This window comes from Hemicordylus capensis, chromosome 1 (assembly GCF_027244095.1).
Source record: "Hemicordylus capensis ecotype Gifberg chromosome 1, rHemCap1.1.pri, whole genome shotgun sequence".
NCBI classification, from domain to species: Eukaryota; Metazoa; Chordata; class Lepidosauria; order Squamata; family Cordylidae; genus Hemicordylus; species Hemicordylus capensis.
The window spans coordinates 410,848,180-410,957,491 of record NC_069657.1 but is presented as its reverse complement, the minus strand read 5'-3'; the positions used below and the strand labels follow the sequence as shown (position 1 = coordinate 410,957,491).

The 109,312-nt window shown below is 42.3% G+C and overlaps 1 protein-coding gene and 2 long non-coding RNA genes across 7 annotated transcripts; 1 reads left to right on the top strand and 2 right to left on the bottom strand.

Moving 5' to 3' along the window:
• Window positions 1-2,229: 2,229 nt before the first annotated feature.
• On the bottom strand, window positions 2,230-81,583 carry TP53BP2 (tumor protein p53 binding protein 2). 5 transcript variants are annotated; one of them, XM_053308076.1, is made up of 19 exons: window positions 81,025-81,583; window positions 56,467-56,547; window positions 38,608-38,755; window positions 33,375-33,488; window positions 32,377-32,456; window positions 31,187-31,288; window positions 30,631-30,805; window positions 28,254-28,435; window positions 27,798-27,962; window positions 27,200-27,437; window positions 25,559-25,687; window positions 24,525-24,679; window positions 23,304-23,799; window positions 20,188-20,954; window positions 16,486-16,623; window positions 15,970-16,103; window positions 14,585-14,751; window positions 7,726-7,925; window positions 2,230-2,999 (listed from the first exon to the last, which is right to left on the bottom strand). In XM_053308076.1, the coding sequence occupies exons 3-19, from the start codon at window positions 38,753-38,755 to the stop codon at window positions 2,958-2,960; spliced, it is 3,432 nt and encodes a 1,143-aa protein (XP_053164051.1). In that variant the 5' UTR covers window positions 56,467-56,547; window positions 81,025-81,583; the 3' UTR covers window positions 2,230-2,957. The 5 variants fall into 5 exon arrangements, with proteins under 5 accessions (XP_053164051.1, XP_053164041.1, XP_053164070.1 ...); XM_053308066.1 differs by lacking the exon at window positions 56,467-56,547; XM_053308095.1 differs by lacking the exons at window positions 56,467-56,547; window positions 81,025-81,583 and adding an exon at window positions 80,859-80,969.
• Window positions 80,596-90,071, top strand: LOC128350271 (uncharacterized). Its single transcript, XR_008319225.1, has 3 exons — window positions 80,596-80,905; window positions 81,979-82,038; window positions 82,238-90,071. It is a non-coding gene; the product is annotated as an uncharacterized LOC128350271 (long non-coding RNA).
• A 7,043-nt stretch (window positions 90,072-97,114) lies between these two features.
• On the bottom strand, window positions 97,115-108,388 carry LOC128350269 (uncharacterized). Its single transcript, XR_008319223.1, has 2 exons — window positions 108,261-108,388; window positions 97,115-98,202 (listed from the first exon to the last, which is right to left on the bottom strand). It is a non-coding gene; the product is annotated as an uncharacterized LOC128350269 (long non-coding RNA).
• Between the last annotated feature and the right edge of the window lie 924 nt (window positions 108,389-109,312).

Sequence of the window (109,312 nt, the reverse complement as noted above, 5' to 3'; positions counted from 1 at the left end):
TATTGTAGCTGGAGATGCTGGGAGTTGTTGTTCAGCAACATCTGGAGGAACCCTGGTTGGGAACCACTGCCATAGAGAACTGCATTGCCTTTGTCACTCAAGTAGGTTAACTGCATCACCCACCCACCACACCACCCTTTGTTTTTTATGTCGTAAAGATTAAGGCTTGAACTTCTTGTTCAAGGAGAGGTGAATATCAGTTCTAAAAATAGATGAAGTTGCAGTTTCATTCATTCATTTGGTTTCTATACCGCCCTTCCAAAAATGGCTCAGGGCAGTTTACACAAAGAAATAAACAAATAAGATGGAATCCTGTCCCCAAAGGACAGGACAATCTAAAAAGAACATAAGATAGACACCAGCAACAGTCACTGGAGGTACTGTGCTGAGGGTGGATAGGGCCATTTACTCTCCCCCTGCTAAATAAAGAGAATCGCCACATTAAAAGGTGCCTCTTTGCCAAGTTAGCAGGGGTTGTTTGATCAGCAAGACACCTATATGATTCAAAAAGTAAATCAAGAGATTTGTCATCTTGCCATAAAGAGGCTGCCAAAGAGATCAATCTGAGCAGTAGATCATAATTATAAAAACATATGCGCTATTTTGTAAGGGCGGTCTAAAAATAATTATACACACACACACACACACACACACATATATGTGTGTGTGTATGCTGTGCTTATAGCAAATTATGTAACATGACATTCCCTTGTGACAAGCAGCTTAGACACTTCCATTTCCTAATACAAGAGACTTTTAAAAGCAATTCTAAAGCCAATCTAACTACTAACAACTGGCCAACATGATAAGCAGCCCTCCATTGATAGGAGTGGCCAGGTGGGCTGCTGCTGCACACCTTCAAAGGTAGCATCAAATGATGTAATGATGGGGCTGCTGCAGAATGGCTTTAACACCCTTCCAGGCAGCAGCAAAATGGTCCTTCCATTGTTTCCAGTGGAAGGAAGGCTGCACTGATGCCCAGAAGCAGTTTAAAGTCATTCTGTAGCAGCCTGATGGCTACAACATCATGGCTGCCTTTCAAGTTGCACAGCAGCCTCAGTGAGTCACTACCATCAGTGGAGGATTGCCCTTCATGTCAGCTTCTAACTGCTGAGAATTGAATGAATTCTTTGGAGTTATATTGTCAAGGTGCCTCCTGTTACTTTGGCCCTTCTGCAGATATTGGACTACAACTTCCATCATCCCTATTGGACATTGTGGCTGGGGATGATAGGAGTGAGGAGTTGTAGTCCAAAAACAGCTGGAGGATTAAAGTTCTGCAGCCCTTCTGTAGAACACCACTGGTAGGTCTAACAGTACAGAAAATTATAGCCCATAGTATTTATGGTATTCTTTCCTACAAATGCTGAAGGAGTTCATACATCAGATACTTAAACAAAGCAAAGCCCACTTCAGAAGTCTGCATTTGCAGTGAGCCATTCACAGTTTGCTATTCTTAACATAAATGTTTAAACTATTGTATTAACAAACGTTTATCATCATGTTAAATCAAGAGGGTTTTTAAAAGTGCAACATGATTATTGGTTTTCGGATTCTTTAAAATAACCATTTGATTGATAAAGTAATTTGACATGAGTTCCAGAGAGGAAACTCACTTGCAACTATATGCTGTGCATACACAGAGGGTCTTGTATCAATAGACAAGCATGCTGGGATTTGAACAAAGGAAGCAGGAAGGCCAGTTCCAATAGCTCTGTCCCTCCAATTGGAAGATTTGTTCATTATACAAAGCACTTCAAACACCAAGGAGCAATAAGGGTTTGCTAAATGAGAGAGGAGCCACAGTAATGGGGACTCTCCGCTTCTAACATCCCACTGTGAAAAGCTGAGTTGTTGAGACTCCTGACCCAGATTGCAAGTTTTACAGGACCTTGTTAATTCAAGCAAGCAGGCTGTTGCCCAATAATTAGATGCAACAAGCAATTTGGTACAAGATACTTCCTTTTCAAACATCTCCCTAAAATCCCAAGCCCAGCAATATAAACAAATTGATTTTGGCTAAACTGATCTGGCTCATAATTGGGTGTAATGTAATTTATAGAAGCAAGTAACAGGTCAAAGAGTCCATCTTCCACATCTAATGATCAGAGAATGCTGACAAGATCATTGTAAATCTGAGATGTTGGAGATGCCCACATCAGCACACAAGGACAACTCAATGACAGAAACAATGTGTGGCCGCGTATACATCTGACACCAGACAATTGGTATTTCTCAGCAAAAGTTTAATCACAGTTAAGAATAGTTATAACAAAATTTGAGGTATAGTCTACACAAGATTTCTACATTTAATACTCAAATTACAAAAGACAGTAGACAATTAAAAAAAATTCTAAAAACTACATTACCTGTGATATAGCATATATTTCAAATACTTTGGAATCCTAAAATGCTACTGCACTTTAAAGTTATTGCTCAAAGAACTGGTTTTAAAAGGTTCTTTATTGTAAGATGCATTGTGCCACTTCCATTATGTTAAATGCTGCTACTTAAACATTCTGCTATGGAATGTCTTTTTAGTTTGACTGACTTACATTGGCCCTATTTTCTAGAGGAGGGAACGTAAGAAGCTGGATAACTTGGCTGTCTAGAGCATTGATTCAATTCTCTCTTGCTGGTACATCACAAAGGAAAAGGGGAAAAAGCCATCTACAAAAGCAGAGCAGGCAGTGATTGACCTCAGGCTCAGTTTGCCTAAATGGAGCCAAGTCCATTTGTTTGAAAGAAGCATTCCAGGTTGGGGGACATCTGCCACCATTTGTGAATGCGATCTATCCTTCATCTGTTTTCAAAGCATATTCAGCATTGCTTTTGTATCACATTGCAAATGAAAGAAGTCCCAAGGAATTGGTGCAAACACAAGAATGCATTACTTTCTATAAAAAGGACAAACTCATCCTGCAACCGGTACTTCATAAAATTGCTTGCAACTGTTTTCATGCCAAGCTTCTTTGCCTTGGTTTAATCCGTGGGTACAGCTGAGGGGAGGGAGAGAGAGAAGAGTTTTAAATAAGCAAATGAAAGTATGCAAAATTTGTTTAAGAAATCTGTACAAGTAGAAGTCTAAGTGATGCTAGTGCCTACAGTTTAATAATGTCACTTATCTGTAATAAAGCACGTACACTGTGATTGTAATCCCCGCAGAAGCAACAAAAACTAATTTAGTAAATTAAAAAAATTGTAGCTAGGCTCCAGGCAAACATCACATTTCACAGGGGAGCATCAATTGTGACAACAGTAGATATAAATAGCAGAAGCAATATTTCAGAAGATGCAAAAATTATCAAAGCAGAATTGAGTGTGCAGCTTAATTTAGAGAAGTACAACAGGTCAGCCAGGACAAAGAACAACTGAGTAGGGCTGATCTGATCAATGATCTGAGTAGGGTCTCACACAAGTAGCTACAACAAGTACTATTTGATTCTCAATTACTTTGTCAGGCTGACAATAGCAAACAGCGCTTCCAAACTGTTCTGAACAACTGTGACAATCAAACAAGCAAAGCCATTTTTTATTCCAAAAGGCAAGCACTAGGGACAATCCACCAAATGCAGATACAGCCTGCAGTCCCTGGTAAAGCACATGATTTTTAAAATAGGCAATTCAAACTGACTTGAATCACCAAGTGAAAATTAATCAATCTAAATTTATTATTTAGATATGTACTAAACAAAAATGCATACTGTTTGCTAATATATTGCCATAAAAACATTTTGCTTTAAAAATGAACAGAATACTCCTTTTGGTTTGGGTCTGCTCTCTCCTGCCCAGTTCTGCTGCTGCTCCTCAAAAAAAAAAAAATGAGGTTGATAGTACTTACTGGACAAATTAGAGATTACCTTCCATCATGTTCTCCAATAGGGAAGTAAAGTCATAAATATTTATAATTAGGGTGCTGACCGCAAATCGCAGTGATCGGATAATTATTAGGCATAAGAAAGGAATAAAAAAAAATCACCTAGGTCAGGGCTGCTCAACTTTGGCCCTCCTGCAGATGTTGGCCTACAACTCTCAGAATCCCTGGCTATTGGCCACTGTGGCTGGGGATTATGGGAGCTGTAGCCTAAACGCAGCTGGGGGGCCTAAGCTGAGCAGGCCCGAAGATGGATCAGTTGACCACACCTGTAGTGACTGCCAGTCTCCGGTCCCCAGTATCAAGCCTTAATAAAAACACGTGAACTTTTGTGCTGTTTGGCATGTTCCCACATATTTCTTTACAAAGAAATCCGGACTTTCATAAGTGGCTCATAAATTCAGCATTAAGATATGCTTGCATTAAGTTCAAATTTCATTTAAAACTAAATTATTTGTTAAAAAGGAAAAAGTTACAGCTGGAAGGCTACTTTTCCTCATGCTGGGCTTTTGTAGAAAATGCAGACAGTGCCTTGGCTGCTGCAGCCACCTACTTCTGTAATTGCCCAGAGGGATACAAGAGAAACCACAACTTCCTTCCTTGCCCCAACTTCTCCATGGAGCAAAAGAGGGAAGGTTTCCCCCTCTATAAGCAGGATGCCTGGAGAAAGCTGCAGCAGGCAATAACCATGTAGATGCAATAATAGTTTAATCAATAATTTTGAACACATTTTAATATACATCTGTTAAAAATGTTCAACCGTGAAATCAACACAATACTGCGTCTCCTTCTAGTACACCATTGGTGAAGGAATAGTGTTTCCAAGTTACTGGAAGTGTAAGAGCCCTCTCCAATGGTAAGCAGTTTTACAAAGACCTATTCAGACGGTTCCCTTTTCAGGGGCGGGAGGGTGGGTGGTCTGGTCACTTCTCTAGATCTTTCTTTACACAGCAATGGTTTAAAGATGCATGATAAGCCAATTCAAACATAACACATAGCCAAGTTTAAACCTTGGCTTCATATACCATTTCACAGCCTCAGCAGTGTGCATAAGCCTTAGAAGTATTCTATTTCTGGTTGTAGCTAGAAATAAACCAGGATTTTATGCGACTTCTGAACTGACTGATTCAGAGTTCTTGAAAAAAGACATGATCCAAACTAGACTTTTGAATCAGAGATTTGATCATGATTTCAAGAGCTCTGGTTAGAATACGCCAGAATCAGTCCAGTTGGACAGCACAACCAATCCCGGCTGATTTTTAACCACAATCAGATGTAAAACATTTCTGAGGCCTGCATGCCAAGGGAAGGAGGAAGCATGTACTCCTAAGGCTAAGAGTTTACATGAAAAGCCAAGGTTTAATTCTGGCTCTCCATGATGTCTGAACTAACTCAGTCCTTTTCAGCAGGCTTAACATTTACATTCATCAAATGGCACCCAACATTGACATTTCACACTAGGCTAGTTTAATGCCTTGTGGCTCCCTCACAGGAACCAACATTTCTTAGGGTCAAGGCTGAAAATAGCCAAGGCCACTTGTGATCTCACACCTGGGATCCCCTAGTGACCTATGGGAAGGGAAAATGTAGCATAAAGAGAAACTGCAGGAATATGAAATTGAAGGACAACTGCCATTCTCAAGACACAACTGCATGGAAGCTTCTAAAGATTTTGATGCACTTCTAATCCTGCAGTACATACTTCTAGTACTAGAAGGTTCTAGTACTTTCTGACTTCTGTTCCAGGCAGTTTCTATAAGAGGAAAATAAACTGATAGTGCCTGTGTAGCCTGCACAGCCAGGTGTGTTTGTTTTTAATTTACAGTAGAAGAAAACGTCATGCACAATATACAATACTGCACAAACAGCACCAATATTCTATTTAAAATTATATACCTTAGTGTTAACAACAGTCAACAAAGGCCACCTAAGGCAAGTTTTATGGCTAAAAGCATGTTGCTCCCTCCCCCCCCCACACTTCTGAATGTTAAGACCTGGCACTTTCCTTTCACTGCTGAGAAATCTGTCAATAAGATTCCATTTAGGAGCGGGGTGGGGATGGGTGGGCGAGGAGCAGATAGGAATTGATCTGCACACCAGTTTCAGCCCACACACCACAAAGTTGCCAACCCCTGTCTTAGTGGGTAATATGTTATAAGTCATCACTGCTCATTTTTAAATGTCAAAGCTCCTGCTTTGAACAACTTTCCCTGTGTACTTTACCTGTTCTTAATCCATTCCTACAGTACAACATTCTTGCTATCGCGTGGAAGCTGCTGCCCTTCTATGCCCTCAATAGACCACCTTCTACAGCAGCCACCATTTGTTGGGCTGATTCTTCATCTGCAACACTTGCTTCCCTAACCTTGTATTGTCAGAAGTGGCACACAGGATAACCTACAAACCTCAATACCCCTGTCAGTGTGACAAATCACTACCTACAGTGAAAGACATGGCTGAGCAAGTTAGCCGTGGGTTATAAGGGAAAGGACTGAATTAAGGAGGATGCTGGGTGAGAAAGGTGACAAAATTGTCAGGAAGATCCTACACAAACTGTAACTGTATATTCTCTTTGCACAACTATTGGGAACTACTGCTGAAGCAGGATTCCATTAAACTATTGCAGACAATTTCAATGGTTTAAAGATAGTCTGTTCAATGAAGGAGGCATTTTGAGCACAGACAAGCAGTAGGAAGCAATGTTTCTGTCAAATACCACGGCAAGGAGATGAAATTCCAAATATAAAGCTCATTTTGAAGGACCTAAGATTTCATACTTCAAAGCTTTCTTTTGAAAGTGTTCATGTTTCTGAAAGCATGGATTATCTATTTGAGGATGTGGTGCTGCCAAGCATCAAATCTCAATCAGCTGAAACCAAGACAAGTTAAGACTCTGCCAGCACTGAGGATTAATTCCTCAACCAGAGATACTAGACATGTATAAAAAGATTATTAAAGAGAGGAATTATAAACAAAGTGATGCCAAAGTCCATCTGCTACTGTTTACTGTAGTCGGGGGACCCATAATTACCCAAGTAAAAAAGATGTTTACAAAGATTTGCCCCCATTTGTGCATTAATGTCTTGAAAAAACAGGCAAGAAAAAATAATTCAAAAGCATTACTCCCTACGATAAGACTGGTTCTCTTGTACAACACCAGTTCAGAGCTGCTGGAAGAGGTCACTTCATTTTGTTAACAAAAGTGATTAGCAAACATTTGAAGAGAGAACTGTCACAATTCAGCATAGACATAGCCCATGATTTATGCAAAAAAAAAAAAAAATTTAAAAATGCTGCTCGAATACTGCAAGAATGGCTGAGATATTATCCTCCTTGGATATCTTTTATCCAAGGAGAATAGTATCTTCTATTGTATGTATGTATGTGTTTATTTCAGCCCAAGGCCAGCATAAATACAAAAAGAAAAAGAAACAACAACAGCAGTAAATACATAAAACAATACCTTCAGATACCGTATACATGGCTAATTTCGTTCAAATAAAACCGGTTAATCTGAAGTGCACAACCCAGCATCTCGTGCCTCAATCACTTTAAACCGAATCTTGCTTGCTAAGAAGAGAAATTTTGCTACCCTCCTGTAAGCATACTCTGACTTAGCAGTAAGTATCTTCTATTGGGAAAAGAAGTGGTGCACACGTCAACTGGATAAACTATCTGGACCAATCTATATTCTATGTGTCTAGCCATTTTGTGGTGGTAGAGACAGTCTTGCCTTGGAAAACAAGACAAAAGAAACACTAAATGTGAGTGCACTAAAATCACCTCTGCACATAGCTGTTGCCCAAATGCTTCTCTGCGTGCACAATTCGTTGGCTGCTATTTATACCTACCCCAAGTAAGTTACGAGGCACGTATCCTTCCTTGTCACTTAGCTGTGCCCACCACCACTCAATTTCTTCTTCATCTTCCCGGCGAAGTACTGTCATGCAGTCTCCTCCTTTCATGGACAGTTCATCTTCATTCTGAGCTTCATAATCCCAGAGTGCATAGACCACTCCTTTGTTCATTATTCCCATTTTTTCTTGCACTCCTATAAATGGGAGGAAAATTAAAACTGCACTCTTACACCATTATTTATTTATTATTAAAACTTTAATAATACCATTATCCAGTATGAAAACCAGTTTGTCTCATGTAGACTAGTTTTTTTAAAAAAGTTCATCACCTGTGCATACAGAATTTAAAGTGTTTATACCCCACTCCTCTAGTGCACTACTGCTTAGGGTGGCTCACAAAATTAGAGTGTCACTAGAAAAGTTCCAACGAAGGAGGATTATAAATATTAGAGCTGTCTGAACAGCTGTGGGATCAACATGCTGCAAATAAGCAGGTGTGAAAGTCACTACCACCATCTTAGCATCTGGAAAGCATGTGGAAACACTATCTAAAAACATCAGCATTTAACATACCATCTGTAGCTGCAGTACTATTGTTTCAATCGAGTTTAAAATGTGTCCCAACCACAAAAACAACCTAACTGTAGTGATGGAGACATGCCATTTTTTTTTAGTGTTAATTAACTTCATAGCTACTTAAGTGTAGCACAAGGTTACTCCATTCTCATATCTATATTCTAGTTTTCCCCTCAAAGTTCTCCATATGTCCAGCCTGAAGGTGTTTCCTGTAACATCCACCAGAAATTCCTCTCATTTCAGCCACTAAGGGTGAAGAAATTTTCTGTACAGTATGATCAGTAATCTTTTGAGCCTAATCTTTTGAGCAGGCAACAGACATTCACTTCTGAGCTACCAAGCAGACAGTAGCAATCATAAAATTGAGCTTGCTATTTGTGAAGTAACCCAATAACTAAACACAAGACACCACAGTCTGTGTAGATCACCCCCACTGGAAGACTGGGGTGAGTGGAACTAATCTGCCAAGAATTAAAGAAAAGAAACGGAGCATTGGTTTCACTTCCCGTGAAGGCTTCTTCTGGTTGCTGAAGCCAGGGACATCTCATTGGGTTATCCCTCTCAGGAGCTCCAAGGCAGGACAGAATTTGATTAGATAAGAATTAAGTCACGCCTACTGGAGCCCGAGAGAGATATCTCCTCCTCAGTTCTTTTGGGCCGAGAGGCAAAATAGGCTTGCACCCCATAAGGAAGAATGAGCATGAAAAAGAAGGCAGGAACTAAGACCAGGAAAAAGTCCTGGGCCCTATGAACCCCGGTCCTTGATAGAGAGTAGGTCTGAGCACCGTAGCTGGGTGGGCCAAGATGTCCCTGGCTTCAGCAACCAGAAGAAGCCTTCACGGTAAGTGAAACCAACGCTCGGTTGCTGCAAGCCAGGGACATCTCATTGGGACATACCACAGCTGACCAACACGGGCGGGGGTGGTCTAAACTATTATCGAGAAGGACCTGTTGCAGCACCCGTCTCCCAAAGGATGCTCTGGCGGATGCATATTCGTCGATTTTGTAGTGCTTCATGAACGTCAATGAGGAGGCCCATGTGGCAGCCTTGCAGATTTCATCGACAGAGGCGTTAGTGGAGAAGGCCGCTGAGGTTGCTGCCACCCTTGTGGAGTGGGCGACAATTGAGGCTGGTGGTCTGAGGTGTTGGGTTTCGTATGCCATCGAGATGCAAGCTTTTATCCATCTTGCAATGGCAGAAGCCGACACCGCTGACCCCATGGAGCAAGGATGAAAGGAAACAAACATCAAGTCAGAGATTCGGAATGAAGCAGAGTGCTTGATGTACACCTTGAGACAACGCCGCACATCCAACTTGTGCCACCTCTTTTCGGTAGGGTGGGTGGGCCGAGGACAGAAGGATGGAAGGAACATGTCCTGAGAGAGATGGAATGGGGATGCCACCTTTGGTCGTAGCAAGGGGTCAGGGATCAGGCGCACCGCGGCTTCGAGGAAGATGCAGAACTATTTATTGACAGAAAGGGCCCAAAGCTCAGATACCCTCCTGGCTGAGGTAATGGCTACCAGGAAGACCAACTTAAATACAGTGGTCCCTCGACTTATGAAGTTAATCCATTCCGAATGCACGTTCGTAGGTCGAAAATTTCGTAAGTCGAAAAGCGCACCCACGGAGATCTGAAAAAATTCGTAAGTCGAGTAAGCCGCATCTAAAAATTCATAAGTCGAGGAAACCACATCTAAACCGCCAACGGTTTCCGTTCGTAGCTCGAAAAATTCGTAAGCGTGCGGCCATTTTTGTCGTTCGTAAGTCGAAAACATCGGACGTCGAGTAGTTCGTAAGTCGAGGGTCCACTGTATAAGGATCTGAATAGGAATCGTCCGAATTGGTTTGAAGGGTTGTGATTGGAGAGCATGAAGAACTATGTGTAAGTCCCAGGAGGGGAATCTATGAACTGTTGGTGGAGACAGGAGAGAGGCGCTTCTTAAGAAACGAAGAAGATCAGTGTGGGCTTGAGAAATCTGGGAGTCCGTGCCAGACAGCATTGGAATCAAGGATGCCGCCTGTCATTTTAGGGTGTTAGGCCTTTTCCCAGACCATCTTGAAGGACCTGGAGATGTTGAATGGACGCCGAGCCCAGTGGAATGGAGTGGCGAGACATCCAACGCAGGAACATTCTCCATGTGTATTGGTATACTCTCTCAGTCGAGGCTCAGCGAGATACCAGCATAGTGTTCAAAATTGTACTGGGTGTCTTAAGCATATCCGAGGCTTTCGGCTGGAAAAAGTAAAATTTGTTAGCAATTGCCATGAGTCTACGGTTTGAAGCCGGGCAGAGCCATTCCTCTTTCACCGCATTAGAAAAAAGTTCAGGCATAGGCAATAACATATCTTTTGCTTTTGCTCTAGGAAAGACCAAATCTCCCTTAGATGTCTCTGATTCCTGTATGGCCTTTGTTTGGAGACCAATTGTTTTAATAATCTTGGTCATAAGAGGGAAATAGTCCTCCGCCACAAACAGGTGTTGGGATACTGGTGAGGCTCCTCCCCATCCCCATCTGACCATTCTCCCTCCTTATCTGGGGCAGTGTCCGAGTCAGGGTCAGGGCGCTGAAGATCCAGTGAGGGTCCATGGTCAGAGGCCTCAGATGAGTGGGGATCTGGACCAGCGGGAATTGTGATAACCGGAACCGTATGCTTTTTCTTGGCTTTAGCCTTCTTAGGAGTAGGGCTAACCGATGCACTGGAAGAGGATTCAGGACTGGAAGACCTGTGCCTGAATTTACGTTTTGCCTTTTTTGATTTAGGTTTTTTGGGTGGTCTGACCTGAAGGACAGTATCCACTATGGCATTTTTAAACCAGGCCTGCCATTTGGAAGGAATTACTTTGGGGAGAGAGATGGATGGACTCTGGCTGGCAGCCGCTACTAGTGTAACTGGGCCCAGGGATGTAGCAGCTGATTTTGAGCTCTTTCCCGCCCGTTCCTTAGAGGAAGATGAGGAAGGTTGACTGCCCGCATCCCCCACCACCCCACTTGCATTACTTGCAGTTATGTCCAATTGTTGCACCATTTCCGCCATCCTCAGTTGTGCCCGCAAAGAGATGGCCCGTATCTCCTCAGAGGACGGGGGTGGGTAGGTCACCCGATGCCTTCTGAACCGGACCTACTCAAGTTCTTTGTGGGGCTCAGCCCCGGCTTTTCGGCGGGCCGCTGAGCGCATCTCGTGGCCCGAGGGCGGGAGATGCTCGGCGGGCTCCATGGCATGTGGTGAAGGAGACTGCAAAGCGGCCGACGCCCACACTCCTTCAGTAGGGAGCTCAGGCGGTGGATGAGTGGCTGAGAGCGCTGCCTATGGTGCTGCCATTGGGCTCTCGGGCGGCCTGGGAGTGGCTGAAACGTCTACCGGCAGCGCAGCGATCCAGTGTCTGCCCGGAGATCACAGCTGCCACCGGTGGTGCTTGTGGCTCGAGGGGCAGGCCTTGGAAGGGCCGAGAGCGGCCGGGCCCGAAGTTCTGCTGCGAGGTTCTCCAGGGGAACTACGACTGTCCTTCTGCCCCTAACAGACTGCTCCATAAACAGAGGAACGAAAAGAGAGGGATGAGGGGGGAGAGAACAGAGGACAAGGGAAAGACAGGCGAAAAATTTGTATATTTGTTTGTTTGAGGTGAAGAAGGAAAAGAGAGTTAAGTTTGGAGGGGAAAATGGAGGAAATGAGGCAAACGAGAGGCAAAAAGTGCTCAGGGTGCAGGAGAGAAGAAAAGAACTGCCTGGAGCTGCCGAGGACAGAAAGAACTGGGGAGGAGTTATCCCCCTCGGGCTCGGGTAGGCGTGACTTAATTCTTATCCAATCAAATTCTGTCCTGCCTTGGAGCTCCTGAGAGGGATAACCCAATGGAACCCAATGAGATGTCCCTGGCTTGCAGCAACCGAGAAGCACACAATCTCCATCCTCAACTATATGCACCCATTCACTGTTTATCTGCATACTTCATTGAACACAAGGAAGCTTAAGTTGTGGCTGTTGAAAAATGTTGAAACAAGGGCTCATACAATATTTAAGCAAGCAACATAAATAAAATAAAAATAAGAATTCCTAGATGAGATCCATATTTGAGAGAAGAGACAAGCTAACCAACAAGCTTATGATTTCAAACATTTGCAATTCTCTTTTGAATGACAGTAGACAGGTTGAATTAAGAGGTGCTAGAGCACCACATTTTTCAACAGCCACCAACTTCCTTGTGTTCAATGAAGTGTAAGAGTAGAGTGCCAAAGGCAAGGATTGCATACTGCATGGATACATCCGTATAGTCTGAAGTACATGCATCAACAACAACATAGGTGCCTTAGGGAAGGCACTTTTGCAACAGAGAACACTGAGGGGTAAACCACGCTCAGTGATAGAACGCATGCTCTGCCAGTGTCAAGCTTCGAGGTTTTATACTTGGCCTCTCTATTGGAGAAAGACCAAGGCTTTGGAAAGCTGCTGCCAACCAGAGGATTACTGCTCATAATCTGGTCCAGATAAGACCAATGGTCTGGGGTTTAGTCAGAAGCAGATACTCTTATCCAAGGCTCCTGAACATGTGTTCATCAATGATAGCCTAATTAAGGCTCTCCTCCGCCCCATTACTCTGTTCTTTTATCTACCTACAGTTAAGAAATGTCTGCCTATAGCTAAGAAGTGGTTCTTAGCACCATTCTATCTCAATGTGGATTAGGACATCAAAGACAAATTAGCAGAGATTGGACTGTTTTAGTCAACACAAAGTGGCAGCAGATGCAGCCAATTCACAGAATTCAATTCCCGCCCCCCCAATATATTCAATATTTAGAGATGGAAGAGATCACATACTTAAACTCTCCAAGTTCTTCAGCAAGGATTAATTTAAAACCAGTGAGAATTGCTGAATCAGCTTTTAAGTTAAAAAAAACAAAACCCTGTATGTTCTCTGCAGCTAAAAAGACTGAGAGAAATGTCTATTCACTGCTTTACTACTGTTAAATATATGAAGTCTTTAGTTTATATGCAGCTTCTGTCCTGCTATCAGACTGAAGATCTTTCTGGTAAACAGGAAGGGGCATTCACAGATAAGCAAGCTGGCTATCTTCCCTACTTATCTTCAGAATGCTGGAGCATTCCATAGCAGTGTCCTTTAAGTTCCAGGTAGAAACAAGTTCCTGGGTTTCGAAGGACTGAATTCTACCTTGACGGGTCCTTATGCCACTGATTTTATAATGCTGCATGAAGATATAGATGGTGGACCAGGTCACACAACTCTATACATCTCATCAGTGGCAGTTCTAAAATGAGTAGCCCAGGAGGTAAAACCTCCCCTAGGAGTGGGGAAGAATACCTTCAGGAGACAGGTTAAAGAAGGATCTGTATGATTCCACAACACATACCTTGAGCAAACTGGAAAAAGAACTTAACCTCTATCTTTCTCCCCTTTATGAGCATCCGGAACGGTGGGGGGGGGGGGACAGGGACTGCTGCCCCCCCCTTTCCTGGAGTGAGCCAGTTCCCATTGTGTTTAATGGGGCATACTCCCTAGGAGGGGGCGTATTCGATTGCTGGCTTTGCTTCCCCACCCTGAAAAAGTCCTGTGGACACCCTTGCTCCCCTTAAGTAATAAATAACGATGAAGATTGTCTAAAGGTTTGAGTCCCCTTGAAGTAGATTTTAAGGGCTGGTCTCATTCCCACTCTCTAGGGTGAGTGTGTGTGCCAAGGAAGGAGGAGAATAAGACTAATTCCTGTTTGTGCTACTTGTGCTGGAAGCATGAATTGACCTTAGAGACAAAAGAAGGGTCAGGCCTGAGCACTATCATGTACTTGTGGAAACTGCCTGAGTACTAGGTCAGTTGCCAGGCTGCAAAGCCATGTCCATTCACAGCAGAGGCAGAAAAAAGACTGGTCACAGATAAGAAATGGGAGGTGTCTCTTAGCCCAGCTCCAGCTGCCGATTAGGAGGCACTCTCCTTCAAGGATCAGAGAGCACCACTGGCTACAAGCAGAGAGAAGGACTGATAAACTCTACAGGAAAAAGTGAAAGACAGGGAGGAGCAAAGAATGACTGCCAGTAGTTTTTACCATCAACGAGTATGTATATTTAGAAAACTAATTACCAGAGGTCAGAGATTTGGCATGGTTTATCTAGCAAACACTGCAATCTACTACAGCCTGGAAAGAATGAATCCTTATTCAGTGACTCCTAAACACATAATGAGGAAAACCACATCAAAGTGTCTGCTCTATCAGACACCACATAAAAGTGTAACTGCTATTCTAAAGAACAGAATTTTGGGGTACAAACCATAGAGGAACTGGGAACACTGGGTGTAGCCTTCTTCCATTTCTTCACACTTGTCTGCTGCAGTCTGCATGTCACTGTAGGTCATGGCAAACACAGCAGCACCAGATTCCACTAGAAATTTGCACACTTGGACATTATTGCAAGATGCTGCACAATGCAGTGGTGTCCTGCAAAATGCAAACAACAAAAATGAGATGTTCTAGGTATCAGGCATATCCTGACTTGAGGGAAGGAAACTGCAGATTTGTGCATACTACTGTATTTACCGAAACAGAAAATGACTCTAAATTTAAGTCAACCTCTTTTTAAAAATACAAGTGAAATAAGTTTATACCTGAATTTACTCAAAAGGAAGAGGACTCTGAATTTAAGATAAACACTCATCCAATTTCCAATATCAAAGAACTTGGAAGAAACCTAGTCTTGGATTCAGGTAAATATGTTACTAAAACGTGAGAACAAAAGTTATGCCAATTAAACCTTATAGGGAGGGTTCCCGTCACCTTTTACTGATTACAGTTTTCCACAGCTGTGAATGCCCAACATGGACACCCAATTTCATTCCTGCTATAGTAGCCAATTTCAACAGAAGAGCATACTTCCACTATCTTTAATAGGGATGTGCACAGAACCGGGTGGGGGAAGTTCGAAGACAGGGGGAGGGTTGACTTTAAGGGTGGGGGAGAATGCATTTACCCCTCCCTCCTCTTTCCCCCCGCCAGCGCTCTGTTTGCAAAGGCTCTGTCAGGGCAGCAGTGTACCTTCCTGCCGCCCCGTTAGACCCTATATCAGCGGAAGTACCCAACACGCCTGCGTGCATCTGTGCTTGCGAGCACACACGCAAGCATAATGTGTGCGCGCTGATGTGTGCAGGTGCATTGGGTACTTCTGCTGATGTAGTGTCCGACGAGGCAACAAGGCATCAGGGAGGTATGCTGCCGCTCCGACAGATCCTTTGCAAATGAAGCACGGGGAGGGGGGAGCGGAGGAGAGGGAGGAGTAAGTGCATCCTCCCCTGTCCTTAAAGTCAAACCCGCCCTCTGCCTTTGAACCGGCGGAACAGCCGGTCGTTTAAACCCATAAAGGCCTCCGAACCGGTTCTGTGCACATCCCTAATCTGTAAATCCCAACCCGTTTTCTCACATCAAATTGTGGAAGTGCCTGACAAAACAGAAAGACCATTACTAACATTCCAGAATTCCATTCTGCTGTTCAGGCCAGCTTATCCTTCCAAGAAATGGGAAGTTTATAATTCTTCCGTCATGCAGAGAAGCAGCAATGGAAGTGGGAGAGTCACATCTGGATGCCACATTAGCATAAACACCAAGAGGAGCCAAAGGTTTAACGTACACAAGCATTAATTGGAAAATTAAAACCAGTCTTACCATCCATCACTATCTGCAGCATTTACGTTTACACCAAACTGTACCAAGAATTTCACTATCTCTGTGTGACCGGCACATACAGCATTATGGAGTGCAGTGATACCCTCATCATTGGGCAAACTTGGATCTTCAACCTATGGCGCCAAAAACAACAACAAAATCAAGTAGTCCTAAATAAATGCTACTTCCATTAACCCCAATGCCTTCTTATGTCCCCGCCAGTTAGCTGGTATGAGTGAACCTGTACTGGTTTAAGATTTTAGTTAAATCTTTAACTGTTTTGTTTTTCTCATCTTTTTGCTATATTTTAAATTTTGATGTAAACCACCTGGAAATACATATATTACAAGATATATAAATGCAAGAAACAGAGTATACCATCTGAAAGCATTTGAAAAATTGACATTTTCTATGCCATGTTTGTGTATGACTGCATCCAAGAATTTAGGCAGCTGTAGAAGCAATAGTCCCAATTCAAACTTTTATCCCTCAATATAGGGAACATGAAATTTATACCTCATATATTATTCGCTGTACGAGGTCAAATTCTCCCTCAAGAGAGGAATCTAGAAGCAAAGCAAGGGGATTGAACTTTACTCGCATTCCATGGGCAATTCTGTCTGAGCCAACTTTACGCAAGTTTGTCCTCTTTCCCTGGGAGGAAAAAAATACACAGTAGTTTAGCAAAATTTTGCAATGAGAAATCAAGAATATTAAATGAGAGTCATTAGTGCTATCCCTACTGCAAACTATCAATGCTGAAAATCTCACTGTTTGGTCATTCATAATAATGTAGAAGACCCTGGAAACTACACTATTTATCCTAGGGATTATATTCCAGAAGTAACCACTGATAGAAAACAGCCTCCTAGAAGTATTTGTATAGTTTCAGACATAACCTGTCCCAGTTGAGTAATATGGCCATAAGAAGATGCTGGATGGGATAAGGCAAGTCATAAGTGAAGTAAGAGGCAGCAGGGGCTAGAAAGCACAAAGAAGTTTAAGCAGCCAGGTGGGTGAGTGCTCTCTTCTACTGTAGCTTTTTTTAAAAAGGCCAGGTGAAGTGCACACACATATGTGCATGTACACACACACACCCTGAAGGTACATTCAGAGTAACAGAATAGATGGGTAGTCTTGAGAAATTGCGTGGTGCTATACTAGAGAGAGGGCACACTAGTCAACTAGGTACTTGTAGCAATTACTCGTTATTTTCTGAGTGGCTGCACTGATTTCTGTCTTCTTCCAAAACATCAGATGAAGGAAATGCTAGAGGCTAATACTTGGAAGTCAAGCAAGGTCCATGATTTTAATAGAGAAATAAATAAATTATCTCTCTCTCTCTCTCTCTCTCTCTCTCTCTCTCTATATATATATATATATATATATATATATATACTGGACAAAGTTTAAAGTTGTATAATCAATTTCTATTTCCAATATTTATCTTCATTTTTCAAAAGCATCAATATTAAAAATAATTGCTTTAGAGCAGTGGTTTTTAACGTGGGTCCGCCAAATGTTGAACTACAATTCCCAGCATCCCCAGCCACAATTGTAGCTTAATCTTAAGAACCAGTGCTTTAAAGTAATTATAGTTCTTCTGTATTTGACCACTGAAAATAGGTATTCATAGACGTCATTGATTTAGAGTAATGCGGGGGGTGGGGGTGTCAATGTTAGTTAATTTCAAACATTTTACAGCTGCTAGGAATGTATATTTTTTAGTTTAAAAGATTTATAGCCCTCCTTTCAAGCTAAACGTTTCACGAAGTGATATTTCTAAAAATTACTATACACAAATACAGCTCAGGCTCAGAGACAAGTTACAGTCAACCCAAGATTCCTTTCTTTAGTACTTATTTTAAAACTGTGATATCCGCATTTGACTGCAAAGCCCCAAACACACACTTTTCAGAAGCAAATGTTGACATGTCAGGATGGAAAAAAGTAAACACTGACTTTTACTCAAGTCACACCACAAGAAGAAAATAAAATTTCCTCAATTTTTCACAGAACCTACTTTTCTGTAGTTAGACATGTTTAATATTTAAGTAGTACAAACACTAATGTGTTTTATTGTGCTATTAATAGAGGCCACATCAACACAGCAAGTCTGGACTTAAATAATAACAGATGCCAGCATGGCTCAACTGGTATCTCCATGAGTTATTTATATCTGACCCCAAAAGCTCACAGAAGGTTTAACACAGCATGGTAGAAGTTAGGAGGAGGACTGGCAATGTTGCCTCAAAGTGATGGAGAAGTCGAATAGAGTTAAGAGATGATGCAAAGATTTGAGTGCAAGCATATGAGAGAGATGGTTGAAATATGCAACAAAGACATATTGTGAGAGAGGAGGATGCTTAGAGCGGCAGCTGCCTCTGATTGCCACGTGTGACCCATAAACACATTGCAAAACAGTTAATTGTAAAAAGCCTTGACCCACACTGCTTAGCTTCTTCTCTTCGTGTTACTATAGAATCAACCACCCAGAGACAAAAGTTTGGGGCGGTGTACAACTTTGAATAAACAAACACACACTAGGCTTTGGAATCACTTTAAGTGGCACCATGGGAAAATGCTTGATAAACAAGCAGAAGGTTACCGGTTCAAATCCCTGCCGGTACTATATCAGGCAGTAGCGATATAGGAAGATGCTGAAAGATACAGCGATATAAGAAGATGTTGTCTACTGCATAAATCCCTCCTGTATTCTACCAAAAGGAAACCACAGGGCTCTGTGGGTGCCAGGAGTCGAAATCAACTTGACGGCACACTTTACCTTAGGCTTTGGAATGGTGAGGGTTGCAGTATATATAAAACCTTATATCATTTCATTAAGTGCCAATTACATAGATTATGAAGGCTACAACAATCCAACACTGACTTTGTGGGAATACATGTTTTATGCCATATATCCCGACATGGGTGGCAATTTCAAAACTCACTCCCCTCTTTCATTACTCTATGCAATGCCCCCACTCAAGTCCTTACTCTGGCTTTTTGTCCACTTCCAGGTCCTTCCCATCCTTTCTGTTAAGACCTACCATGGTCCACTTTACCTCTCCACTCTCATATTCCAACACATCACCTGCCCATCACCATTACTCTCAGATATCCTGTTCCTTCAAAACAACTAAATCCATTCTCTCTTGATGTCCTTTATGCCTAAAATGTCTCACAGAACGTCTCCATAAAACTGCCCAACTACTTTCCTTGAAATCCCTTCTCAAAGTCCCTCTTTGCCATGAAGCCTTTGGCCCATCTCTCCAGTCTTCATATCCTTTTGTAACCTAAGTATGTGTAAATGAAGTAATTGCTTATGCCTCCTCAGCTTATTCCAGCCTCCCCTTCTCCCTGCAGATTAGAGATTATGAGCCTACTGGGATGGGGAGCTCTCTTCTTATTCTTTGGAAAGTGCCATGTACACAGACGGTGTAACAGCAACATTAACATTATTCTTTAACCCAGAATATGAAAATGATGCAACAAACTGGAATTTACACATCATTTTCTTTGTCCTAATCCAATTGTTTTGGATGCACTTTGTCATTTTATCTTCCCACTGTTTACAGTAGCATACAAAGGAATACCATTAGCCTGACTAATATACACAGAACCCTAAAAACTGTGGCTTATATGTTGCAAAACTCACTGCAAGTAGTCAATTCAAAACCAAGCGATTGCAACTGCAAAAAAGGGCTTTGAGTGAGGAGAACTTCTGACAGGGCAACTACCTTGCATATACAAGCTATGAAGGGGCAAATGCAGAACTTTGCTCTTCAATAGCTGCAACTGCCTACCTATCAGAAGTTCTTGCCTTTACCATCCTCAAGTAACTCGCACTTTTAATAATATGATCCAAAATGTTATTCAGGTTAACAATACATCTGCTTCAAGAGGAAGATGCTACTGAATTACCTTCTACAAAACCTGTAGACCTCCAACTTACCCTTGATCTACAAAACTACAACCTATTGTGCAACAGACACAACCCACTGAGCATAACTGAAGTGTATCCTCTTGTCATTTCAGTTTGAAAAGGGCTTCTATTATTATGACGAATATTCTGCTAGTTGAAAAATAATGCACAGCTCCAACATGTAGCTTTCAACAGAATACATCACCTTGTCTACAGAGAGCAGCTTCTGAAGCTGAAGGGACACAGTGTGCCATATAATGCAGTGCCTAAAATGATTCCAAGCTGTTACTTACAGGGGGTAAAGAAAACTGCCCAGTGACTTCAGGAGGCTGCATACTGAATGAATCTTCTCCCAAACTCTCCGGTTCTCCTGAAGGATATGGAGGTGGTGGATAGGGAGGGTATTCCTCCATGTACATTTCTATGGGCACGTCTAGGCTTGGTTCTTCCATTTCTGCCTGCAAAAGGGAGGCAGTGTCAGATGTCCCCTCAGGAACACTATCTAGCCCTGATGAAGGCACAGATCCAGTGTTCAGATCAGTACTTGGGCTTTCTACTTCCTCAGCAATAGCTGGCTCAGGTGGAGTCGGAACCACTTCTTTAACCACTTCTGTATTTAGATATGGGTTTGGGATTTCTGTTGAATTTTCAGTGACTGCCACTGAGGTTTGCTTTGATGGGTATAATGGGGCAGAGATAGTCTCCATGGCAGCCAGAGTTGTTCTCTGGTACAAGAGCTTCTGAATATTAGGTCCATTAGGACCCTCCGGCTCAGTAATGGAGCTACGTTTCTTCAGTGGCCTTGGCGCATTGGATAACTTCTTCCGAAGGGCCTCCAGATCTGCATCGCTTTGATTTCTGTAAGGATTTGATAAGAAAGGCAACAGCTTGGTTGGACTGAGCGGGCGAGGGATGCGTTCCGTTTCGTTGTTTTCACTGGCTGAAGCTGTGGTTTCAGGATCTGGACTGGCTGGCTTGCCTTGAGTACTTGAATAAATATTCTCCATCTGTTGCTGCTGATTCAGGGGGCCAGCTCCAGCAATAACTGGCTTCCCGTATACTGAGGAACAATTTAGAAAGAAAACATTTAGTAAAGAAAACAAACAAATATGAAACTTGCTAACATTATAAAAATGGAATGTATCAGAACACACACAATTCTTTTTGTGTTGAAGCAGCTAATGGGTGCCTCTGAGTACCAGTTGCAGGTGAGTAATGGCAGGAGAAGGCACGCCCTCAACTCCTGTCTGTGGCTTCCAGCGGCATCTGGTGGGCCACTGTGCGAAACAGGATGCTGAACTAGATGGGCCTTGGGCCTGATCCAGCAGGGCTGTTCTTATGAGTTGGTTGCCCTCTCTCTCACAACTCCCCACACTCCTCTTTAGCCTTGGGAAATGTAACAAAACCATGAGTTCATCCCACCCAGACTTTTATGTTAAAATTTACACTTTCTCCAAATGGTTTTTGGAATAAACAGTGGTTCCTGATGGGTTGTAGACCATAATGGAAGTAGAGGTAAACGAGGGAGCATCAGTTCCTTCAAAGTTTTAACTACATTTATATTTTAACATTGAAACTGAAAGCCAATTTGCCTGTTCAGCACTGCAGTTCCTACATTGGAAAGGTCAACAACATTCCCAGCTGTGTATGTACCCATGTATGTATACAGCTTTGTTAGATTACTGTCACAAAGGATAAATCGCAGCAGTTGCAATCAAAATTAGTGGTCCTCAATATTTATTTATCATTCCATTTTTATACTGCCTTTCATAGAACATCCCAAGGTGGTTTACAAAAGTTAAAATAAAAACCCATAAAAGTCACATTTAAAACCTTAAAATTAGTTAAGCAGTAAAAACCATAACACACCAAAAACACAACCATAGTAAAGACAAACAGAAGAAAGAAAGCTGAGAGCCCCTGGCAGGCCCTAAGGGGTAAAAGCCTGAACAAATAAAAAGGGTCTTTAGTTTTTTTAAAAGCAGCCACAGAGCGGACATTCACTGGGAGCTGAATACATGGTTTAAGAATTACTGGAGTTAAGGAAATGTATCAATTCCTTCTGAAATAGCAGAAATTGAGATCAATTGCAGTGGTGTGCACGGAACCGGTGCCTGCCGCTTCAAGAGAGAGAGAGTGTGTGTGTGTGTGTGTGTGTGGTGTTGTCTTTAAGGATGGGGGAGGGTGTTCTTACCCCTCCCGCCACCGCCACCGCCACCGCCCCCCCCCCGTCAGCACTGTTTTTTAAAAAACTTTCTGGTGGGGCAGCAGCATACCTACATGCTGCCCCAGTGCCTCCTTGGACCGGAAGTGGCTGAAGTGCCCAGCGCACGTGCGCACGCCACTTCCGGTCCCAGGAGGCATGTTGCTGCCCCACCGGACCATTTTTAAAAACAGCGCCGTCAGGGGAAATGCAACAGGAGTGATAAGAGCTCCCTCCCCTGTCCTTAAAGATACCCCCTCCCCACCTTCAAACCGGCCAAACCGCCAGACATTCAAACCGGTTTGGAGGCCCATAAAATGGCTTCTGAACTGGTTCGTGCACATCCCTAATCAACTGCTGCTCCGTAAGTTTGTATAAAAAGGCATTTTATTAAAGAGCGAGAGTGTGTGGTACATGTATGATACAGATACAGGAGACCCTCAAAAATATGCAGCACGCCAGTCATGAACTGAATGCTGTTCTTGTCTTGGACACCATTTACCAGAACAGGAACAATGTGTAGATGTGAAAAACAAACAGGACAGCACTGGGTCAGGGTGGGAATTACCGAGGGCTTGTGCCTGCACTTATCCAAAATGTTCCAGGGTTCCAGAGTAGCAGTAAGACAGCACACATACATATACAGCCTTTTGTCTTTCAATTCTGAGTCTCCACCCCTTTTAAATTTTTTGCCAGCAATGTTTTTCAGGATACCTAGGGTGTTTCTCCAATATGCAGGCCCTACTTTTTATATGTGGGTGGCCCTCTTTCGCTGCCATGGCATGAGGCCAACTACTTTACTTTTACAGGGGAAAATAAACGAAGTGAAAGCAATGCCACTTTATTACTGAAGGAACTACAACATGAAAGCTCTAAAACTTATTCATAATGTAAACAAACTGCTGTCATTCCCATTTCCCAAGAGAAGTGTCTTATTTTCATAGCTGTTTGGGAAATATCCTCCAGAAGAGAATCCACATATGCTTTCAAGTGCAGAGTATAACCACAGCATGTGGGCAAACAGGTGTGATTACAACCAGGCATGTTAAACACATACCAGTTCCTTGAATTCTCACTATTGCTTCTTATCATGTGGAATGTACCTCCCCAACCTCCTCCACATATTTAGAGAATGCAGTTGCTCCTCTTTGGTGAAGCAACACAAGCACAATCATGGCCATGCTTTGGAAAAAAGTTAAACCTCACCCAAATGCTCACCACTTGAGAAGTGTGGCCCTCTGGTTTGCGCCCTTGTCAATGCAGTCTGCACTGCCTGTTGAAAGTTCTTCCCAGGAGTCTGCTGCTTAGTGTACATGCTGTAGATTGAACTCGCGGCCACAGTCTGTGGCTTTCGAAAAGGTGGTGGAGGGGCCTCTTTGGCTGGCTGAGGGGTGAAAGGTCTCACAGCTGCCGCAGGAGGACTCTCTTGCTTGGGCAGAGTCATATCCAGGTTTGGAGGAGGGCCGCTTGGGGACACAGAGATCCTTTGCTGGAGCTGCTGAGGTAAAGACGGTGTCGGCTGGATTGGTGGTTTCTGCTTATTCCCCATGGCTGCAATTGTCAGTGGCAGCTTCTGAACATTAACATCAGACTTGGTGTCTGGCGAGGGCAGCTGACTGGCTTGACCAAAGTAAGGCAAGTTGATCTGTTTTGGTTTGGTGGGAACAGGAGGTGGTACTTTTGCAACGTTTTTAGCACCGGTCTGTAAAGCAAAAGAGTCAAGACAATGAAAACATCAGTAATATTTCTTACACTTGCATATGACTTGTAAGCTTGATACAGTTCCATCCTATCCAAAGTCTAAATACTCTCAGTTATTTCTCAGTACAAGTTACTACATTTGTGCAAGTTACAAATATGTTCATTTGTCACATGAAGATATGACAGATATAATATAGCAGTCCTGTGTTATGACTAGAATGGAGTATGTCATATTTGCTCAACCTTCTTATAAAGATTTATACTCCCCTCCCATCCTGTATCCCTGAAGGCAGTTGGCAACTTCTCCTTCTTATTCACCATGCTAGACATGTGATTTGCCATCATTCCTAGTTTTACAGATGGGGAACTGAGGAGGAGACAGTCACTTGCCAAAGCCACCCACCAAGTCTTTGGCTCCTAATAAAATTAAGTTCCAGGTCTTACATTATGTCCAATAGCTCACATCAGTGAGAATTAGAGACTTAGCACAAAATTATAATTATGGTGCTCATGGCACTGCATGTCTTGTTTTGGCACTTTCATTGCAATGCATACAAAGCAAGGCCAGATCATAACTCAAAAGGCTTCATAATTCAAGATTGTAACTCAAAAGGATAATATATCAAAATGTGTAATAAATCAAAATGTGCTTTTTAATGTGTACATGGCCTAGAGATGTATATATCAGGCAGGAGAAAGAGATGGCACAGCACATTTTCTAAATACCTGGCTATCACGCAGAAGGTCTTCACTACTTTGGTTTTTTCTCAGTGTACCTGTCGTGGGTACTCCAATACCTCCATTTGATTCAACAGAATCAAACATCGAAAAGGGCCGTACTTTCTTCTCTCTTTCTCTGAAAGGAGTGTCTCCATCAGCAGCTAAAAGCAACAAAAAGCTGGATTTAGAACAGCTATTTGAAATGCTTGTGAAAAGTTTAAAAATAGAAAATTCTCTATTCAAAACCTGAGCTCCTAAACTATGTTTCTGAGACAACCCAACCAGAATGTGCTTATCTGATATAGTGAATAGGTAAAACAAAACAAAAATGCAGTCACAATCAAGGGCTGACAAATAGGAATGGGTTCAAGTTGCTATTTCAAAATTATATTATTGAGCAGAAACCAAATTCAAGGTGCTTATTTACAAAATGCAATGAGAATATTTTTATTTACAAATAATCCTCTGATTTAAAGGATCACTGAGTTTTCTAGCTACATGAATGTCATGCAAGGTAATACAGTCTTCTCATAACAGCTGGACAGATGAGAAGGCCACATATTAAGATTAGTCATGCCCACTACCAGGAATAAAGCAGCCAAGTTGGAGCCAACCCTACGTGTGCAGGCTGCACAGTTACAACTTTATAGAGGTTCAAGAATGCTACCAAGCTAGAAAAGGAAGAACAGTGTGAGCAGTAAACCACCAGCAATTTAGGAAATGATGTTCCAGCATGTGTGTCACTGGACTGAAGGCAAGCATCAAAGCCAACTGAGCACATTAGCAAGATCCCAAGGAAGTGGGGTCCCTCTCACTAACCTGGAAAATTTCTTCACTCTCTGGAGAAGAGAAAACCACACCCAACACACCTGGTTAGACTGCTTTAAGAGGACACATCCCAGAGTATAAGGGTTATGAGTATGTACTTACGCATTCACTTATTGTGAATGGTTAAGTATTTTGGAAAAATACTTAAATGTAAACATACACAATATGGTTTATTTTACCTTAGCAGTGAATGAACCTGTTATGGAGTTTACCTTGTCCTTCATTGTTACAACTGGCTTTTGTCATTGAGGAAGTTAGCCCTTGATTGATCAGGTTGTCAGCACTTGACTTACTCCAATCACTGAAAGCCAATGGAGGTTTTGAACCAGCAAGTGCAGTGCCTCGAATAGAGAAAAAAACAAAACAGAGACACAATGGAATCAAACATTTTTGTATTTGTCCTCTTAACAAGACTTTTTTTGGCTACTTAAACAAAATACATGAATTTTAGACTTAATTCCAGTAGCCAATCAAAACAGAAGAATCCTATTTGATGCATATATAATTAGTAAGTTGGGTTGGTTATTACAAATCAATTGAACAGTATAGCATTCATCAGCTTAATTGTTTTCTAAGACTGAAAGGAATGTGGATCATTGGACTAATTCAGACATCACAGTTTACAATCAGGGAAGAAAGACCACACCTTGATCTTTTGAAATATTCATTTCCAGTGTCTGTGAAAATGCAGAGTGAATCACATGAAGCTTCCTTTCTAATAATGGGTACACTCCTGGTCTGTGGGGTTGTACAATTTCTAGGGAAGCAAAGTTGCAGGTACCCAAATACAAGAGTCACATGCAAGAGACAACAGAAACCTGTTTACAAAATGGTAACCACAAGAGGCAGCTTGTTTCAGGATCTGAATTTTGACTGTACTAAATTTTGTCAGCAGCTAGAGCTCTGCTGATGATTGGCAACCATGGCACACTTGAACAAACTTTACACCTCCAATCCTTTAAGTTTCTGGAGTGGTAGCTATGGCCTTTTTATGAAAGTACATTACATCCTTAGATGTCCAGCGTCCTCTTAACAGGAAGTCATCATTCGTTATTCAGATAAGAGTTATAAGCTGTTGAGTCTCTTAAGGTGACCCATATAAATTAATGAGTGAGCAGGAAAGTAAATCAAATCACCAAGCCCAACATTCACAAATTTCACAGGGTTAATCACAGAGCTTTCAGGAAACACTTTACACTGGTTGAAGGAGACTGGGCTACTGGGCAAGAGGTCAAGAGAGGATGTACAATTTGCATTAATGCATTTCATTTCTATACTACAAATAAACTATTTTAAGAGAAATATAAAGAACTCAACAATACAGTCTGAGAACAAGATTTAACAGACAAGATAAGTCTTAACAGTTTGATGTATTAAGGCACACCTATCATAAGTACTACACACAAAATGGAGGTTTTCACGCTATGTTTCCTACCACTGAAAAACTTCCTTCTATTCAAAATGCTCTTGATAAAACTAAGGCTGAAGTCAGCACACATTCTTGCTCACTGATGACAAATTAGGATTCCCTATACAGCAGAAAGAACTAATACATCAATTTGTTATTTCTGTGCAATGACTTTGGACATACATCTTAGAAAATCAGTATGTTGCATTGACTCTCTTACCTAGCTTACTCTTTAATCTGATATGTAGCCTGAAAAATATTCCATTAAAAGTTAGACAGTGCTTCTAGCCAGTCAAACCAATAACAGGAAGCAGAAAGATACATCACAAACCAATGAAATCTAACAAACTACCTCAGACAAACATCCAATGTATCCAACTGAGGTAAACAAAAATCCAACACATTTTGCAGCAGTAAAACTTGGATGGAAAAATTTAATAGTTACCACCAGCAGCTTTTGTTTGTGAAAGAGCCCCAGCTCTCATGTTTGGTAGAGTCTGAGTTTTCAATGGACCATCAGGAGCTTGTAAGGCTGCAGTTGCATCTGGAAAGGCTGGTTTGACTAAAAGTTCATTCCTTGAAGCAATGCGGGGCATAGTGGATGACTGGATGTACGGACCAACAGCTGCCACTCGACTTGGCGTAGATACCACTGGTTGTGGTTGGTTCCCATCAGAAGACACCTAAACAAGATGCATAAAGGAAGGATTAAGTACTGCAGCACCCATTACCACCACCATTATCCCAGTATTTGGGGAAGACACACAGGCGGCTCCTCCTACAGCAAAGATATATTTACAATCCAACTGCAATTCTCAAACACAAAGAAACACCAAAGGGGAAAAAAGCACTCTCCCCTAAATAAAAGATTAAGTAGGTTAATGCTGATGTATTATTTAAAAGACACTCTCATGCTTCAAGAGAAATACCATCACCTAGGGATATGGCAGGATATGCATAGTGTCTCAGTGATTGACCCCAACAAGTTTGTAAAATATGCTTCAGCAACAGAGAAAGATTTTTTGTTTCCTTTTGGCACTCACCGGTACATTCTCCTTCTGCTGCAGCGCAGCCTTCTTCTTCCACAGCCGTTCTCTCAGCTCATTAACACGCTTATCCATAACTGCCACCTCTGAGTTGCGTTTGTTTAGACAGTCCCTCTGTTGCTGCAGCTTGGCATTCTGCTCCTGGTTCAGTTTGTTCCTTAACTAAATACATTCAGGAGAGGAAAAATCAGGAATGCAAAACAAATCACTTTTAAGTGAGATGGCAGTGATGCACTTGACAATTTTTTTAAAAATTAGAGTGCACACAAATTCTGGTTAGGCTTTGCTTCTTTACATAGCATGCCAGATAGTAAAAATGCAACTATGTTAACCGTTACACATACTGTACAGTTCTCTTGTAGAAAGAGGCTGAAGAAAGTTCCCTGGCAAGCCAGCATATGACCTGTTTCTTTTAGTCATAATTACAGGTTTGCAGAACAGATTTACAGTTACCTGAAGCTCCTTATACAGTCGGTCAAGCTCAGCTACAGCAGACTGGTTGTCATGGTAACCGTCGATCCGGCCATTCTTCAGCATCTCGAGTTGTCTCGTAAGTTCTTCTACCTTTGACACAGCCACTACCAGTTCTCGCTGTTTTTGCTGGAACAAACTGTTCATCTGCTCAATCTCCTCCACTGGAGAGGAAGACAGAATACAATAGCTGTAGCCGAGAAATGACCAAATGTGGGCTGCTTCCAAGGCAGCTGTTAAGGGAACAAACACCCTGCAGTTCTTAGTACAGAGCTGGAAAAAGGTTACATCAGTCTGTAACTAACCATTTGGATGAAAGTGACTATCAAGTTGTCGGTTTCTGATTTTTAAAGGGGCTCTTTTAGAAAAGCTTTTCTAAATACACATACACTGATCTGCCAAAGAAGATATCCAGTTTTGGTGGCTAAAATAAGGAAACAGGAAGGAGAAGACAATCAGATGTGCATTATCTAAGACCTGAACAAATCTGAAAGATGAGATGTAACCATTTTGTCATCCCACAGAGTATGAACTGAAGCAATTCTCTGATTCAAAAAAAGGGAAACAAACTGAATTACATCCACAACTCAATGCATTTCACAGCTATGATTTGTGTTGTGTTTAAAGGGTTTATGGGGAGAATGAAGAATTTAGGTTAGGGAGTTCTTTCTTTCAATACATGTACTGAAAGCACCAAATTATTAAATTCTCTCAGATGGATGCAAATGCTTTTGCAAGTTAAAAATAGAAAACAGGTTACATAAAATCTGAACAGATCAGGAGATAATGAGAACTTTTATTTTTTATTTATGACACTGTTCCTGAAAAGCTAAAATAAACCCAAACTCCCATCTCCCAGGGTGTCAGGCCTACCTGCTCTCGTCTTCTTTATTCTTTATTGTATAGGTTGGACATGTAGCCCATCAACTTGGGCAACAACAAAAATTTACTTTACTTCTAAACTCCTAAGAGCAATGGGAAAGCATCTGTGACTCTGAAACCTTACAACAGTTTTAAATGACTAACTGGTTCAATTAAAAACACACAATATATTTCACCAATACTATCTCTCCTATTTGGCAGCATCAACATGGTCAACAAAACTTAATCCAATAACTCTACATATTTAGTTAACTGAGAAATAGCTAGAAGGAAGTTACTGATTAGCATTAAAGCATAGTGACATCCTGCAACTAAAGCATGAGTAAATGCACTGTAACCTGCAACTTAACTCAGGATTTCTTAACTGGAGGAAGCAAAACCCAATACTCACTTGAGAGCTACACCAGGAAGTTATCTCCTAGCATTCAGTGTACTGCTTATAGTAAATGGTTCAAATGTTTAAACAAATATCATCAAATTGATAAGCAAATCAAGAGGCAAGGTTTATAAATTAAACCAATAGTACTACTAATACTTAACATTAAGAGCTCCAACAGTGTGCTATGTACTTTATATTTGCACTAGTCTAACAGTGCATCTAGAAGATAATAGTATGCTTTTTTCCAGGATTCTTGTTGCTTCCCTTGTGTGGCTAGCAGATAATTCCTATTTCCATTCATGATGTCATTTCAACTCTGACAGAATTTTAAATCCCAGGAACAAGGCCATGTATGTATTTATTTACTTACTTGTTTGTTAGATTTACATAGCACCTTTCATTAAAATAATCTAAAAGGTGATTTGCAATCTTTAAAAAAAATTGAGATATATTTTATGTAAATAGTTCACGAATGAGTGAGAAAGTATATTTAGTTAAGGGGTCACGCAAGGGGTACAGGAAAGTACTACTAAGAGTAGGACAACTCTTGAACTGAATCAGGAAGTTAACCCATCTATTAATATGCGGTGATCAGCAACTCCACCCTCCGCCCGACCACTATACTAAATGCTGAACTCCAGACCCAAAAGACCAATGATCACACTACCAAAAAAGGCTAGTGACTGAAGAAACAGGGTATCATCATAGTATAAAATAAATATTTTTGAAGTGTAAATTAGTTTGTGCTTCATTAGCATGCAAAGGTTAAAAAAAATCAAACAGATACAGAAGAACATAAATTAGTTTCCCAAGAAGTATTGAGGAAAACTGGTTTTAACTAGTTAAGGATATGCTGGACAAAAACTACTCCAGCCCCACCCTATTCATACATACTCCGAAACAACACTACTACCAAAGTATGCACAAAAATGAAGCTTAGAATAAATTTGTACATTTAAAACCTGCAAGAATTTAAATCTGCAGTTTTTCTAGTACACAGTATATATATTTTTAATTATTGTAAATAGGAGCATTTAGTACTAAGTATTTAACCAAAAGATTGCAAGCCAGTCACCCAAACCTTTTTCAGCAACTCACCTAGTTTCCCATTACTGAGCCTTTTCTGCTCCACATGGCCTTTAAGTGCTCTCACTTTCTTCAACTTGGCTTCTTGGTTCTCAGCAATTTCTTTTAATCTTTTTAGTTTTTCCTGTTCTGCAGCTTGCTGTTGCTGCCGTTGATCCTGCTGTTTAAGGAATTTTAACCGCTGTTCCTGCAAGTGAGCATAATAAGCATCTTGCTTATTCCAAAAGTATACTATTAGATAAACTGGTTTCAGGGACAGATAAAACCAGAGTTATTGTTGTGCATTATAGTACTGAGCACTGTAGATGCTTTAATCATGCTCAGAAAGTGACAATAGCTACAAAAGGCACTGCCATGGACTCAACAGGTGGCCATAGGCAAGTCAGGGGCTAGTTCTCAGTTCACAGTAAACAAACTGGCCTACCAAACCAGGCTGCTGTGAGGAATCCAAGCATGTAACAGTAAATGCTTTTCAAAAGAGCAACTTTTGGTGGCAGGGCAGGGGGAGTCTCAGTTATCCTGCTTGTTTCACTCACTGGCTGTTCACACAAACAGTATTCCAGCAAACCTTGTTAGCCAGCATTTGTTGTTGTGCTTCTATTTGCTGCTGTTGTCGTGATGCCATTTCCTGCAGTTCTGCCAGAGTCATATCCATTCGAGGAGCACTGACCTTCAGGGTTTAAAATAAAAAGATCAGAGCAGCGTATAAGCATTGTATTTTGTTGCAGTCCACTGGTGCAGATACCCAAGCAATAAATTGGCTGCCTGACTTTAGAAGTACAGGGCTGACTACTCGGCCATTTTAGGAAGAGGTTAAAAGCAAGACAGTTCAGTTACTAGCACATTTCAGTGAATTATGGGTAATTCCCAAATCAGACGATACAGATGAGGTCACTATGCCCACAGGTGCAATTCTTCAATCTCTACCCACAAACCACTACACATGAACATACCAAAGTCACAAAGCAAGAAGCAGGTGCACCACTCCAGCAAGATGAGCAGGCCACCCACTATGGGTTTAGGTGGTGGCACCACACACGCACACCCCTCATGTTTGACTTGAAGGACGAAAGTGTCCACATCTAACAATTTTTTAAAATACAATGAGCATAACAGTGAAACCTATCCAGCAGGGTTCCCAAGAGGAACATTTTACTCGATACAAGTCTATCCCTCTTCCCCATTAAAAACATTCCAAGTTTGAAACGCTTTTCTTAAAAAGACCATATTCTCCATTTCTAAGATCATTAAGATTTCCAAGATCATTCACATCAAAAATACTTCATACTTCACATGCATTCACACAACAGGACATTGACTATTCAAGTAACAAGTTCCCTTATGTCATCTTGTCTAAGTTCCCTTATGTCATCTTGTATGTAGTGCCAGTAGCATGAAGCTACTGGCACTACATACATATCATTTTGCTTCACTAGGGCAGCTCTCACTGTCCCAAGTACAACAGCAGTGCACATTTCTAATTGAAGAGTTTTGTTTTCTCTTTTGTAACAAGTTTGGGGTTGCTCAGTCTGGACTCCACTTAGGGCGAGATCACATGTTGTTGGCTTTTTGTTAGAGAAAAATCTCACCAGAAAATGAAAAATCCCTGTAGGAGTAGTTTTCCAGAGCTGATCTTCTAGTTAACATGAGGCTTCTTTATACCAACAAGTGACCACAGTAGTAGTTTAGGAATTTTTCAAAGCATGGTAAGAGTTCTCTTCAAAGATCATACTAAGAGACATTAAACTAAATACTTACTCCATTCTCTAGTCTTCGATCCCCAGGCATTTTTACACCATTTCTCTTCAAACCTGGATCTTGCAATCTTAGGCCACCTCCTTCATTAAATATAAAGTGAACCAAATAAAAGGTCAAGCTTAAACATATTTTATTGATTGCTTTCAATATAAAATGTTTCCTCTTCAAGGTTGTAAAGAGGAGAATCAAGTAGGTCTGCCATTTCAGACTGGGTACAAAGTCATCTGACAACATTTGTAAGTCAATGCAAGTGCAGCTGCAACCCAGTCATGTTCTGCTAAAATGCTGCCTGTGCAATAAATGCATTAACCTTGTCTGATATACAGGGGACAATAAAAGGGAAACAAAACATGACTTTTTCATGAAAATTAAAGTAGACAAGTGCTGAAATACAGCAGTAGGTCAAGCTAATGTTTTGCATAAGCTCAGCCTTCATGCCACAATCAAAGGACTGTCTTGAAATGAGACTAAGCTGTCCCTGTTTATAGCCATTTTGCATTTGTGACAAGAATTGAAACATATAACCTAGTCAAACAAAACAGTAGGAGAAAGGACTTTTCAGTTACTCAAAAGGAATTATGTGTAAGCTGGGCAATCTGTCTTAGAAACAGTACAAAGAAGGAATCGCATACATTCACAAATACAGGCAGAATCAAGCAAAAGGAGTTCTGTATTCTGAAATCACTAATTCGTTTAAATCAATAGGATGAAATTTCACTCATTGGGACATAATTTACACACTCAAGGCTATGGAATGTATGCGCTTCTCTGCAGGAGGGTATTATTCTGTTAAGAAATTTCAGAGCATTAAGAAATAAGATTACACTACACTATGCCTTACATTCTGCTGCATCTGGGCAAGAAGGCAAGACTTCAACCCACAAAGCTGGGTGCCCAACACATTTCTGATCAGGAGAGTTAAGACAAAACCCAGTGTGTCCTGTCCTTAAGATTGATTCTGTGCACAATGCACTTAACAGGGTCCGTTCAGCACTTACCAGTGTCCCGATTAGGGGATCGTTCATGCCGAAGAAAGAAACGAACCTCACTTCTCTGGACTCCATGGCGCTGCAGAAGATCCAACATGTGTTCATTATCTGTTACAGGGCGCTCTGAAAAATATAGTGCAAGCTCAATATACTTTCTCCCACATCATTTCAATATTAGGGTAATAACATGTTTCACTGACACAGTCATCAAGAGCTATTTGACATGATGCATTGGGCTTGCTTGCAATATGTCCACATACCCTGTTTCCCCGAAAGTAAGACCTACCCCGAAAGTAAGACCTAGCAGTAATTTCTGATGTACTGCTAATATGCCCTAGTGCATTTTTTGGGGCTAAAATTAATATAAGACACTGTCTTATTTTCGGGGAAACATGGTACATCTGGTGTTCAAATGTTACAAGTATTTATTCTGAAGACATACAGTGAACACACTACAAATGTTTCCTTGATATCATATGGAAGCAGCCATTAAAAGGGGCGGAAAGATGAAAACCTCCAAAAGACTTGGTGAAAGAAAGGGGCAGCCCATGGAGAACAGTTCACTTATCTTTTCCAGTTTGACCTTTAGCTTACAGGAACTGAGTGTGTGCACTTTCAGAGCACTTTAAATATCTCTTCAACCGTGCCATCTTGAAACCCAGTTTTAGTCTAAGTAAAGTAAAGTAAAGTTGTGCCATTGAGTCGGTTTCGACTCCTGGCAACCTCAGAGGCATGTGGTTTTCTTTGGTAGAATACAGCAGGGGTTTACCATTGCCATCTCCCACGCAGTATGAGATGATGCCTTTCAGCATCTTCCTTAATTGCTGCTGCCTGATATAGGTGTTTCAGGATTCGAACCAGCAACTTCTTGCTCGCTAGACACGTTATTTCCAGGTTATAAATAAAAATTAATAAGTACTTCTAATATACTACAAGTAGTTTTAATGATATAATGCTTCATTTCTCATTGCTGGAGGCTAAAGTAGAACATTACATCTTTAGTTCAAAAACATCACCAAACTGCAGCTTATTCACACTTGGTGGAGCCAAACTCAAACTGCTACAGTGGCAAATATCCCTATCCAAAACACTTGCTATGACCATACATAAAGAGAGCAGTATTCACTGTAGGTTTATTCTACAGGTCCTGCTTCTCACTCTTCAGCTGTTTTGTACTGCTAAGGATGGGATGAAAGCAGGGTTTTCAACGTCTGTTAGGCATATATAACTGACAGACCCCGCTGGTCCGTCTCCAGTAGCCACCAGCTCAGATGGTGGCCACACAGGGACAGGCCTTCTCGGTTGCTGCCCCAAGACTGTGGAATGTGCTCCCTACTGAAATATGATCCTCCCCATCTCTGGCAATTTTTAAAAAGCACTTAAAAACCCCACCTCTTCACCCAAGCTTTTTCAGCTTTTTAAATGTTTAGGTTTTAATCAGTGGTTGATTTTCAAATCATTAAATTGTTTTAAGTTTTTGTATATGTTTTAACCTGTTATGTTTAGTTTATGCTATTGTTAACCGCCCAGAGACAAAAGTTTGGGGCAGTGTACAAATTTGATAAATAAATAAATGTCAACTTTTTAAAAGTCTTTGAAGATGCATCTGTTCACCCATGCTTTTAATTAAATACTGTTTTAATAGTTTTAACTTGGTTTAAAAATGTTAAATTGTTGTAATGTTTTAACTTTTTCTGTTGAAATGAGAAAAACAACCCACCCACCACATATAATATACTGTAGATCCTAATCTGTTATGAACATAGAAACCACAATTTTATTTTCACTATGTAAATTGCAAATGTGTGAAATCACAATGATAAAAACACTAATCAAATAAAATTCCATAAAATAATTATACTGCCATTCCTGCAACATGTAAGTAAACAAGTGCACTGCAATTGTGCGTTTCGGAGCTTGCCAAAAGTCTGTGCTCTTATTACTGGAATTCTTCTGATGAGTATGTAATCAAAGTAGTTCTTTTATGCCAGCCAAACACGTTTTGATCCTTCTCAGTGGCTTTTGGAGCAACCCCTGTATAGCTGCTTCTTCCGCCACAGCAGTGGCATTCTCCAAGTAAAAAGTACTTTTGAATTGTAGGTCTGTATCCTTTAGGAAGATCAGGAGGATCAAAAAGCGCAAAGGAGACACTATCAATTTCCACCCCACTCCCTCAGAAGAGATTCTTTAAACCCAGATATGATACAGTGTTCTGCGTACACTGAGCTGTTATTAACTGTACCACGTCCTGGTTTGTAGACAGCCATACAAAAATAGCTTTCCAGTTTGGATGTCACAGGAGACTGATCTAACAAGCTACAAAGTTCTCAGCCAGGCATACAAGTGGAAGAGAGGGCACCTGAGCTGTAGCCCACGATGAAGCCAAAAAGTCATATGTTGTTGGCTTGAGCCAGGCCATTCAGTTAAGAGCTTGTAAAACCAGGCTTCCTATCTTACTAGATGCTGTACAGAGACAGGAAGCAACTGATTATGATCTATAACACCCAAGTATAAAAGGTACAAGCCGTACAGGTGATCATGGCAACAGCTGTCACTGATAATTCTAGTCAACTGCTGGTTGAGGGAGACGGTTTTTTAAAAAAACTCAGCTGTAAAGACTGTTCGAATTCTTATTATCATTTGAGGACCCCACCCTACCCCCACATGCACATCTTGTGTTCCAGTGTTTAGATTTTGGTGATCAATATGAATGACCCCTTCTATAGATAGGTATACATTTTAATGACATCAGAATAGTTTTTGGCTCAAGTAAATAGTAAAAATAAAAGACCAAAAAAAGGCTTTCTGTCACCAAACAAATCTGCAGCCATTCTGAAGCAATCTTCGAAGGAAATTTCTGGAGTTACTGTCAAAGGAGATTAGTTTTACAGTATAAGCAAGTAGGTCACTGTTACAGAAAAAGCAGTCTTAGTGGTTATTTGTCTAGACAGCTAGAACAGCTCATCTACTAAATCACAATAGGAAGAAAGTACTTCTATCATTTGGAAAAGGAGAGTCTAGAAATGGCTTAGCAGGCTGATTTGTGCTGGGTTTTGGCCAATACTCCAATATAAACTAATTAAGATTAAGAGAATGCCTTTTATGCTAGAATTCTCAATGCATAAATGAATTAAAGAAGGTCAGGTATAAGGAAACTAGCATTATTACAGACTTCACTCCATGTGCAAGGGTGGGCTTAGCAAAGAACCAAGAGTCCTGTTGCTTTTAATGATTATTTAAAACCTCAACCTCTCCAAAGCCATCTCCTATGTATCACTGTACCAGGAGATCAATGTTTTGGATATTGCAGAATAACTGTTGCACCAATGCAGCAGTTCTGCTGTGCCAATGTGGCAATCTGACCCAGGACAGCACCCCGAACACTAGAGCAAACCCATGCCATCACAAACAGCCATCACCATTCAACATGAAATAGAAGCCGTGTCTAAAGCTGCTCAGTAGTACAAGTGAACCAAGCTAAAATATAAGTCCGTTAGATATTAGAACTGGTTTGCAACCGACACAGAGAATACAAGGTGGTATATGCCCATTTCCCCTATGCAAGACGTTATTACAATTAATGGCCCTGAGAGTAATCACAGCTATGTTTATCATTAAGATAGATGAATTAGTGTAAGATTTTAGGGACAAGGGTTGAAGATGAACAGCACCTTAAACTAATAGAATATCAGCTGTGTTTAGTTTGTGAATAAATAAGAGCCCTATCCTATACAAATTTCAATACACTGATGTATCCATCATGAATAAATCTGACAGACTATGAACATAGGAAACGGCCTTCTACAGAGTCAAACCACTGGTCCATCTAGCTCAGTATTGTCTAAACAGTCTGGCAGTGGCTTCCCCAAGATTACAGGCATGGGTCTCTCTCAGCCCTATCAGCGGCACGCCCCAGGAGCCGGCTGGGGAAGCCCCGCCGCCCCCAGGACGGTGAGGCGGCAGCAGGACGGCCTGGCCCTGGCCCCACAGAGTGAGGCGGCGGCAGCATGGGGGAGCCCTGGCTGGGCCCAACTAGAGGCGCAGATGCTCTGTGCCCTGGCCCACTGGTATTTATTAAATCTTGTACTGTTTGCAGTGACATCCAGCTTGTTCCCAGGGTGGAATTCAGTGTGCTGGTCATTACATTTAAAGCCCTAAATGGCTTGGGCCCTGGGTATCTGAAAGACTACCTGCTTCCACATGAATCTACCAGGTAAGAAGCACTGCATACCACTGGAAATTTATTTCTACAGGGAAACCTCGATATTTGTGGACTCACCATCTGAGGTTTCGCGTATCCACGGTTGGGCAATAGACACCCAATCTTGGTATACATGGGGAAAACCTGGCAAAATGGGGGTTAAACGCACGTGTCAGCATGTTAGGGGTCGCCTCAGAGGTCACTTCCAACCACCATTTTGAGTGTGGGGACCATTTTATGGCTCAGTTTTTGAAAAAGTGGCAAAACCCCTATGATTTTCTGCCAAATTTCAGCAAATTTTCAACTTGTGAGGGGCATCCTTGGACCCCTGAGGGCCAGTGGAGCATGGTAGGGCACTTTATTTGGCCCGGTTTCCCACTTTGGGGTGTTTTTTGGCAATTTTTTTAAAAGTCCGGGAACCTAACCACTCAAATTACATAAACTGTAATGCTCCATTATCAGCAGTTTCACTGTACACACACACCCCATGCCCGCTGAACGGAACCCCCACAGATAATGGGGTTCTCCTGTATTCCCTAAAATCATTTATATTTACAATACACTAACATAGAGAAAATTATAGAACTCAAGGAAGTGACATGCTCAGTCACTGAGCCAGTATGTTCTATTAGGACATTAACAGCACAGTTTTTTTGTTTATGTGAGACAGAAATTATGAGTCACATTTTTAAACTAAGTGTGCATTCCAGCCCAGAAAGGTTTTAAATTTGCATTACAAATATGAGGGTGGGGGGAGCACTTTTAAGGTCTCGTGTGAAGTACACCTGAGTCACTAGATGAACAAAGATTTCAACCAAGGTTCTCAAAATACAAGTCAAACATGCTATCCATTAGATCATCCAGGATCTCTATAGTCAGCCTTTGTTTTACATAAATAAGGCAAGTAATGTTAAAGCACAGATGTACAACCTGAACATTTTATGAACATATGACTCTAATTCACTCTTATTTAAATCTGTTTTTTAACTACAGAAATGCACCCAAATGCCTGCCAAGGCACAAATGCCATTTTTCACATACCTGAGCCACACCACACTTCAGCCAGGTGGCATTCCGTCTCGCCAGGCTCTTTGCACAAATCCACTACATCTCTGCAAGTGGTTTCTGGGGTGATCGGCACCTCAGTAAAGTGCTGTTCATTGTTACTGAGGTAAACTGTGAGAAACATCTGGAAGAGATCAGATCAGAATATTCTTTTAATACTCTGTATGGAATATGACAAGTGATTTGGACAAACATTTTGACTAGTAACAAACTAATAGTCCCAATTCTGGACTACACACACAAAACGCTGGACAAAAGCACCGATTTAAAAACCCATGTTCATTTAACACAGAATAAGGGGTCTACAAGACCACCTTATGAGGTAAGAGATGACTAAGGGGCAACATGATAGACATCTATTATGCATGGTGTGGAGAGAGTTGAGAGAGATAATTTTCTCTCCCTCTCACATAACACTAGAACCAAGGTCATCTTATGAAACTGATTGCCAAGAAATTTAGGACCGTACTTTTTCACACAATGCACAATTAACCTATGGAATTATCTGCCACAAGATGTGGTGACAACCACTAGCCCGGATGGCTTTAAGAAGGGCTCAGATAAGTTCACAGAGAGCGTCTATCAATGGCTGCTAGTCTGAGGGCTATACCACCTCCAGCCTAAGAGGCAAGATGCCTTTAAATACCAGTTGTGGGGAACAACAGCAGGAGAGGTCTATCAACGGCTACTGGTTGATAGCCAGCTCCAGCCTCAGAGGCATGCTCTCATCTCTTGCCTGTGGGCTTCCCAGAGGCATCTGATGGTCCAGCTCCAAAAGGATGTTGGACTAGATAGGCCTTGTGCCTGATAGATCTGTCTGTTCAAAACAGCAGTTGTTTCTTGGGAACTGCTTAAGTTGGAGGTGAGGAACTGCTACCAAAATCTAACTGCACACACCACAGTTACATAAGAACAGCCCTGGATCAGGCCCAAGGCCCATCAAGTCCAGCTTCCTGTTTCACACAGTGGCCCACCAGATGCCGCTGGAAGCCTACAGGCAGAAGTTGAGGGCATGCCCTCTCTCCTGCTGTTACTTCCCTGCAACTGGTATTCAGAGGCATCCTGCCTCTGAGGCTTGAGCTGGCTATCAACCAGTAGCCGTTGATAGACCTCTCCTCCATGAAGTTATCCAAACCCCTCTTAAAGCCATCCAGGTTGTTGGCTGTCGCCACATCTTGTGGCAGAGAATTCCACAAGTTTATTATGCATTGTATGAAAAAGTACTTCCGTTTGTTGGTCCTAAATTTTGTGGCAATCAGGTATTGTAATCTTGCCTCATAAGGAAAGTGTTCTAGTTCTATGACTTGACTGATGCTCTTGCTATTGTTTGAATTTCACAAATCCATGATATGTTTTGTTTCAAATACTTATAGAAGGAAGAGGAAAACAGGAGTCTTCACTAACTCAATTATGCTCTCATTTGTGATAATACAACTAGGATGGGACCCTTACCACCACTCTCTATCACTGAAAGGGTTATTTATTTCTCTACATTGAAGAATTATATTGGATAGCTGGTTACATCTGAAACCTTTTAAAAGTCGCTAAATATTTGTTTTTTCACCCAAGCTTTTTAACTTGACTGTGGTTTTACATTGTTTTAAGGTTTCCCTGTTTCATTTGTTTTATGTTGTTGTAAACCGCCTAGAGACAGAGGTTTGTGGTGGACTACACATTTGATAAAATAAAATAAAATAAAATACAGGGTATGAAACGGAGAGGAGGGCTTGCAAAAATCATCATCATACAGAGAGACAGTCAAAAGAGAAATCTGGATTATCTTACATGCCTTCACTGAGTTTGATCTACCCTAAGAAGAACATACTCCTGTATCTAAAATTAGAAACAGTTGGTAGGATCCAGGCCAGTGTTCCCTCTAACAGGGATTCCCAGATGTTGTTGACTACAACTCCCAGAATCCCCAAGCAAAAGCTATTATAGCAGAGGACTCTGGGAGTTGTAGTAAACAACATCTGGGAATACCCATTAGAGGGAACACTGATCCAGACCAAGTTAGTTATGACAGCCCCATTAAAATTTAAGGAACTTAAGCTAGTGTTGTCTCACTTATTTAAGTTTATTTATTTATTGAAATAAATAAATTATAGGTATATAATTTATTTTATTATTTATTTTATTTATTGCATTTCTATACTGCCTAGTATAGAAATCTCTAGGCAGTGTACAGATTAACACATAATATAAAACAAAACATTTAAAATTCAAAAAAACAGATAAAAATCACAATAGATAAAAACACATTAAAATTTAAAATTTAAATTTCAGTTAAGCGCCTGGGGAAACAGGTACTTCTTCAAGGTCCTCCTAAAAACAAACAGAGAAGGAGAAGCTCTTATTTCAGCAGAGTGTGCGTTCCAAAGCCCTGGGGCAACCACAGAAAAAGCCCGGTCCTGAGTTGCCACCAAACGAGTTGGCAGTAACCAGAACCAGACCTCCCCAGATGATCTTAATAGGTGACAGGGTTCACAACGGAGAAGGCGCTCTCTTAAGTACCCTGGACCTAAGCCATTAAGGGCCTTATAGGTAATAACCAGCACCAGTGGTCCCTCTAATTTTTCCATCTCTGTGCGGAATGAGTTTTGCTCTGGGCAACAATATCAAGGCACTGTGTGCATACATGCATTCAGAGTTGGGCCTTCCTATTTCAACCTGAGCGGGATCTAAAATTAACTGAGCAGACATCAGAAAACCTGTGAGTGCGTGGACGCCTTAGAGGAATATCGGCAGCCAGTGCAGTTCTTTTAGAATCGGTGTTATATGGTCCCTACGGGTAAACCCAGAGACCAATCTGGCTGCTGCATTCTGTACCAATTGCAGTTTCCAAACTACGTACAAAGGCAGCCCCACATAGAGTGCATTACAGTAGTCAAGCCTAGAGGTTACCAGCATATGTACCACCATTTTAAGATCATTTGTCTCCAGAAATGGATGTATCTGGTGTATCAGCCAAAGCTGATAAAAAGCACTCCTGGTCACGGCCTCAACCTGAGAAACCAGTGAGCGTTTGGGATCCAGGAGCACTCCCAGACTATGGACTTGATCTTTAAGGAGGAGTGCAACGTCGTCCAGAACAGGCAGATCTAAACCATCTCTCGGATCCCAACCCCCTACACAGACAGTACCTCCATCTTGTCTGAAAAATTTAAAATTTAAGGGGCTTTAGCTAGTGTTGTCTCACTTATTCCAATGGTGCTCAGTCATAAGTAACTTAGTCTGGATCCTGCCCAGAGTTGGTAGCATTAACAAGACACTTACAGAACTACCTAAAATTATTCATTTTTGCACTGATGCAGCTTTGGGTAGCACAAGAAGTAGTTTCCTACAAAAGTGTTGCTTGGTCCCACCCCACACCTCACATGGGCCAAAGTAGATGTTGGCAATTCCAAATGTGAAGTTCAAATAGTCAGCGAGATCCATACTGCTATTTAAGGCAATAATTTATAAACAGTTTGCATCTTGCTATATGAACCCTCCATCACCCAGTAACATCTACAAAACTGCTGACACTCAAAGATGTCCTAACCCTGCATATAGTATCACCATCTTACAGCTCAGATGTGTTCCAAAAGCAACAAATATTTGTGGAAGGGGCACAGAATCCAAGTTAATTAAAATACCATCTTGGAACTATAAGGCAACATCCAGATTAAGTTAGTCATGCCTGGTTTGAATCATTGATTTCAATGCTATACAGTCATGACTAATTCGTATGGATGCTGTCCATATAATTTTAGCCTGGATAAGTATCAATGGTATCTAGTTTAATACCTACCCTTAATAAACACACATGTACTGAAAGCATCCCCATCAGATCAGTGATGGCTCCTGTGTAGGGGCAAAGCAGGCACAGGCCCCCTAAAGATCTCCACCTGGAGCTGCCATGTTACTCACTTAACTATAGGTTGCAGACATTCTGAATTCAGTAATATATGCACCCTGCATATATCTGCATATGCATGCTGTCATCTTTCAAGTCTCTACTTCCCCAGGACCGACAGTTTGTGTGGCTAGGGTGCGTTCCAGGCTCTGTGCCCCTGATGGACAACATTAGCATAAAAATTCCCTCCCCAATTTTAATGTTAAAAAGCCTTCTAGCTAATAATAAGCTTTTTGTTTGTTGTCACAAGGAGTCTACAAGCAAACAGAGTTCAGAAAAAGGGAGGAGCCCAACCAAGCCCTCAGAAGGCATTGGATTTCTCCAGCATTTGCTGGGAGCTTTTCTCTTTTTCTTTCCTTTTGTCTGTTTGAAAATTTCACTAGCAAATCTTAGTAACATTCAGAGATCTAGAAAGGGATGGAGCTACTGAGGGGAAGAAGAGGCATGGAGACAGAGAGAGAGAGAGAGAGAGGACATTGCTGCTTTTCATACTGACACCCACCATGAACCACTCTAAGGGCAGGATTCCTTTACTCTCAGCCAACCAAGGGGCAAGTTTACCACTAAATAGCCGGCTGCCAAATGCTGGTATGAATCATGGAGGTTTTGGCTGAGACAACTTCACAGACTGGAGAAAACCATAGGCTGTCAATTGCCCTTACACTTCTTTTTAACTTATCTCAGGGTTGGACCTGCCTACTCTTAATCCCTCTGTGCCCCCGCAGCCCCAACAGGCAGCAGCCACCACTACATCAGATGTCTGTCTAACCTTTGCTTGAAAACGTCCAAAGTTCCACAGCTTCCTTATGGACAATTCCATGAAGATAGAGACACAAGTGAAAATTAATAATAGTGTAAACTGACCAAAGTTAACATCATTTTGTAGAAAAGTGCTTGGAGATCAGTAATTTATGCATGCTTAGCTATGCCTTGGCTATATTAATAACCAGGAAGCACAAAATGTCTAACAAAAATGCAGTGTTCACAACAAAGTAATAGAAATTATTCTTAAAATCAACAAAGATCTACATTGCAACTGAACATGCCATACGTCCAGGTAAGAAAAATAGTTCAATCACTGACAAATGAGGTTGTTTCCAATGCCAAAGGAATTACAGAAATTACTGAATTTACTGCTGAACAATGTACAAGAGCTGTGTCAGAAAGAAAAGAAGTTACTAGATTTGGGGCGGGGGGGGGGGGAGCAGAGGCAACAACAGCAAAAGTTTGCACCTTTAAGAAGCCATCTGTGGACAAGATAACATTCCAGTGTCATTTGATGGATGCATCTTTTTCTAGTTCTCAGACTGACAATTTGATTTCAACTTTGTCCTCACACCCTCTTAGACACCTGCCTGCCCACGTGCCAATTACATTCCTGACACATCATTGCTGAATATAGTCCAATGTACGGTAGAGTTCTAACACACCCGGGGGCCGGAAGAGAAGGGTGTCACAGGAAAAACGAGTGGGTATAGGAAGGTATAAATTAAAACAGGATACACCCTATGTTTATTTTTTCTTTTAGCTTCTGAGTACAAAAGTTATACCAAGAATTCTGTAAAAATATGCCAGGTTTCCTAACAAATTTTGCCAGTTAACTATTTGAAGTTTTACTATAGACAGTACTAACCTTTTCCATCTCACTCACACACACAAGAGTTTTAATTTTTTTAAAGACTATGTTTTCAGTTATATTGCACTTTTTATTAGTTTTACCTTTTACCAGAGTAAAAGAAAAACAGTTTCAATTTTTCCAAAATCTGAATCCAAAATTTAAAAAATTTCATTCTACTATTTACTGGAAGTTTTAAACTAACTTAATAAGGTAAGGATAGCCATGGTTTCCAGTGTCAAAGAATATGAATGCTTACTGGTGAGAAAAAAAACTGTTACAAATAGTGCTTCTTTGCTCATTTAGCAGGGGACTGTTATTTGCTCTGCTAAAAACACAATCATGTTAAGCACTTCTCTTTAACCAGTACCAAAACATCAGGGGCAATACTGAGATCTTCTAGTTTATTCAGTTATTTCAGTTACATTTTGTTAATTTTAATATAGTGTATATATATATATATATTCACTTGGGGTGCTCTTGGACCCAGCTTTGCTCCTGGATGCTTGGGTAGCAGTGGTAAACAGGAGCATCTTTGCCCAGCTTCAGCTGGTATTCCAACTGTGCCAGTTTCTGGAATGGTGAGATCTGACTGCAATCATGCATGCTCGAGTTACATCTAGACTAGATTACTTATAAAGATGCTCTATGGAACTGCCCTTAAAAGTAATTCAGAAACTTCAGTACAGAATGCTGCTGCTAGAATTTTGACTGGTACCAAATAGCGGTATCATGTTACCAGCTACACTGGCTATCAGATCATTCCAGGTGTAAGTCAAGTGCTGATTATTACTTTTAAAGCCTGAAACCACTCAGGACCAAGTTATCTGATGGCCATAATTTTCTGCCCTTCCTCTAAGGAAATCTAATTTTACCTCTTGTGTGTTCACTTACTCCGAAGTGCAGTTGTTTGATAAAATGCGAGAGGGTCTTTTCTGCAGCGGTACCTAGTTTGTAGAACTCTCTGCCTCAAGTTCAAATTAGCCTCATCTGTGCCACTAGTTCAACCTTTTCTGGTTTGGGCAGGCGCATTCAGTCTGTCATTTAAGATTTGCTAGTGTATTTTTCCTTATATTTTGTTAGTTACTTTGCTACTATAATAATGTATCTTGATTAGGTTTTGTTATAAATTGTTTTTAAAGTTTTATGATGGTTAGCTGGTTTGGATCGAACAGCAGATAAAAAAATGTCAATAAAATTTTTAAAATCTCAAGTTTTGCAAATCCTCTTTGAAGTCACCTTATTTTGTCTGGAAGAGTCAGAACTTTTGATGAAAAGCCACCAATCAGGCAATTCCAAATTATGCAATAAAGAAAAGAGTAGACTGTTCCTTCCTACAGGCTCCAATTTAAAGCTGAACCTTTATATCTGAAACAACCCTTCAGGGCACCAATCCCAACCTATCATCAAGAAAGTGAGGATTTCATTTCAATAAATACACTGAGGTATAGAGTACTGAATACTCTTTTCACCCTACACCTCAAAACAAATATGACAAAAAATGAAATCTTGCTTTTCAAAATCATATTTTCAAAAAATGAATTCCTTCTTTTAACAATGGCATAACTGTAGCTTAAAACCACATAACTGAAAAAGTCATAGCAGTACAATTGACAGAAAACTACAAAGAACATCTTTGATAGTTATACTATCATTCTGTCATAAATGAAAAGGCCTAAATGTTAACAAGGGAGCCTGTTTGTGAGCTTCATGGAGCACCCCTATACCTGGTTTGGGGCTAGCAGCTGATAGTTCCCATTTTGCTGTTCAGGTCCCATGGGACCGTGATATCTCTAATAGGTTTGCTTGAGCTAACTCATAGGGCATGTCGCTTGGTATGTAGCCTGGGAAATGGTGGCTCTCAGGTAAAGTTTAATTTTAGGACTGCAGGAGGACCTCTCTGTGCTCTTCCCCTTGATTGCTTTCAGGTGGGGAATACCGGAGTAGACATTATTTTATCAAGGGCTATTCTTTCCAAGAATTAGCCAGGGATTCTCCCTGTGTTGGCACAGCGGATCAGTCAAAATATCAGCTCCTCAGGAAGGAGTGTTCGCTAACATTATTATTAATGGCTGGCTCAGGGCATGGGAAGCAAGCTTGTTAACATTCTTAGTCACTCTCAAGGAATTCTACGACACAAGATAAGCCCTGATGTGTCCATTCCGTTTCACCCTACACTGGTCTCGGATGCATTCGCCCTTTGTACTGAAAGGAAGTGCATGTTGAATAAGATAATGGTGCATCCTGGGCTTTATCCCTCGTCCACCTTTTCAAGGTGCGATCAGCATAATGCACCCTGGCAAGATTTTAACTATTAGTAGCCAAGACACAATCAATCTGTCTCTCTTTCCACTGGATTCACCAGATGTTTCTTACTTGGATGCACCAACTGCCTATCGCTATGTCTTGGCATTGGCATCTTCATCTTGCCTTGCCTCTTGCTCCAGCTTTGCACCTCCAGACCGGTCCTGTTTCCTAAACTGGTCTGTACAGCCCTTTTGGCTGTGAGATCCTTGTTGCTCAAGAGCAGACCCATTTTGGATTTTACCTGGTTCCAGGACACCTGCCTGGTCCCTGGATTCCCATTTCTGCTTTCCTGCCTACCCCAGAGAAGAGAGGTCCTTTGATTGATCAAGCCACAAGGGTCCAAACACTCCTCCAGACAGATCAAGGTAATAGCTAACCCCTGCTCTCAAACCTCTCACTCCTTTCCTTCTTGCTCCTTCTAAAATCCAAGACTGTTCTCTCTGAAGACCGTTTCTCTCCTGTCAGACTTAAGTGAACTTAATTTGGAAACTCAAGCCAAACTGCCTCCTTGTGAGCTGTAACTTAAGCCTTTTAATCCCTTAGTACTGCTAGTTTAGTTAACTAAATATCGTTGCATATATTAATCATTATTTCGCTTCCTTTATCCCTAAACCCTGTAATAAACCTGGTTTTATTTTTGAACTCCAAGCTCTCTGTTCAGTTTTTTCCATGACCAAAGCTTTGCACAAATTTATTCTGAGGTGGACTGCTCCAATTCAGTTTGCTAATTCCCCCCACACAAGCCTAAAACATAGCCAGGGTATCTGCCAATTCCACTGGAGCAGTTCCATCAACAAAGTAATTTTCCTCAAATTCACTTCACAAGTCAAGGCTGCATCACACAAGAGGCAGCACAACAGACATGTATATAATTTATCATATATTAAAATTCACATTATTCAGGAGTATTATCAGTGTAAAAAAGGTTTCATGAAGCAGCCACAAACAAAGCTTTAACAAAATGACTTTATTCCCCTGCATGATTTATAGATCTTTCAGTAATCTGAGCTAGTACTACATTAAAGTATTGAACACTGCTTCAGGGGTGAAAGCAACAGACTTCAGCTTAACATGTTTAGACTACTACAATAGGTTTTCAAATTGCAAAGTTTGGAAAGGGCCTTTAAAGTTGACCCAGTGTACTACAAAGAATGACTCCCTTGAAGGAGTATGTATTAAATACTAACAAACAGGGTCATAGTCACAAAACTGCTTTCTCTGTGCTAAATGGCTATCAGTTTGTGTGTGTGTGTGTGTGTGTGTGTGTGTGTACACACATACACACACACACACACACACACAAACAAACTGATAGCTAGTATTTAATTTGCATAGTTGAATTCTGGAAAGAATTACAAAGGCAATAACCAATTTTAAGAGGTGATGATGGCTTCATTCATTTTATACACAAAATATTAGTTTAAAGTTAAAGGAGGCAGAAGCCTAGCAATTATGATCTTATGAGAATTATACAACTAGCCTTCAAAAGTCAGTTTTTACCAAACAACAACAGCTTTCCAGCATTGCTTGTTTTACCTGATCCTGGAAAACACCGATGCAACATCTTCACAGGCACAAAGAAATCAGCAGCTAAAATGTTTCTCTCATTTCTGCTGACCCAACTAAAACTTTCTGAATGACAAAATGCAGACTGTACAATAGAAGGTTTTTAATCTTCTGTAAACAGCATTCCACACTGGTAATTACCATTTTCAAGATTAACAAAGGGGACTGTGGAAGTACCACTTGCTAAGGATAGATCAAGAAAAATAGAATTCTACAAGACTTGCAATTATTCAGGGTATTGAGTTGTTCTATATTAGTATGCCTGGTTCACTATGCTTAAGAATTAGAGTAAGTAGCACTAAAACTAACCTATCAAAAAGCACACATGCACACAGACACACTAATACATTGCCACCATTCATTATTTAACAGCTATCTGCTCACCACACTAGCACAAAACTGATCAGAAAGAGAAGTTTAGTATTTACCTATATCTACGGCTGATGGTCAGGTCAGTATATGTTATTGCCTTCTCGGTTACTGCAGAGACAGATCAGTTTGTCCTGCTCTGGCATTTAGCCACAGCTGTGAGAAAGGAAGTTATGATGCAGAGTAGGTGGAGTATGGTAGGAAGTGCAGCATAATTGTTACAATTATTCTGGGACTGAATAGACACTGTGAGCTTTTTCCTTTTTGTTTGTCTTACAGGAGAACATAAACCCTGCCCTTTTTACCACCACTTCTGAGACATAGTCACCTCCCTTCTGTGAATAACGTGCATTATTTAAGTAGCAAAGTTTTGAAATTTTGATAATAAATATTCATTGTCTACTGAAATTAAAACAGAAGTAGCCCCCTTCACAAACAGGTATGCCCCTTGAGAAGCTCTGCTTTCAATAGAGAACCAAAGGAAAACTAAATCTTTGATATGCCACAGTAAGAGAAAGACTTGTGATCATTTTGATTTCTGCTATTTTAAGTTGCTCACCATCAGTCCCAAAGCCAAAACATCAATGCCAGTCTCCAGCTATCAAACCACAAACCTGATCTTTCCAGCAGTGTCTTAATACTTAAAGCGAGACCACAGAACAGCAAATGTTGGTTACGCCTCTTAACCTCATTCCACCAACCTCATGATCTTCCAAAGATTTCCTGTGCAATTTTTCTATTTAGATCAATAAAACTATGCCTGCTGACAGATGTGGGTTTTCTGGGAAATTTTGAATAGGAAATTCTTCTGGAAAATGTCCTATTTATTATTTTATTCATTTAATTTATATACCACCTGACTCCAAAATTAAACACAACATAAAACCAACTATTAAAATAATTTTAAAAAATTAAAACATTCAGTGATTACTAAAAGCCTGGCTAAAAAAATGTGTCAAGGGCTCTTTTGAAGGCTGGTAAAGATGTTAAACCACGAATGTCTATAGGGAGCGCATTCCATAGCCCAGGAGCAACAATAGATAAGGCCCTCTCCCGAGTCACCACCAGACGAGCTGGTGGTATACAGAGATGGACCTCTCTCGATGATCTTAATGTGCAGTGGGGATCATGCAGAAGGCGGCGCTCTCCCAGGTAACCCTGTCCTAAGCCATTTAGGGTTTTAAATGTAATCACCAGCACTTTGTATTTTGCCTGGAAACCTATTGGCAGCCAATTCAATTTCTTTGATTCAGGCATAATATGGTCTCTCCAAGAAACCCTGGAGACCAATCTAGCCACTGCATTTTGAACCGACTGAAGTTTCTGAACTATGTACAAAGGCAGCCCCACATAGAATACATTGCAGTAGTCATGCCTAGAGGTTACCAGAGAGCGCACCACAGTTCTGCGTTCATTATCTTCAGGGAATGGACGCAGCTGTCTTATCAACCGAAGTTGATAGAAAGTGTTCCTGGACAGAGTCTCAACCTGAGAAACCAGAGTGAGGCCTGGGTCAAGAAGCACTCCCAAGCTACGTACCTGTTCCTTTGGGGGGAGTGAAACCCCATCCAGAACAAGAAGATCTATCATGCAGTTTAAAGTATGACCACTTACCACAAGTACCTCCATCTTGCTTGGATTCAGTTTCAATGTATTATCCCTCATCCAGTCCATTACTGCCTATAGGCTCATTTCCTGATGATGCAATTTTACTAATTTGCATATGATTTGCATTATTTTGCTTAGAATGCTTTACTATGCAAATTTTCCTGATGCCCAAAATAGATTGTGATCTGATTTGGCATTTTATTTACCCCACTAAGTGAGCAAAGAGGTACCTTTCAAAGTGGTGACACTCTTATATTTAACATGGGCAGAGCAACTGGCCCTCTCTAACCTCAGCACATCCCTCCAGTGACTGTTGTTGGTGTCTACCTTATGTTTATTTGTAGACTGTGAGCCTTTTAGGACAGGGAATCATCTTATTTTTATTTGTATAAATTGCTTTGGAAATGTTTATTGAAAAGCGCTATATAAGTTGTTTATTATTATTTCTTGTTTACACAGTCAGACAGGTGTTACTGACTGGTTTGTTTTATCCAGACATCGAGTCCTTCCCAAGAACCTGGGATGGCTGAATTTTGTCATCAATACGGTTGGTTATTATAGGTATCGTCGCAAAATATAGGCTGTTCCCAGTAAAGCTGCTTTTTGTAATTGGCTGGTGGTGATTTCTGTGGCCCCTATGGTGTTGAGGTGCTCTTCAAGGTCTTTTGAAATTGCACCTAGGGTGCCTATTACAACTGGGATTATTTTGGTCTTTTTCTGCTGCAGCCTTTCAATTTCAACATTTAGATCTTTGTATTTGGTGATTTTTTCTATTTCTTTTTCTTCTATTCTGCTATCCCCTGGTATTGCTATGTCGATTATTTTCACTTGTTTTTCTTTCTTCTCGACTACAGTTATATCTGGTATATTGTGTGGCAGATGTTTGTCTGTTTGTAGTCGGAAGTCCCATAATATTTTTACATCTTCATTTTCTACCACTTTTTCAATTTTATGGTCCCACCAATTTTTGGCTACAGGTAACTTGTATTTTTTGCAGATGTTCCAGTGTATCATACCTGCTACCTTGTCATGCCTTTGTTTGTAGTCAGTCTGTGCGATCTTTTTACGACAGCTGATTAGGTGGTCCACTGTTTCATCTGCTTCTTTACAAAGGCGGCACTTGCTGTTTGTTGTTGACTTTTCGACTTTTGTTCTTATTGCATTTGTTCTTAGTGCCTGTTCTTGTGCAGCCAGTATTAAACCCTGTTTCTTTCTTCAAGCTGCCATTCTTAAGCCATTGCCAGGTCTTGGTGATGTCTGATTTTCTACTTATATTGTGCAAATATAAGACAAGGATTGAAGAATAGAACAATATCGGACCTCTGAAAAGTATAAGCATGCATATGTATCCAGTACTTGGTTTGGGCCCCTTTTGCAGCAATTACTGCCTCAATGCGGCGTGGCATGGATGCTATCAGCCTGTGGCACTGATGAGGTATTATGGAAGACCAGGATGCTTCATTAGCGGCCTTCAGCAATTCTGCACTGTTTGGTCTCATGTCTCTCATCCTTCTCTTGGCAATGCCCCATAGATTCTCTATGGGGTCAGGTCAGGCGAGTTTGCTGGCCAATCAAGCACAGTACACTGTATACTTTTCAGAGGTCCGATATTGTTCTATTCTTCAATCCTTGTCTTATTGGTTCCATGTAATATTCTAATTTTCTGAGATTGTGGATTTGGAGTTTTCATGAGCTGTACGCCATGATCATCACAATTATAACAAATTAAGGATTGACTTATCTCGCTTTGCATGTAATGCGTCTGTCTCATATATCAGTTTCACCTTTTAATTTGCATTACTGAAATTAATGGACTTTTGCACGATATTCTAATTTTCCGAGTTTCACCTGTAGATATCGTCGCAGAATATAGGCTGTTCCCAGTAAAGCTGCTTTTTGTAATTGGCTGATGGTGATTTCTGTGGCCCCTAAGGCGTTGAGGTGCTCTTCAAGATCTTTTGGAACTGCACCCAGGGCGCCAATTACCACTGGGATTATTTTGGTCTTTTTCTGTCACAGCCTTTCCACCTCCACCACATCATCATCATCTTCATCATTTAAAACAAACCCCCACCATATTAATTTTCCATGATATATCGCAAAAGCTTTTCAAGTAGCCCAGTAGTTAAACTGAAATATCCGAGGGGGTGGTGAGAAATCAATTAACACTTAATGTGATTTAAATATTATACTGAAACAAATTCAAAGATTTATGTGGGATGACATTTTTAATTATTAATGAACATCAAAATATATGTACTCACAGCCTATCCTAAGATAATCACCTGAAAAATATTAGTTACAACTTTGAAATTGCCAAATTGGCCTGGTATTGCACTGGCATCCATTCACTGTTACTAATTTAATTTTATGAAACAACAATTGACATCCCTTCTAGCACTGCATGCAGGAGTTCAAGTTCCAGATTACCACTACACTGTTGCTTGTGCAGGGGAAGGGGTAATGGTTTTTTGCCACACTTTCCTCGCTGTGAAGTCCACCATGCATCACTAAAATATGTCCCTGAGAATCATGTACCCCTCAGAGAATATTTGGGTGATGCATGGTGGCCTTCAAAATGATGGAGAGATGGTGAAAGTCTCCCTCACTTGTTCAAGTGATAACCAGGAACTTGCACTGATGCACATGTGCAGTGCTAATCTGGATGCTGACCAATGAATTTTTAGAAGTGGACAATTTCCCATAGAAAAATTAAGTATTGGAATTTTTTCCACCCCGTATCTCTGCTTGCGAATAAAGCAGCAATGGCAACTTGATGCCACCTCTCTTGGAAGTTTTCTACCATTTCATTTAAGTTCCTAAAGGCTGCCACCTGGGAAATACCTGCACAACATACCCTGGTCTGATGCTTTTACTCCTTGTAGAATAAGCAAACAAGGCCATATGAATCTTTCTGGATTAAACTACTGGTTTATACAGGATAAACTATGCTCAAATTGGATCAAATACAAACACAGCAGAGAAGTTCATTAGGGGTGGGCAGACTTCAGGCTTGCCGCTATAAGATCTACTTTGCTTTTTACTAGAATCCAAGATCCACAAACTGAAACAGGTGCAAAAAAGCAACAGAGGACAGAACTAGACAGAAAATGGTTGCTCAGTCAGTTACCCACTACACACCAAGACCTACCCGCTATGACCATCAGCATAAGCAAGTAGGAATCTACATCTGAATTACCAAAGAACAGAGTTTCTAATACCAAACTCTAAAACTGGCCAGCAAAGCTGCACAAGGACCTAGTCAAGGACAACCTATTAATACTCATATTGTACCGAGGGGGGCAGGGGGACACTGAAATAAGAACTTAATACAAGCTCAGCCAGGGCAGAAAATGGGGGAGGGGGTACTTGCAATTTAAGGAAAAATAAAAAGTCTATGCTTTTTAACATGAAGTCCCTTTTTACATCTGGGGCTCTTATACAACTAGTCCATGGATCTAGCAAATAAGGACTTAATAGGACTGCAGCCCTTGATACTGGTATCATTTAAAAACAACACCACACACTTAGCTAATCTAATGCAAATCACCCAGATGTCTACCAGTAGATTGCTAGATCCACACTTAATTGCCATTCATTCTTACTTTGGATTTGTTTTGTACCACACTCATTCATTCATTCATCCAACCAACATATTTGTATACCTCCCAAAGTGAAAGTCTCTGGGCAGTTTACAAAAAAACAATAAAAACAACAAATAAAAAGGTTAACACATTACAACAAGTTAAAATGTTAAAACTATTAAAAATCAAACTATTAAAATAGTTTCTAATTAAAAGCCTGGGTGAACAAATGTGTCTTGACTGCCTTTTTAGAAGTTGTAAGAGATGGGGAGGCTCTTATTTCAGCAGGGAATGCATTCCAAAGCCTCGGGGCAGCAATGGAGAAAGCCCATCTCTGAGTAGCCAGCAGATGAGCTGGTGGCAACTGAAGATGAACCTGTCCTGATGGTCTCAATGGGCCATGTGGTTCATGGCAAAGACGATGTTCTATTAAATACCCAGGGCCCAAGCTGTTTAGGGCTTTATAGATTATAACCAAGACCTTGTATTTTGCCCGGAAACTTATCGGCAACCAGTATAGATCTTTCAAAATAGGAGTGACATGGTCTCTCCGAGATGATCTAGAGACCAACCAGGCTGCTGTATTCTGGACCAACTGACCAATTCCAGACTACTGTTACCAGCTGAACTTATTGACCAACTCCCAGAAGCCTCCCTGGTTGCAACTGCATCTCCAGGCTTGGAGATTGCACTTTTGCTATGCTCACGAGCTGCACCACAATGTAAGCTCCCAGTCTATGTAATACTTGGGGACAGGTCACTTAGCTGGCAGTGGACTGGTCACCCCTAGATTTGGCTGCAAGCCCCATAAACTGGAAAGGGGATTAGAGTCACACTCCCTCTTTCTGTGAGGGGGCCTGGCTAAGCAGACTCCAGAACCAGCTAGTGCAAGTGTCTGGCATTCAAGATCATTTTGGACTTGGAATGAAAACTATACTCCCCTCTTCCTCTCACAAGAGAGATAACACCTGTTAATGAAGCACTCAGGCCAGGAAACGAAGGCAGATAAGACAGCAGACTCCATTACAGTAGGGATGAGTCAGTGATGTAACTTTGAAGAGGTGTCCATTGAAACTTTTGATAGAACTATTGGGAAGCCCTTTCCAGGACAGGATGCTCTAGATGCACCTGCGCTCTCCAATTGTCTCCACAATCAGCCTTGAACATAATATTTGATTCAGACACTTTACTAGCCAGGAGAGAAGATCAGACATAATGCATTCCAAAAAGGCTGTCTGGGCTCCCCTGTTCAGCAGAGCAGGACAAAAGACAAGGGTCCTCAAGGCACGTTTTGGGATAGAAGTATCCCTAATTCCATGATCCAGGGGTGATTCACACCTGGGACTCCCACTGTGGAACATCTCAGTGCCTCTCACTCGGGACCCCATCAGACTGCAACAAGAAACTCCAGCAGACCGCCTTAGTGTTCCCCTCTTCAGGACAGGTGATATTGCCTCTTGCCCGGCTCTTTCAGGGCTGAATCTATCTCTTTCTCTTATTTCTGAAATCTTGCCCCTCTGTCTTAAAGTACTTCTCTAGCCCGCCTGGGAATTTACACATAATTTGGAACTTTAAGCTAAATATGCCTTACAATAGTCTTTTTCTTAGCATATTTGCAGTGCCTTTAAACTAGGGCCACATAGTAATTTAGTCTGATTGTACTTTTAATATACTCCTTTTTATTTAATTAAAATCTCTCTCTCAAGCCGATTTTCTTGAGTTCATATGCTTGCGCAAATTAAGGCTGATTGGAACTGTCTCCCCTTTTGAGTTAAATTCCCCACATTTGCCTGAACTGAGGGTGCTGACCAAACTCCCTCGAAGCAGTTTCATCAACTCTATTTACAAAGGCAGCCCCACATAGAGCGCATTGCTGTAGTCAAGTCTGGAAGTGACCAGCAGATATACTACTGTTCTGAGGTCATTTATCTCAAGAAACTGACGCAGCTGCCAAATCTGATAAAAGGCAGCTCTGACTACTGCCTCAACCCAGGACACCAGGGACAGGTTTGTGTCCAGAAGGATCCCCAGACTACGTACCCGGTCCTTCTGGGGAAGTGTGACCCCATCCAGAACTGGCAGATCAAAATAATCTCCTGAGTTCTGATACTGCACAATAAGTACCTTCGTCTAATCTGGATTCAGTCTCAGTTTGTTATCTGTCATCCAGCCCATCACTGCCTCCAGGCAGGCATTTAGGGAGGTTATGCCTTCTCCTGATGATATTGACATGGAGAAAAAGATTTGGATGTCACCAGCATACTGATAACACCCTGCACCAAATATCCTGATGATCTCTCCCAGCAGTTCTATATAGATGTTAAACAACATCGGAAACAATATGGAGCCCTAAGGGACACCATACCGAAGTTCAGATTTTGCCAAGATTTTGCCACTTGCCAAGAAGCTTGACCATGCTGTTGCAAGGTGGAGAGGGGCTGCAGGTGCAGCTTGATCTTTGACAGAGCACATCCCACTGCCTAAAAGTCAAATGCTGTTCAGTTGCTACAGATACTGTGGCAAAGCATCCAAGAAAGCCAAGTCTGGATGCAGTTCACATACAACTGCTTTAATTCCGGCAACAATTCAAAATGTGGTACTTGAATTAAGTACAAGTATACGACACTTGAGATTTAGTCTGAAGATACCTCAGAGCAAGACTAGATTTCAAAGCAAGCTATAGGTTTGACCCACCAATATTTATATCACCACCATTTAAAGTTAAATATTAATCAAATTTTCACTCCATGCCACATATGACACTAGCACATCCATCCATACAATCTGATATAACAGTATGCCCAAGTTTCAGACCCAATTCTTTAAGAGGAGTGCAACCGTAGTAAAATTTCCACAATCTAGTCAATTCTATCACCAGTCAGCAATACCTCAGTCTCAGCTGGGCTAAGCTTCCGTTTTTTTGGCACTCATCCAGTCCTTTACCAATTCTAGATTGTCCACAGTCTCACCTGGATTCAATAAAAAGGAGAAAGAGCAGGGTGTCATCAGCATACTGATAACACTCGACTTGAGCTGGCTGAATGACCTCGCCAGGGGCATAGCAAGGTTGTAGGGGGCCCAGAGATGAGATTTTAAAATCCGCCCCCCCCCATCACTGCCTTCCTCTCCTCCTGGCCCAATGTCTCTGCTAACTATCCCAACTTGTTAAAAGGTAAAGTGTGCCATCAAGTCAGTTTCGACTCCTGGCGCCCACAGAGCCCTGTGGTTTTCTTTGGTAGAAAACAGAAGGGGTTTATCACGGCCTCCTCCCGCGCAGTATGAGATGATGCCTTTCAGCGTCTTCCTATATCGCTGCTGCCCAAAATAGTAGCAGCGGGGATTCAAACCAGCAACCTTCTGCTTGTTAGTCAAGCATTTCCCTGCTGCGCCACTTAAGGTGACATATCCCAACTAGTTACAAGGTGTAAATTTATTTTTATTTATTTTACGTTTTATATCCCGCTCTTCCTCCAAGGAGCCCAGAGCAGTGTACTACATACATAAGTTTCTCCTCACAACAACCCTGTGAAGTAGGTTAGGCTGAGAGAGAAGTGACTGGCCCAGAGACACCCAGCTAGTATCATGGCTGAGCGGGGATTTGAACTCAGGTCTCCCTGGTCCTAGTCCACCACTCTAACCAACTAAATACAACAGAATAAATGGCACATCACTTGAAGTCAGCAATCCTCAAATGGGGAACAAATAGTGTGTTTGCAAGATGAGGGGACAGAAGTTCTGTCTCATTGCAGACACACTATTTGTTCCCCATCTGAGGATTGCTAACTTGAAGTGATGTGTCCCCTGCACAAAGGGAGGGAGGAGGACGAAGACCATTCAGACCATCTATTCCTCCAGAATATGTTGGTGCATGAAAGTTCTCTTCTAACCCTTGTTAACCATATTTAAAGTAAAAAAGAAAGCACTAATAATTTCATCCTACACCTCCATGATGCCAAAACGACTCAACCCTTTTTCATTTAAGCAACAGCCACGTTCATGATCATAATTACCACCACCCAAGCCCACTTTTCTTACTTTACAATATGAAGGAAAGCATCAGGGAGGGGTGGAATCTTTCTAATTAAAAACAAAGAGGAAAAAGATATCAATATGAAATAGGAGTGCAGTCTTTAGATACCATGTATTTGGGAGTAAGTTGTCCTGAACTCAGATTTACTTCTGAATAAGTATAGAGAAGTAAACGTTTCAGACCATGGGACCAGATGGGCATAAAGTATAAGGGATAGTAGTAGATGTGTCACATTCTTATGTAGAGCCAAGTTGTGTACAAGATAAAAGTCAGCATGACCCACATTGAAATAGCATCTAAGGAGATAAACAGCATAGTAAATACCACCATCAATACCTAAAGGGCAATCAGTTTATTTCATGGTTGTCCAAAGCTTGTCCAGTAACTGTTAGCTGTCATGGACTCTTGTTGGTTTTGCTACCATAGACTAAACACAGCTACTGTTCTAGAATTATTTATCATAGGGAACCTGCATTTTTTAAAAAAGAGATCTATGCCAAAACAGCAGTGCTAGAGGAAGCTTTGCCAGAATGCATAGGCTATTCTTCCCTGCCTGACTTTCAAAGGGTTCCAACACCCTTTTCAAGCCCACTGTTTTCAAAGAGCTTAACCTGATGGCACTTAACAGAGAAGGCAAAGTCACCTAAGCACCTTCCTCAACCTCGCGTCCCGTAGTCTTTCTAGTAGACACATACATCCAGCCCCGAAATCTGACTACTCCTATAAAGCTGCGAGAGAGGAACGGCCACATTCAAGGCTGGAATGGGGCGTGCGGGGGGTGGGGGGGAGCAAGGAAGCAGAAACATGGATGGCTGCAGGACCTGAGAGGAAACTTTCAGAGGCTGCGCTGATTTGGTGGTGGGCGGGGGGTGGGGAGGAGAATCGCCCCCATAACAAGAGGCTTTAGCAGATGTACACTTTTGCTCGGTGTCCACGGGCTACGGGCTACGGGCTATCCCCTTTTGCAGGCTGAGCCTTCATACATGTGGCGGGCAGTCGCGCAGGCAGGCGGGGGGAGGGAAAGCGGGCTGTGTGGGAGGGTGGGGAGAGGAGGAGAAGCTGTGCAGGCCATGCCCAGCCATGCAGCGGGCGGGGAGGGGGAGAGAAGCAAGTGGGCCATGCCCAGCCATGAGGCAGCCGGGCGGGCGGGGAAGAGGGAAAAAGCTGCGGGCTATGTCCAGCCATGCAGCGGGTAGGCGGGGAGAGAAGCAAGAGGATCATGCCCAGCCATGCCGGTGGTCATGCAGGGCGGGTGGGTGGGGAAGGAGAGAGAAGTGGGCCATAATGCCCAATGCCCAGCCATGTGGGCAGGCAGGGGTGGAGAAGCGGCGGCAACCACTCAGCTAACCTGAGGGCTCAGAGTCCTGCAGGTCCTCCTGCCGCTCCATGTCTTCTTTAACTTTTAAATAAGTTAGAAAAGCTCAGGCTTCGATATGACCTCTTCCTTGTTGGCAGTGCATGTTCCAGGCAGCAGCCGACCCACCAGTCATGCGCCTTTCTGGATCATGTGGGGCGCCACCAGCCAATGGGTGGGGAATGAGGAGGAGCCCACGAGGCAAAAGGGTGGAGGGAGGGAGAACTGAGACAAGGAAATATGGCCGCGCGAACAAGGAGAGAAATTTTAAAAATAAAATATGATGATGATTCAAGGAAGAAGCTGTGGCGGGCGCTGGGTGGGGGAGACACGGGACATGTCTCTGGGGGGGGTGCAGAGGCAGAGGCCCCTAGACAACTGCCTCCCCTTGCCCAATTATAGTTACGCCCCTGGACCTCGCCCAGAGGTTTCATGTTCAACAGCATGGGAAACCAAACGGAATCCTGCATAACCCCATAACATAAGTGCCATAGGGCTGAACTGTCAGTTTCACCCTCTTGACTTGATCAGTCAGGTAGGAGCAGAAGCACTGGAATGCAGTACCTATATCCAGACAATCTATCCAGAAGGATATCATGGTTGCCAATAAGGAAAGCCACTGCAAGGTCCAGGACAATCAACAGTTAGCATGACCCTTATGTTTCTTGTCACAGGTAATTGACCAGGGCAACCGAGAAAAACTTCACTCCCAAAATTGAGTCAGAAGCCAGATTTAAATAGGCCTAGGGTCAGGATTTGACAAAACCCAGACACTAGGGAGCTATGGTGCCTAGAATTTTAACCACAACACTAAAATAGGATATACAAAGATAGTTATTTAATAAAATCTTTATTTGTCCCAGGCAACCCTGCTTCTGTTCCAGGCACGTTACTTGTAAAGGGGATAAAGAGAAGCCCATTTATCCTTCACAATGCCTATTCCCAAGTCTGGTAATTTTGTCAAGTGTCCATTGCCTGGCTTCCAAATTTTGGGGCTGGTTCCTAGATCCAAAAAATAAATTAAAATGCCCAAGGCCTGACCTAGATCATCTCATCCAGTAATATTTGGACTTGGGCATACACCATCACTCAAGTACTTTGCATTAACAAAGTTCCTTCTTTCTTCCAAACCCAATCCTGTGTGCTTTGTTTCTTTGGCCTTTCAGGAGCAATAAATAAACCACCTTACAGAGAAGTCACATTACATACAACTTGAGATAGATTTCAGTACAGTTCTGTCACCAGAATTTGGACAGCATTATTTGGACAGTCTCATTCCAACCCTCTCCTCCCCCAACTGCACCACAGATGCAGTCCTTTTGATTATACTCAGGGCAGATAGCATACTCACCTCCATACCAGATATGCTGTCAAAAATGCACATTGTCAGCACTCAAAAATCAATACTATTTTCAAACAAAACTAAGTCAGCAAAGCACAATTTCTGCAATAAAATATGAAGCACTGCTAATGCACCACCATACAGAAAGACAGTTTGCACAATGTTTTTAAGTTCAAGGCTATCAAAATGACATGTGTTCAAAATGGAGTTGTAAACAAAGCAACCTTAAGTTTCAATTGTTTTGCTTCTAACTACTTGCGTCAGACTCACAAGCTGACTTTGTACTGAAACAATGTTTAAAAACAGGCCCTGTGGTTCCAATACCATGCCACTCACATTGGAGTTAGAAGCTGTTATATGGGGTCAATGGATGGCTAAAGTCCAGCAGGTTTTATTTAGAAAGAGGTCCTGTGGGAAACTACAGTGAGAAACATAATTCTTTGAAACCCACACTTATGTTAAAGGCTATAGAAAGGAAATGCAATATTCTTCATCCAAGCATTAGTCCAAATGTTACAAATCCTACAAGCACTACCAAAATAAGTTTCCAAGTGGCAGCATTTGTGATAAAAACATCACATACAGTTGAAAATAAGTTTAAACAGGTAAATTTACACTATGCAACTATGGTGGATTAAAAGGAAGCCTCTCCATGCCAACACCATATTTACCAAGTTCCTGCTGTCATTCAGAGGATTTCATGTGATTTTCTCCAGCTGCACAGCATGTTGTTTTATAAGCACTACAGCTTCCATGTGGAACAATGCAATGTTAAATCATTATCCAACAGAGCACACATGCCCATGGCAAGATGTGAGCCAGCTCTCAGACAGCAGAGGATACTATTCCATCCCAGCTACAATTCTTATATCAAGTTTTTTAGTAATGGAGACAATGTCACCAAAAGTTTGCAAATAAAGTGAGGCATACTAAATAAATGAAGTCCACGCTGCTCAGTGTTCATATTGGTGCTGGTTAAGCAGCACCAAGAACATGGCTCTTTCCCATCCTTTCTTTGCCAACACATGCTGGTAAACAAAGTTTCAAAATAAAAGGACAAGAAAGCATGCACATGCTTTTATGCCGAAACACAGCACACCGGTCTTTAAAACACATTCAATACTTATAGTTGGCCATTAGACATAGAGTCCCCCTTTAAAAAAACACACCAAACAAACCCTGAAACAACCCCTTTCCAAACCAAGCAGCATATCCTCTCCACGACACTGTTTTCTCACAGTTTGCACTCTACAATTATGCATGTATTAAGCACCAACAGCACAAGAGGTGCTACTGAACATCACAGAAATGACACAATCCTCCTAACATCCAGTTTACACAGACAAGCAAACCACCACCACCTCGATTATATCCAGGCAGGAATCCACACAGAAAAGTATGTGAACCCCTGGGGAAGTCACCACTGCAGCAGCAGTTATCCAGCTTTCACATCCACCAAGCTGAAGTTAGCTAACATAATAGTGGATATTTTCACTACTCTTAGCATTTTCCCATTGCATTCCCTTCCTCAAGAACATCTGGGACAAGGTTGAAGGGCAGAGCTTGTTATAGGGACAATGCAATACAAGAGCGAGGGATAACTGGAAGCAGGAAGTACAGGTCAGATCAAGATATAGTGGCCCAGAAGAGTCTTGGTAGAAGAAGTGGACTTTGAGCATAGATTTGCCATCCAAATGGGAGACATCATGACTGGGGGGGAGGAGTAAAACAAACACAAACACAGAGATACACACAGAGATACACCTCTAAGCTTGTAGGGAATGGAAGGTGAGGGGTGGAAGGCAGCAATATGAGGGTGGGGAGCTGGAGAGAAGTTAATGTGAAAATTACTAGTTAAGATTAAAGCAGAAACATTAAGAACTAACAAAGAGAAAGGCCCACAGCAGGAAGTTTTGTGATGAGGGAAGGCCATTCTGGGTTGATACAAGACAGCAGTCACCTAAAATGTGTCATCAGATGTTTACAGTTATTAAAATGAGTGTGTTGCAAAAAATACAGTTTTATTAAATAAAATTGGTTTTAGTACGTTTTTCCTAAAAACTGCCATGTGCACAAGGAACATTGGCTTACTGTGAAGGGTTATTTCCCCCTATGTTAGTTCATCAGGTAGGGTTGTATACTGAGCATGCTCAAGACAGAACCGGATCATGTGACTTGATTTGTTGCTGAAGGTACCTTCCAGCCCCAGTTCCAGGGCTGTTGCACAGAGTGAGATATGTCAAGTGGAGAGAGAACTGCTATGAGTCGAAGGTATATGTATGAGAGAGAGATCTAGAGACTTGTTAAGAAACAGAAAAACGTAAATCAAGGAGTATATAAAATAAGGAGACAGAGGAGAGAAAGCCTAGGATACTGTAACCCTGAGAACAGTCTCCCCCATTAGTCCAGGCCATCATTTGAAAGCATGCCAGGAGATCTCTTCCCCTAAAGCATGAGGAAAAATTGTACATCCTGGTGGGGCTGATGAGCTCCTAACACAGGGAAAAAGGACCCTTCACAGTAAGCCAATGTTCCTTTTCCCCCTGTGTAGGAGCTCATCAGGTAGGGATGTGCCCAAGCTAATGAGAGAGACCAATGGGAGGGTATCAGACCACCTGTTGGAGTACTGTGTGGCTGCTTGGGCAGTGAAGAGACTTTGTAATGGCGAATGAATGGCGTAATGGAAGCCCAGGTAGCTGCCTGGCAGATTTCTGAGAGCGGAGTGTGGGCGGAAAAGGCCGCAGATGTAGCCACACTCCTGGTGGAATGAGCAGTAAATCCCTCCTGGAGGAGGTAGGTTAAGGGAGGCATAGGCTAGGAGAATGCAAGACTTGATCCAACTAGCGAGAGTGGCCTTGGAGACCCTGTTGCCCAAGCAGGGTGCATGGAAGGAAACGAAGCAAGTCTGATTTGTGAATGTCCCTGGTCCAACGTATGAAGATGTGGAGGGCCCTACGCACGTCCAGTTTATGCCAGAGCTTTTCTTTGAGATGGACTGGGGAGGGGCAAAAGGAAGACAGGACTATAACCTGTGACCTATGGAAGATGGAGTTAACCTTCAGAAGGAATGTAGGGTCGAACTGAAGGTTGACTGAATCTGAATGAAAGGTGCAGAATTCCCTGTGTACAGAGAGGGCGCTTAGCTCGGATACCCGACGTGCTGAGGAGATGGCATCCAGAAAATGGACCTTGAAGGTTAGGGTCTTTAGGGGGATAGTAGAAAGAGGTTCAAAGAGGGGGTTGGTTAGAGCATTGAAAACCTTGTTGAGGTTCCATGAAGGGAAACGCTTGAGAGGCGGTGGAGACAGGTTGGATGCCCCTCTGAGAAATCTGGATATATGCAGGTGGAGAGAAGGCTGGCCCATGTCGGAAGAAGAGATTTGCAGGACTGAAGCAAGTGCTGAAGCTTGCCGCCTAAGGGTATTGGGTTGAAGACGCCGGTCTAAACCGGTCTGTAGGAACAACGGAGGGCAGAGGGTCTTTGTGGCTGGCACATACCCAGCGCAGAAAAGCTGCCTTGGTAGCTTGATAGACCCTGTTGGAAATCTCAGAATTGGGAGTAGGGCTAATTGAAGAATTGCTGTTGGAATGGAAGGAGCGAGCTGGGCCTCGAAAAAACCTAAGCGAATCCCTACGATTGGAAGGCACGGCCTTCTTTTTGTCCTTAGTTTCTACTAGGACAGGGCCTAAAGCAGGACCGAAGAGGTTAGCCCCTAAGAAGGGGACTGAGGTTAGGGTGAGCTTAGACTTAGAGGCCACATTCCAGCTTTTGAGCCACAAGGACCAGTGAGCCGCCATCCCTGCCACCACAGCCCTAGAGGACTGTTGTATACAATCCAAATTGGAGTCTGCCATAAGGGCCGTGGCTTTGGCCATCTTGTTGATGCCCTGGTGAAGCTTAGTGAGCTCTGGAGGGACCAGTGCCACGGGTTCCTTCACCCAGAGCACAGAAGCCCGAGCAAAAATGGAGTTAGTGGTAGCTGCCTTAATAGTAGTGGCCGTGGCATCGTAAACCTTTCTTAATAGGGTATCACACCGCCTATCCTCCTGTGACTTTAACTGCTCCCATCCCTCCGAGTGCAAGATAAAGCCCGACACTAGTTGGGCCACCGGAAGGTCTATTTTGGGGGTGGCCAGGAAAGACATTACCTCTTGAGAAAGATGGTAGAGCTTCTTAGGTAGGTTGCCGATTGGCTTGGAGGAAGCCGGGCACACATAACTGTGCGGAAGAGGGGAGGGAAGGGTACTGCCATAAAGATGGGAGCATTTGAAGGAAAGACATTCTGATCTAAAGAAGATGACAACTTCATGGATTCAGAAGGTGCCACACCGTTGATTGTTCTCTTCACCTTGAATAAAAGAATGTCAAAATCTGCTGAAAAGTCTAGCTGAGTTGTGGGGGGGGGGGACCACCTCCTCATCCAAGAGCTCTCCATCCTCCTTATTGGAGGCAATAGGTTCCACAAGTTCTGCCGGTTCTGGGTGCAAGGAATCATATGCAGATGCGGGTCTGGCTGGGACAGAGGAAGCAGGCAAGGGAATCATGGAGGGAGGTTGTGGAAGTAAAGTGGGCAAGGTAAGAACAACAAGGGGGCAGTACAGGAGGGGGAGAGTGCCTGGGTCGCTTGGGCCTCCCATCTCCCAGGAGGAAGAGGAGGAGGAGGACAATGAGTGTCTGTGCTACCTTTTGCAGCTGGGAGGCAGTGGCCTTGGTGTGAATAGCCCCCACTCAGAGATTGGGATGGCGTGCCTGCGCGGGCTCAAGTCTGGTGAGGAGGAAGATAACCTGTTGCTGCCCCTTCTAAATCGCAGCCATCTACGGCTGGGGCCAGGTGCCAGCGGGGCAGGTGCTGCCGGGACTGAGACTGGAGCCGCAGGTGGCTCGTGAAATGAGCCCGCCGGGGGGAGGTTAGGCAGAGCCATGGGTGGCTGAATATCTGGGGCCATAACTGGTATGTTAAGCAGAGCCGCAGGTGGCTCAATGGGAGGGCAATTGGGACGTAGCTCCCTCCTGAAAAACTCCTTCGACCACTGGGTAACCCTGGGGGAGAATGGAGGGGCTGTAGTACTCATGGCTGTTGGCAACGTTGGAGGCACGTCTGAATGACTAACAGGCGGGGGGGGGGCGTCTCCTGCACAATGGGGAAGGAATACATGGGCCAACTTCCCCCTCAGCCACTGGGCCCATATCGGGCAAGGCCAAGGATGCCAGTATGTCACCTGAAGGGCATTGGTTGTCCCCCTCATGAGGCAGCAGTTTGGGATGACTTCTTCCTCCATTTCGAGAGCCCTTCCCTTGTGCTTTTGCTTTCGATCATTTACATACCGCTTTGATTAACAGCCTCTCACTCAATTGTAGGCTTTCTGCCCTGGAAAGAGTTTCCTTGCCCCATTTCTTTTTCTTGGGGGAGGGCTGGCCCCCGCAGTGTTTTGACTTCTTAGGAGCTTTAGCAAAAAGCTGCCCCCAAGTCCTGGCCTCCTGAACGGGAACCGCGGCCGCGATAGGAGCAGAGGCAGCCGATTCAGCTGGCGCCATGAAAGCCATGAAATCTGCGCCATGAAATCTGCCGCAAGCTGCCTAGGTTCTGCGGCAGCTGCGAGCCTTCCGAAAAGGAGCTGTAGGAGCTGCTTGGCATGAGCTAGCTCCATCGGAGCAATGCTCAAAGGATAAGGCAGAAAGCAAAATAAACGTTTAGAGGAAATACCAATTGAGCTGAATTAAAACAGAAAAAAGTAATTTCAGAGGTGTTTTTTGTTAAGCCAAACTGAGAACAGCACCCCTCCCACCCTTGCTCAATCTAACGAAGACAGAATGAGGATGAAAGCAGTGCCAAAATGTGAAAATCCAAGTAGAAAAGCCAAAACACACTAAAGGTAGCAAGATCTCTCTCCACTAGAGTCCTATCACGAGCAAGACAGAACTGGAACTGGGGCTGGGAGGCACCTTCGGCAACAAATCAAGTCACGTGATCCAGTTCTGTCTAGAGCATGCTCAGTATAACAGTGGGAAAAATATGTATCCGTCATCCGATTACCTTTGTACTCACAGGCCAGAACACTAAAAGACAGAAGCAGGTTTACATATCAAGCAGGGTGGATTTGATTTAAATCACTAGCAGGGTGGATAAAAATCAAAAAAATCCAATTTAAATCAAAAAAATCCAATTTAAATCAAAAAAATCGGATTTTTTTTATTTAAATTGGATTTTTTTTTATTTTTATCCACCCTGCTAGTGATTTAAATCGTGATTTAAATCAGTTTGATTTAAATCAAATCCACCCTGATATCAAGCAATTGGACACAATACCGCCAATATGCTTTTCCTTGAACAGAATAAAGAAAAAGAATAAAGAATAAGAAAAAAAGGAAAATGAAAAAGGACTAAAGCTTTTTCTTTCTTTCTTTTAAGAGAGAGGGGGGTGAGCAAACAAAAACAGTAAGAAGCCTAAAACATCCATGAGGCAGCCAGCCTCTCCCCACTCCCCAGGCTGTGGTTCTTTGGGACCACTCAGCATAAACTGGTTTATTCCCCATACTTTGGCACTGACTTACAAAATGTTATGGCATTTAATCTTAATATTTGTTGTTTTACTAAATTACTCAAGCACCATGTCTCAATAATTCTAATAAATTACATCCTGCTCCATATTTTTTGCTTTAGATTGTATTCCCTTCCTCCATTTACCCGTTTCCACTGCAACCACAAAACTTTTTATTAGGAAAAACAGAATGACCAAGTATAATAAGACCTGCATATACTGTACATCTATGGTGCAGCTTCATTTGGAATACTGTGCACAGTTCTGGTGATCTCATCTCTAAGGGCAATGCAAAGCTGGAAAAGCAGCAGAGAAGGCCTTCAGAGCCTGCTTGTGGGCTTTCCAGAGGCATTGGGTTGGCCACTGAGGGAAAAAGCAAGACCTCTGTCCAGATCCAGTAGGGCTCTTAGGATTCTCAAGGAAGGAGAGAGTAAAACTGTAGCAGACCAGCATCTATAAAGGCTACTTATGGAACTGGCATCCACTAAGCTGAAGGTAGCGCTGTTCCAAAATCTCCCAACCTATTTCCTGTTTCTTTTCTTTCAGGAGAGAGACCACTCACAATCTCAGAACACAAAGGTTATATCTACCTCTGAACAACAATTCCACAGCAATATGCTTCTAGAGCACTTTGTGATAGAAACATACCATGAGCTCTAAATTTTTTCAGTTCACCCACTTACAAAACAGGTTTCTCAAGAAAGCTCGAGTGCAGATAAGGAAATATTTAACAGAGACTATTTGTTTTAATAATAATAGCAGCATTCAGCCTCCAAAAGGAAACTAGAATGAACCAAGCTTAAAACTTTTTTTAAAAAACACACAACCACAACAACAACTGAAATAATTGTTCTGCTCACCACTGCAGGCACCTTGAACAAAATCAACTGACAATTCCAGAACTAAAGCTCAGACTCAAGATACCAGTAACATTTTGCTTTACACCTACACAGCAAAATAGACAGCAATCTAAATTAAGATGCTAATTAATTAACAATCTCACTAATTTAAGGCTGGAAGCAGAAGAGGAAGACTGCACCTAACTATACCAATACTGTACAACTGAACCAAATGTTATTAGAATATGGAGAATTATGCAATAATCTGTCAAATGGAGGAATGGGTAGAGAAAGGAATAATTGTGTTTCACCAGGTATGTTATGAAGTACTCTGCAATAAAATAGGATATGTCAATAATTAACCACCTTCACAAATTCTGACAAGATAAAATATCACATTAAAATATTGGCTATTTCACATGACATCAAGAAATCCCTGACATTTGTAAGCACTTTGTTCAACAACCATTTGTTATGGGGCAGCTAACAAATAAAGTTTATTATTGTTACTGTTATTATTATTATAAATAGCTCTTCTTTCCTCCTAAATCAAAATATTTATTGAAATTACTTGATTCATCCCTCTCAGTCCCAACTCAAAGGTACAACACAGGTAACAATTATAACACACACATGCAGAAGCCACAACAACTAACAGTAAGCAGACATCCAATAAATTTGACATAAGAACAAAAATGTTTATAGACCTCTTGACAGTTTGATCATTTATATATGACAAGTTACATCTCATATTACATGCCTATATGCTTTACCATTCAAAAACAATTCTTTGGGGGGGTAGAGGAGACTATGACATTGAGAGGAGCTATAGTGCAGTGTGGCAGAACACATGCTTTGGATACAGAACATCCCATGTTCCAGCCACAGCATCACTAAAGTAAAGTTGTGCCATCAAGTCCGTGTCAGCTCCTGGCAACCACAGAGTCATGTGGTTTTCTTTGGCAGAATACAGGAGGGGTTTACCATTGCCATCTCCTGCATAGTATGAGATGATGCCTTTCAGCATAGCTTCACAGTATGGGATTATGCCTGTATCGCTGCGGCCCGATATGTGTTCTCCATAGTCTGGGAAACATACCAACGGGGATTCTAACTGGCAACCTTCATTTCACTTTTGCCATGAATATTTCAAAGTCTGTGGCTAGAATAAAGTGCTTTGACCCGGAAGCCTGGTTAGGCTTCTCCTCGTCTGATATCTCCCATTCCTCAGACTCAAAGGATGAGGATTAGGCAGGAAGAGACAGGATGTAGGAGAAGCTGGTGTGGATGGGGGCAGGAGATGCAGGTGGAGGGTGAATTGGAGGGGCCTAGCTGGAGGAGGTTCTCTTGAGAGGGACTCCCTTGGAAGAGGAGGAGGAATGATGGTGTCTCAGTTTCTGTGATTGCGCCACTCTGGGGATAAAGCGATCCCTCTTCCCTGCTGGAATGGCATTTCGAGCTGGGCTGGAGGCTGGTGAGGAGGTGGAGAAGGGCTTGGCAGGGGCCCTTGGGAGAAGCGGAGGCACAAGAGGTAGGGTAGGAGGAGGGCTCTAAATTCCCTGGCTATGAACTCTTTGAGCCAGGTTGAGGTGTCCTCTGATATGGGAGGATTGTTCTCTGTAAGTCCTGTTGCGGTAATACTCACAGTTAATGGGGTGCTTGTATCTTTCCTCTACTCCTTTCCTCTACTCCCTGGTGCTGGCTGGGATGCGAGAGGAAGCAGATTTGCTGGTTCCCCCTCCCCCAAGATGGTGCCAGAGAGCAAGTTCACGGGCTGTAAAAGGGGTAGCGGAAAGGGAGCGCTTCTTCCCACATGGTAGCTGGCTCAGTGGAGTGGGCAGCAGAGCCCCATGGGGACCCTCTGACATCAAGCCCAATAGGGCTGCATAAGCCTGAGCCGGCTCCATAGGATGGAAGGGAAAACTAAAGTAACAGGCTAACCACCAATTGTTCTGAATGAGAAAGATTATATTTGGAATTTTGAAAGGCAGAGGCAGAGGGAAAGGGAAAGGGTTTCCTTCCCAATAGCTCATACAAGAAAGAAGACAGGGAAAGAGAGAGTAGTAAAGATGCAGTACTGGTCCAAGGTTGAAAAATAAAGTAATTCTAGAGCTCTTGCTCTCTCTCTAAGCTGTTCTCCTAGGAGAGACAGGAAAGGAACTGGGGTCTTGGGGCTCCACCTGTTCCTAATGGAAACTCTGCTGTGGAAAACTTATTGTCTACTCCTGAGGCATGCTGGGAATACAATCTATTATTCTAGGATGAGCTGCAATTACGATGGAAAAAAGGAAGTCCTTCAATAGCTTCTGTATCCACTATAGCTTTCATATTACTAACCATTTCAATACAGATGGCATTAATTATTCACAGGGGTTCTGTTCTGTTCTGATGGGGAAGGGTTAGCTTCCAGAGCCCAGGAAAATGACCGGGGGGGGGGGATAACAAAAGATAGGGTAAAAGAAATGATGATGCGCAACACTGTACCTTGGCCACCTCAGCTCTCCCATTCTCCACTCCTCCAGCAATGCCCCCCCAGTTTCTGCAGTAATGTGTAATCATGACATTTCCTCATCCCACTGCTAAAGTCCAGCACTTGGTAGCACAAGCCCCCTGGCCTGATTGGTTGGTAGCAGTGTTCCCTCTAATTTTTACCACTAGGGAGCAGAAATAGTTTTGTCCTAGGCGGTACTATCAAGGCAGTGTGTGCACATCACACACTCTCTCACACATACACATGGAATCTTTTTATAAAAGAATTCCCAAGGCCCCCTGAAATAATTAATGTGCTGCACAGCGCACAGTGCACAATTTTTAAAAAAACTTTTTTTACCCTACCTCCGGTCTCTCTGGGGTACCGGGCGGATGGGGAAGCTACGTAGAGAGAAGCCTGCCTCCAACTCTATAACCTACATTCAAGGGGATGGAGCCGCTCTGGGAAGAGCAGAAGGTTCCAAGTTCCCTCCCTGGCAGCATCTCCAAGATAGGGCTGAGAGAGATTCCTGCCTGCAGCCTTGGAGAAGCCGCTGCCAGTCTGTGAAGACAATACTGAGCTAGATAGACCAATGGTCTGACTCAATATATGGCAGCTTCCTATGTTTCTATGTACATAAATTGATTTCTCTACCGTTAATTGCTATTCACATGAAAACTATGGAAATGACTCTAATGGTGGTAAAATCAGTATTTGTAATAAGGTAGAGTAGGATCATGCCCACTGCCTTTGCCCTGGCACCTACACATTAACTGGATCATCTGCATTTGGAGCTTAAAATGCAGAAGATGTATATATGCTCTCTCTGTATTTGTACCCCACATTTTTGCAGGGACAAATTATGTATAGACACAGTTTATACATGCACAGCTCAGTGAAGAAGACCAAATCAACGTATGAAGGTTAGAGCAGAGGTAGCAACTGCAATTTCGCTCCCCCCCCCCCCCGATTATTTCCACATTTTACTTGTCTGCCCAGGGCTTTGATGACTGGCAGATGAATATGTGGACTGACTACCTTGAAAAGTATTGTGTTTGTGATCACGTGAAGAAAAGTTTTGTTGATGGCATTTTATTGTAAACATATTCTAAGAAGGGACCACATCGCCACCGTCGTCCTCCCTCCCTCCCTCCTTCTCCTCCAGCTTCTTCCTCCTGCCCCCAGGCCCCCATCTCCAGTCTCTCTGGGCTGCCAGAGGGGAGCTGCCGCCACCGCCCATCCTCCTCTGGCTGGAGGAGGAGGCAGCCAAGGCCCAGCGGGGGGTGGGAGGAAGCAAAGGGTGCCCGGCCAGGGAGAGGGGGAAATGGGGCAATGCTTCCCGTCCCGGCTGGGGAAATGGGGTGCCGGGGGTTAGGTGGCGGTGGGAAGCATGAGACTGTGCACCTGCCAGAAACAGCTGGGCGGGGGCCTGGGGATTGGTGCGCACGCACACAGGCACACCTTAGAGGGAAGCCTGGCTGGAAGGTTGGCCAAAGAGGCAGCACAAAATTAAATCCAATTCAAATAAACACACACAAAGGAGTGTGTGAGAATCAAGGAACCAGAGAAGAATCAATTTTCAATGGATAAATCAAATTTTAATTTAAATTGCATTTTAATTACAATTTAAATTAAAGTACTGTAATTATCAAAAATAAATTTTCAATGTAAAATTGTAATTAAAAAATACAATTTCATCAAAATTAAATTTATAAAAGTGATAATTAGCATCTTACGAAGCAGTAGAATGCTGCAAGAGGCTCCAGAAAATGACTCTAAGAAGCTCCACAGGAATGGCTTAAAAAAGGCTCCCAAAGCTCCAGAGCAATGGCTCCTGAAGGCTCCCAAATGCTACCCAAAATAGCTTTTAGAAGCACAAAAAACTCTAAACATGTAGACCAAAGCACTCCAAACTCCTCCTCTCATAACCCATGAGCATGTGCAGCAAGAGCACAACTAGAACTGCACTGCTGAAAATGGCGAATATGCAAAGACGCCTACCACAGATAACAAGGTTGGGTATATATTGCCCAACTGCAGATACGCAAAACTGTGAGTTTTGAAACTGCAGATAATGAGGGCCACCTATACCCAGCTAGAAATGAACCTGCATATTTTCCATGTTGACAAACACTACCAGAACTGCTTCAGCTGATTGGCATCATAGAAAACAGCTCCATTTTCTCACCTGCTTCCTTATTTTATAAAGTTTTCTAATTTTGTCCTACAGAAGCTTGTGATTCCTTTGAAATTTGTCAAGGTTTCTCAGAGGATCAGAACTAATGGTGGGCACTGGGCAGGTTCCCTGAAAGAAAGCCCACTGTCTGTTACCAATCGTCTCCTGGAATGTACATCTGCAGGGAAGTGCTAGGTGTGATCTAGAATAGATTACACACTAACTTCATGCAGGGCTACTGCAAGGCCAATAGGCCTGGCTGGTACCCAAGAGCACCTTCCTGAATCCCCTGCAGCATACAAGCATTCCTCAACAGACAAGCTGTGTGGAAACAATCCCTGAAGACAGAAGAATATTGGTGTAGTCATTTTTACTTGCACTATGACTTTCTCTTCTTTTCAAATAAATTTATTGGGGGTAGGGGGGGAAATCTGAAACTAAAACTAAAAATAAGAACACATTACAAATGCAACTAATAGTTAATCTTAAACAATACCAAGGAGAATATTATTCTAACACCACCTGTATCTACCAAAATACTATGGTCTCCCTATATGTTACATACGTAAGTACTTAATTTTGTTTCTCTTAAACGTACTGGTAATCATGTTCACTGATCTACGAAAATCTCTTGAAGTGTGTACTATTACTTGCTCAACAAATAACAACATCAACACACTAAAGAGTTCCTTTACTGTATCAGTTTCTTTTGGAGAAAAAGTGTTTGTTGTCAGAATTCACATAACCGGCTTAGCAAGCTAAAGTGAGGTGATGCAGTGTTCGCAATTTTGTACCTAGTCCCAAAAGAATCTTAAGAGTTAGCCAAATCTTTGAAGTCAACCAAGATTTCATATTGCAGTTAGAAATAAAGTTATAGGTTCCCATGTTATTCCAGTTTCCGTCAATAATATGCAAAGAGGTAAAATAGTACTTCAAAATAGTATTATATTCAAATTATATAAATGAATGACATTAATTCACCATTATCAAATTGTAAAAGCTTGTTCTTCCCTAATAAATAAATAAAATCTATTTCCAAGTAGGGATGTGCATGAAGATCTTTGGCGCCGGCGAGGGTAGTATTTTAAGGGTGGGGGAGGGTGTACTCATCCCTCCTGCCGCATTTCCCCCACCGGCGCTCTGTTATTTTTAAGCCCCTTGGGGGCAGCAGCATTCCTCCCTGTCGCCCTGTTCCCCCCATCGGCCAGAAGTGGCCGGAAGTAGCGAGCATGCATGAGCCTGTTGCGTGCGCCCATCTGCAGTGCGCACACACGATGGGCGCACACGCGCTCGCTACCTCCGGCCACTTCTGGTCGATGGGGGAACAGGGCGACAGGGAGGAATGCTGCTGCCCCCAAGGGGCTTAAAAATAACAGAGCGCCGGTGGGGGAAATGCGGCAGGAGGGATGAGTACACCCTCCCCCACCCTTAAAGTACTACCCCCACTGGCGCCGAAAAACCGACCCCTCCCCCCAGCGCCAAAACATTTCAGAGGCCTTCATAATGGCCTCCGAAACATTTTGGGCACATGCCTATTTCCAAGTATTTGCACTTATACTTTAATCACAGATTAACACTATAGCAAGTTATTCACATGTACTCAAAATTCTAATTTCTTGTCTTTTGAACAGACTCCTACATTCATCAACAGGTCTAACAACTTTATTTGCATGCATAATTCCCAATGCCCATCTGAGATACTAATTTTATTCTGTAAGTTGTCCAAAGAAAATGGATCTGCTCATAGCCCAAGCCAAAATCTTTAATAAAAGGAGACCTTTACTTACAGTATATAATAAAGATAGTCTCGAGCACCTTTGAGCTGATCTAAGAACATAATAACATAAGAACAGCCCTGCTGGATCATGCCCAAGGGCCATCTAGTCCAGCATCCTGTTTCACACAGTGGCCCACCAGATGCCACTGGAAGCCTACAGCAAGCATTGAGGGCATGCCCTCTCTCCTGCTGTTACTTCCTGTCCTATGGCTTGATAATGTTCAAACTACAGAACACCAAGGAGTTCAATGCATGCCTACCTAGAACACATCTCTAGAATGGAAAATAAACTTCCCCTGGAAGTTCATCAGTCCCTTTCTTTGGACACCAAATAAAGACATTTTTATTCAGAGTTGTTTTCTCTTGCTGATTCATCATTGATCATGTGATGCTTTAGTTTTCTCTGCTTTGTATTTTTCTATGTTTTAATTGTACTTTTTATTATTGCCTACTATATTAAGGATCACTGTACACATTACATTTTAATGGAACACACTGAAGACCTGCAGCACACAACAACTAAAATAGTTACATTTGAAGTGGATGCATGTCTTTTATTTGTTTAAGTGCACCTACAGACTACTTGTTTTAAAAAAAACCACACACATATAAATATAACCCACCCCACTGTAATTTAGAATTTCTTGCTGGTTATGTGATTACATGCTGTGGATCTGCAACCTGCCCATGCTAGAATGAAACATGCAGCCCTGAGATAACAATGCAAAAATAGGTAAAGAAGACTAATTATGTAGCAAAATGCTATGCTATTTTTAAAGTGTTTCAGCCCCTCACTGCTGCTATGTAGCAGTCACATTCCCACATTTCTGCATCATATGGAAAAATGAGACAGCTCTTAATTGCTCATTTGGTTTAACTCTTAGCTCTACAGTGCTTCATTATACCCTATTTTTGTAATATCACTTGTTGGAACATGGTTGCAAGACCCATTTGGCTCTGCTGCAGTGTCTTTTTCTGACCACTAGCTAGTTTCTTGTTTAACACAGTATTTGCCCAACTCTGTAAAGTTGTGCTATTGAGTTGGTGTCAATTCCTGGCAACCACAAGGTCATGTGGTTTTCTTTGGTAGAATACAGGAGAGCTTCACCCTTGCCTCCTCCCACACAGTATGAGAGGATGCCTTTCAGCATCTTCCTATATCACTGCTGCCCTGGGAAACATACCAGCAGGGATTCGAACCAGCAACCTCTTGCTCCCTAGGCAAGTTACTTCTCCGCTGCACTATTAGGTGGCTCATCTCTGTACCAAACAAAAAAGACACAGAGATTCTCAGAAGTGATTTACTGCTTCTCTGTGAGGAATCATGAAGTTGAAGAATCACTGGTAAAAAGTGTCTGAGACATTATTTGAGACAAGAAGGGGCCAATCAAAATCATTAATTTAAAGCAAGTCTTTTGTTATTTACATACTTTCTAAATAAAAATGCATAAAAACATATTGTTCTTAACAACATTACATTAAGACAGCCAGATCACGGATCCCTTTGTGGCACTGTTATGGACAGCGTTCAATTTTTGGTGGTTGTTTGATCCAAAAATGGACAGGGGGTGCTGAGTAGAGCCATTTTGTGCAATCTTGGTGCGAGACTGTTTTTCCCTCCCAGTCAAGGCAATGAGATCAGCAGCACTTGAACTTTTGTTTTCAATTGGGAGGAGGGAAAGTGAGGGTGAAACCCTTTAACGAAGGCCTGGAATAGTGTGTTGAGGCAGAAGGGAAAGATCTGAGTGGATACTAATGTGGTCTGGAGACATCTGGGATGGAAATACCAACTCTGTAAGCTGTTTAGTGAAACCCTCTGGGAGGGAGGAAGGGAATACTTTGCATATATACAATTTTGGAGCTTGTTTTAGTATTTTCTTTTGCTTACTGAATTTTCCTTTTGCTACTGTTTTTTGCAGCTAAACCCCTAATGAAGGGTGTGCCTTGACTTGATGTCAATGATTGCATTTTGATGTTGCTTTTTCATTTTGCTATAAAAGAGCTATTAGGGGATAAAAGAATCACTCTTAATTTTTACTTGACTGGACTATCCTTGGCCTAGCATACAGGGATGCACAACGCAAATGCCCTGATGGGCCGGAATTAACCATGACTTGGTGTGCATTGGCCAAAGTCAATTTTCAGTGCAATTACATTAAATTTAATAAACAATTGTTTATTAAAGCCGCTGTTAGCTACCTGTGGATCTTTTCCCCTCATCAAAACACCCACAGTTTTAAGCAAGCACAGTGGCCAGAAAATACACCCTGTCCCTTCTCAGTCAGTGGGGCACCTGGAGTTTGAAAACAGACCCAAACAAATGCAAGGTTCTCTCCTCTCCCTAAGTCTTTGCTTTGAGGTTGCAATCCTGGGCATGCTTACTTGGGAGCAAGCCTCACAGGGTACACTTTAGGACATATTTCTGAGTAAACATGCATAGAATAGCAATGCAAGGCAGGATAGTCCTTTCTGGGCCCAGCAAAAGAGTCCCCATGGGCTGGATCTGGCCCCCGGGCCTTATGTTGTGCAGGCCTGTAAAAGGGCCTAGGACCATAGTTTTCACTTTGCTGAGTGAGAGGCCAAACTGAGATAAGATATACATTCTCAGCTTTCCCTCTCAGGGATGCCATATACATGTCAGCACTGTTTACATTTGCCACATTTTCCTTTTCTATGACATTGACTCAATGACACACTTTACCCTGCAAAAACATTTCTTCAAAATATTTCCAGGTAGGATCCCTTCTACATCAGCATTCACGGCAGGGTTTTTTGTAGACAGGAGTTAGTTGAAATCAACACTAGCAAGAACTTCTCCTTTCCAGTATTCATTTTTTATTTAGTCTGCCCTTTCATCTTTGTCAATTGCCCTACCCCCTCAAAGTAGTTCTCTATGAGATGGAAGGTAAAGGGTTCATTTTCTTTGACTAATAGTCAAATATTTATGAGTCAGAAAACCAAGTCTCAGACAGTTGTAGAGATCAGGTAGTTACTATGTATAGAATAGTAAGAAGTCAACCAGACAGATCAGTGGGTGACACCTGGCCAGACTATGACAAGAGATTATCTTTAGGGATGTGCACAGAACCAGTGACTGCCAGTTCAAAGGTAGGGTAGATAACTAAGGCCTGGGGAGGGTGCTCTTACCGCCTGCAATTCCCCCACCAGCACTGTTATTAAAATTGGTCTTGCAGGACGGCAGCCTACCTCCTTGCTGTCCCAATGCATCCCAGACCAGAAGTGGCCAGAAGTGTCCACTGCACGTGCGCACGTTGCAACGTGTGAACGTGCAGTGGAGGGCTGCAAGGAGGTACACTGCTGTCCTGCAGGATCAATTTTAGTGACATTGTCTATAGGGTGAAAGCAGGGGTAAGAACACCCTCGCCAGTCCTTAGAGTTTTCCCCCCACTTCGAACCGCCAGACTTTTGAACCAGTTCGGGGATCCATAAAGAGCCTTCAATCTGGTTCCATACATATCCCTAAGGTAAAGTGTTCCGTCAAGTTGATTTCAACTCCTGGCGCCCACAGAGCCCTGTGGTTTCCTTTTGGTAGACTACAGGAGAGGTTTACCATTGCTTTCTCCCACGCAGTATGAGATGATGCCTTTCAGCATTTTCCTATATCACTGCTGCCTGATATAGTACCAGTGGGAATTCAAACCGGCAACCTTCTGCTTGTTAGTCAAGTATTTCCCCGCTCCACCACTTAAGGTGACTGCACATCCCTAGGTCTCTCAAAATACAGAAAATTACTATTAGGAGTAGCATAATATAGCTAGGAACACTTCCGATGCCTTCTAAAATAGCACAGTCACAATGATGTTCTTCATTGAGTTTACTTAATCCAAACTATCACCCATGCTTCTATTCTCTTAGTTAGCAAAACAGAGTAGAACCACTACTCTGTATATAGTAACTGAAGAAGTGAGGGAAATGTACACCTAAACCACTCTACAGCTACCCTGGTTGTCTGTGTATATAGAGAGAGACATAATTAATATGGGCTAAGGAGTAACTAACCAATGTGAAATGATTTAGAGCAAGCTCCATAAGAGAGACAAGACTGGTTAATAAATGTGCTCCTGAGCAGGACCCATTGCCTGGTGACTAAATGCTTTTCTATCTTAATAGCAATCACCTTTAAACAAACATCCTATTTAATCATTTTCCCAAGCAGGTCAATTCTATCTGATCACTGCATCTGCAGTATTCATTGCTCGATCATTATTTCTGTCAGTAACAAACATGGCTGATTTATTCTAGTAGACCACCAAGCACTTATTGCAGGGGGAGGGCTCATCTCTACTTTGATAAGCAGTCTTTAGCTACTGTGAAGCAAGGAAATACTTGAGATAGATATTATGTCAAACATAATTCCTTTTGCATTTACTAAGTCAATCTAGTATCGCAATTTGAAATTACCTTTCCCCTACAACCCTCTTAGCATTCACAGCAACCTGAAGGTAGCCATGTTATCTTCTTCCAGGAATATAGGGTCTTTTCAAATCATTTTTTAAAAAAGATTTACTGATAGGAATAAAGTACCACTAACCCACCTACAAAGTCTTGCCCCATCCAATGAAATTTATTACAGCCCTTCAAATAATTACCTATTATCTTGTTTTAAGTGGCTATACTCTTTAGCCTTAACAAGGAAAGAAAGAAATGGGGGGGTTCCCCACAGAATTACAGATGATGGCAGGGAGAACCTTGCTGGTGTTTACCAATAATTTTCAATATTTTTAAAAAAGTGATAAACTAGTGATCTTCACTATCTTTTGAGCAGGGACCACTTTGGCCAAAAAAACAAAACCAAAACAAAACAAACCTTCAGTGTGAGAGTCATTTTCCACTGTGCTGACCTCTGCACAGTAGTGCAGTTTTCTTAGTGCCAGGAAGGTCTTTTCAGAGCCCTCTCAAGAGCACAGGGGCTCAAGAAGGCTATGTTTCCCTTAAAGGAGCTCTTCAATGCTGAGCAAAGCACAGCACTACACAGTGGGAACAGCTGTCACCCACATGGTGCCTAGTTAACTGTGCAGAGTAGTCAACTTCCCCCAAAATTTCACACAGACCCAGGTTCAGTAAACAGTCAGGGAGACACACTCAGTCTGATGGGAGACACCACTAGTTCCAGAGTCTTACAATGAAGAACACAGCTATAAGCTTTCTGCCTATTAAAAATAGCACCTCACAAATAAAAACAAAGCTGTTCTCAAAATGGGGCAGAGTGTCATTGGTTACCAGTGATATTACATTCCACATAGCATTCAAAAGAAAAATGGGAAAGGCAAGAAAAAGCTTATTTCTCCAGTAACATACATTACTACTTGCATGCGCAAAAAGTGTTATTTCCCCACCACAGACACACTTACTAAATTCACAACTGAATAATAAGTTCCACATTCACAACTGAATAATAAGTTCCTTGTACAATGTTGGTACTCTGTGAAGAGCAAATAATTATTTTTAAACTGTGGAAATATATTCTAAGACTATAATGCTCTAAGAAAACTTTGACTAAGAAAGCACATAATAATGTATGAAGTAATAAAACATACACACAATGCTGAGCAAGTAGCTAATGTTCTGACTGTTTCCAGAGCTTCTCAATGCTCAATATTGATCTTACTTATATTATATCAATATTAAGACACAATAAGTGTTATCTTGGGTTGGCCCAAACAACAGCATGGAATGAAGGAAGTCTTTGTCCTTTTGTAACTGAGCAGGACCTTATTCTTTAATTTCAGTAGTAACTTAAGGGGCACCTCATGCATCATTTTTCCTCACATAAAACGTTTGTGTAGTTTGTTACAAGTGAAATCCTAACTGAATGCAATTTGCTTTGCGTAAAGGTAATTAAATGGTTTCACATACAATATAAACAGGACCGTTTCACGACACGGGATTTAGTCACATTCTGGAACATTCATGTGCTGAAACCATTACAACTCTTCTCTGACAGGTAATGAACTATTGAACTTTTATCATCCATAACTCCCAATGCCCAGAACAAGAAGAAGGGGAGAGAGAAAGAAATAAGGTAGTAAAACTATGGTGTAGTCAAAGTTGACTGAAATACAGTCTTGATTCATGTACAGCAAACAGATCATTCTGGAAAACAGCAAGTCATTTTAAACATTAAGCGCAACTTTTCCAAAATAACAAATAACTACTATCCACTTAAATGCTTAGAACACCATCCTCATCCATGATGTTTTTAAGCGACTACCTGTGCGACGTTCAATCTGCTGTTCCCTCCCGAACAACTTAAACACGGCAAAACGATCTAGCAGCGGCGCTTTTGTGCTACAATACTGAACAAATAACCTTTTTTCTCTACAAGGCGCATTTATAATCCTCCATTTCCTTGACAGGCTGACTGACCACAGGAAGAAGCAACTGGTTATAACGGGGGGGGGGAGCGCGAAAGAATAATGCAAACTGGACACGCTTTCTGGGAGAGGAAACGTCCACGGAGAACGAAGAGCGTAGTCGGCGACCAACTCCAGGGGAAGCGCAGCTCCATTGCCTCAGTACACGGTTGCCGGGAGAAGCAGCAGGCACAGCAACAGCAGCTCCATTTGCTGATCCTCCTCCTGCTTCTCTCCCGCCTGTGCTGCCCCATCTTAGGTCGTTCGAGGGCGGCTGACCAGCCCCTAAGCCGAGAAGCACCGACTGCTGCGAAAGACCCCGCTGTTCCCCAAACCCCGTTTTCCAACTTTTTCCCCTCCAGATACCCCGCTTCTAACTTGAGTGTGAGACTGAGGCGGCGCTTCAACACCGAGAGAAAGAGCAGGTACTCGAAGGAGGCAAAGGCCAACGTGACTGACGACCCAGCCAGCCCGCGGCCTTAGCTCTCCCCTCTGGCGACTCAACCCTCCAGAAGCGACCACACACACACACACTCTTACTCACCGGCATCATCTTGGCGCCGAACCGCATTGAGGCGGGTGGTGCCGGTTCCCCCCTCCTGGGACCGAGGAGGAGACCAATAGCTGGGGCCTGGGGAGGCGGAGCGGCCTGCCTGGCTTGCCTGGTAACCTGTTGCAAGGGGCAGTCCGGCCCACCGCGCCGCCGCTTCCAGGCTGGCCGGCCAGTCGCTGGGCCTGCCTTTTTCTCAGCCAGAGCCGAGCTCCTCCGCCTGGGCTCGTAGCTTTGTCTCCTCGGAGTCCTGCTCCGTCGTCTCCCCGCAGACGAGACGGCCGCCGCCCTCCAACCCGCACCGAAACTCTCCCCCGCCGGTCAGGCAGGGAGGAGCGGCCAAGCCCGAGTCCCGCCTCCTAGAGGGGTTGGGCTCAGCTCAGGCGAGGCGAACCACCCTCGCCCCCGCCGCCCCGCCAGCGCCTCCGGAGTCAGGGTCAGGAGAAGTCGTGCCCCGCGGGGGCCTGAGGAAGAGTTCACTGCTCCTTCCATTCATTTTTGAGAGCAGCATCCCTTCACCCTCTTCTCCGACCATTTGCTGCGGTGGTTTCGGGCCGCTGGACGTTTTCAAGACTTTCCTCAGGCTATTTGGGACTTTTTATGTCATAAAAGCGTACAGAGCTTGACAGACACCCACACCCAAAGTATCTCACCTACCACAAACTAATCAATAAGTGGAAGGAGTGAGAGAGCCGTAGCCGTTAAAAATAAAAAGCGCGGTGTATGTATTTTGCGCCTCTCTAGTTTTGTTTGGTTAATCCTCCCACATCCGTCACCTCTACTTTATACAGAAAGTACATACTGTAAATGATTTATTTTAAGCGTTGATTCGGTTGCTCAACAGTTAGAAAGGATTTTATAAACCTTTTGGAGGGCACACTAAAGGGACTGTGACCGTCCATTGTGATATGAACGTTATGTAATGAATGATCACTGCTTTTCTTACAGGCTGGAATACTTGGCTGCTGAGTAATATTAACATACACATCAATCTGTCCATATCAAAAGGTATGACGTATACTTGGCCCTCCAAACTGCTCTGAGTTTTCTAACACATAAAAAGTCTATTGTGTGCTCAAAGAATACTCTCCATACTTTCTGTCACAGTGACAATTTCAATATTGTTTCATTTTTTCAATTAATATACACATGCATTCGGATTTTATTTTGTTAGTGTATTTTTAATAATGTCTGGTTTCTTTTACAGTGCTTTTCCTATTTTACTGCCTATGTACATCAAATGCCTTGGACAACCTTCTTCTCTTCCTCTTCTGACATCTTTCCATTTTAAAGTTATGCTTCAGGATGCAAGACAACCACCAGTCTACTATACCATGTTTCTATACTTATCTTTAATGTTGGTATGATTACACCGTTTCAGGGTGTCCCCCACCCCCTTTCTTCAGTCTGTTTTAGAAATGTTCCTTCCGTTTTATCCCACACTGTCACACTACACTGCTTTGGACTACTGTTGATGCTTTGATGCCTTTAACTCCACCCGCCCCCCTTTGTTGTAGATTCCCACCATTTTTATTATGAGAGAGATTTTCTTATGCTTTGCTAGACATCTTAGATATTTCTCACACTTCATCATTCTTTCAGGAAATTCAGTGACCCTGTGCAGACCAGTAGGGCAATGAAATGGGGACACCCACACACAAGGTATAAAGTTGTGCCATCGAGTCAGTGTTGACTCCTGGCAACCACAGAGTCATGTGGTTTTCTTTGGCAGAATACAGGAGGGGTTTACCATTGCCTCCTCCCGTACAGTATGAGATTATGCCTTTCAGCATCTTCCTATATCACTGCTGCCCAATATAGGTGTTTCCCATACTCTGGGAAACATACCAGCGGGCATTCAAACCAGCAACCTCTTGCTCCCTAGGCAAGTTACTTCCCCACTGCGCCATCAGGTGGCGTGTGTGTACACAAGCAACAGGCTCCTGCATACTTGTGATTCCTCCTACAGGAATATATTTATTTTTTAAGAATAGACCAACCCAGCCTGGCAACATCCTTCCCAATAAGGGCTATGCATGTGCATACAGCTTATAGGAACAGAATATTAGAAACCATTAAAGTTAAAAGAAGTGGGGATTGGCATCAGAGGGATCAATTTTCCTTTTCCCATTCAAGTTATGGAACAATTTTTCTGTTTCCACCCCTGAAAAAGATTAACTCTCACAGGCAGTACAGGGAGGAAAGGGGGCAATTCCACCCCAGACTGTACTGCTTGCCACAAAACCAGCACACAAACCTCCTCCCACCAATCTACAGAACTTAGGTTTGGGAATGACTGCTCAGTTTGCTGTACATCCAGTTCCAAACACCAATGAACTTTCTACATTGTTACTATTCACTAATTTTATCAACATAGTTTCCTCCCCCACAATACACCCATTCCTGATTTTGCTGCATATCTCCAAGGTCTCCCACCTTGGTCACCAAATACCCATTTCTGACCTCTTTTGCATTTGGTCTGTATTGGCATCTAGCCTGTCAAAACACAAGATAGCCTCTTTACGAATAGGTAGGATAATGAGGTTGCAGTTTCGAAGATTTACCCCTCTCTTTGGCCTTTTGTCTTTTTCCCCCCTTTACCTTTTATTGCAATAAGATTACAGTGCATAAACATGATCAAGAATAGTAATAATATATGTGAATATAACTGAAAAAGAAAAAAGAAAAATCCCTTAAATATAATAACGTACAACCAATGCAGGAGAAAAGTATGTGGGAGGGGGTAAGACACAGAACACCTTATTAAAGGATATATATCTTTTGTTTCAAAGCATAAACAATTCATTAAATCGACCAAACAGCTGAAAATTCCTCTTCTTTGGTATAATAATAAGCCTCAGGCCCAACTCACATTAGCGGCCACACATCAGATCTTGTCTTTTGCCTCAGAGCAGTGGCAACGTGATCTGAGGACAGGGGATACAGTCATCTCATGCTTGTAATGGTCAGATCATTTCCTGGTATGTCTGCATATCATTGTGGCTCCTGCACTTCGCAGGGGCGATGGACCCATTTTATCGGTCTGTCTCAGGTGCTTAATGGATCTGGCTGGATTCTTGGGGAATTTCCCAGCAATCTTGTGGGCAGCTCTCCAGCACAACTCGTTGAGGCTTGGAAAATCGAGGCCATGAAGGTGCTGGATGAGATTGCTCCTAAGCAGCCTTTTAAACTGTGGGTCTCATGGCCCTTGGTTTTTAGAGGAGCTAAGGGGCATGAAACAGGTCAAAAGACACCTAGAACAACGCTGGAGGAAAACTGGGAGCGAAGATGCTAGAACACAGTTGCATTCCTATGTCCAGGAGTATACCATGGCAATGAGAGTGGCGAAGTCTGCTTATTTCTCCGCTCTCATTGCATCGGCAGAATCCCATCCAGTAGCACTATTTCAGATCACCTGTACCCTTTTGGGGAAGCAGAAGAAGGAAGACCTTCCAAAGGGCCGCTGTGACGTTTCTGCGAAATTCTTTGCCTATAAGGTTGCTCATCTCCACTCTGAGTTGGACTCTTGATTGTGCTATGTCCATTGAGGTGATGGAGGTAATGTCTTGTGATGTCATTTGGGATATGTTTGACCTTGTGGAGGCTGATGATGTGGATAGGGTTCTCTGTGATATAAGTATGGCGTCTTGTTCACTAGATCCTTGCCCCTACTGGGGGGAGGGGAGGTCGTGGGTCCAAGAGCTAGTGAATTCATCACTCAGGGAGGGAGACGTTCCTCTAGCTTTTAAAGAAGCAGTGGTCCGCCCTCTTCTGAAACAACCTTCCCTTTTCGGGGAAGGTTTTGGAGAAAGTCGTTGCTGCTCAACTAAGGGAAGCCTAGATGAAGTGGATATCCTTGACCCTTTTCAGTCGGAGTTTAGACCATGGCACAGCATGGAAATGGCATTGGTCACTCTGGTGGATGACCTCTGTCGGAGCCTTGATGAGGGGAGCGTGCCTCTCTTGGTTCTATTAGATCTCTCAGCGGCTTTTGATACAATCGACCATGGTATCCTTCTGGATCAGCTGCAGGGGGGTGGGAATTGGGGGCACAGTGTTGTGCTGGTGCTGTTCCTACCTTAGTGGATGGTTTCAGACAGTTTGTATTGGAGGTAAGTGCTCTAGTCCATAGCGTCTCTCTTGCAGAGTGCCGCAGGGCTCAGTCCTCACTCCCATGCTTTTTAACATCTATATGAAGCCACTGGGTGAGGTCATCCGTCAGTTTGGTGTGCAGTATTATCAGTATGCTGATGAAACCCAATTGTACATCACCACCCTGGGCCAATCCAGGGATGCCGTGAATGTGTTGACCCAGTGTCTGGAGGCTTTAAGGGTTTGGATGGGCCAAAACAAGCTCAGGCTTAATCCTTCCAAGACAGAGTTGCTCTTGTTCAGTTCTCAATCTTGCCAGGTTCCGTTTTCAAGTGTTTCCCTTGATGGGGTTGCGCTCCCCTTGAAAGAGCAGGCTTGCAACTTGGGGGTCATCCTGGACTCATGGCCCCTGCTGGAACAGCAGGTGGAAGCTGTGGCCAGGGAAGCCTTTGACCAGCTTTATTTGGTGTGCCAACTGTGACCTTACCTCAATCGGCAGGCCCTGGCAACCGTAACTCATGCCCTCGTCACCTCTCGGTTAGACTACTGCAATGTGCTCTATCTGGGGTTGCCTTCGAAGACGTCTCGGAAGCTTCAGCTGGCCCAGAATGCTGTGACGCAGCTGCTTATGGGCAGCAGAAAATATAATCATGTTTCACCTTTGCTACCAGTTGGCTTGCTGGTCCAATTCAAGGTGCTGGTTATCACCTATAAAACACTTCAGGGTTTGGTGCTTATGTACCTTCAGAACCGCCTCTCCTGTCCAACTTCGGCCTGCCCTGTGAGGTCGTCTCAGGTGGGCCTTCTCAGAGTTCCGGGCCCAGGGAAGGTACATGGGTCCCAGGCTCGTGGGCTCCTTCTCTGTTGAAGCCCCCTCCTTATGGAACATTCTCCCTCCTGAGATTCATAATGCTCCATCCCTTCTGACCTTTAAGAAGCTCCTGAAAACCTATCTATTTTGCCAGGCTTTTCATTTTTAAGGTGTGTGTGGGGTTCTTTTTTCCTTTCCTTTCCTTTTTCTCCCCATTCCCTTCTTCTCTTGTTTTCATTGTTGTGTTAATTTATGTAAACCGCCTTAAGTCTAAGGAAATCAGGCAGTCAATAAATTTGCTAAATAAATAAATAATATGCATAATACCACCAGTGGTAAGCACTTGCACATTCAAAGGACCATAACATAATGCAATGGTAATAATGGTAAATAGCCTTACCTAGCATTTTTAGTACCAAATGTTACTGTAATGTCACTTTCTCACCATTGGTTGGACTTGGTCATATATAGGCATCTTTATTTTATATCCCACTACTCCAAGGACAGCTATATAGAAACACATTGCCAGTCCAAGGACAACATTCCTCCCTTTGCTTTGATTTCAAACGAATGCTCAGGAAAACATTACAATTTTAGTCTTGTGCCTTTTTTTTAACTAACTGGAATTTCAGCATAACTGGATGTTTCTAAATTCATGAGCAATTTTCCTGCCAAGCTGATTTATTCCAGTGCTTCCTGGAAAAAATGGAGAGGAATATTTTGCCTTCAGGATAGACGTGGGGGTTTTTTTCTTTGTAGTCTTAGTCTTGTTATCATTAATACTATCAGAATTTTGATCCCCACCCTATTCCACCTGAAGGCTTTTACAAAATACTGAATGTCAAAACACTCACCTTAGGTTAGGAGGTAACTAAATAATTGGTTCTTCCTATTTAATATGTCTGCGATATAGTTTCTCGGGGCTACTGAGGCTATGGAACAGAGCTCACATTATGATGGCAGGAAGATAGAAGGCTTAATTAAATCTGCAAGCCCCACCCACTGACTCCCTCCACTATAGCCAGTGTGGTGTAGTGGTTAGAGTACAGGACTAGGACCGGGGAGACCCGAGTTCAAATCCCCATTCAGCCATGATACTTGCTGGGTGACTCTGGGCCAGTCACTTCTCTCTCAGCCTAACCTGAGAGAGGGTTGTCGTGAGGAGAAACTTAAGTATGTAATACACCACTCTGGGCTGCTTGGAGGAAGAGCAGGATATAAAATGTAAAATAATAATAATAAAATAATGATATAGTAAAATCATGGCCTTCTAAACAAGCAGCAAAGGAGAGTATCACAAAAGGTAAGGGGCTCATACCCCTTAGTTCCTTTTCTTGTAGACCAGTCCTGCTAACAACCTGCATGCCTCATTCTTCTTTCCCTCTATTTAAACACCATAAATTATTCTTAACTCTGGTAGATCAGGTATAGCTCTTCTTACCAAGTATTAAATAAATAAATGAATTATTCATTCATTCATTTAAAGAAGAAGTTCTGGTAAGAACTAATCTGCCTACTTTCCGTTCACTATAATCTTAATTGATAATTACCATCTTCACAAGTAAGCCCTCTTCCGCCTCAAACGTTCATGCATCCGCCATCTTGAACTGGGGTCAATGCCATCATCACAAACTACGCCATTGAAGTGTACCAACAACTGTACCAAATTTGGTCCGAATAGATTCCCACTTTTGCTTCAAACATTCAGATATTGCCATCTTGAATTGGGATGGATGACATCATCACAAACTACGACACTGAGGTGTCCCTATGTGTCACTGCAACTGTATCAAATTTGGTTCAAAGTGATCTAGGCATTGCAAAGTTGATCGGGAGACACACACAGACACAGAAAGCTGAGTGATCTCATAAGCTTGCTTTCTTTAAGGGAAAATAGGTGAAAAATGATGTATCCCATCTTTCCACAACAGAGATTCAAGAAAGCTCACAATATAATTTAAAACCATAAAAATACAATTACAAATATACACTATTTCCAGGGGTGTAGCTATAATTGAGCTAATGGGTTCAAATAATATGGGGGGCCCAGCTCCACCCCTCCCTATTTTCTTCATTATCTCCATTGCTCCAAGGGGCCACTGGGGAGAGGGGTGAACACGGTCCCACGCTCCCCTAACTACAATCCTGACGATTACTGCTATGAAGAATATTTACATCATATACTGCTTTTCAAGGAGCAAATGGCCTACATCTGGCCTGTTGTTGCACTAGCATAAATGGGAGAAATACATGTCTCTTAACAGTTTGCTATGCTATGCCATGTTGTGCAGCTGCACAGCTCCCACTAATGCACTACTAGTCTGGAACAGAGCTTCCTTTATTTGTACATCTTCACTACGCTGTATCTTTATGTTAGCACAACAGTATTCAGCTAGGATAACATGTAGACCAATATGCTATAGGCAGGCTTAAACCATTAAGGCAATAAAAAGCACAGAGGGCCAGTTCAGATGACCCATCAAAAGTCTGGTTCCCAGGGAGTGCATGCCCTTGGCAGGCATGTTGTCCAAACCTGCTAACCTCTGGTTCCCATGCCTTCAGCCCTACAACCGCCCAAGATTCTCTGCCCACCTTCAAATTTAGGTTACAAATGAGCGGAGAATGCCAAGTGAATGTGGGTGGAAGGCTCAACAACTAGTGGTTGGCAGGTTTTGACAACACACCTGCCAGGAGTTCACAGTCATTCCCAGGAACCACACCTTCGACAGGTTGTCTGAACCTGCCCACAGTATTCTGTTCCAAGCTAAACTGGGGCATGCGTGCACCAAGACAGGGATCCATAAGGGACAGACTTCAGACAGCCCCAAGGAAAGGGGGGTATCAGGACCCAGATAGCTCAAGCAATCAAGAGAGCTGGGCACAACAACAATAAAATGGATGTTGTTCCAGCAGATGCTTGGATGCTGTTGTTAGCAATGCTTTTCTGCCAGCTCCCAAGAGTCCTCTCATATGTCTTTGAGTTTCCAGGCTTGGAGATCTCACTCTGGATATGCTCAGGAGCCTCTCAGCATCATGAGCTCTCTGTTTATGGCACATGGGAACAGGTCACTTAGTGACAGTGGGCCAGTTGCCCCTAGATTTGGCTCCTAACAAGCAAATTGGAAAGGGGAGCAGATGCATGCCCTCCCTATGCTGGGATACCCTAAGTAGACACCAGAAGTTAACTAAAAGCAGGTTAACTGTCTGTCAAGGCCACTCTGCACTCAGAGTGAACCGCCTCCCCATCCTCTCCTTTCACAAAGGATAGCAGCCAGCTAATGCACCAATTAACTCAGCTGGAAGATTTCTGGCCTTTGACTGTAAATAAACTTGACTGACTGAACTCAGCAGGAAGAACACAGATAAGGCTTGCATAGGTAAATCTCCCCCCTCACAAAGAGGCTGAATCAGCGATAACAGAGTTCCCAACGATAAAGAGTTCCCTAAGAGATGCACCCATTAAAAGTACTGGTTAGATTATTGGACCTTCCGTCCATGCAGATTTCTTCTTCTGACATCTATGCACTCTGTTTTCATGACAAGAGCCTTGGCATACCTCGGCAATTCCCACATTGCTACATGTAGGAAAAGAGATCAGCAACAATGGAATCCTTGCCAGTTCCCCTATCCAACAAAAATGGTCAATTGGAATGTGCCCCCAGGATATGTTTTTGGGTATAAGAAGTCCCATTTTCATGATCCAATGTGCTCTTTGCTTACCACTAACTTGGAGTCACCAGCTGCTGTTTGGGCGATTTACTGTCCACAGGCCACACCAGGCTGTGCTCAGTTCTTCGTGCCACCCTTCAGATCCTCTCTCTTGCCCAGCCTGATCTGCCCAGTTTTCCTTGCTAACATAGGAAGCTGGTTCCATAGAGAAGCACCCTCATGGATTCATCTATCTCAACGAATCCCTCCAAACTTCTTGCACCCACCTTTGCCCGAGCTGTCCCGGAGGAACAAGGTCCCTCGGTGGTTCCAGGAGCCTTGAGATCCCTTTGTCCAGATCAGGCAATATGAGCATTTGCCTCTCACTGGGCCCAATTCTATCTCTATTCCCCTTTCTTAAATCCAACCACCTCCCTCTCTAAGAAATCTCTTTCTCTTGCCTGCCTGGGAACTTATACAATTAGGACTTTAAGCTAAAACACCTCATTACAGTTAAGTGTATTCTTGATAGTAATATTGCTTTAACCACACATTTCTTTCTGCTGTAGCCCTCCCTACAATAAATACTCTGATTCTGAAACTGAAATCCTGTCTCAGTCCAAGTCATTTCCTAAGTCCACAACTTTGTGCAAATTAAATAAGATGGAAAACTCTTCTTTCTGAACTAATTTCCCCACGTAAGCCCAAATAAAGATTTAGGGGTGTTTACTAATCACCCCGGGGCACTTTCATTAACAGTACTGATGCTCAAACTGGCTCCTACACTTGGCATCTGAAATAAATCCCTTCCCTCTTCTCAGTCAAACTGACTGTGTGTGTGTGTCTGTGTTTATTGTACGGTTTTGTCTGACTGCAGTGCACCTGCTCTCTGCTTGCTTTTGGCATGTGCTGACCTGAATTGTATGGCCAGGGGGTGGGAGGCTGAAGTATCGATTGAAGTGTGCATAGTCTTGTTGAGTTGTTCGGATTGTACTTCCCCCGCCCCTGCAAATAATGTGACATCTAAGAGTGTTAGCTTAGGAATACAAACACCCAGTCTTCTGATTAGACTAGTCTCAACCTTACCCCACCCCCACCCCTTTTTTGTTGCAACAGCCACTGTTGCAAATACCACCTTTGTGAGGGCCACTGCCATTGGACATTACTGCTATGTACTGGAGTAGACAGCTAGCTGGACTATGGTTTGTGCAGTGTTGGAGAAGCTTCTTCAGTTGCTGCTTCCTTCTGATCTCTCCTTCACTCTGCACCTCCCTTGCCCAACCTTTGCCTCTTTTGAAGGCCGAACTGCTGCACAGCCACACCTTGCTGCCAGTGGTCCCTCTAATTTTTTTCATCTCTATGCGGAATGAGTTTTGTTCTGGGCGACAGTATAAAGGTACTGTGTGCGCACATGCACTCAGAGTGGGGCCTTCCTAATTCAACCTGAGCAGGTTCTAAAATTAACTGAGCGGACATCAGAAAACATGTGAGCATGCACACGCTTTAGAGGGAACAGTGCTTGCTGCCATTAAATTGCTGCTCCAGCAGGTTCAGATGAGACAGAGCATTGTCATGAAGTCATCAAGGCAGTGGGGCCAAGTACCACCTGCCATGAGAAATACCACCAATAGTACTTGTACCAGTGGTTGAAAAGCACTAGGCAGGTCAGGTCTCTTTATTTTATTATAATCCTAAGACTTTCCAGGCCAATGTTTAAACAGACATTTATGGAGCATTGTTTCAATGAAAAGAGGACATTTGCTCAGGTATTTCATGTTATAGAGAAGAATAAAATATGCTTCAGTGTATCAAACAAGTAATGCCACAGTCTGAAGTGGATAAGAGCGCAACAAGCCCTTTAAAAAAAAAAAAAAAAAACCCTGCGGTGATGATGAGGGATTCCCTCCTAAGAGGAAAAGAAATATAATTTCACAGTATGTACTGTGTGCCTGAACTGAAGACCGAGGTGACTCATCAGGTCTTTCACACCAGTACTCAGTGTTGATTAGCCTATGTGGGCACCAGCAATAATGTCAAGAACAGTTTGGAACAATGCCAAAAGTGACAATGAAATCCTATGAGCAAATGAACAGTATGATGGCAGTGGGAGTATGTAACCATAAGTGACCCAAAGCTGTTCTGAGGATTTACAGTATAGTCTATGTAGTCCCTTTTTGTTTGGTCTTATAATTCTTTGGAAGGCAAATGGGGATCTGGGAGCATAATGGATCTGACAGTCTTTTGTACAGAAATGTCTCTTTTATTTTATGTTTTTCCATGAGCAACTCACAGCTGGGCATCTGCTGGATGAAAGGCAACTAGGCTGGCATTTATGTTAAATGAAGTTGTTTGAACAGCTAATAAACCATGAATTTTAACAGCATTCAGATAACCAATACTTGTATAATTTATAAATGGCATGGTTATTCAACACCACCCTCTCAGATGCAGCCTTCAGGGAACCTGCTAAAGAACTGCTGTCAGTGAGCCATTCAGGGAAAATCCTAAAATAGTGCACAAGGATGATGCAGTGTGCCATTCGTTGGTAAAAAAAAAAATAGTTCCAGCCCATTAGCTGGAACTCCCATAATATTGTCCTAAATTTAATTATGAATGTGGGTGATTCCCCCCAATCAAAAACTTCATAATGTTTTGCATACTTGTCTATTTTTGCTTGCGTTCACCACTGTCATCGCTGCATTAGTAGCTTAAATTAAAAACACATGAAGAGCAAAGGAAGAAGGAATCCAAGGGAGTTAAATGGGGGCAGGGGAAGAGTCTCTGGTGGACAATTTCCTTAGCATCAGAATATCTCTCAGCCTGCTCCTTGGTCTCTGTTCTTCTAGTCTTGGTGTCAGAACATGATCAGTCCTCTAATAATTAAGCTAAACTTGTCTAATAATGAAGGAACCATTTTGGGGGACATTTTCAATCCAAGCTGACTTTGTGTATGAGTCAGTTTCTATTCAGTGGGAGGGCATGCAGGAAAGCTGTCTGAGGGAGACATGCAGGAGTTTTCTGAATGCTTCATCATGTGCCTAGCTTCTGATTTAGCATAATACCAATACGCTTTTTGAACATGTTCCAGATTGCAGCTGAATACACAACTAACTTTTTTGCCATGATTGTGTGATAAAATGAGGGTTTTTCTTATTCTAGAATTCCAGTTAGAAAGTATTTGTGTTTGTTTGTGGTAAAGTATAAACTTATACTGAAGGTTTTGTACTGAATGAAGTAGAGGCAGCAAAAACATTGTGGTAATTGGTCACTGGGGTTTCCATATGCAGATTGGAAGAACTAATTCTGGTGTGCCACTGCGTGAAACAGGATGCTGAACTAGATGGGCCTTGGGCCTGATCCAGCAGGGCTGTTCTTATGTTCTAACTAGTCTATGACAGTTAAGATCAGTTGGGGGTAACTGTTTGTGGTTGGAAGATGTGCTTTATTGTAGCTCTGTGTAAAAGAGAAGAGTGTTATATTAATTTCAAACAAGAATAAATCCTTGGTGGTGGTTTATCCTGGAAAACATCATTTACTGTCAATTCCCACACGAAGATTGCTGTGCCAGGATAACCCAGCCACCCTGCCATGCTTGAGGGCTCAGGGTGATGAGGGCTGAAATCCTCTGCTGCTACTCCAGCAGAAATAATCGCTTCTGCTCTCTGTCTCCTCCCTAGAAGGTGCTGTGCTGAAGACAAAACAGACACTTTGGCTCCTCCTCTTTGGAGAGCAATCACACATAATTATTCTTGAGGGGGCATGGTTGAGTATAATTATCAAAAGGAGGGCTATGGGCCTGGGCTCTGGCTCTTTTGAGTAATGAGCAACACCCCTGCCAACAAGGAACAAGACAGCACACTCTGAAAATAAACTCTGAGTGTGAATTGGTTCCAAGACGTATCACTCAGAATGCTGAGAAAATAATTGGGATAGAAAGTGGGACAGAGATCTCACTCTGTGTTCACAACATAGTGTTATAAAACTTGAAAATAATATAGGTTTTGAATAAGCAATTACAGGTATGAGAAACGTACGTCCTCTCTTTCTGTAGGAGCTATACAACCATCTCCTTAAATCAAATCAATTTTACACTCTGAATGAAAACTTTCCCCAAATAAACTGGCTACATGTTTGGAATATTTGTACCTGATACATTCCAGCTTGCACATCGCCCTTCCCTGAACGGTGCTGTTTATATACTGTGCTTTCATTGTACAACTTAATAATAAACTAGAAAGAAGCAAACAGGAAATGAAGACTTTCAAATGTAAATAAGACAGAAGAAACTATGATTGCAGCTTTTACCATGTGCAAATTTACCTTATTAGAAAACTAGGTACTAATTCATACGTTATTTTCTGCAATGCAGCATTCTTCATGTTGATAAGAGCAGGAAAAAATATATTTTAAAAATAGTTTGGAGAACCTGGATTAACCCCCATTCAGGACATGAGGACATCTATGTTTCAAATAGGATATGGACATTGGTGTTCACAGCACATCTACAACATGGGCATAATAATGACCACTACAAAATGTTACTGGGTGTATGGCTTCAAGCCTTTCCAGAGGATGAAGAAGACAAGCAATTCCCACCCACCACTCAGCTAAAGACACTGTTAATGCATTATTAGCCCAGTAAGGATTAGCAATACAGTTCCATGATGGTTATAGGGAGTATTGCTGATCACTTAGTCATAGTTTATTCCCTATTTTAAAATTGTGCATGTGAGTAGGTAGTAAAATCCAAAACAGATTGTGAGGAGCTCCAAAAGGATCTCTCCAAACTGGGTGAGTGGGCAACAAAATGGCAAATGTGGTTCAGTGTTGGCAAGTGTAAAGTGATGCACACTGGGACAAAGACCCCCAACTTCAAGTATATGTTGATGGGATCTGAGCTGTCCATGACTGACCAGGAGAGGGATCTTGGGGTCGTGGTGGACAGCTTGTTGAAAGTGTCAACTCAATGTGCAGCAGCTGTGAAAAAGGCCAATTCCATGCTAGGGATCATTAGGAAGTGGATTGAAAATAAAACTGCTAATATTATAATGCCCTTATACAAAACTATGGTGCGGCCACACCTGGAGTACTGCGTAAAATTCTGGTCACCACATCTAAAAAAGGACATTGTAGAATTGGAAAAGGTGCAGAAGAGGGCAATCAAGATGATCAGGGGCCTAGAGCACTTTTCTCATGAGGCAAGGCTACAACACCTGGGGCTATTTAGTTTAGAAAAAAAGATGACTGCGAGGAGACATGATAGAGGTCTATAAAATCATGCGTGGTGTAGAGAAAGTGGATAGAGAGAAATTCTTCTGCCAGGAAATTTAGGACCAGCAAACAGAGGTACTTTTTCACACAACACATAATCAACTTGTGGAATTCTCTGCCACAAGATATGGTAACAGCCAGCAACCTGTATGGCTTTAAGAGGGGTTTGGATAACTTCATGGAGGAGAGGTCTATCAACAGCTACTAGTTGGAGGTCTATAGCCCACCTCCAGCCTCAAAGGCAGGATGCCTCTGAGTACCAGTTGCAGGGGAGTAACAGCAGGAGAGAGGGCATGCCCTCAACTCCTGCCTGTAGGCTTCCAGGGGCATCTGGTGGGCCACTGTTTGAAACATCCAGGATGTTGGACTAGATGGGCCTTGGGCCTTATCTAGCAGGGCTGTTCTTATGTTCTTATGAGTTCATCATGGACAGGAGGAAATGGAGAACCATTTGAGACAGAAATACAAACATTTTAATACATTAATTGAAAACAACAGATCAAAAGAAATAGCAAGGGAATAGCAGTGTTGTCAGGGAGAGGGTAACTTTGCTGGTGTTGGCCAGTCACACATATACACATACACACACACTCCTGCAGAAGGAGTGGTAAAGCAAGAAAAGGCAGGAAAAATAAAATAATGTTTGAAAACATTTTAAATTGATTTAAAAAGGAGCATAAACTGGTGGAGATGAGTTTATTACTGACCACCAGAATGTAACCAGCACCAGCCAATAGGTGTCCTTAATACTCATGCAGCTGAATTCATACAGCATTAAACCTGCAGCTTGTTAGCTGCAGTGCAAGCTGCAGTGAAATTTTAATGTTTATCTTCAACCATTAACAGATGTTTGAGCACTAGGAGAATGCCAGTATGAGCACTGATATTTCTGCAGGAACTGCAGTTTGAGTACTGGGATGTCATTTGAGCACAGACATGTCTCCACAAATCACACACAATAGCTGGAGGAAAGCTATTTGTATCTTAATGAAATGTGAATGCTTATGACTGTGTGTCATAAACACTCATCTGGAAAATGTCCATAAGGATTCTGAAACGCCTGCTATACTAGTTAAAGACTACGAATGTCCACAGATATGCTAACTGCTCTCAAAGTGAGTTAATTCTTGTTTTATATATGCTTCCCACATACACACAAGGGAATCTTATGTCAATTCCATTTTATCCTTATTTCCTTTTTTCTTTCTGACTCCTCCCACACACTCTCTACAGGATCCCCCTTGGGTCAAATGTCCAAACAAACAAATTGCAAAAGATTACTGGATAGAATACAACAATTCTAAAGTCCTTCATTAAATGTTACCTTAAACATACACTAACTGTTACACTGTAGTTATAGCTGTACAACAACAATCTAACAAGCTGTACAACAACAATCTCATCAGAGCCCCTGGTGGCGCAGTGGTAAAAAAACTGCCGCCCTGTAACCAGAAGGTTACAAGTTCGATCCTGACCAGGGGCTCAAGGTTGACTCAGCCTTCCATCCTTCCGAGGTCGGTAAAATGAGTACCCAGAATGTTGGGGGCAATATGCTAAATCATTGTAAACCGCTTAGAGAGCTCTGGCTATAGAGCGGTATATAAATGTAAGTGCTATTGCTATTGCTAATATAGTTATTCCATACTGTACCTACATTATAAAAAGCCCAAACTTGTTCTTAAGCTATCATGTTTAATCACTAGGAATAGCAACACTGATTACGCACATAAAATTGGATTATTAAATCAATATTAGCTATGCTTCAGTCACAGAAAAGCAAAAAAAGAATAAAATTTGGGAGAAATCATATTATCAAAAATAATCCCTGGTCATGCACAGAGTTCTATGTACACTTCCTAGTAAAAAAAAGGTGTTAGACCACACTATCAATTTTATTGGTTTTCAGTTAGCAGCAAGAATAACTTCCTACACAACTCATCATTAGCTCAAAACCATTCTGGACACATAACTCCTACTTAGCTGTAGAGCAATATACATGTAACATACACTGAACTTGCTACACAACTAGAGAAGGTTTTAGCCCTGTGGACAGAAAAGAATCAGAGTTTTAAAACATCCCTGTTAAACTGCATCATAAATGAAAACCTAGCTTTCCAGAGACCCGTACTTCTGTGAAATCTCCATAATACTTCAGTGGCAGGACAGCAAAACATAAAGCAATACCATTATGTCATCACCGCTACTTTTCATTGGACAAGCCCTAGTAGTGTTTCTTAGCAACCCTTGGAACAGACAAAACACTACAATTAACTCTTTAATGTGTGTTACATAAACTGCACTCCATGTTTATGCATTACAATCACAAAGTATTTTTCCAAACAGTTACAGAAATGGTTGACACAATGAGGAAAATTACTCAGAGTAGTCCCATTGAAATTTAAAAGAATTAGGCAATTTTCCTGAGAAGGTCAGCTGCTGGTAATAATAATTAAAAAAAAAACTTGAAAAGCAGCATTGACTTCTGTAGTTCAGTTTATTTACAGTCGCTGACCAGAAAAATATATACATACATACAACTCAAAGAGTATCCATAACTAATCCAGATATTCATATACCTTATGGAGTCCAGCTATACAGATACACTTTTACTTCAAATTCTAATAGCAATGAGACAGAACTTAGCAACTGCATAAGTAATTTTGTCATCACTATCAGATAAAAGATAGCTTACATAGAATTCATCCAGGCAGCCAGGGGAGTTTACTAGGAGGGGCACTATTAGTTCATAGAGAGTATCCCTGTAGAAACTACAGTATAGTAGCACATGTGGTAGTGTCTCAATAGCACCTGACTTGCAAGGACAAAACCGCTCTGTGTAAGGGACTCTTTTGATCCTGCCTTCAAACACAGCAGAAGGTAAAACTTCAAAACATGCTAGTGTGAAGGCTCTAGGGTATTTTGCTACTGTAAGCTTTTCCAAATAATTAACAGGTTTCATATTCAATAGTTGGTTACCCACTATTAATCTCCTTGATATAAAACTTCTATCAGATTACCACACTACATCACAAATTCTTTGGGAGAGCACCAGGCTAGCTTGATCAAGATTCATAGCCAACAATGACTGTGGAGCAAACCCATAGGAAAACAATTTTTCTTTAAGTTCCATTTCCCAGTTGGAAGTAAACTTATCTGCTAACATGAGTGATAACAACTTATTTATTCCTCATATTTTTGTACTGCCTGTTATGTAAATCTCTAGGCAGTATACAAATCCCAACATTAAAATTACAGGTTAAAATACATAAAACACAATAAAAAGAATATAAAACAAATTATTAAAATTCTAATTAAAAGCTTGCAAGAACAGGAAAGTCTTGAGGGTCTTCCTGAAAACAAACAGAGAAGGAGATGCTCTTATTTCAGCAGGGAGCATATTCCAAATACCGGAGAATGAAAGTCTACATGAGTCAGAGAGGCAACCATAGAATTTGTATACAAAATCAATAATAACGGAGCCGGAAAACATCCTTGCTTCAAGCCTCTCTTTGATGAAATGTCTTTAGAGAAATAACCTGCCACATTGCATGTAACTTTCAAATAGGTGTTCTGATAAATTTTATATATTAACAAAAGTAAGTGACAATCAAAGCAGCTTCTCCCTAGATAGGAACATAGGAAGCTGCCATATACTGATTTAGACCATTGGTCTATCTAGCTCAGTATTGTCTTCACAGACTGGCAATGGCTTCTCCAAGCTTGCAGGCAGGAATCTCTCTCAGCCCTATCTTGGAGAAGCCAGGGAGGGAACTTGAAACCTTCTGCTCTTCCCAGAGCGGCTCTATCCCCTGAGGGGAATATCTTACAGTGCTCACACTTCTAGTCTCCCATTCATTTGCAACCAGGGCAGGTCCCTGCTTAGCTAAGGTGACAAGTCATGCTTGTCCAAGACCAGCTCTTCTCTCCTCTAAATCAAATGCAAATTTAAGGTCAACAAACGCAGCATAAAGGACCCCTTCAGGCTTTGAAATATATTTTGTTATCAGATGCTGTAGAAGCAAGGCCTGAGACAATGGTGAATAAAAAGGCCTAAAACCAACCTGTTCGGGTGCTAATATTTTTAGAGTCTATCCAATCTTGCAACCTTTTGTATAAATGCCTAGCATAGATCTTGCTTGGTATGCTCAAAAGGCTTATTGGTCGATAATTGGTGAGAAGATATCTTCCCCCCTTTTTTGTAAATGGGGATAATGATAGCAATACCCCAGTTCTTTGGGATAGATGCTGATCGATTGATAAAAGTGAAAAGCGAGACCAAAATAGGGGCCCACCATTCAATATTATTTTTAATTATCATAGCCTGGGGCCTTTCCCAGCTTCAGCTGTTTTACCAAATTTGAGGTCTTGGCTGGTGTTATTTATTTATTTACATTTCTATACCACCCAAAACTTGAGTCCAAACTTGTTACTGGAGGCCATTCTGGAAGCAAGTCAGCAGTTAGATTTAAACTAAAAAGGTGATTTTCCTCCCTTAAGATTATAAAAGTGACTCTCCCATACAGTGGCCAGGATAATCCAATCCAATCGGGAAGGACCACGTGTAGGACTCATAGCCACATAGTGCAAAAAAAGAGTTGAATTTTTGGCCTGAGAGGAAGCTATCAATTGTTGCCATGAATCTCTGTGTGCACCCTTTTAAAAAAACCAAAAAAAACCCCAGAAGTTTATATTGCTTTTTCAAACTCAACAAGCTCTGAAGGGTTACTATGGAGGCGTTTTCCCTGTATTTCATGTATATACTTCTGCATAAAACCCATCCACACTTTTTATCTCTTGGCTCTCTTGACTCATGGTCTCCATTTGTAGTTCCATTAAAAGCTCTGCTTTATTCAAAGAGCTCCCTTCCAAGAGTGCAGCAGATATCAAAAAATCATCTCCCAAATTTGTCTGCTCATTGATAGTCACATCTGCTGGCATGAGAGGAAATTCAGTAAAGGAATCCATCTGTATATATTCAGAGTTCAAAAGATCTATTAAATCCTTATCTAAGGTGACATTGCTTAAGGCAAATTGATCTCCTTGCACTGCAACCTCCATTTGGTCAGAAATTTCCAGAGATGTCAGTTAATTTACTCTCTGCTTGGTGTTGGCCATCTTTTGCAGGCGGGTTCACCAGCGTCTGTACTGTAGTCAGGGCTTGTTTGAGACTAAGCAAATTTCCAATGAATCCATTAATTCCCTGCTGCATCTCCTTCACCAAGTCGTCAGAGGAGAAAGTTAGACTGTCATCCTGGACACTGTCCAAAAAATATTCTGAGATGCTCAACACATTTTATTTATGCAAGTCCATCTAAACAGCAGGCTGGGAGAGAGCGTTTTCTGCAGTAAGCTTATCAGTGTTAGGTATATTCAGTCTAGCTAACTAAGGTCTTGCAATGTTAACCCTTAAGGGTATTAAAGGGTAGATGGAAGTATTTTGAAAAACTTGAACAGGAAAAATTTGAAGGCCAGTCAGGAAGGTTCTCATTTTAGGCAGCCCAGGCCATGGGGGCGTGGCCTGGGCTGCTGAGAGCCTGAACGAGCTCTCAACTTGTCATTTCAGGCAGTGTCGGCTGCCTGATAGGACGTTTTCCCCTTCTCTCCCTCCAGAGAGGGAGAGGAAGGGAAAAACATTCTATGGGGCAGTCGGAGCTGCCTGAAATAATTGGCAAAGAGCTCGCCCGGGCTTTCAGCGGCCCGGGCGTGGGGGGGGGGAGTTTGCTCTGGGCTCCTATGGAGCCCGAGCCATGGGGTGGGGCACTCTTGGCAGCCAGGGTTCTTTGAACCCTTTTGCCCAATGGTGGCTCCGCCCCACACATACCACACCTAGGCTCTGTCAGAGAGAGGAGATTCGGACCCCTATATATTAAAGTCATTTCTGACAGCTTTCAGCAATAAAACAAATTATATTTATAAAATGCCATCAAAGTATATGGCACTTAAGTGTGCCGTCAAGTCGATTTCGACTCCTGGCGCCCACAGAGCCCTGTGGTTTTCTTTGATAGAATACAGAAGGGGTTTACCATTGCCACCTCCCACACAGTCTGAGATGATGCCTTTCAGCATCTTCCTATATCGCTGCTGCCCGATATAGGTGTTTCCCATATTCTGGGAAACATACCAGCAGGGATTTGAACCGGCAACCTTCTGCCTGTTAGTCAAACATTTCCCCACTGCACCACTTATTACCTAAGCAAAAAAGATAGGTCCTTGCCCCAAGGAGTCTACAATCTAAGTGTTGATAGTGAAGGAAAAAAGATAGAGGCAACAAAGATTATGGGATAAAGGCCTATTCTGAACAACAGTACTGTAAGCAAAATACAAGGCTTTCACCATATTGCATTATATTACTTTTAAGTCTTTTATTGGAGATGATCTAATCCAGGACTGCACAGCTTCAGCCCTTCAACTGTTGTTGGACTACAACTCCCATCATCACAGTGGCCAATCGTCAAGCATGTAGTCCAACAGCTGGAGGGCTGAAGATGTGCAGTCCTGATCTAATCCCAACCATAACTCCCAGTGTAAATTTGGACAAGTGTTTTATGATTCCGAGGCAAGGGTTCTTTTGGAAATGCCCCTAATACAGTGGTCCCTCTACTTACGAAATTAATCCGTTCCGAATGCACAATTGTAAGTCGAAAAGTTCGTAAGTCGAAAAGCGGTTTCCCATAGGAATGCATTGGGAACGGATTAATGCGTTCCGGAGCCTAGAAAAAAGACCCAGACCCCCAGTAAGGCTTGCAAACTGCACAGGAACATTTCTTTTCAAGAATAAACAGGCAGTAAACAGGCAGGCAAGTCAAGGAAACTGCATGTAAAATTCGTAAGTCGAGGAAACCCCGTCTAAAAATTTGTAAGTCGAAAAAACAGCATCTAAAACCAGATCTAAAACTGCCGTTTGTAACTCGAAAAATACTTATGTCGAGTAGTTCGTAAGTCGAGGGACCACTGTACTGTAGATGTGCACTTTCTCAATTACAGCATGGTATCAAATCTAGCTGTTCGAAAATCAAGGCATTGTTCCAAGCTTCTCAGGAGAGACACCTTTTAAAGTGGTGATTCTCTTATATTTAGCAGGGGGAGAACAACTGGCCCTATCCAAACCCAGCACAGCATCCATCCAGTGGCTGTTGCTGGTATCTGCCTTATGTTTATTTTTGGCCTGTGAGGCCTTTGGGGACAGAGAACCATTTTATTTACGTATTTATTTTTCTATGTAACCGCTTTGAGACCTTTGGTTGAAAAGTGGTATATAAGTAGTAGTAGTAGAAGAAGCAGCAGCAGCAGCAGCAGCAGCATTGAAGCAAATAGTAGGGAGCACCTAATCCTGTAGTAATAATGCTAGGGAGGTGTGGACCTGATTAGAGCCTGGATAGGAGATCACTGTAAACTCTGCGTAAGCTACCCTGAGCTTTCCAAAAACAAACAAAAAAGGAAGAGCAGGATATGAACAGTATTATTATGACAATAAAGGAACGATTCAGACAGTTCTGAGATTCTGAATAATTGTTTCTGCCCTCCTCCCTCTCACATAAAATGATACCACAATAGATCTATTAGTCTTTAAGATGTCATAAGACCCATTATTTGTTTTCAAATACAGAGTGTGTGTGCCTCCTGTTTGTTGCATTTGTTTGTGAAGTAATTAATTTTACAGGCTTCCAAATGAACACAATGATCCACATTGTCTTCATAAACCTCCACAAAACCGCAAACTGCTCCCTAGTGGCTTTTACAAATACTTCAAGTACATTTCTAAAGTATATTGTGCAGAGGATCTATAAAAATGCATAGCAACTCTTGAGCAAGTATCGTGTTATTTATTTTTTATTAATAGGACTTTTCTTGTTTAAAATACAATCCTTCCATCCATCATGGTTCCCAAGGTGGTTAATAACATAGTTAAAACATCTGCTGTAAATAAAACCACATTTAAACACAATACCAAAGCACCTCCCAAAACAACTGGAAGATACCGTATTTACCCAAATACAAGATGACACTGAATTTAAGAGAAGCCCCTTTAAAAATAGAGGTTAAATACAGGTTCTACCTTTATCTACCCAAAAGGAAGTGGACTCTGAAAAATGACCCAAGTCTAACATCAAAGAACTTGGAAAAAACCCTAGTCTTGGATTCAGGTAAACACAGTAAAATGAAGACATTCCTTCCCAGTGCTGACCAAGAAGGGCAAAGAAGGCTGCATGAGGCGGCAAGTTGTGGGCCAGTTCCAAGGGGCAGCCCAGCAAAACCTCCTTCCCCCCAGCCCTGCCACATAAATGGCCTAGAGAAGAAAGCAAAATGGCACCATACTTTTCCTCTTCTCCTCTTTAAAAAAAAAAAAAAAAAGGAGGAAGGAAGGAAGGAACTGGGGTGTTTGGGATTTTTTGCCTGGGTTTTGGGGTTTTTTTTGTTTTGTTTTTGAAAATTACTTCTAAATACAAAAAACCTAGAAATATTAAATATTACAATGTCTAACCCCAATCTTTATAATATGAATTTAAGCAAAACAATTTTTAAAAATGGAGAGAGAGAATCAAAAGAAACTTAAGACAATAATTTAAATTATTATTTTAAACCTGAATGCAGATTTCAAGGCTCCATCAGCAAAGATGCACTCACAAAAAGGTCTAAGCAACTGCTACCAAATATGACAGTCCTCCAACACAGAGGAGTCTCCTACCAGTCTTAGCAAAGACCCTCCTCACATTGCCAGAGCCATGAGCCAGTGCTTGAAAAATTGGGCAGGGCCTAGTTAAGAAACAGAGCCTTTCTTTAAAAGGGGTGGGCCTAGATCAAGGGTGTCCAACTGTGGCCCTCCAGCTGTTGTTGGCGTACTACTCCCATCATCCCTAATCAGAGTGCCCAGTAGCCAGGGATAATGGGAGTTGTAGGCCAATATCTGCAGGAAGGCCACAGTTTTACACTTGTGCCCTAGATCTTTCCTGTTAGACATCATACACACCTTTGGTGCTGTTCAAGGAATGTCAAATATGCCATTAAGTTAAAAGCAATTCCTTTATTATTTTAAGAGCACAGTGCAGCTTTTTAGTGAACTCAACTGAAATGAAAACTCAGTTCTCATTAAGTTTCAGCTTCCCTTTCTCTTGCTGCTGCATATAAAGAATTTGATTTCTCCTCTTTGATTCTTGATTCTGGGTCACATTTCACTACAGATGCAATTTAGAAGATTAGAATGATTACAGTTGGTAACCTAATAATTATTTCCCAATGTAGGCATGCCATTACCCACAAACTAACCTAGAAATGTTCATCAAGATAGGATAAAAGTTGGTTTATTCCTCTTGGTTTGTGTTCTACATTCTTAGTCCTAATTCAAATGGAGATTTTTATTTCAATACAATATATTAGAACAACATTGCTGATTTGTTCAATGAAGTCATTACTCATAATTTATGAAAAAAAGAGGTGCCAGGGCTCAGGCCTGCTGAAAAGTTAGTCCACTAGCCTGGAAGCTCTGCTCCTAATCCCAAATAATATGTGGGAATCAACCTGGCTGCCATGAGTTGCTACCCCAGCCTGGCTGGTTTTTCAGCATCCAGTTCTGGTGGTGAGAAAGCTGATCAGTTCCTGTGTAATATAGTCTGCTGAGAAGCAGCTGTGCACCTGCAAAATGTAGGCTATCTACTACTACTGCCTTTGGCAACTGTTCAGAACTACGCTGTTGGGTTGGTACTAAGACCAGACCTGTCATTATCTCCTCTCTCAGAAATCATTTATCAAATAAATAAATAAATAAATAAAATCATGGTTAGATTCCTACCTGGGAAAGGTGTAGTACTGTTTCAGTAGTCAGCCCAAATAGCATAATGGTTATGTCCTTTACATTGGGATACATTTCAGGGTATGAAGGAAGGAAGAAGGGTGTAAAATAGATAATGGCCAACTGTTAGCTACTCCTGTATGGATTACTCAGGACATAATGCTTTATTTCTTTACTGTTCATCCACATCCCTTGATTTAAAAAAACACACAAAGTTAAATGAAGTAATGGGAGACTATCCCACACGCAGTGCAACCTATGCACCAAGCTTGGCCAAGGCCTGACACTCTATTGCAAAAGCATAGGCTCCAACTGTCCCTATTTACCAGGGACAGCCCCTGTCACTGTTTTTGTCTCTTGGATGCCTTGTTCAGTTTTTTCATGTGAGTTGCTAGATTTGTCATTTTTCAGGGTTCTGCTCCCTCCTCAGAGTCACTAAAAATTAAATCTCCAGGCAGGGTGGTAGATGCATTGTTCCTTTGTAATGTAAATAGGTGCATGTAAACAGGTGCACAACATTAAGGCATGTAAATAGGTGCACAACATTAAGGCACTACAAAGTGCACAGGATACAATAGGTGGAATGTAGTCTTCAGTAAGGTGTAATTATGGGTAGAGCGCAAGGGCAGTAATCTTTAGTATCTTCTATATAATTAATTCTCTAAGCCAGAATGCGTAGGGATGCGTAGGGATACCTGGTGGAACTCTCGCAAGATCCCGCGAGAGTTCCAGCACGCTGCCCCACGCACCGGTAACGGGCGCTGGGACAGAGGAGGCCGGGCCGGGATGGAAGAGGACAGGCAGTGGGTGAAGTCCCACCTCCCTGAGCAGCAGGACGGGCACCAGGACGGAGGAGGATGAGCTGGGATGGAGGAGGATGTGCGGCGGAAGGACAGGCGACGGCCGAGGACGGGCGAGGACACGTGAGGAGGATGTGTGACGGGCGGCCGCGACGGAGCAGGATGGGCAGCAGGAGGAGGGCTGGTGGTAGCTGAAGCCCCGCCGCCCTGAGGAGCAGGATGGGTGGAGGGCCGGCCGGCGGGCAGAAGGTGGGAGGGAGACTGAAGCAGAAGGGGGGGGGAGGGCAGGGGAGACTGGGGCAGAAGGTGAGGGGAGGGCACTTCTTTGAACCTATCCGCTCAGTTATAGCTACACCCCTGAATTGGACTCATTATTTCCAATGGGCACACTATAGTGCAATTACATTGGCACAATTAGTACTCTTGCACAATAGTGTTGTTCCACATTTGTGATCGTGCATCATTCAAACATTGTTGCAAAATTATGTTGTATGCCAGCCACTATTTCTTAAAGTTCCTCACATGGCCAGTCTTTTTATACTGAGGGCTTTAAGGCTTCTTTCTTAAATAGGCAGGGCACAAAACTGAATACTGCAAATAGTGATGTGCATGTGGCAGATAAGCAGTCCAATGTTACATCCACACAACGGCAGTCCTGGGGATGATTAGTATGCCTTGTGTGTAGGCACTTTGGACCATGTTAATAGTCCTCAACATCTTGTGTTTAATTAGTGGGTGATGCACTATTTCCAGTGTCTTCCAGATTCCAATAAGACATTAGACCTGTTCAGATGCTATAAAAACCAGGGATGCTATACTCACCAACTGTATGAACAGCGTTTCTGAAAGCGCGTTCTAAACGCCCATCCCTGCACTGATGTGCTCAGAAGCCCCACCCCCAGCAGTCCATGGTTAATGCATTTGTCTGCAGAGACAAACTCAGTACTCGTGGACAGCAGGAGAGGCGTGGGGCTTCTGATTATGTCCTTGTGGGATGGGACTTCAGAGCATGATACACTGTATGTGAATACACAGTTTCTAGTTTTTATTAACGCCTAAACAGAGCTGAAGTTATAATGGTAATTACAAGTAGGTTGGCTGACTCTAGATAATTACAGTGTAAGCAATGGCCACCAGGATCCTCCCAGCTCTCCAGCTGACTGACAATATTTAATACCTATCACACATATTTGCCTTTCACTAGTTAGCGTTGGATGCCTGTATGTTGGAGAAATAAGTCTTCAAATAGTGGGAAAGGATTTTAAACAGACATTTTACAATGGACTCTTTAATGTTTTATTGTTGGTTTTATTGTTTAATTGGTCATATTTAATTGCCTCACCTTGCTAAATATATTTGTTATTGCCCTTGCCCCATATGCCTTGACTCGGACCTTAAGATCCTCTTCGGAGGCCCTGCCCCAAGTGCTCCGCCAAACAAGGTGAGGCGGGTGGCAATTAGAGAGAGGGCCTTTTTGGTGGTTGCACCCCGTTTATGGAACAGCCTCCCCAGTGAGGTTCACCTGGCACCATCACTTTGTTCCTTTAGATGCCAGGTAAATATTTTCTGTTCACTCAGTCTTTTTAAATTTGATGTTTTAAATTGACTTTTAAAAAAAAGTTTTTTAATTGTTTTGTACTGTATTTTGTATTCTTTTTGGTGTGTTGACTTGATGCAATTTATTTGTTTTTATTGGATGTTTTAATGTTGTGAGCCGCCCAGAGAACAATTTATTATGGGGCAGCTAACAAATAAAGTTTATTAATTATTATTATTATAATATTAAAAGCTCATTTGATGGTATTATAGTCTAAACAGCATGTGATTGACTTGGATTGGATCTGCTTTTCAAATTTCTGGTGGAGAAAAGCACTCTACATATGTTTAGAAGCACATTGCTTTCTGTGCCAGAAAACTTAAGGCCCTAAGCAGCTCTACCAAGAAGTATACCCCCAATAGTTGCTGGTAAAAGAAAGAGACAACACTGTCACCATTGCTGTCTCCTCTGCTCTTGCTTCTCTGGCTGGATTTCTCTCTTACTGTATGCAATGTGCAAACCAAATGTGCAATTTTTAAAAGAGCAGGTGATGCAGTTTCTCTCTCTTGCAGCAGTCTTTGTCTCAAAATGAAACGGAAGGGGGTTAGTGAAGGGAAGAAATTGAGAAAACTGATGTTTGGAATAAATATATTTTGGGAGAAGGAGATAACAGAGACAAACAAATGTTAGTGGATAGAAAGAAATTATCTTTTTTTAAAAAATTATTTATTATTTTAGCTTGCCCTCCTTTTGTTTCCTCACAGCATCCATACTCATTTCCTACATTGTCAGGGGATAGTGATAATTTCCATTAAATTCATGTAAACCCTCCTGTACCAACAGGATAAGGCAGGAGAGGAGAGCTGGTCTTGTGGTAGCAAGCATGACTTGTCCCCATAGCTAAGCAGGGTCCGCCCTGGTTGCATATGAATGGGAGACTTGATGTGTAAGCACTGCAAGATATTCCCCTCAGGGGATGAAGCCACTCTGGGAAGAGCAGAAGGTTCCAAGTTCCCTCCCTGGCTTCTCCAAGATAGGGCTGAGAAAGATTCCTGCCTGCAACCTTGGAGAAGCCGCTGCCAGTCTGTGAAGACAATACTGAGCTAGATGGACCAATGATCTGACTCAGTATATGGCAGTTTCCTATGTCCCTATGTATTTATAATTTAATAAAAGAACAAAGAGCAAGGCAGAATTAATTAAATCAGGGATTAAGTGACGTCTTAAAGAAGCTGATATAGCATAGTGTTTAAGAGCGTAAGTCAAAAATCAAGGTATACTTACACAGCTTCGGTTACTTAAATGAGTCTCTTCTAACACAATCACCAGCACATTATCTCTGTTCTTGATGGGATGCAGGGTGTTCAATTGGGCAGATGATGACCATGTACTGTTCTTGTGATGCTGGAGCAAGGAAGTGCTTTCTTGATGCTGCATTTTGTACCAATCTCCAGATCATCTATCACAAAGGTACTGGAAGTACAAGCAATTCATGAGCTGGTTACAGACATTTCCAGGCAGATCCAACTGGAAGTAAATTGCCTCACCTTCCTGAACAATAGGGAGTGTGGCCCTGAGAGTTTCGACTGTATGCAGTTTTGCAATTGTAGAGTTATTGCAACAGAAGAGACTAAAACAACCTCTCAGGTGCAGGAAGGTCCTAAGCCACCAAATCTAAAGTTCTATGGACTTGGGAGTAAGCCCCATTGAACTTTGTACAGTTTGACTCTCGGGACAAATAATTCAGACAATGTTATAATAACCCTGCAACGTACTCCACTCTCTTATCACAACTGAGGACCTGACCTTTAAAGTTCAAGGTCAACAATGACAGACTTTTCCAAACTAAAAGTCTCTTTAATAAGCACAAAGGTGATATAACACAAATACCGTTATAACACACTGCCTTGATACTGCCACCCAGAACAAAACTCATTCCGCACACAGATGAAAAAAAATAGAGAGAACACTGATCCCTAGCCACAATAATTTGGTTGGCCACCCTTGGCCTAACAACAAACAACAACAAAACAACAACAGTGAAGTCCTGTAGAAATACTTGTGAGTATTGACTATGCAAGAAGAGCATACACCAGATTGCTCCCAATAACTCAACTATTTATTGCTTGCAACTCAAGGGGAAAAAATCAAGGCAGAAAAATGAGGATAGCAGAAATAACAAATACTTTCATTACTGGGCCACATGGGCCTAGGGCTTTTCATGCTTCTGAGGAGATCTTAGACTCAACCACTTGTGCAGATTTCTGCTGCAAATAATTAAACTGGTTCCTCTGACTCACCCTTAGGCCTGTTTAGATTGTCTTCCTTCTTAAAGA

What these genes read in the sequence shown, in the direction of transcription:
- TP53BP2 (XM_053308066.1), bottom strand. Translation starts at nt 81,051, where the DNA reads ATGCGGTTCGGCGCCAAGATGATGCCG. An exon ending in TCGGCGCCAAGATGATGCCG is followed by an intron (nt 38,756 to 81,024) that starts GTGAGTAAGAGT and finishes GATCTCTTCCAG; the next exon opens with ATGTTTCTCACAGTTTACCT. An exon ending in ACCTTCTGCGTGATAGCCAG is followed by an intron (nt 23,800 to 24,524) that starts GTATTTAGAAAA and finishes TTTGCTTTACAG; the next exon opens with ACCGGTGCTAAAAACGTTGC.